The 132,290-nt window shown below is 46.5% G+C and overlaps 1 protein-coding gene across 13 annotated transcripts; it reads left to right on the forward strand.

Moving 5' to 3' along the window:
- The first annotated feature begins 9,631 nt into the window (after nucleotides 1–9,631).
- On the forward strand, nucleotides 9,632–87,774 carry KCNQ2 (potassium voltage-gated channel subfamily Q member 2). 13 transcript variants are annotated; one of them, XM_052785392.1, is made up of 18 exons: nucleotides 9,632–9,928; nucleotides 34,529–34,619; nucleotides 35,891–36,017; nucleotides 37,182–37,357; nucleotides 38,550–38,675; nucleotides 41,003–41,113; nucleotides 41,803–41,898; nucleotides 42,619–42,713; nucleotides 46,090–46,119; nucleotides 50,618–50,686; nucleotides 52,656–52,685; nucleotides 58,335–58,388; nucleotides 65,677–65,900; nucleotides 66,341–66,449; nucleotides 66,984–67,115; nucleotides 70,010–70,117; nucleotides 75,919–76,042; nucleotides 76,764–87,774. In XM_052785392.1, the coding sequence occupies exons 1-18, from the start codon at nucleotides 9,633–9,635 to the stop codon at nucleotides 77,481–77,483; spliced, it is 2,718 nt and encodes a 905-aa protein (XP_052641352.1). In that variant the 5' UTR covers nucleotide 9,632; the 3' UTR covers nucleotides 77,484–87,774. The 13 variants fall into 13 exon arrangements, 12 of the variants coding, with proteins under 12 accessions (XP_052641352.1, XP_052641403.1, XP_052641370.1 ...); XM_052785443.1 differs by lacking the exon at nucleotides 70,010–70,117; XM_052785410.1 differs by lacking the exon at nucleotides 58,335–58,388.
- The last annotated feature ends 44,516 nt before the right edge of the window (nucleotides 87,775–132,290 follow it).

Below are 132,290 nucleotides of genomic sequence, written 5' to 3' on the forward strand. Positions count from 1 at the left end.
CTCATCCCTTTAGACATAAACCGTTGACCAAGTCTGGGACTAGGAGTGGATCCAGCCGCCCCTGGGCTCCTCGCTGAGGAGTCTAGAAAGCGAGGGGGTCTGCCCTGAACCCTGTGATTCAAAAGGAGGGCTCTCCTTATTCTCTTCCCTGAACTGATTCCCAGATAAGCAAGGCCTGTAGTATATGTTTGGTGATGTAGGGTTAGCACATGTCACACAGTTTACTGACATAGTGTCATGCCAATTTTTGTTGTGAGCATACCAGTTTTGGTGGTGAGCATGCCAATTGTTGCGAGCCAATAAAAATTGAGTTTTGTGAGTTAAAGGATCCCTGGTTGTTATTTCACCTTAATCCTGACCTGGGAATCGGCAAAACCTGAGTCATCGTCCTGAGAAATTGGGACATGACGCCTTCTCCTTGGGCAGTTTTGCAACACGTTTCACCTTGCAAAGCTGCACTGTCAATGGGTCATGCTCCATCCAGCATGGACATAAATCACCGCTGCTTTGCTCCCCAGCCCATGTTGCTGGGCTCGGCCTCTTTCCCAGAGCTGATCTGCACGGTGCTGAGCACCCAGGTCTGAGCAGATGGGCTTGGGGCTCCCACACCAGCCTGGGCAGCGCCTGGCCCAGCAGGACGAAAGAGAGCTGCAGGCAGGAGCTTTGTTCTCCCTGGGGTTTTCATCCTTGGGACTGGCTTTCTGTACAGCAAGCTGGTAACACCAAACAGTTAGAGTAAACCTCCTTGGGAAACAGATGATGGGCCAGATCAGAAGGGGGGAAAAAAGGCTGAGCAGGGCAGAGAAGAACCTCCCACGCCTGGGTGGCTCTCGTCTCTCCATCCTGCTTCCACTGTGTCCCCTTCACAAAGTGCATCAGCCACCCTTGGCCAAATCCTGCCCCAGAGAGGTACAAATTCAGGGAGGAGGATAGCAAGCCAAGCCCTGCCCCAGCATTTTGTAACATGTCAAGGACCAAACCTGGGACATTTTTACTCATTGCCTTTAACCACCTCTCTCTGCATCCCCCCATTTGAGATCTGTATTTTCGGTGTGAGCCTGAGGTGCATTCGCAGCTGGGGGAGCATGAAGCAGCTCCTCTGGCCAGGGCGATGCACCATGCCCCATCCTCCTCTTGGCCTGTGCCTTCACCCCCGTGCAAAGATATTGCTGACCTGAAGGAGAAACCTGAGCTGTAACACAGCCCAGGACTAAGATCCTGGCCAGACACCCCCTCCTGCCCGCCTGCCTCCGAGTGATCAGTTATCATTTGGCCACAGCTACGTAGAGATACTGCAGCATCTTCAAATAATTCATTTCAGCTCCGTTCACAAATGCTCCTTCCATGTGTCAGGCTGCCTGTGAATTTGGCATGGCCTGGTTTTGCCTAGTCTAAATGTTTTCTGATCACCCCTTGTCTGGCACTATTTTCATGCCTTATATCCGATAAATGCTTTTTGCAATCCTGGCCAGCTGCAGCGAGTACCTGCCTGCTGAGCACTTAAGAGTGATGAGTCTGGAAGCAGCCAGCCTTTGGGATGGGGCTGCAAGAAGGGGAAAGAAGGGAAGATGATCCCCAAATATCACGTCTGCGGGGAGATGATGGGTGTGACAGCAGTTACTTAGCAAAGGCTGCAGGTTTCTGAGCCTGTGTTGTGGTGTGGAGTGGGAGTACAGGGGGGGTTTGTTGCCTGTGCCAGCCCCTGCCACCGCTCACACAGCAGCGTGATGGGAAGATGCTCTCCCATGTGCTCCAGCTCCAAGGACACAACGTGTCCAAGGACTTCTTCCCCGACACGGACCCGAAGGACCGCTGTGATGAGCGAGGGCAGCCCGTGCCAGGCGGGAGGCGGCTATGGAGCTGCACCGGTGCCTTGGATGCTCTGAGCAATTCCCATTAGAGCAATTGCTGGGAGGGAAGCGTGCCATTGCAGGTCAATATGCTTTTGTGCCTCAGGATATCTCCGGTCATAGATCTCCATGGGGACCATGGGAAATGTTCGGGAGAGGGGGGACAGGGAGGGGTGGCTGAGGCTGACCGCATCCTCAGGTGGAGGTGAAGTGCCTCTTGCAGGGTGGCCTAGGCAGCTGAGCCATTGCCAGCCCACAGCTCGCTGTCAGGCTACAAACACAGTTCATTTTTAAAACCACCCTCCCCTGCTCTGCCCGCTCTCTGCACGCACAGGCAAGTACACAGAGATGCTGAATGAGATATTTTGCGGGCACTGCCAGAGCATCCGGATGCCCAGAGGACAGAAACATCCTTTGGACCAGCGTGAGCAAGATAAAGCTGCAAAAGCAAAACGGGGGCTGCATGAAAATAAGGCTGGAAGTGAGGAAATGTCATCCTGCAGACACAGCATCGGCTTCGCCCGCAGGAATCTGCCCCTCCGGCTTGGTCCTGCCTGCCCTGTCAAATACCCAGGCACTGAGATGTTTAGCAGAGTCTCGCTGCATCTCCAGTGCTCCCCATGTGGGATCCAAAAGGAGCCCACAAAGAAGCAGTTTCATGAACAGGACAACCAGGGGGTCCAGTTTCCCATGGATTTGTGTTTTGAAAAGTTGTGTGCGTGAATCACCATCTCCCTCAGTGGGGAGATTTCAGAATTTCTGTCTTCTCTCTGATCACATATTTACACTTGTAGCAATCATCTGGAATTTCCCCCCTACCTTTAATGAACTAAGGCAAAAATTGCCCATAAACTCTGCAGTTATTAAAGGAGGGAAGAGAGAGGCAGATGCACATACACCAGCTTTCCTTAGGACCTCAGATTAAAGATAAATAAATCATAAACCCTTGTCCCTTCATGTTCTCTTGATTTCCCAGGTGTCCAGGCTGAAAGACTGAAGCACGCCTGCAGCAAAAGCTCATGGTGCAGAAAAACTATGAACTTAGCTACTTCAAGAGTTTTTCTTTGCATATACCACATTGTATGCTGTGACAGAGGCAGGAGCATGGAGACAGCCAGGTCTGCCTGGCAGTTTCCCAGAGGAATACTTGCATTTTTTAACCTGAAACACAGATGAAAATCAACCCTCTTAAAACCAAAACCTAATCTTTCTTCCCTCTTTAACATTTTCAAAAAGAAAAAAGAAAAAATTGGAAAGCAGATTTTTACATTTGGAAGGGGTTTTTTTAATCTCTCTTTCAATAATGAAAAGATAAAATAATCAGCATTAAAAATTTTCATTATTTTAGTGATTGGGTTTAGTTGTGTTCCTTGCCTAACCTAGAGATTTTGATATTTCAGGAAGGAAAAATAAACAAAACTAAAAACCAGGAAAAAAGAGTTTGCAACAAAGAAAATAATTTTTTTCTCCATACAGGTTTGGAGCTGTTACATCTCTAAAGCCAGAGGTAACATCATTCCCCACGCTGCCCCCTATTGCTTGCAGGGACCCTCCCAGCAAGGACATTGCCCCCATTTCCCTGCTCTTCCCCAAGGGCTGACCCACCCCTGGGGCAGGATGGGCTCATCTCCTCCAAAGACCCCCACTGACCCAGCACAGCTCCCCAAGTACTGTAACACCAACAAAGCAGAAATCCCACACCAGTATCTCCCACCCTACTCCCTAAACCCCCTTTTATCCCCACAGCAGCCTACTGAGGTGGGATGGAGCCCAGCTGTGGAAGGTCCCTCCCCTTCTAACCCAGGACACCTGGGACCATTTGGAGCCTATTTATTTTAGTTGGTTCCCCACCCCCTCTAACAGAACAGAGCCCAGAGCAATCTGTTGTGCTCCTGTACTGTTCTTCTCTCAGATAAGATGTGTCAGAGTTGTTAGCTATTTCAGTATGGGCTTTTTTCTTTCTGGTGACAACCTCCAGTTCCTAAATATTCATGCAGGTTTCAATTCAGCTTTGAAGTTGGTGGGAGGCAGGTGCTTGAATGGGAACGAAGCACCTAATAGGCTTTGTGGGACTGGGTCCGAGCCAGGATGCAGTTATGGTCCTGGGAGGGGAGTCAGTTCTGAGCTGGATCCTAAACTCCTGAGACCTGGCAAGGCTGGAAGAGGTTCCACGCATAACCAGGTTAGTTTTATTGCTCTAAAGCTGTATGTTGTAAAGAGCAAAGTACTGGTTTGGAGAAACTGGAAGGGGGCTGCTCATGGGAAGTCTTCTAAGTCAATCCACGTCTCTGAGGGGTCAGCCCCAAGGAGCTTGTGGTGGCCCTAGGGTTGGGGGGAGAGGTCCTGGAGCAGCCTTGTCACAGGGAATGAGGTCTAAGAGCACAGAGGTGACAGCAATTTGAGTCATGTGGCTTTGGTCCTTGCAGGTACAGGAGGAGGCAGAAAACCAAGGAGGTCAGGAGGAAGAAGGTGAGTGCTGGGAGACGTGAGGAATGACTGAGCATGCTAAATTTACAGCCTGGGAAAAGGAAGGCTCAGGGGCAGCATGGTCACAGGCTAAAAATACCTTCAAGGTAACAATATAAATGAAGAAAGGGAATTGCGTGTGGTCTCAAAGGAGGCTAGGGCAAGAGACAGAGCTGGAGGCTAATGAAGGAAACATGTAGAGTAGAGATGGGGAAGAAGACCTGGTCGGTGGGAAATTTGCCAGGGGAAGGCTCTGTGGGGGCCTGAGCTGGGCAGAAGCAGAGTGGTCACAAGGTGCCAGGGGAAATGGGGACGGTGCTGGTCCCTGTGTGATCAAGGGGCTTTATTTTTAGCTTTATGGATGCTCTGAGTGTAACCCAGTTTAACTCAACAGAATTCACCCTAGCTTTACTTTTTTCCCCTTGCTTCTCCTTCCATGTGCCCAGTCAAGTAGCTGTTCCCTCCAGTAACTGGTTTTCTTTACAGTCACGCCTCTACAGCACAAATGAATATTTAGACCTCAGCAATTTTAATCACTCTTAGAAAGGAGAAACATAAACTTTCTAGTTGAGAAGGGAGTGCATGTGTCTCCCTTCCAGGTTAATTCAGTGCAACTTGGGGAGACTTCTGTTCATGCACTCAGACACTTTCAGCTGCAGCTCAAGCTGATCTGATACAGCATGATTTGTCCTGGGTTTTGCTGGAGCAGCCTCCAATGAGGTAGGTGCTGTCTAAGAACAGGACAGAAAGATGGATGGTGGTGCAGAAATTTTGCATCTAGTAAATATGTAATATAAAATAAGTAGCTCTGTCAGCACCAGTGCGTTGGTTGCAAATTCTGACTGAAGGGTTTTAGTGGCTGGGAGGGGTGGTCTTCTCATGGGCACCTACTCTGGTGTTTAATAAAGATGAGACTACACTTCAGGATCCCCTTTGGAGGGGGAAGGAAGGCTCATTAGGGAGCCTCTGCCTCTCACTAGGCTTCTAGTTTTCATGAAAATTGACACAAATTTAATTAGCATTGAGGCTGATGACTGTCAGATTTGATTGAAACTGGACAACCATCTGGTGCATCTTCATTTTAGGCTATTAAAAAAAGAAGTTTAAAAAAATCAGTGGTGATACTGTGGTTGAAACTGAGTGCCAAGAAAGGCCTTTGCTCTTTGCCCTGTGCCCAGTTTGAAACCCTCTTGCTCTCGAGGTGGTCCTTCTGCACCAGTGTCATCTTCTCTGGTCTTGGTTGCTGCGGCCCCAAGGGCTGGAGTGACCGTCCCTTCGGGTGGCAGCAGGAGGCTGCAGACCCCGCGTTGCCCACAGCAGAAGGCTCAGGCCAAGTCATGGGTAGCTCCAGGAAGGAGATTTTCAGATCAGTGAGATAATACTACTGCACCTGCTGTTAATGCAGTGTCCTGAGCAATTCTAGACTTATAATGTGCTTTCAGTCCCTTCCTTGATCCCATAAAGACGGCATGGGTCTTCAATCTAATTTAAGCTTATTCAGCCAATTTCTGTCTCTCACTAAAGCCCCATTTTTTTTACGGCTCAAATGACAGCAGTGGCAAGCAGGGTCCTTTCAGTTTATTTTACCATGCACTTATCTAAACAATTCCTTTTCCACCACACTACAAGTTCTCTGCAGCTGTGCCCAAATCTCCCCATACCCAGTGATGAAGCCTTTGCTGAGCATTGCCTCACGCTCTAGCCAGAAGTACATATCCCCTTGTCACGGTCACCTTTCTCCTTTGGAAACCTGCAGGTTTCTCTGTTTACGCACAAGAATTTCATTCTTACAGCATTTCCCCCTGTGGGCTCAAACCTTAATGCTGGAGAATTATCACCTTCCAAGTTGAGTTCCTTGCATGAACCAACCTCTGTCTCGGGTCAGGGCTCCTGTTTCAAAACCAAAAATGGTTTGGCATGTGTTGGAAAGAGTCCCTGTTAGCCAAGCAGTGAAGACCCATGGCTAATCAATAAACATGGGTTCTTGGGGACTGTTTGCTGCTCAGAGAAGAGGATGGGGTGGTGAGAGGTGAGGGGCAGCTGAAGCAGAGGAGGGAGATGGGTGGACGTTGGGTGCAGAAAGACTGAGCTGTTCACGCCTTTTCTCTTGGCAGGTTAGTTTTGCTGGGATGGTGTAGCCTCCTGTACAAGGGGAGATAAAGCCATCTGCTTTAGGTTTTGAAAATAGCTTTGGAAGAAAGCTGTGAGTGGGAAAGCCCAGGCTATGGGTAGCATGGTTCACGCAAACCACCAGCTGGGTCAGCATGGAGAAAGGGCACTGGTTCAGTGTCTCAAACAGAAATCTATCCCTGGAGCCATCTACATATTTCACACCAGTCATTTCTTACTACATCTCAAAAATTGCCAAGGGACAGACTTTCTGTATCTTAACACAGCTTGATAGATTTCATCTTACCTTCAGGGTCTAAGCTATCTGCCACGGTGTTTGTGTTTTAAAGCCATCAGTAGTGTTGAAAGCAAAGAACTGACTCAGTAATTCTGTTTGTTTGTGGAGACATAATGTCCTTGGATCAGATAAAAGCACCTTCCCAGTACTGCTTTTATACACCTCATTAATTCGCACGCTGTTAGTGGCTGTGTCTTTTTTTCCACCCCTCAGCAGAAGTAGCAACACAACCGACTTCATCTTCAAAATTACCTGCTGCAGACTCGGTGGCAGAACATCGCAACTTGATTAGCATTTATATTCTAGTTGTTCCCAAGAGACCGCTGCTCCTCTCAGGGTTGCAACTGGGCAAACTGGACCGAGGGAGAGCTCCCGGGAGCTGGTGGGCTGGCACGCAGGGGAGGAAAGCGGCAAGCCATGTGCTCGGGGTCTCGGCGTGATTTGGTGGAGGGACCCCAGATCCGCTCTCCTGAGGCGAAGCTACAACTCGCAGCGCCAACCTATGAAATATTATCTGTAGAGAAGGAGTTAGAGATGCCCTAAGAGCCAAAGGTGAAGAGAATAGGAGGCGAGCCTAGAGTGGGTCTTCATCCACAGTTTCAAGCCTTTTCCACCTCCCACAGACTGCTCTGTTCATGTAAGGAGATCATCCTTGGTGCCATTTGCTCACAAGGCCTTGCTTGTCTTTGAGGTTTTACCTCCCTCCCAAGCGAAGCAACGAGCTATGACAGCTGGTACAACCACACCTTCTCATTCCTCAGCCCATCCACAGCTTGGGGAAGGATGAAATGCCATCCCCTCCCTTGGCCCACTCCTGTATTTGATGGTCTCGGAGATACATGCTACCCAAAGCTGTGTTGCAGTGTGACACTGCAAATGACCAACTAATTAGGCAAGGAGGAGTGTGATGAATTTAGATTCTTCTTTAGGGCTCGCAGACCATTAGTAATCTTGAATTTGTTAATTGAAAATTGCTTCCTCTGTTTGTTGTTGGCCTTTTTGTGGAGGGGGATATTTCCTGCTTTTGGACTGCGTCGCTGGATCTGTAATAATGCACTTTGTACATTAGTGACAGGCACATTTGTAATTGGCTACCCTATTAAAGAACACTAATGATCTTACAAGTGTTCACAAATAATGAATAGAATGGCCCCTCATTGAATTGAGTAATTTATTCACTGACATACTTGCAGATCTGTTTTTCCAGTATTTAACGCAGCTTTAGTTTTCTGCCTGCCTTGCAGAGATGACTTGTCTTTTAGCCGTGTGTTGGAGAGAATATGGGTCACAGGAAACATACTGTTCATAAAAATGTAGGGCTGCTCCACACTGGCTCTTCTCTTAATGTACGTGGTGAGATTTGGAGAGTAAGCAGCAGCAGTTTTAATCTCAATTCTCCTCTTGTCCTTTAGTCGTGGCTGGGATTCTCCTGAGGCATAAGGAGAGGACCAAAAACCTGGGACTTGGGAAATGCACTCTGGAAGGTTATGTTGATTTTTTCGTTTAAATATGGACTTCAGGAAAAGCACGTCAACAATATGGAGTGGCAGGATTGGTTTTCCAACAGCTGCCCCTGGCTAGAGAGGAGACTGGAACACAGCCCTGCTGGTTCCTGCAGCCATGAAACTTTGGGCAACCATTTTTCTGCTTCCCTACTAGAGGTACTTTGTGTTGAAAGCAGCAGCTCATCTGAGCTTGCAATTTTATTTACATAAAAAACCCTTGTCCTAAAGCCTTGTTTACTTACAGAGAACATGCAGAAGTGTGCAGTTCGCAGATCATCCATGACTTGTTGGGTTGCAAGGGGTAGAAAATTCACTGCAGTAGGAGTTGATGGTCCTGGGTTTTATTTTGTTTGGTTGCAGGTCTTCCCATTGCAGTACAATGACTGTTTTCTGTGGAGGATAATTGTGTGGGCAGGTACCTCTGCCTTACCTCAGGCTTCTGCAGCCTACCTGTCTTCTCCTGAGTCTTGTGAAGGTGTGTCAGGAGGAATATTCCTTGGGGCAGAAGCCAGCCATGGTGTATGGGGGGGAAATGGTAATCCTGGACCATAACCAACAGGGTGTGTTAAAGAGCTGATTTGGGTCAGCACATCTGGAGATGGATTTCCTAGGAGCTTGGTCTCTGTGCAGCTTGGTGACCACATCGCAGTGGAGTTTCAGTGTGTGAAGTAGGCTTAATTTGGGCTTCCAAGTCTTAAGAAGGCAGGTTGGACCTCGGGGAAGGGTGGACAAAGAGAATGGCTTTGCACAAGGGGATGTGTGGGGAGGTTAGGCAGCTCTGGTGGCTGAGTGGGCATGTGGAGGACTTGGGTCCTTCCTGTGAACATGCGGCAATGTCTGCATCCGCTGCCAGCAGGACCGTGTCGAAGCCACGGGGATGGGCATCCCATCGCCAGCTGGTGCCCAGCCCTTCTATGGGGTTTGGTGATTTTGTGGGGGATGCCAGAGCCTGATTTTTGGGAGGCAACACTGGAACCTCGCTTGGGGGGATAGGGAAAAGATGTCAGACCTTGATTTTAGAGGGGAATGCCGGAGCCTGCTTTGGGGGGACGATGCCAGATCCTGATTTTTTTTTGGGGGGGGGGGGGGGGGGGGGGGGATGGAGAAGCCAGAGCCTGCTTTTTTTTTTCCTTTGGGGTGGAGGAGGAGGGGGGGGGAGTGCGAGAACTTGCTGTCAAGAAGGGGATGCCGAGGAAGGCCAAGGGTTAAGGGGGAGGAGGGCGGCGGGCGGGGCCGCGCTGGCGGAGCAGATTGCAGCCGGTTCCTGCGGCTTCGCCTGCGCCGGGCGCGGAGCAGCGGCGGGGAGCGCGGGCGGAGCCCCCCGCCGGCCCCGGCCCCTCCGCCATCCCCCCCCTTCCCTTTCCCCTTTCCCCTTTACCCCCCCCTCTACCCCCGGTCGCCACCATGGTGCAAAAATCCCGTAACGGAGGCGTTTACCCGGGGCCCGCCGCTGAGAAGAAGCTTAAGGTGGGCTTCGTGGGGTTGGATCCGGGAGCCCCGGACTCTAGCCGGGACGGAGCTCTCCTCATCGCCGGCTCCGAGAGCACCAAACGGGGCAGCATCCTCAGCAAGCCCCGCTCCGGGGTGTCGGGCAGCGGAAAGCCCCCTAAAAGGAATGCTTTTTACCGCAAGCTGCAGAATTTCCTCTACAATGTGCTGGAGAGACCGCGGGGCTGGGCTTTCATTTACCACGCATACGTGTGAGTATAAAGGGTGGGGGGCAAACCCGACGGGAGGGACCCCCCCACACCCTGTTCGGATCTGCCCCCAGCCCCCAAAATGCATGCCGAGGAGGAAGGATGCTCCAGCTGCAGAGCGGGTGCAGGGAGGGGATGCCGGGTACCAGCGCTGCCTGGGGAGCCCCGGGGGGGGACGCTGTGGGGTAGCGGAGGGAGGCTGAGACACCCCCCCCCCCCCCCCACTCCCCCCCTCCAGGAGCAGCCGGGTCGCCGCTGCATCCCTCGCCCTGGCCCAGTGGGTGCCCGGGGATGGGGTGCGTGGAGATGCCGGGTGGGGGGCGGTGGGGAAGGGAATCCGGGGTGGGGGGGGGTGATGGGGGTGGGTGGGTGGGGAGAAGCTGTCCCTGCAGAGCTGGGGGGTGGCTTCCTCCGGAGAGGTGCGATGTACCGGTCCCCTGTGTTTCCCCCCCCCCATCCCCATCCCCACCCGCTCCTGCGGTCGGTGCAGGGGGCTGGAGCAGCGGGAGTGATGGGTAGGGACTGTTCCTCCGTCTTGCTTGAAATCACCATAGCAATGCTGGGAACAGAGGAACAAAAAAGCTCTGCTCAGGCACTGTCTCTCCTTCCATCCTCCCCCCCCCCCCCCCCCCCCCCCCCAAGCGCTGCTTCTCCCCCAGCCCCATCTTTGGCTGCTGTGTGGCTGCAAAGGGTTTGGGGCCGGGGGTTGGTTTTGTGGCTCTGCACTGGATTCTGGAGGTATTTCTTGTCCCCCGGTTGGGAAGCGGCTGTATTGGAGATGTGTCTAGAAAGAAATGCTAATCAGTGTCTGAGGCTTCCAGACTGCACAGCGATGGAGCGGTAAACAAAGGAGCAGTCCCAGGGTACACATTTCCCCTCTGCCACCCCGTTTTTTTAGCCAGAAATGGCCACATCTGACCCACCGTTTGGCAGAAAGATGGCCATATCTGAAGGCATTGCTGCATAGGGAAGAGCAGATGACTTCCCGTTGTTCAGAGGATTGCAAAGGGAGGGTCAAGATAAATTGCCGTGTTACTGCAACTCCCTTCCCTCTGGGACTTTCCACAGTCCCACCAGGCTCTTCTGCAGGCCTGGGCTCAGGCTGGGGTGCTTGTTCCCTTGGTGCCGATGTGTTTGGTTTTTTTTGTTTGCGTGTTTTTCAGCATGGTTTAGGGCCTTTGGCAGCCCCGGCAAGAAGATTTTTTGGGGTCTTTTGTGTGGTTTTTTTTTTCCCCATCCTTTTGCTGTTATGCTATTCTCAGATAAAGGTGTTGGGATACGCTTTCTGGTCCTCAGCCATTTTGTACGTTGAGGCCTTCCAGGGAGATGTTGGTGAGTCCAGTCAGAGGTGAAATGCTGGCTGGGTGGAAGCGGGAGCTTTGTCGTGCGCTGCAGCGAGTTGGGGTCCTTGCGGGGAGCTCGTCCCCCCAGGGAAATGGGAGAGGAGAAGAGGGAGCATCTCTGGAGCTCAGCTGCAGCTACGATGAGGAGTGTGAAGTCCAGCGCTGGGAGTCCTGAGCATCTTCCACGCTCAGGGCCATCCTCTGGAGTTGTGGGTGGTTTGTGTCGCAAAATCCTCCAGAATCGTGTGGAGGGGCTGAGCGTTCACGTTGCGAGCTGGGTGCTTGCCTGCGTGTGTGCTGAGGATGGGGGGATGTTGTGTGCAACATGCGCTGTGTGCTGTTAAATCCAGGTGAGATCCCAGCTTGGGGGCACTGGGGTGACAATGACAGAGATGGGAAGGGCCTGAAAGCCAAATGGCAAGCGGCAGGGCTAGCCTTGACTGTGAGGGCTTTAGAAGCTTCATTGGCTTCTTCAACTGCTCTGTCTTAACTTCTGACCCATTTGGCTCTCTGCGGTGGCATTTGCTTGGGCAGCCAGTAATCCTCACGGAGCAGGAGCGGGGGCATCCCAAACTGACCTCCTGCCAGGGCTTACTTCCCTGCGGATGCCCTGTCCCCAGTGCCAGGCTGGGGTGCCCTTTGGCTCTTGCTGTATATGCGTAGCTGTATATGTATATGCGTATATGTATACGTATAGCTGCATCCCCCCCCGGCGTCTCCTCCCCCAGCCCAAGCAGCTGCATTTCTCCTGGGCTCGTGACTCCGCTTGTACCTGCTGTGACACCACATGGAGCCGTGCCCTCCGATTAGAAACCGCTGGTTTGGGATGTGCTGGGAGCTGGGTGGCCTCCCTTAGATCACCTTGGGGTGGATGCCCAAGCAGCCGGGAGATGTAACCACTGCGAAACCATCCTCTGACCCCCACCCGTGCATCTGTCGGGAAATGGAGGCTGAATTCAGGGCTGAGGTGGTAATTGCACCGGTGTCTGTGAAGCATCAGGGCTATAATTAATTTTTTACGGTGTATCGGGAAGTTATATGGACTCCAGTCTTCCGAACTATACATATGATAGGTTTAGCCTTGGCAGTTTGCTAATATATTATTTAAAGAGCTGAAGGATATGGTAAACATCATAAAAAGTCACCAGAAGAAGTCCATGCACCAGTTATAGCCCTTTGCTGCCTGGGTGAGCCTGGCATAGCCTGTGCTAGATCTGTATGTGTTTGAATGGGGCAGGGAGGGGCTTTCCTGGGTTTCTCTAACTAGAAGGCTGTAATCCAGACAGGCAGGACAGATAAAAAGCTTAGTGGCTGCTTATTCAAAGATACAGGAGGCTGAAGAGACTGGCTCAAGGTCATAAAGTTTGTATGGGATTGCTGGAGCCACCCCTGATGTCCCGATGGCTGGCGCAGTGCCCTACCTGGGCTATTGGGGTCACGCCGTCTCCTCCTGCCCAAACCCCCATTTTGTGCCAAAGCCTTGAGCACAAAAGCACCTTTTTAGCCTTCATGCCGCAGGAGTGGGAGTCCTGAAGAAGGCTGTGGCTGAGGGAGCCCTGTCCTGCTGCTGTCTCAGGCTGTGCACCGCTCAGCCCCTCCACCCCTGACCCCATCTGCCAGCACCCCTATTTCTCTTCTCCCGCTACTCACAGGGACTTTCTTGCATGAAGATTTAGGGCCTATTTCCAGTGTGAATGAGTTTGTGACCCTGCAAGGTTGGGTTTTAGCTTGTAGAGATGCTTATAGACCCAGCTGCATTTCTAGGTGTGGAGCTGCTCTGGGGCTGCTGTGCTGTTCAGGCAGCCTCCCCGCACCCAAATGCCAAGACACAAACTATAGAGACTCTTCCAGCATGGAGATGTTTTAATAAATACAAAAGGCGCATCTGTGTAAGTACCTCTGATAAATGCCTATCTGCAGAGGCCCATCTCCCAGGCTGGTATTGCACCGGGCGATTGATGCACTGCCTTGAGATGCCCGTGCAAGTTGCATTTATTTCCAGTGCTGCATCCTAGATCCAATCCACCTGATTTCTTTTCCCACCTCTTCTTACTCTTGTCGCTCATTCGTCTTTGCACCATTTCATGCAGAAGAAACCAGGGAAAGTCAGAGCAGCCCCCACCCCCCCAGCCCCAAACTCATTAACGTGGTCTCATCTCAGATGTTGCCTCTGTAAAAGCGCTATTATCTTTGTGAAGCAAAAACACCATGTTATATTTCTGTGTTGTGATTCATTTTTATACTTAATAGCTCTTCCTACCCTGACACAACTGGGTGACCTGCTCATGGGAGCTGTGTGTGTATACAGATTATCTAAAATATATATATTTTGCACAGCCCCATGGACAGCTGAGCCTGGTGGGTCCCATTTTTGAGCGTGGCTGGAGGTGAACTCTGGCTCCCGGAGGGCTGAACCTCCCCTGTCTCTCATCTTCTCCCAGTATTTCTCTCAGCATCTTTCTTTTCTTCCCCCACTCCCCTCCTCTTTTTTTTATTTTTTTTTTTTTTTTGACAGAACCTTAGCAGTGCAGCACGTGGCCTCATTCTGTTCAAGGTTGAACTGAAACTTGAAAAGTTGAGCTGTGTCTAAATAGCAGGCCAGGCTTTTTGAGGGATGCAGCAGCACTTAGATCTTGAGGTAGTTCTCTGCATAGGGAGACATTTTGCTTCTGAAATTTTTCCACTTTATTTCTTTCAATAATTTAAATATTTTATTTTCCTCTAGTCCTTTTACCTTGGTTATTGTAACCCGTCCTGTGCTCAGCGGTGCTGGGTTTGAAGGGCTGTGATACTTGAAAGTGATTTTTGTCCCTACCTGCCATCTTACTTCAGGAGGGATTGCTGTGTTCTGTGCCAGCATAAGGTACTTGCACTGAGCATCCCCATAGCCTGATGTGTCTGGAGACACATTTCCCGATCCCCCAGGTGAGCTGCTTATGTTTGGTCCCTGAGCCGAAGAGGTGGGGGCTGGATTTGGGGCAGTAGCAAGAAAACAGCCTGTGTTCAGACACTTTTAAAGCTGCGTGCTCAGGACCAATGCAATTCTTGCATTTCCTACTTTGAATTTACAACCTTAATGCGTCTTTTTAACTGTGTTAAAAACAGTTTGGGTGCATTTTTTATCCGCATACTGTGCACCATACATTCAGTTAATTAAGCAAGTGCATGGACTTCAATTATAATAAGGAAGAACATTTCCTCCCTGTCTAATTCTATTAAAATTTCTTTGTGCCATCCCCATCCCAATTGTTCTTCCCTTTTAACCCAGCCAGGAGCCACCTCTCTCTCCAGAAAGTCTCCTCTCTGCACTGCCCGCATCCTGGCATGGCCACGGCTGGCGTGGTGGGAGGATGGAGAGTTGATGCAGTTGCTTCCCTGAAGGTCCAGGCTTTCTCAGTGCAGAGGCGGCCAATTTTGTGACTCCCTTCGCTCCTCAGGGACTGATGAAAACATGGTTATTTCATATAGATCCATTCCCAGATAATCTTTTTCATCAGATTGAATGACTCTGGGAACACCCAGCCATTTTTCTGCTGCCTGGGTTGGGTTTTTAGGCAGCTCTCATGTTTTGTTTTGTTTTCCACTTACATTTTTTCATACTTGTTTTACGGCATTTGCTAATTAGGGGTAAATTCAGGTTGACAGTCTCATTTATCCACCCCCAAGCACCGAGGGGTGGTGGTTCATGGCAAACCCTCACCCCTAGACAGGTATATTGCTGACAGGTATGATGCCACCGAACTCAGCCCATCCACCAGTGACATGCAGGGATCTCCTGGGTTCTCCTCCCCACCTCCTAGTCAAACATGTGGGATAAAGGGGCCAATACAGATCTCCCATATGTGCCGAGTTTAATGGACCTGCTGGGCTTTGACCTCCGGCTCTGATGCCCTCGGCTGTGCGGTTGTGTCTGTCCTGGGGACCAGGGAGACCTTCACAGTGTGATGCCTCACGAGTTCCTCTCCAGCTGCTTAGTCAGAGCTTGGTGGGAGCAACCTGATTTCAGTCGCTTTAATGTGTCACGTTCCAGTTGTCACATTCACCCCACACTGACATTAAGGAAATGAAAAACAAGCTGATCCTCCGGATGACCTCCTTTTTGTGCTGCAACACACCTCAACCATATGAGTCTTGCTATGGCTCTATTTATTATAAGAGGGAATAACCCAAAAAGCAAGCCCCAAATCCTATACTAAAGGGAGGATGGGCATTGCTTAAAGAGATGCAGTTAGCAAAAATGAGATTTCTTGGTTTTGTTTTTTTTTTTGCGTTACAGCAGAGGGTGGGGATGTTTGAGGTGAGACACATTGCGATTCGTTTGGTGCGACAGGGTGAGCAGGGCAGAGGGTTTGCCTGTCAGGCATCAGTGGGGCTTACAAGGATAAAAAGCACCTAAGTTTGGTATTTGGCTTCTGGGATTTAAGCAGCAAACACTTAGCCCTGCATAATCCCTTCTAAGGTAGCCCAAAGGCTTAGCTGGTTTCTTAGTTCTTGAGGGACAGATTCCTCTTCAAATTGTGGTGGCAGGGAGATGTGCCAGTCCCTTTTTATGCTATGTAATCTGTAAAGCAGATACAGGAGAGCTGAGAAAGATGGAGAGTGGTTCCTATAAAGGATTAAACTTTGTCTATGGCGTGCTTCTCAGGCAAACCTGAGCCTGTCTGTGTTGGCGTGATGTCCCCGATTCCCAATGCATCAAAGCGAGAGGAGGTCTCCAACACTGAGATGTGCATTGCTGCAGAATAATGCAATGGCTTTTAGCCCCCAGTGGTCAAAAAGCAAACACATTGCAAAACCAGGTTACCGTGGTGGTCTAAACTGAGTTTCGTGAATGTATTTAGACGAGAGCTGTGTTGCAAGGTGATTTGACTAGTGAGCACGCAACGGCAAAACCAGGTAGTGCAGAAGGACACTGGGCACTGGGCCGATGCAGCTGAGTCCTTCACTATCAGATGTTTAAATGGTTTCTAATCGAGTTGCAAGCCAAAACCATTTGGGCTACTCTGACACTCACCTATGGCAAAAGATGGCCCCACCAGGACCGGAGGAGTAGGTCTTTAAATGTAGTCCCTTGGTGGATGTGCCCATCCACCCAGATTAAAAGAAAAATGTTGGGTTTTTTCCCCAGTAAGAACACGTTGTGTGATCCTTGATCTTACTTGATCAGCTCACTGAAGCTGCGAGTCACCTCAGCTCCCCATGCAGTTCTCCTGGCCTTATCCTGGATAAACTGCGAATGCAGCCTCCTATGACACTTAGATTGAAGGTGTTTTGGGGGTGTCATGCATTTATTCTAAAGCACTGAATTAATTACATATAGTGTTGTTTGGGGAGTATTTCGCACAAGCCACTGGCTGGGATGGCGAGAGGTGCTTTATTACAGCCCTGGGGCTTCTTGGCTGTCTAACTGCCAATAAATGAGGGAAACTGGAGCGTTCCTCCAGAACTCTCTCTGGCCTGTCTTCGGCATCGCTTCAGACTCTTAACATGCTTTTTAGATGTGTGGAAAGCTTTGGTGTCTGTAAGCATCCATCCAGTGACTTTTTTTTGAGCGGATTGGATGTCAAAGGGCAGCCTTTTCCAAGGTGTGGGGAGCAGAAGACCTGCGAGATTTTCTCGCCTCTCGTGCTTGCTGCTGTAGGGAGGTGATTTAAAGCTCCATCAGAGTCACTTGGATTGCCGGGTGCAGCAGCAGCAGCCTTGGCTTTGCTAGCCTTGTGACTGAGCAGTCACTTGATTCGTTTCAGAATGTGCAATGTCCAGACATTGCAGGTGGAGTGGGCTTTCAGCTTGAATCTGGTGATGCCCAGGTACCTGCTGGGTTCCTCGCAGAAATCCCATAGGAGCCTCAGTGTAGGCTTTAGTGGGCAGGTCTGCCTTCTGGAGATGCCCATGTCTCTCTGTTGATGACAGAAGGGGGGTAAGTTCCCCTGCATACCTTAGGTGAAAGCTGGGTGGGATGAGTCTGGACAACGAGGAGAGAAGACAGAGCCTGGCACAATTTCAAACCGAAAACTGGAGTGAGTTGAGGCATCTCCCACCTCCTGCCACAGCCTGTAGGAACTGGGATGTTCAGAGCCAGAATTTACACTGGGGACACCCTGCCAGGTAACGTCAAGGTGAGAGATGGGGCTGATCCACATTGAAATGGGATGAGCAGGATCTGAGATCCACATTTACTCAGCTGTATTTGAGGACTGGTTTTGAGAAAGGAACCTTTATAGCAAATCCTGATCAAATCTTGTGGACCTGCAACCCAAGACCCAGGGGAAATCAGAAGGTAATCAAGCCTTATTAATACTGATTATAGTTCCTAAGCAGCTACAGTTGTGTTCAGGCTCTTGGAGGGGAGTGCCCAGTGGTCAGTCTTCTTCATTTGGAGATCCTCCTTTTAATGCCTCCCCAGGAGGATGGGACAGGCAAAGAAACGAGAGGACAGGCATGGTCAGAGGGAATGACTGCCCCTGCTTGGGTTAGGAGGTGACCGCTTTCCATCTGAGGATCCTGGGAGTCTATCGTGGCTGGCACTTGGTCTCTTCAGGGCAAGATTGAAAGAGGTAGAGATTTTTGCCTTCCGGAGGGTATTTCCCAGGGATTCGCAAATGCCTTATTTGTAAACAAGCCCTGGTCTGCCTGGAAGTCCTGCTTTCTCGTTTAGAGCTCTGCCAGCCCAGGGAGGTGAGAGTGTCGAAGCAAAACACGGCTGGGGCGATAGCTGAGCTGCTGTCGCACACCGCAATGGATGAGCGCAGCAGGGCAGGCAATCCTAAAGCAGCTTCCACAGATATGCTGTCACTCTCTATAAAGTTATTATGATGCCCAGGAAAAAAAGAAGCTAGCAGAAATCCTGACTCAAAGGTGACTCACGTACACCTCTTCTCCGTCTCTTGTGTGAATGCAATAGCTTGTGTCTGGGTACCCGCTGTGCGTGTTCGCTGCAACTTTGGTTTGATATGGTTGGAAAAACTAATACGTGGTGCGAAAGGAAAACTTCAGTCAAATAATAGTTAAAATGAATACCAAGGGGAAAACAATACTCCATTAATATTATAGCAGTGTGCAAGCACCCCTAATGGAAATAGAAGTCTACAAGCTTCTGTTCTGTACATCAAGCCAAAAAGAGCCAGTCCCTGCTGTAAGGACTTATTGTATTGAACAGACAAGACAGATGAAAGGCATAAAGTAGTAGTTGGGAGACTGCTGGTAAATGTTATCTTTGTTCCACTTTTTAACAGTATTTTCCCGGCTTCTTATTTGCTTTTGAATTGGCGGGTTGGTTTCTGTTCATGCTCCTTGGGTTTGCAAAAGAAAGTGGGGTTGGCTTTGGCTGGAGCAGACTGTCAGAGGCATGGGCCAGCCTATCTTAGTGGGAAATCCCACAGTCTGAGGACCTCAGCAGAGTTAACTTTGGGCTGGGAGGATGAAGGCACATCTTTCCCAGGACATGGATCACCCATACTGGGGCAGTTTGCTGTGGTCTTGCTGTTCATTACAAATGAACAGCACGTAGAGGGCTGTGAATTGGGCTTACCGGCTTTCTCACTGTTCGAGTGTTATATGTGGCAGCAAAATGGCAGCACTGGGAGACTTTCTCCTGCATGTTTATGGGCTTTTGTACTACTCAGAGTCTCGAACTGGCCATTAATTGAGTTTATGCTTGCTCGGAGGTTTGTTACCTGATCTGAAGAACGTAATAAGGGATGTAAGAGCACTCCATCTTTCGCTCAAGAGGAGAGCAAAGGAGTTAAATATAAATATCTGTATATTATAGCTGGACAAACAGGGAGTGAGGCTGTGTTGCCTCCTGCCACTTCAAGCTGTGTGGTGGTTAAGCCTGAATGCTTCCAGGAGGGGCAGTGAAAAACAAAACCTCCCCCCAGTAATAAGGACTACTCATTGCTCTTGAAGCAGGTAGGCTGCACGATGGGCTCAGGCTGGTGTGGCTGTTGATTCAGTGTTGAACATTGGTTTAATAACGTGGTTATTCATTCTTCCTCCTCTTCTGTGTCTGGCAAGGCTGGAAATACCATGTCTTGTCTAGTTAACCTCTTGCTGGGCCTTACTCCAGGTTTCCTGGGATTTATTAGCAATGATTTGTGCTTTAAGGACTAGTGAGATTCCTGAGTCATCTTCTTAGGCAGGGAGCTATTTATTTCAGTGTGTGTGTGTGTTACACTCCCTGGGAGTGGGTGTCTCTCTTCCGCTTTTGGATCCTGCCCTGACTCTATATAAAGACTCCAGGCTTGAATGAGCAGCAAAACCAACCCTTGAACTGGGTCCATCGTTTGGAAGCTTTGTGCTGCTGATCCCATCTCTCCTGGCTGAAGGAGCATGGCCGTTTGGAGCATGGGTAGGAATTTGCATGGGATGTTTGTCCATCTTGGGGTTGCATAGCTGCTAGGACAGCTCGTAGGGACACGGTGTACTGTGTGTCCATGTCCAGGAGCAAGTCTTGCTCTACAGCGGCTCATGATCAAGGGGGAAATGTGATTTGTACCTTCTTTTCTCCCCTGAGGTTGATTTGCTGATGCTGTTGGGTTTTCGGTTGGTGGGATTTTTCTTATTTAGGAGAGATGAGATATTTGAGTGGCTGTAATTCTTCACTGGTATCAGAGCAGGGACTGGAGGTGCCATGGGCAAAGGCAGATGGGCTCCTCTAAGACGTTGCCAGTGCAGGAGCTGCCAGGTTTGGAGGAATTTCACTGTGTCATTTCTCCTGAGATGGCCCTTTTCAGAGACATCCCATGCTTGCTTCGTGGCCTTGCAGAGAGCTGCCTCGCTGCATGTGAGTTTGGGGGTGCAAGGAGAGCCCCTCACGTAACAGTTCTCTGGGGGGCTGCAAAGAAGCCAGCGTGCTAACGGCAATGTTCATCCAAAAGCTGACTTTACACCCAATTAAGCATCACCCTGAGCCAGAGGGACAAGTCCTCATGTCATTATGTCTTGAACTAAATTGCTGGCACTTCATGGGGGCTCTGTCTCCACAGCCTGAGGGACTGATGCATTTAATCCTTATCAGCACTAAAGAGATGTTGTTAATGTGACCTTGTGGTTTGGTCCTTGTGGCTACTGGATGCACATCACTGTGGTTGTCTTTTTCTTAGTTATGGCTATTCCTGTAAGGAAAGAAAAAGACTTAGAGAAAAGGAGAATTTCCTGAGCTCTTTCTCTGTAATTTGTCAAGCATGATATGCGGTCACAGAATTTTGCACTGAACTTTTCTTCTTTTCCATGTTTTCCCTTTAACATGTAGATGTTTTTAATGCTATTCTTATTTAGCGGCTTCTCTCTTATCATACCAGCTAATGAGCAGTAGGAAAAATTTCTGCATTGACCTTTTGCTGCTGCTGCTGTTTTTCTTTTCCGCAACAGAAATCAGATATAATTTGAAACCACCTCTGAGCTGTCCCTCCAGGGCCTGTGCCTTCACTCCCCCTGATGCATGTTTGTGGGTGATGGGAGCATCTCGAGTCGTGCTAAATGGCACAGATCGAGCTGCTGAGGCTTAGTCTGTGAATCAGTAGATCTTACATCTGAGCCCAGGAAAAATAATACCATGTAGGTCTGAAACTTGGTTTTAAGTTGGCGTTGGATTAACCTGCCTTAGTATGGGGAAAGCGAATTGAGGTTGAGTATAGGGAAAGGTGATGAAAGTGCCTGAATAAGACAAGTGAATGGCACTCTAAAGTTGTCTCTGTCCCACTGTTTCTACCAGGAGATAGAGATGTAGACATCTACAAGTAGGCAAGACCTATGCCAACTTCAGGTCTCCACCCTGTGCTTTGGAACAGCCACATCTGGGAGACCTGCTAGTAGGACAGGGCTTGATGTTGCCTGGGCTTCATCCACCCATATGCAAGAACTTGGGCACCTGGGGAGCACCTCCATCGAATTTGCCATTTTCCTCCCCTCTTTGCCTGCTGTGGGTGTGTGCTTGGTGTAGAGCACCTGCCCAAGCCCCAGGTCCCTGCAGAGAAATGGGCTGAACCTCCAAAATGAGTTCCAGTCCTACCTAGCCTTGCTCTTTTGGCCCTTCTCCACATGGGAGCAGATGGCTATTAAAAACCCCAGAGAAATTCATTAAGTTAATGGATTGCCAGCCCCCATCTGTGGCTGGGGAGGCCTTTCTACTCTGCAGCCATATCCCCATGGGATGTGAGTTGGGATGAAGAGCTGGAGCCAAGCCTGACCCTGCAATGGCATTCCCTGCTGCAGTGGGTGGGTGGGATGTACACCCCACCTGTGAAACACAGGGTCTGTTAGAGCAGCCCAGGAAGGTAGCACAGACCTGATGGGGCAGCTTACTTATTTTTCATTTGCTAAAAGCACAGCAGAAATTAAGATTAATTAAACACCCCCCCCCCCCCCAGCTTCCTCTTGCTCTTTGCTGTTTCTAGGGAAGACTGAAAAAATGTGCTAGAGAGGAAGCTAAATTCTGAGCATCCTTTCACGAATGCAGCATACGGCCCCCATGGGACTGCAGGGAAAGGCCCTGTAATTACGGGGAATGTCCTGTGAGCCTGAGTTACACAACCAGGATGGAGAGCTGCTCCTCCTTTGGTTTAGCAGCAGGCTGATGATGCTGTAACTCAAAATACTACCTGGCTATTATCCATTCATTGCTTTTTATCACTGTCGGTGTCCTCAACGTACAGCACAGACCACTCGCGAGGCTCCGAGCCAAGAAGGAGGTAGGAAGGAGCGCTCAGGATCATAAAAGGGCCATTTGATATTTACAGTGCCTGGTGACATAATTCCCAGACAGCCCGAGCATATCTCGGAGCCGGCTGATGAGTCGCCGGGGAGATCTTGTGCTCCGATGCCACCGAGTGAAGGTGACTCCTTCCTAGCTCTGGCAGGAGCAGGATGCCCTGATGGAGAATTCGTGCTGCGGCGTCTACTCGCCGGCTTTGCACCGGCTGCTGCCACCTGGGTTAAGAGCCAGGTTAGCAGCCAAGAAAAGGGATTTAGGACTGTAGCAACTGCCTTGAGGTGTCATACGGGGGAGGACTAACACCTTGGCTGCGGTGTTGGGCATGCCCTGGTGTCATGTGCTGGAGGACATTGCTCCTGTGTGCTCCCGGGTGGCTTCGTGCTGTCATTTAAGATGCTGTTGTTGGCTCTGGTCCATGCGAGCCTTGGTTACTGGTGTGCTTTGCAGTGTTTTTGTGCCAGGCTTTATTCTAGTCTAGAAGGATTTATTCATTGCTGAGGGCCATAGGCATGCCTTGAGCTATGCGTGGGCTTAACCTCAGCTGTCCCCCTGTGTGCTGGGGGGAATCGTTACGCCCGTTTTCCAGTTTGGGAGCCGAGGTACGGAGGAATTCAGTGACATGGAATGCCTGTGGCATAATCCAGCATCCCTGTTCCCCATGCTGGAACCCTAGCCTCTCCCTCCGCCAACAGGAATAATCATTTCCCATACAGACAAGGAGACTTCAGCATGTATCCTTGTCCCGTCAGGCCTCCCTAGGCTTGAATTATTAAATATTGTCTCTGATCTCCATTATAAAGTTTGTTAGAGTGCAGCTACTTATCAGAATAGAAAATACTGCATTTCTGTACTTTAACAGTTGGCTTCATCTGCTTGTGGGATTTACAATAAATGAGAAGAGTTTAAAAAAAAAAAGGCAAAAAAAAAGTCATGAGAGGCTGAGATTGGAAGTAAATATAGAGAAGTAACATCTTTGCAAGACGATGTCCAGTTTTCTGTTCCAGTATGCATGTGGTTGCTGGTCTGTATCTTCTGTCTAAAACAAAATCACATGCAAATTCATTAGCATTAATAGGCTGGAGGGCATTTGCTGCCATGATTTCCACAATGCCGGATTACAGATTGTGCTCTGGGGATGCCCCTTCCCACACCCCCATTGTTGTCTCCTCCATCAGCTGGCAGAGACCCCGGCAAACCAACCCGGCTATGTTTCTGAGCAATAACTATACATTCGGCTTAGAGGGAGTAACAAGAAGGTACAGATGCAGAGAAGGAGACCCGGGGCCAGCTGCAGACTCCAGCCAGCTGCTGAGCTCCGTGATGGGTTTATCGTTATTTCCGTGAGCCTGAAGCCCTGGCTGCAGGTTGCCGTAATTTCCAAGGTCAGGTTCTTGCTTGCTACTTGTAAGAAATTGGGTGGTACCTGCTGCTTTGCAAGAGACTGGATTTGAGCAGTGGTAACCCAGGCCATGGTCCTGCTGTTGATTATTCCCTTGCTGTAAAAGTGCCTTGCCCCACAGCTGGGCACATCTGTGCCTGGCCAGGCACTGTCTATACCATGCACCTGCAGCATCCCTGAGATGAGCTGCTTGATATGACCCAGGCAGGTGATCCCCTGTTTTTCCCAGGGAATAAACCACGGAAACTGGCTTGAGAGTGAGCTGGAAATTGGAAGCAGGGTCTCCCTGCTGTCAGGCTGGGTCTGATTTCCTCTGGATCCCATGGGAGAGGCACCGTTCCCTTCTCCTGCTCCTGAGTTAAGCTGCGACAGCTCTCCCAGGCAGCAGTACGGCACGATGCCGCAGGGCTGGGGGACCTGCCGGGGGACTTGGATCGTGCCTGAGAAAAGGGGGTTAAAAGCAGGTTTTTGCAAGCCTTTGCCTGCCATTTTAAATGGGAAGGATGTTTCCCTGGCAACGAGATGGATGCTTCCCAGCAGAGCATATGGCTTCCATCGACTTTGATTTACCAGCGTGTTGAAATGGCAGCTAGATAATTCTCTCTTCAGCTTTAATGTGTCCATGCCCTGTGTCCCTGTTACTTATGAGCTTTAAAAAGACCGTGGGTCCAGCCCCTGCAGCGCTGGCCTTGCTCCCGTCCCGGGGCTGGAACTGGTGGGGTCCCACGTCGGGACTGGGGACCTTCGCAAAGAGGGACCCACACAGAGGACCCGAGCATCACCCGGAGCAAGGAGCTGCAGGGTGGGCAGGAAAACCTTGCCAGCTTCTGCTGCCTTTCACCAGCTGAACAGCTCCTCCTCTTCAGAGAATATAATCTGCAGCCCTCTTTTCCTATTCTCCTCCCTGCTTTAAATCATTTTTAGATGTTTTCCACCTTTCACCACACAATCATCTGCCTCCTGCAGCTTGCTATTTATTGTTGTGTTTACTGGCACAGGAAAATAAGGGGAGGGAACAAACCTGTCATTTGCTGAGTGGGGGAACTTGGGGGAACTGGTTTCTGCGAGCTCGTGGCTCTCTTGGGCTCGCTGGTGTGTGCTGGCCCCACTAAGCTTGCATGGCAGCCTCCTCCGAGGGGCAAAACCAGGGTGCTCTTCTCCTTGCTGCCCATCGCTGGCTCTCCATTCTTTGGCAAATGTGATGAAAATGGGCCAGCAGGTCTAAATATTAGGTGAAGACAGTGAGGCAGCCAGACAGGGTGACTGCATAAGCCTCATTGCCTTAGGGACCAGAATAGCTGGAGAGGGTCATTCACACACCTGAGTGGTACTGGGACTGGTTCCCAGCTGCCCGTGTCCAGCCAGTTCGTAGCTGCGAGCAGAAGCAGCGAGGACCAGGCACAAGGCTTGGGAACCGGCTGGGTAGCGTGGCCTTAAATGAAATTAAAGGGTCGTGCTGACCTGCAAACTGCTGCACTGCAGGGACTGCGGGGGGGGACGCGCATCGTTCCTCCGCTCTTCCACTGATGGAGGTTTTTGGGGAGCTATGGATGAGGCAATGCCACCTTCTTTGCAAGTCTCCAGGTGAGCCAAAAAGCCCTGGTCTGCTCACACTGGCTCTCAGCCCTGATTGCAACGAGCCCCCCCCCAAAGCTGCCCAGCCTGAAAGGCTTTAAAAATGAGGCTCCCTTTTAACTGAGGTTGCCTTTATTTTTTCCAGCAGTATCATGGCTTTCCCCTCCTCTCTAGGGTGTTTAGCTCTCCAGGCAGCCTCTCCCTTTGCAAAGGGCTCTTGATGATGGGGGGCTGCCCCCCCCCACTCCCTCTGGCACTCAGGGCTGCTTTCCCATCCACACCTGGCTGCCCACTTGCTGCATTCGAATTACACCAGAGAATAAGCAAGAGATAACAGAAGTGATTAATTGCCCGTTGGTGCTGGGGATTAATTAATCAGGTGCAAGGAGAGGCTGTGCCCTGGCAGACCCAGTGCTGTCTGTGCAGGTGGGGCTGCCCTGCTCCCATCGGGGCTCGTGTCATGAGCTGGCCGTTCTCTGCCATGAGCAAAGGAGACACTGACGTGGGTGGTGGCAGGAGGATCTCCCCATTGCTCTTAGGGAGCAGCACGGCTGGGGTGAATCTGGCTACAGCTCGGGGAAACTTTACCGCTGCAGAGGGGAGATTGGTGGAAAAGGACTTTGAATTCAGAGTTGCAGCTCCTAGAAGACCCAAAATAGTTATATGAGTGGCAAAGTTAAACGGAGCTTGACTGGCAGCTGTTGTGATGCTCTCCCCGCCCTGCGGCATAACTGGCTGTTTCAGCAATTTTTTAGGGCTAAAGAGAGCTGCCTTTTTAAGCCTGAGCTCTCTGGAGATCTGGGTTTGTTTTGCATCCCTTCACCCTGAGCAGCTCCTCTGCGCCTGCCTGTCTGCATGGCCAAGGCGTTACTTCCAGCAGAAACGTTCCCATCCCAACAGGAGCAGCTTCACGGACATGAAAAGCATCAGGGCCGTATTCTGCCACCTTTGCCATGGAGGAGCATGCCGTCCTACTGATGTGGAGAAGGGATGCAGAGCTCCAAAACTGGCCACTGGCCTTTTATTTCTTGTCATTGGACCTAATCCTGCATTTTTCTGCGTAACAAACGTGGGTATCCCTCGGGCATCGCAGGGTTTGGACCTGGGTGAGCCGGACCCTCGCTCTTGGCAGTGCAGCCCCCTTGGTTTTTGGGGGGTTATTCCTGATTTGCACTGGTGTGAGGGGGAGAGTTGCAGAGAAGGAACATGGTCCTGCTGATTGCAGCACTCCTGTGATTCTCCTGGGTACATTTTTTTTTACCCAGCTTGGGGGTCATCATCTTCTGGGGACTAAAATCAAAAGGCTGTGAACCAGCTCTGCTGCTTCTTGGCTCTGAGCTCCTTCCTAATCACTAGCTAGGAGAAGAGAAGTAAAATTAAACAGATGGTGAAATTATCAACTCTAAGACTTATTATACGGGCAGTTTGCAAATACTTCTTTCTTTTCCCCAAGACTCAGTTAATTAAACTGATGAGCAAATGAAATTAGCAGCACTTTCGTAGTGCTTGTGTTTTACACTTTTGTGTTATCTGTTAGCCTCTGGCTCTGAGAAGCCACGTTCTTGTCTTCTAATTGTTGAGGCGCAAAGCTGGGGACGGACCCTGGGAAGTGGCTGGGGCACCCGTGTGCCTTTGACACCCGTTAAAAGCTTGGCCCTCCTTTGCTGTTAGCTGGGAGGGAGCCCGAGAGCACAGCTCTGGGGCCCTGCCTTTACAGAAGCATAAACCCTGTGCTGAGGTATGGGGAAAGTGAGATTTTTAAAGTCAACGCAAGGCTTTTGAGCCATTAATTGCCTGCTGTGGGTCCGAGACGGTTCACGCGGCTGCCGAGAGGTGCCGAGCCTCTGCGTCGGCAGCTCCCCGCGGATGCTCTCAGTGAGGTTGCTCGTTTTTGAGGTGCTGTAATTCTTGGTGCTGTAAAACTAGTGCAAAGTCAGAGACAGGAGAACGAAGCTGAAGAAGCTCAGAGAGACAGAGCTTGTCCTTTGCGGGCAGGAGACCTCGGGCTCCAGCTGAACAGCTGATTCTGGGACAGACCTTTGAAAAACTGGCTACTATTCCTGTCTGCAGTGGGAACCAGTCCTGCACATTTTGAGACAATCTTCCTATCTGCAATTAGACTGGAGCCTATTTTTGTATATCCCATTCCCTCAAGGAATGTTTAGATGAGAAGCAGCATTACATTCTACAGGGACATATTGCTTTTAACCTGGTTTTAGAGCTCAGTTAAGTCGAGTGATTTGCCCAGGTCAGTCAAAGGAGCTTGACCTCAGCAAGAGGATTTTTTTTACTCCTGCATGCTCCAAGCATGCAGCATAGCCCTTGCTTTCTCAAATTTATTTAATTTGTTTTTCTTGAGGTGTTGCAGAAAAGCAGGGCTTTGCCCTTAAGAAGCAGAAATAACTTGATCTTCATATACAGATAAAGGTTAGATTAGGAAGGCTTGTATTCCTGTACTTACGAGTAATCTTTTCTCAGAGGTAGGGAGGAAGCAGAGGCTCTTCTGGGGGAATACCCTGTGGGATGGAACAGAGGCAGTGCTCAGATTTCAATCTGAATAATACCGGTATTGCATGAGACAGCAACTTTCCCCCACATTAAAATCAATAAATGTGCTCTGAGTAAATGCCTGCACAGGTGTTTTAAGAATTACTTAAATGTCCAATATTTTATACTCTTAATTTACCTCCCAATGCACCATAATTGCACTGTGGTCTTTAGGATTCTCTCCCGTGAACCGTTTCTGCAGCTGCATGAATATATTTCTCCCCACCAAGTTTTTAAAAGAAAACCTCAGCCCGGCAGTGCTGAATTGCAGCAGAGACAGACTCTTCTGGCAGGTGCATGGGCTTGATTAATACTGTGGGTTTTCCTCCAGACATCTGGCTCCACTGAGGCTGTGTGCGCAGGGCGAGGAGAATACGCAGACAAGCATTTCCCAGTGATTCATGTTAGATGAGGACAAAGAGGAACATCTGAGCTAGAACTTTGTATGCAGTGATTATTATTAATAAGGCTTTTATTCTGAGTAAGTTAAATGATTAGAGCCAGCCTGTAAAAAACCCCACCAATTCCTTAAATTTAACCCCTTTTCCTGCTAAAAGTGTTCAGATCTTGATCTCCATTCCCTGTCATTTCCAGATGGCTTTTGTTCTTTGAGGCTTCAATCCAGAAAAGCTCTTAAGCTCGCTCTTGCTTATAAGTGTGGAGATACATAATCCTTTGCTGGACTAGGGACAAGATATGTCATGCAAAACCCATTTCTGTTCAAATTCCTGCAGTTCATGGGTTCAGGTCAGGACTCTGGTTCTGGGCACTCAGGGCAGATGATGCCATTTCTGCTCCCTGACTCTGTTATAAGCAAGAGGGAAAGGCTGGAGGAGCTCTTGGAATGGGAACTGATTGCAAAAGTGTTGGATGTTGAAGGAGAAAAATCTATGTGAACCCATATCCTGCTCTTTTTTCTAACTGAGAAATGCTCTGCCTAAATAGAAGGCAGGCAGGGGAAGAGGAGGATTTTTGTGACTTGGTTGTGCCACTTTACCATGCTTATACAGTAAAGCTGTGACCAGCTATTCTTTTTTCCTTAGTTCGCTGTGATGAATTTGTGAATGCTCCTTATCTGCCCATAATATAGCAGAAAACGACCTTCCCCAAAACCCTGATGTAAAGGGAATGTCACCCCCATACACACGCTTCCCTGGGATGTAAATCCCGTGTTTCAGGTGTGTTTCAATAGCTCAAAGGGGAGCCGAAGCACAGAAGCAGGACGCTGTGCTCAGCCAGCAGCGTTCCCTCGTGTCCGGGGAAGACCCCAGAAAACCCGATCCGCTGGAAAACCACCTCCTGGTTTTTGCTACATTGCTGTCACACAGCAAGGAGAGCAGGTTTGCTGCATCCGTGCATGGGGGCTGGGGGGCATGGCCTGGGGGCTTGCAGGTGGTGGTGGTGCAATAGGGCTGATGAGGAAAGTAAATCTTTTTCTTTTCCTTCCCATCCCAGTGCCACCTCTAGAACATGGATTGGGGTCTCTAAGACCTGCATCTCTGTAGCCCGATTAATTCCCACCTCTCGGAACACCATTTAAGGCAGCCTTGTTGTACATACCACCACCTCCTCTGGGACGCTGCTTTGCTCCTCTGGAGATGCTCCCTTGCTCCATTTACACCACCGTCCTTAGTACACTTTATGGCTTTGTACAAACAGGGTGCTTCTTATCGGGGCTGTTCAGCCATCAACTTGGTGCACCGAGAAGGCATGGGAGCTATTACCGTTGTCCCAGAGAGGCCTTTGCTAAAGATTTATTAAAAAGTTTATATAACCATGAGAATCCCTGCCTCGGAGCCAGCCTGTGGGTTGCCCATAAGTAATGTTTTCTACCCGCATGGGTGCCCGGGGAGCCTCCAGGCTCCTCCGAGGAGCAAGATCTCTCCTGGGCTTAGGTGAGAGGATGGGGCTGGGCATGGCCGAACCTGTTGGGAATGAGACACCATCAGGAGCTATTTTTGGAAAGGAGAGTATTTATTAAGGCACAGGACCGAAAAGCAGGACTCCCTGCTTCTATTTTCAGCTCTGCTAGTGACAGAAGTTGCCTTGGGAGATGATTTTGGCTGAGACTGAGGGATGTGGAAACCTGGAGTGAGGCATTCAGGCTCATGTTTAGCTTTGTAAATGAACAGCAGCGTTGCAAATCACAGCAGGATTGCTTACATGAATAAAGATGATAGATGCTTCTGGCTAAGGCTAGGTGCAATACGACGATGTCTTTACCCCTGGAAAAGTCAAGGCATTATCAGAGTTTTGCTTCTGATTCACTGGAGATTTAAATTGAGCTGTAAATTCTCCCATTCTGATTATGAGGCTCTGTGAGTGTTAAAAGGCATTTGACAATCTCTGTTTCTCTTGGTATGGATGTACTTTCACCTTGGTTTATTGTCATTGCTGTGTTTTCATGGTCTTTGATTTACATTGAAGTTTTAGGTACTTGAACACCAGCGTTTTACAGAGACCACAGCAAATGTGTTGCTGGGGTTACAGATGGATTGCCTGTAAGCATTTTGCTTTTATTTTAGCACAATTATCAATGCCTTGTTTACATGCCCAAAGTAATTTTTAAGTGTTTTAAATGTTTTAAGTTGTTTTCCATCATGCAGCTCTCAAATGCTTGTAGTAAAATACTCCTTCCTTTCCAGCTTTGCTCCTTCTAATTAAACAAATCATTAATTCCCTTTCCCAATTCCTGGGAAAGCCAGCGAAGCGTGTAACAAGCATAGTGGCTTGTTACAAGCTTGTGCAACCTCCTTGTGTTCTATCCATCTTCGTCACATCCAGGAATCCAGTTGCTAATTATTGGTGCTCCATTAGAGGAAGCCCAATGTTTTTGCATGTCAGCGAATGCTATTTGAATACAAGTATTTCAGGAATAAATTTAAAGGTCTTTTAAAATTCTTATGTAAATGGGCGTGTAGATTCCGAGGGGGTTTCTTTTGGAAGGCAAATTAGATGATTAACCTGAAAAGCTTTATGATGATTCTGTCATACGCTTTTACTGAGAAAAAGAAGAAAAGGAAAGGATAATCTTTCATGTTTCAAGTCATTTTAAGTTTGGGTTTTTTTGTTGTTTGGTTTTTTTTTTGAGGGGGAGTTCAGTCATTTCTTTTTCTATTGCTAACCTGAAGCACGGTGGATAAGAAATCTGGATATGCAGATTGTGCTGGAATTTATAAATTGTAGTAAGAAGCTTGCACGGGTGTTTTAAGTCAACATAACCTTTGAATGTAAAGCCAGACTTTAGAGGACTTTGGATTTATTAGTATTAGCAGCAGTCAGATTTGCACAGCTGAGTCTTGGCTGAGCTTAAAGGTCCAAGCAACAGGCGTGGGGGATGCTGGAGCAGCAGAAGGTGCTGGGTGCCCGTAGGAATGGGTGGCAGGTGACAAGATGCGGTGACATGAGGTGTCCTTCTCCAGTGGCTCCAGGAGGCTGGAGCCAGCTTTCTCCACGCCATCACTCTCCAGAGGAGGCAGTGGTCCAAAATCACAGGCTGCCCTCTGCATCCTGGCCCGAGTTTGGGGGAGGCTGGGTGCCAGCTCTAGCCGTACATCATGTAGGACCCAGCTCCCGTTTGCTCTGGAGGAGGATATTGTCTTCTCCAGAGCTCTAAGCAGAATTGGCATCGTTAATGTAAAAATCATTAGATGGGACATAATTAATGTTCCTTATTGCACATTAACATTACCCAGAGTCAGGCTGCAGACATAATTTGCTTTGATTAGATACGCAGCTTTAAAAATTAGATTCATCCCAACCTCTACACTATTTATTGGCCTGTTTCTCTTTCCCTAGGTATCCATTATTATCTGGAGCCCTTTCCTGTGCTGTCTGGGTAGATTAGGTGAAATTAAAGCAGAGTCAGCCTTCCTGTTCCCCACTGCCCTCCGCCTGTGGGAGCTCAGAGGATACACACTATCTCAGTGTGGACATACCTCTCAGCTTTCTTCTTCACCCTCCCTGCAGCTGTAGGGGGTCTGCAGATTCTTCAAAGCCTCCCAGGAGCCATACAGACCCCAAACCCCTGAATTCAGTTTCCTTGCAGAAAGGTTTCATTCTCTTCGTCTCTTTGTACGGCCTTCCAAAGGTTTGTGGACCACAGGGTGAAACAGAGCAGCTGGGCATCACCGTGGAGCTATTTTGGGATGCTTGTGCAGCTCACCCTGTGATGAGCCAGTGCCTGCATCCCTTACTGGCAGGACCGTTCCTTACCCGGTGGCTGAACATCCCCATCAGGACTGAGACAAGGGGAGATTTTGGTCCATGTGGGATTTGGCCATGGAGCAACCATGCTTCATTGAAGAAGCTGGCGCCTTCCCCGTTGCCTCCCATGCTCGGCAGTGCTGTAATTAATGCTGGCCCTGCAAGTGTGATCTGCATCAGGTCTCCCCGGCAATGAGAGCCCTGAGGAGCGCAGAGCCGAAATTACAGCAGCACCGAGCTGGCCCTGGGGAGATGAGGGGAATGGAGAGGCTGGGGATGAGGCTGCAGCAATGTGCTGGGGAAGGGAAGAAGCAGCACCCAGATGTGTCGCTGCCCTAGCAGCGCCTGGAGCTGCCCCGGCTCTCCCCACATAACCGCTGCTTGCACAATCCACCCTTGGGATGCGAAGTGATAAAGCGATTTCTTTTCCTTTCATTTTTCTGTCCCCTCAATATATGTTTAGTGACAAACTTAACATACAGGAATTTTCTTTCTCGTGGTGTTTGTCCCTGCCAGGACTCATCGTTTGAGCGTGGCTTCATTCTGGATCTGTCTGAAGTAGTCGCCTTAGCAAACATGGTGTGCAAGCCTGTGTTGATATTGGCGCTTTGCTTTCAGCACCTCCTCAGGCATTTTATTTTACTCTGACGTTTGGTTACAAAAATACAACCCACGTTGTACTTCTTTGATCAGAAAATGTAGGATTTTCTTTCCTCCCCCCGATCGCTTTCCATTATCTTTTTTTGTTTTCTTCTTCTCTTTCTTCTTTCATTGATTATTCATTTGTTTCTCACTCCAGCGCAGAAGTTTGCAGCAAAATCTGGGCCACCCTGGGAGCAGGGCTGCCCGACCCAGTTGCAGCTCCTTCCCTCCAGTGGTGCAGGGCTCTGCTCCCCCCTGCCACAGTGTGGGCACCAGTGGGGTCCCGTCTCCAGCTCCAGGTGGACCAGGCAACTTGGAGGATGTAGGGATGGATGGAGTCCATTTGGCTGCAGGGCAGGTTGTGGTAGGCTTGTTTATGGCAAGGGTTTTAAAAGACCAGCTTGGGGAGAAAAAACATTTTAAGTGACACCCAGAGAAGACATTAAGCGACATCATGAGTGGGTTTGCAAGGGATATTTTCTTACTCTCTTGAGGTTGTTTCAAGTCTCCGTGTACCAGACCTGTTGTGAGAAGGGGAAATTTGCAGTGAGGAATCAGGCAATTGTCCTTATCTGGTCTGCACTGAATTCATCTTGTTGCTGACAAAGCTCAGCCTTCGCTGAGATGGCTCTGAAGGTCCTTTACCTCCAGCAGGCAGGGACGCTTCAGCCCGTGGTTCAAATAAATACTGCAGATCCCCCTATTTTTACTTGTTACTGTGACATTAATGGTCCTTTAAAAACCACAAACATGACCCAGTGTTGTGAAACTCCTCTGCTTTATACAGCAAAAAGGAACAGCACCTACCAGCTGAACCCTACCTTATAAGTATTCAAAATGCACTTTGTAGGAATGTGAGACAAAGCCAGACAGATGAATTATTTAATGCTTTTAAAGAATGCATCTTTTAGTTTCTCCTTGCGCTGGCCTACTTTATCGTATCAGTAAATTGATCTTCAGTAAATTAATTTCCTTCCTTTTGTTTGAGCAAGCAGTGGGCATTGCGGGCTGGTGGAAACCTTCTCCATCCGTGAGCAGATGCCAGGACACCTCTGTAGCTGCAGACTCAGGCGTCGAGTGTCAGAACAGAGTCGAGCTCCTGTCATTCATTTTGTGCCTTTAGATTTGCACTAGTACATCCAGTGTTTACAAAAAGCACAGAGTGGGCAGTTTTGATGGGAACAGCCCATGAATGATGGGGTGGTGTGGCACTTCTGAGGCTGCTTTTGGGACAGCCTATGGAAGTAGATGTCAATGAGACCTGGACGTGCACTGTAAGGGGGTTTTGAGAATCTCCCCTATTTCATGGTAAATAGAAGAGACTGAGAGAGCTGATATCAAAGCTGGGTGTCCCCCCCAGCTCCCAGCAGGATGGGGCTCGGTGTCCCTGCAGGGCTGGGACAGAGAGGCCAGCCTAGCTCCCTCCCCAGTGGCAGGGGCTCTGGCTTTATACTAAGGTACTAACAGTACCAAGATCACATCCCTTGGGCTGGATCAAACCCCTGCTGCATCCCATGCCTGGACACAGAAAAGCAGAGTAACAACCATCCGCTTCCCAGTGATGCTACAACAAATCTAAAAAGTCACCAGCCTTTCCAGGCAGTAAGGAGTTAATCTAGAGTCCCTGCCTAAGAAAGGAACATTAAATCCACCCAAAAACGTCCTACCCTGGCAAGGATGGGAAATGCAGGGCCACTCCTGTGTAAGCTTCTGTGGGTGCAAATGCAGAAGCAGAGCATCAGTGGAGTTTTCTCTGGGTTTGTGTTCAGCCTGTGCTCCTGCTCATCAGCCAGCCTGGTCACCTGTTATCACATTAATACGTTTTCCTGCTTATTTGCATGCTTGTTGAAAGCATGTTGCAGTAAGAGCTGACAGTTCCTTGGGGAAATAATGTCAGAGGCGAGCTGAGCCGCCAGCTCTGGGAGGGGAATTGGATTGGCACTGGGCAAACTGGGAACAGTCCAGTGGGTCCATCCACACATAACCCTTCCAGTTAATAAAACCAGGGACTTTACTTTCCCTTTTTAAGTGGTGTTGTAGCAGCAGCACAGTAAATACTCCTAGAGAAATACGTCCAAAAATGCTCTCTGGACTAGTTTGATGAAGTGTAAAAAATTCCTGCTCTGAAGACTGATGTTCTCTCTCTCTTTTTTATTTTTTATTTTTGTGTTATATAGTTTTCTATTAGTTTTCTCCTGCCTGGTGCTGTCTGTCTTTTCGACCATTGATGAGTACCAGAACAGCTCAGAAGGGGCCCTTTACATCCTGGTAAGTGGGGGGGATTGCAAATGAAGTCATCAGTGAGGCATCAAAACAAAGTCAAAAACACACAAAAAACCTGAGGTTGGGGGTTTTTAACTGGGGCAAGAATTTAAACCGTGGCTTGTGAGAAGGGGACCACTGGGACCTGCAGGTAAGAAGTAGGAAAAATGTGAAAAGGAGAAATCTGTATCAGGAATAAACAAAATATCTTTAAGGACCTTGTAAAAACCTTCTTTCTAAACTTTTTCTTTTTTTCTGCATTTATCTTCAATTGCAAAACGCAGTAGCAAGACTGATCCCAACCGAAAAGCAGTTTGATGTCCAACAGCTCCCAAGATTTAAAGCTGCGGATGCACTGCGTAGGGAGCAGCCCGCGTAGCTGCCTCCTCTCCCACACTATAATATCCCTGCAACTATTTGATCTGTCATCGAGCTGCAGAGTTTTGTTCCCTAAATAGCCTGGCATCCCTCGCACTGACAGTGTGGCTTCTGCCATCAAGAGCCAGCAGAGATCCTGCACGCACCGCCACGTCGCGGGGCTGCCGGATTCGCCCGTCTCCTTTCCTTTCCTCTTTCTTCCTCTTCCCCGGTCCCTGCCTTACATCGACATCAAAAGGCGCTGCAGACTAATTAGGGCTTTGTCAGGTTTGATAGATGAGAAAGCTGAGGCAAGTGCCGCTGCTAAAGAAATCAGAGGGAAGGGAGTGCACGCAGGGTGTTTGGGTGGCGATGCGAAGAGCTGCGATGCACAGCATCGGCGTGCTCCCTTGGCATCGAGGGGTAGAGGATCTCCACTGCCTCTGCACAAGATAGCCCAGCACACAGAGACAACCCAGTCCCATTTCCTGGGGAAAAAGCTCGTATCCCCTGAGAAGAGTCCTAGGATGGAGTAGCCAGTGATTCCCATCTCTGGTCTTCCCCCGAGCTGCTCAGCGTTAACCTAGCCAAGTCCTGGAGACTGATGGTGGGGAGATAAGCAGGTACTCGTCAGTCCTGTGACGGGGGACACAAACACAATACGAGAAGGGGTAAAACTCTAGTTCACAGGCTACGATGTGCAGTACATCTCGCCACCCCAGGGGAGGGTGAGGGAAAACACAACAGCAGAGATCTGACAGTCTCTCAAGCCTGGGCTCTCCATTAACAGTCCTGGTGCAGGCAGCTCTGTGATGTATTTTCTGAGGTGTACGGAGTCTCAGTTATGGGTTTGTATTTGATTCTGGAGCGTGCTCTCCATTACGCTTCTTTCTTGACTAATGGCATTGTCTCCCTTGCAGGAAATCGTCACCATCGTGGTGTTCGGGGTCGAATACTTTGTGAGGATCTGGGCGGCCGGCTGCTGCTGCCGGTACCGGGGCTGGAGGGGAAGGTTAAAATTTGCCCGCAAACCTTTCTGTGTCATCGGTAAGACCTGCCTCCCTGCTTGGGATTTCCCAAACCAAAGTGGCTATTGCAAGCGCTTGCTTGCACGATGCTCCGGCTTCTTGCGTGCATTTTGAGGGTTGATCCTCAGCTGCTTCACAGTCACTTTGAGAAGGGAAAGAGAGCAAAGGCAAAAGTCCTAAATCCATGGCTGTCGTTTTCCTCATTCTGCACGTGGCCGACCGTGTTTTCTGCGGACCTGGGAGCCGTCCCGTTGTCCTGGGTACCCCTGGCATCGCTGACAGCTGCCCACAGCCACAGAATGGGGATTTAGCCAGGAGAAGCTAAGCGTAGGAGCTGGGATCCTGCGATCCTGTGTCCAACCTTGACACCGAATTGCTCACAAGTCATTGAAACTCTCTGTGTCTCACTTTGCCTTTCCTGGTGCTGATGAGCTGCCTCACAAGGGAGTTATGAGACTTAATTAATTCTTGTTTGTAAAGTACTCGGCAGTCCTCTCGTGAAAGGGGCCATCTGTACGCTACAGTTATTTTTAACGGGGTAAGGAGTGGGCAGAGAGGCCGTGCCATTCGCTATAGAGCCTGCTTTCAAATGTCCAGGAGCTGGCAACGGTCATATGCAGGATTTTAGCTTATTCCACAGAAAAGCACTCCTATAAAATTTGCATGGAAAACCAGGGAAGAGGTTTTCAGGATCCTCAGATTTGGGATATATAGAGCAAGGCTGTTTTTTCTTGGCCTTTCTTTGTCCGTGAGCACCATAGGATTGCTATGGTGGAGCTCTGGGTTTTCATTCCTAATTTAGACAGGGGAATTCACGCCTCTGGACAGCACTGTGTAACAGGCAGCTGCAGCTGATCAAAAAAAGGCATGCATTTTGCAAGGATTTAATCCAGTTTAGCAGTGTTAACACTGAACCATATCAGAACTCAGGCTTTGCAGTATTTGACACGTTTCCTATAGGAAGGATGAGTCTGGAGAAGGATACTAGGATGTTTCCATAAGGTGTGTAGTGACTCCCTTCATCCAGGTTAAGATTTATGCTACATCCTTCCACACAAGATACGACTGATACAAGTTCCCTTTTGCACACAGCCTTCTGCTGCCAGCGGCGGTAGGAGTGCCATCCCATTTGGGAACGGTTCAGCAGCATTTCTCCAGCTTTCAATGCCCTCTGTTCGTGCAGACATCATGGTGCTGATTGCATCCATCGCTGTGCTGGCGGCGGGGTCCCAAGGGAACGTCTTTGCCACCTCAGCACTCAGGAGTTTGAGGTTCCTGCAGATCCTGCGCATGATCCGCATGGACCGGCGGGGCGGCACCTGGAAGCTCCTGGGCTCCGTGGTCTATGCACACAGTAAGGTGAGCAAGTCCCAAGCAAGGACATTGAGTTGCTCTTCACTTTCCCCCTACCAGAAACACTGCTTTGATTCAGTTCTCCACCCCAACCACCTCCCAGGCTTGGGGAGATTGGAAAGTCACCATAGAGTAACATGGGGAGCAATGCAAAATCAGAGACAAGGTCCGATGGAGCCCTCCAGCCAGTAGAGGAGAGAAACGAGGGATGTTCGGATGCTTGCAGGGAATATCTTGAACATCGTGACCACCTGCATGCTGACACAGCTCATTTCCAAGAGTTAGCAATTAGCCAGCAGCCTCGTTAAGCACAGGTGTTGTTGCGAGCTCTTTGTCTGGGATGCATGCTTCAAAGCGGACGCGTTTCTGAAAGCGCATCCTGCGAGCAGCAGCCTCTCGCAGACATGATTCTTGTGCCAGGTTCCTCCTCCCAACATGAGATCATGTACCAGTTGCAGAACTGCTCCCTGGTGTAAGGCACCTTGGCCTTTCTCTGGTTTGGGAAGAGTTTGTTGATCACTTTTTTTGTTTCTTGCTGCTGAATTATGAATTTAAATTTTCTGCCGTTTCCTGCACTTTTTCCATTGAAAAGCTTAGCCACCTTGTCCAGAACTATGTAAAAATCATAGGGAATTCGTGGGTGTCTTGTCCACCGTTGTATTAACTTCATCCAAAACCAATCACTCGCGTGAATTCTGAATTAAAACTTCCCTGAAATCAGGGGATGTTGTATCCAGATCCCAGCTTTGTAGCTCCTCCCCAGTTAGTGGAAGGGACCTGCCCTAAGCTGAGTCCCCAGGGATTTGGGGGTTCCCATTTCAGTTTTAACCCCACTTCCCTGTGTGAACTGGGGAAATACTTTTTTTTTATTATTATTATTTTTTAGTCTCAGTTCCACATCTTGAAATAATGGAGCTATTAACACTCCCTTTCCTTCTCCATTTGCCATATGTGTTTATTTGCCGTATGTGTTTAGATGATGGGGTCCTCAGGACAGGGATCACCCCATGTGCATTGCAGGGCCACCACCAGTACGTGGTCCCATCTCAAAAAGTGGCACTACTGATCTCCAACCGAAGCTGCAAAGACTAAACAAATACAGGGAAAGTTCAGATCCAACCTCAAGCAAGTAACTCGGCTTTTGGAGATGCACACCAGGATTGCAATTATTCTCTTCTGTCCCTTAATGATCTTGCAGGAGCTGATTACTGCCTGGTATATTGGCTTCCTGTGCCTCATTCTGGCCTCTTTCCTGGTATACTTGGCCGAGAAAGGAGAAAATGAGCACTTTGATACATATGCAGATGCACTCTGGTGGGGTCTGGTAAGTAATTTTCATAGAACAGCTGCTGGTTATTAAACTAAAATGTCCATTAACCCTCCATCTTCTATCATTTATGTGAGGAATCGACTTACGGAGTGCTTAGTTAACATTTTTATTAAATGGTTTCAGGCTACTCCACTTAGCTCTTTTTCTTAAAAAAAACCTCGTAGAAAATTTTGGTGAATCACATTTCTTGAATTAGCTGGAGCTGCAAGGAAACTGGGAACTCGTGCGCTCTCAATTGTGGGATTTAGCTCTGTCGCAACAGTAGAGGCAGGTCAAATAAAGACCCCACGCTACGGGGTGCTTTGATCATCATTTTGACAAGTATTGCCGTCCTTTAATTATTTATAATCGCACTTGGGCAACGTGCTGTTAAACACGCTGGAATAAATTTTATAAAATTAATAGGGTCTAAGTACCAGAGAGACTTCAGTGCTGAAAGCACTCCCCTTTCACATCTTTGCTGACAGAGGAGGAAAGGGCAATACTTTTAGTTTGCTCTGGGTGTGCATGTGCATGTGAATTATTGGATTACCCGCCCGACTAACAAAGAGAGAATTAATGATGTTCTAATCTTCTTGCGTTATTGTTCTTCTGCTCCGACACTGTGGTGCTGGTTTGGCCTTGATTACAAAGCATGTAATGAAAATCCCAGATCTGATCAAATCCCAATAACAGGCTTGGGGAGGAATCGGCTGATCAAGCAGCTCCTCTGTTCCAACAAAGGGAAAGAAGCAGTTAATTGCTTTTCAAGCCCCTTGGTTGTGACAGAAAAATAAAAACAAAGCCCAATTTGACATAACTAGAAAATAAACAATGAGGAAAAAGTGACAGCTCAGATTAGAGCTCAGTCTAGGGAGACCCTTGTGCGGATTTATCCCTCCTGCTTCCCAGGCTGCGTGAGCCTTTGGCAGAGGATCACCCCTGCCCCATTTCGGGACATGGAGGTGCACCAGGCTGTTTTGCCACTAAGAAGCTCCGAGTAAAATCTGAGCTTTATTAAAATAAACAGGTTTTGTCATTGTCCAGCTCATGGGTCCAGTACAGATGGTTGTTAAGAGATGGGCAAAATAAATCAAATTTCAGGTTCAGAAACTCATCCCTTGGTCCGATCTTAGTGGATCCAATCCTTGTAGTTGTCTATATAAATTACAAAAAATTTGTAAACCAACTTTACAGTCATTATGGAGAGAGCATTGCTTCAACTTTGTGTTTCAGTGAGGAATAGCCACGTAGATGCATTTCCTAACCGCTTTGTCAAAATGGCATCTAATTGATAGGGCTTTTAGTGGGTCCAATTAAACAGTGCTTTGGGATCGTACTTCCATTTGTGTAAAAGTGATTTTATTCCAAGTTGAATGCATGAGGTTTCCAAAGCCACATCAGCATGGTGTCGGTCAGCTCTGTCTGCGGAGGCTGTGGGATGGGGACAACTTTCCACTTGTCACAGGGACCGTTGGGGTCCATTGAGCAGAAGTCTCAGAGATGTTCCTAATCAGACCATCTCTCCCTGCCTTGCCCTGGCAATCCCAGGCTCTCCAAATCCTCTCGGAAGCCTTAGGGGATACCCAGTATTTCCCACTAGCGATGTCCGTGGACTGAAGTAGGAAAATGTGTCTTTTCCTGCAGTTTGGAGTTCAGGGGATTCTTTGGCTCCAACAAATCTCTCAGCTTCTTCCCCAAAAATGCATACAGCAGCTTGCCAGCACTCTTTTGGTGTACTGCAATAATACCGAGGAGGGAAAAAAACATCCCTAAATTAGATTGTACACAGCAGCCATAATTCATCCTGTTGGGCTAATACGCTGTTTTTAAATAGGAAGGGAGACTGCCTAATAGGCAGTGCTGGGAAGATTAGGAATAAACAGCATCAGGTCTGTATGCATGCAAATAGCCCTGCCTTCTTTCGTGAGATGTTGAAAGGGAGTTTGGGGGAACTGTGCCGGTTTGCTTCCCCTGCCGAAGGCACAACCCCATCTCCCGGGGGAGGCTCCGAGCTGCTGCAAGCTTCTGCACCAGATGGCAGCTCTCTCTGTGTCAGCCAAAGGCACGAAAACGCTCTCGACTGGCGTGAAAACTCAGCGTGCCAAGCAGGGAGGGCGGCAGCGGTGTCCTGGGCATCAGGGCATTGCTGCTTCCCACGGAGATGCTCATCCCGAGCAGCTGGGGTTCATCCCGGGTACCCGAGCTTCACCTTGACTTGGCCAGCTCAGGGCAAATGGTGACCCTCCATGTCCCACTCCGGTGTTGCGGGAGTTTCGGCCGGGTTGTTTTAATTTTTAGGCTGGCTGACCCAGGGCTGTGCGGTGTTCTCCTCCCTGCAGATTACTCTCACCACCATCGGCTACGGGGATAAGTACCCACAGACCTGGAACGGGCGGCTGCTGGCAGCTACGTTCACGCTCATCGGCGTCTCCTTCTTCGCTCTTCCTGCCGTAAGTGGGGGCTGCAGCGTTTTGCTGGGAGGAGAGACGAGCTCTTCTGTCCTTTGTCCCCGGCCCCCGGAGCTGGTGGCAACGCAACAGCTACGTCCAGCGGCGTGATGCACCCAGAGACCCCCCCGCTGCCGCTGCTCTGTGACTGTTGAGTCAAAAAGAAAAAAAAAGGGGGGAAAAGGGCACCCCTATCTGAATATCCACAGCTCAGACACAATGCTTATGAGCGAACAGGATGGAAACTCTAGATTTGGCACTGCACAAATGTTTATTGAAGTGAAAATGTTTTTTTCCTGCAAAAGGCTGTTCTGAGGGGTGATTATGCTATTTCAGCAAATTAGCCCTGTCCTTTTCGCAGTACATTTCAGTGTATTGCACGGATCTGATTTTCCCCTATGGGGATAATTTGCTGAATGCCAGCACAGTGTGGTTATTTTGTATTTTATCAGCCGGCTGGAGGTAGTTTGGGAAAAGCAGCAATTCCAGTGAGCGCCAGCAAAGTCTGCTGCCCCTTCACGGGGAGTGTGTCTGCCAGGGCTGCCTTGGATGGAGGCTTCTCGTTCCTTCCTCTGTATGTTTGAAGCAAAAAATGAGCCAGAACAAACCTTTGGAGGGAAAGTTGGCTGCAATTTTTAAGTGAAAGCTTAGCTAACGCCCTGCTAACTGCAAAATTTTGTTCTCTTGCCCAGGGCATCTTGGGTTCGGGGTTTGCTCTGAAGGTTCAAGAGCAGCATCGACAAAAACACTTCGAGAAGAGGCGGAACCCAGCAGCGGGCCTGATTCAGGTGAGGATCACATCCAAGGAACCTTGGGGTTACATCGTCCTGATTTTGGGGGGCTTAATAGACTTCTAGAAGTTGGGGAGGAGATGGGCAGGTGAAAAATGGGGCCGTGTGTGTAAGGTGCGAGACAGCAGCTGGTGACTGGTCGTGTCTGGGAATAAATGCCAGGAAATCAGCCATGGGAAAATAGCATATGTGGTAGGCAATCTGGGGGAGAAAAGGAACAAAATCCAGCCCAGCACACCAAGACAAATGCATTAGGACAGTCTGTTTTCACCAAACGTTTTTTTTTTTCCCCAAAGAGAATATTTATACTGATATAAAGTTACAATTGGGAGCATTTTCTTCACGATAACAGATGTCTGTGCAGAAGGTTGGCCTTGGTGTTTGTCTCAGAGATTTGAAATTAGTGTCACTTTACATTCCCCTGCTCCTCTCTCTCCTAATTTTTTAACTCCCTAATGGGCAACAACAACCATTTGATACCTGGCCTCAACCTGACAGCGAGTGCCTGGTACCCACAGCATCTTTAGCTGGGCTCACGTGGTCAGGAATATCATGGTCCCACCCCAAATACGTCATCTATCAAATCAAGCAAAAGGCAGAATGTCAGAACTGTCCCACAGAAAACAGAGGGAGGACTCGGTGTTGGCTGAGGTTTATAAAACCGAGGGTAGTGCTGGCCATGCCTGGGTCCACAATCCCACCGTGTCTCCTCCGCAGGCGGCTTGGAGATTTTATGCCACCAACCTGTCCCGGACGGACCTGCACTCCACCTGGCAGTACTACGAACGCACCGTCACCGTCCCCATGTACAGGTACCTCCTCCTCCACCGCCTTCCTCGTGATGCCACTGTCTCCATATTTCTTTTTGTTTTCTGGATATATAGTTTTGTTTATTTATTTACTACTTTTACATTGAAAAAGTTGATTTCCACAGCTCTTAAGGGCTGGTATATGCTTTTTTCTTTTGGAGTTTTTTTGCTTTGGTTTTTTTGTGTATTTCTTTTTGACTTGATTTTAATTTCCCTGTTTGTTTTTTTTTTTTTCTTTTTGTGTCTGTGTGTGTACACGCTCTTCTTTTCACCTTTATTTCTTCACGTTCGCTGCTAGTTGCATTGTGTTGTGACAGTTGCCGTGCCCAGGTGTGAAGACCTCCCTCCCGAGCTGTCCTGGATCGTAGGTAAATGCCGCCCTCGTCCTGTGTGCAGCTCCTCGTGCCCACTCAGGCTCTCCTTGCCACTCTAGCCGGTCTTTAATGATCCTTCTGCCTTTCAGCAAACTTCTCTCCCTCCCTTGACTGGCCCTGCACTCTCCCCAGGTGCATTTGCCCTGGGTCCCTCTTTCTTTTCCTTTTTTTTTTTTTTTTTTTTTCTCTCTAAGAGGAGGAAAACCAAATCAGGATTCAGTGAGCATTTTCCCATTTCTTGCATTTCATTTATCCATCACAATCTGTTGACGCAGATCACAGCGGAGCTGTGACAGATGATGCTGATAAAGAACCGCTGTGTTTTAGCAGCATCCGTCTGGCTTGCGTTAAGGAGAGGTAACTCGTCATCATACCCAGGCAGTTTTTTCACCTGAAACAGCACAGGTTAGAGCAGTCCTGTGGGAATTCACAGCCTCTTGGGATATGGAGCTTCATGGAGATGGGGACAGAGTCCCCTGCCATGCCTCGCTGCCCTCCGGGATGTGGGGAAGCACCGCATCCCCCGTGTTGTTCTCGGGGTTGGCGGCATCGAGGAGGAGACTTCCCCAGAAGCTAAAATGCAAAACATTGTCATTCATTTTCCACTCCACACTGCGCTGCATCCCGGGCAGGGCCGCGCATCCCTTTCTGGTGTGTTTTTTAGGGGCTAGTCAGATCTCTCTGAGTTTGTAGAGGAGTTGGACGTGTTCATTAGATATTCCCGTAGCTTTGCGGGGTTTTGTTGGGAGTGATGGGGCTCCCTGTGCTCCAACTCCCTGCTCTCAAGCAGGGCTGTGGTCCAGCACCAGGTATTGTGCCCCTGCAGGTGTGAATCCCTTTCTGTTTTCCCATGTTACTGGTGCCTTCTAGCCCTCAGGCAGACTATCTGGATATATTTCCTAGGGTAAGCATTAGCCTGTATTTGAAATGCAGCAGCCAGCCTGTTAATCCATCTTAAAAACCTGTTGGGTGTCATGTTGTGGTCAGTAAGTTTTCATTGGATTCATTCCCAGTGTGTGTCTGATCGGTTGCTTTTTCCCTAGACATTTATGAACCGACTTCAAGATTTTGCCTAAAAAACCCCCCAAACGCAACAACCCAACAAAACAGAACAAAACTGTTTTCCAATAGCACTAAACCCACCCATTGAAACTCTCCCTCCCAGTATTTGACCTTCTCGCTGTCCATTTGCAGCACTGGCTGAGATCAGCTACTGGGGAGGATGAGGACCGGAGCCTGGTCCGAAGTCCACTGCAAAACGCAGAAAGCCAGGGGCTGATTTCAGTGGACTTTGCCAGGTTTTCCTTTGAAAGACTGAACTTGCCACCCAGCCAGACATACAGTGACACCCTTTTGCATGAGGATGTACTGGGGTAATAACCTGCTACTTAATCTGCTTGTTAAAACCTGTATTTCCCCATGGGGCTAGTACGCAGGAAGAAAACTAAGGTAAAGAGCTCCAGAAGAGGCTAAATAAAAACTTTGGGGAAGAGAAAGAGCAAAAAATGTAGTATGGGAAAGAACCCAGCTATCTTGAGTAAAAAGCCAGGACGATGTTGCAGCGGGGTTGTAGCAGTTTTGCTGGCTGATGCTGCGGGTGCTGCTCCCAACGCCGGCCCCAGGCAGCAGCGTCACCCTGGGCTTCCCCAGGCACAGGTTTCTCTGCTCTCCCAGCTTCACCCTTAAATCCCAACTCCTGTCTGTGTGCAGGCAAAGCGAACATCACCTGGGAGAGCGAGCCGTGGGCGCACCGATGGATTCAGCTGTTAGTCAAATTGGATTTTTTTAACCAAGAAAGCAGTGAACTACTTTTGAATGTATTTTGCATGCAGTCAGCTAAATTAATTGGGAAAAAAAAAAAATTGAAAAAAAGAAAAAGGGGGTAACTGTATGTTCTGGCTGCAGCTTCCATCACTCGCACTGTCCATCTATCCTTGACTACCCACTTCACTAAGCCAGCTGGCAGGCGCTGGCAGCCCTGTGCTGGTGCAGCCTTAGCAGCACGTCGAGCCCAGCGCCGCATTAAGTCAATGGCTGCTGACATGCGGCTGCAGCGCACAGTGTGGTTAGGAAGTGGGTTGGAGGAACACAATATCCCCGTCTACCCTCCTGGGTGCCTGGGGGTGATCTGCAGTCACCGCTACCTTGGCATCTTTTCTGCTCAGCATTGGGCTGCTTATTCCTCATAGCGGGAGCCCTGGGACTTGAGCTTACCTGTCTTCCCAAGGCATCTCTGAAAAGACTGGCTGCTTGATATGAGAAAAATTGTTACACATGCCTTGGAGGAGCTCACGTGTCTCCAGAACATCACTCACATCACTGCAGTAGACCTAGTCTCACTCGTTTGGGGAAAATATGGTGGCCTCTGAGAGAATCTGAGATTTCATCTTTAAATTCAAAATGTGGTAGAACCAAATCTAAAATACGCACAAGGCTCCTGTACGTGCAGGTATGGTTTGGGCTTGTAATGCACGTGTAGCTTGGTGCGCCCAGAGATCGTAACCTGGATTTGCTGAAAAAAAATAATTAATCTGCTCTTTATTGTCACTCGTGAGAACAGGGCCTTGATCTCAACTACATTCATGTATTGGCCTTCACTAAAAAAACCCCACCAGCACATCACGCCCAAGTCAGCAGCCCAGCCCGAGGAGTCCCTGGCTGATGGGACCGAAGGCTGTGGATGTCTTGCGAAAGGTTTCTTGGAGGCCCCCATATTTTCCCTGCTCTTTGGTGCCCATTTGCTTTCGGAGCAAGGTGCCAGCTGCCTGTCCCCGAGGGTGATGCGGGTGTGCGGTGGTTTCTGAGCCGGCTGCAGCGGGAGTCAGCTCAGCCCACGCTCCCGTGCTCACCTGTAAGCCTGGTCATGGTGCACTGGGTACACTTCGTTCATGTGCTAATTTTCTTTATTCTGTTTCTTTTTCCCTTTCCTCCACCCCACCTTCCCCCCTGCCCTGTTTTTCTTTCTCTTATCCCTTTGGTTTTCTTTGGTGAAAACACTTGAAAAGCACGCAAACGCAAACGTACGGTGCGTCCAGGTATGAAGTGCATGTGACTCTGAAACTGTGTGTCATGTCACTCTTTGTTCTTCGTTTGGGACTGTAACATGCAAAGCCTTTAATTAAAAAAAAAAAAAAAAAAAAAGAAACCTCCGAAGATCAGTTTTTTCAAAGGAATGAGTGAAAGCCCAAACCAGACTCCCCATCCTGCTGCCTACAGACTAACTCCATGCACCTCCATGTACATTTTAGCTATTGGTACACACAAGTGTTGGGAAACTGTCTGCCAAAATGACAATTTAAGGAAGGAGAATGGGAGAGCACTTGATAAGCTTGCTTTTTTAAGGATGATTTCTCGATGGTCTTACCAACCTCCTCCAATTCATACAATGCTTAACAAGAAAACTTCCCCGTTCATACTTCCATTTTCCCTCTGCCATCACTCCTGCGTGTTCCCCTTTCTCCAGCCCTCTTTTTCCCATCCTTCATGGTGTCATTTATCCCACTTCATGCTGTAGGAGCTGTGCCCACCAGGTAATGCTACATTTGCTGAATTTTCTGGTGTGGTGGCACAGAATGAAATCACAGTAGCAGCAGTGTCTGCTTTTGAGGGCAATGTCTGGAGGAGAGATCGATCTGGGATGCTAAACTGAAATAATCATTCATTTCTCCTAGTAATCCAGTCTGATTTTTGGGAAAGGGATGTCCCATCTCAGCAGGACTTTTCCATTTCACTTTTTGCTTCCAAGACTGACCTAGAGCCAAGCAGTTATTAGCCCCAGTTATTCAATCTGGGACTTAACCTTTCGGCATCAATCCAAATGCGAAGACCTGTATATGGCTGTGTAAGATTTATGATAAATAACATTATCTCAGGTTCTGCAGAAAAGAGTAGATTTTCAAATCGCAGGCATATTTTATATGAGGTGGGTATCTGAAGGTGTAGTCAAGTCAATATTTTAAGATGGAGAATAAATGGCTTGCATTTCAAGACTGTGGGCCAAGCTCTGTTCTCAGAGCAGTTTCAATCCTCGCTAGATGCATTAATGCTGTTAGAGCTGATGTGATTTAGTGCCTGATTTCCAAACCTGGTTCCAGTTTTCACAGATGCAAGTTTTACAGCCTTAGTAAATCACACTTACTGCTTTGTGTGGTTAATTTACAGCAAATTGCATCAATGAATTGCAAGTATAATATTATGAATGCATTTTCCTGTTGTGCTGAACAACAGCCTGTTTTGAGAATCAGACTTTTTTCTACTGCTGGGAGTAAAATAAGAACGTGCCACTTCCATTTCTTATGTTAAAATAATTTATAAGTTTCATAAATATTCTCAGTTATGAAAAATAGCTTAGGCTGGAGACATAAAGTCATGGTTAGGGTAAAAATTGGCTCCTCATAGGAACCCCAGCACAGCATGGAGACTCATTTAAGTCCCCATCCCATTCCAGCATCCATCTCCTTGTCACCCTCTTCCTAATTGTTCATACTAGGGCTGTTCAAAAAAATCATCACCGTCTCTGTGTGTGTGCGTGTCGTGGTGTGTGCGCGGTTTCGTGTACGCTCCCACCCACTGTTGTGTGCTGCTGCCCTCCTCGTGTTGTGGGGTTTTGATGACGTCCTGGCTGGAGGCATGATATCCCAACCGTCCCCAGATGCTTGAATGTTATCTGTGCTAGCAGGAATAGCAAATTTACCTTCCCTTTGGATGGGGGGAGCCGGCACCTGGAGTTAGTGTGGTGTTTCTCTGTGCTGTACTGGGAGGGGTGATGGGAAGCAGCTGTAGGTACGGCTGGGTCCCCTGCAGCAGCCGGCGGCTTGGAATTGTTGCTGTGGTGGGTAGCATGAGCTGTGTGTGTTCCCATGGCGTGCGGATCTTCTCACCTAGCTCCCCTTTAACCAAAACATGCTTCCCTTGCTAACAAGTGACACACGGACCAGGAGGAGAGAGAGAAAACATGAGACGCCCCAGCCGGAGGTCCTTTTTCCATGTCTCCGGAGGACACAGTGGCACCTGTGTCCCCTGTCCCCGGGGCACACACAGCAGTGCAGGGTGCCCTCCATCCAGCATTTTATAGGAAAGCTCAGTTAAAGCGCTATGCAGAGCCCTGCCTTTCTTTCAGCTTCTGGTGAAATGGGGAACAGCTACTGCAATGCACTAAGCTGCTCTTGTAATGGCAGGTTAGGTTGGGCATTCAATTCAGATTAAAGTTCAGGTCAAGTACATGGATGAGTTTGCACCCATTTTTTATAATCATTGTTTCAGTAAAACGTCATTTTTTTTCCACCACACGTGTACCAGGCCCATCACCCTACCACAGAAACGGTGCCTTTCTGTGTTTGCCTGTGTGGCTTTACCTTTGCCTAGAAGCCTCTGTGGTGGCCCAAGAGATTGCCACCTTCAGCACAGTGTAAACCTTGTGTTATGGGCTAATATGAAGGAAAGAGCTCCTTTGTGGATCCTGAATCCTTCAATCTAGCGAGCTAATAAGCTCTTCAGCTCCGAGACTTGCATCGGTGGGAGCCCTGGATTTGTGATCCCAGCTGGAGAAAATGAGGCTGTTGTCCTATGTTCTGCTGGGTATGGACCTCCCTGTGAAACTAACTCCCCAAAGAACGGTTGTGCATCCTGCATTAACTGCTAAGTACGCTTTGTGCTTGATTTTATGCACCACCTTCTCCCATCTTGGAAAAAAACTGCAAACCCTACGGTGGGTTTGAAGGGAGGTGATAGCCCAGCACTCATGCACTGCTCCACTGCACCAAGGTCAGCTTCTTCCTGACGTCTCGAGTGAAGAGGATCATTAATTCATCAGATCAGGATGTGCTCTTCTCTGGATGGAAGTGAACAGAGCTGGGCTGGGGAGCCGAGCCAAAATTTTCAGGCCTATTTTTATTCTTTTCTCCGTACTTAAGATTGGAAAATTTTCTGATTGCCTTAATCTTGCGAACACCAAATCTGCTCTGCTGAACAACTGTGGTTTTGAGGATGAGTCTTGTGCGTGCAGAGAAGAGGCTTTTCCAGTTAGATTTTTTTTTTCAGTCAGAGGAAAACTGAAACTATTAGTCTCATAATAGCTGAAAAAATACGGGCATAAATATCTCTGCCTTAATTTTACAGTAAGCAACAGCCCTATTTCTTACAGCACCTCAGCTGAGATCAGTCTGTTAGGGGAGTGCAAGCACTTGCACCCCGTTTCTTCTAGTCCTTGCAGTTTTGGGACAGTTTGAGTAGGTCCTTCTTGCTTTCGCTGAAACCTACGTGGCTCATTTTCCAGCAAAGCCATAAGTATATGCGCTCTTGGGGATGTGGCTGGGCTGTGGCCCCAACCGCAGCGATGCGGGCAGCTGCAGGCAGCCGGTTCCCAACCCACCAGCAGCCCCTTGTCCTCCTCTTCATCCCTGCGATGATGCATCCTCTTGCTCGCTTGTCGCAAACGCCACCGGAGGCGGCTGCTGTGCTGACTTCGCATCCTCTGGGCATAGCGATGGCATGTGGCACTTCAACAGTTTGACAAGGGCACGCTGGTGGCCCGGAAAGGATTTTGCAGCAAGCTATGTGATGAGCCCCGTTGGCCTTGACCCCGAACTTGAGTCCCCAAGTACACGCTTAAGTAGATGCTGCTCTTCCCAACCGTGTGCAGCGTTCTCCGTCCTCCCCCCAACACCTCCAGCTCGCATCTCTCTTGGTTGAGAACCTGACTGTGAATATCAATGTTAAATATTTATGGAGCAAGTCCCAGGGTCTGAGGGAAGAAACCAAAAGTGGATGTGGGAGTTAATTCAATGGCTTTCAGCACAAAAGCAGGATAAGGCAACAGAGTGTTTGTTCGTTGGTGTTTTTTAATTATCAGCTAGGATTCCTATTGTCAGGTTCTTTTCCTGAGAAAGGAAGGAAACCCATGGTTCCTAGAAGGCAATGATACGTGGTTTTGCCTCATTTTGGGGCAAAACCTGACACGGACAGCAGGGAATTGGTTAAACTTGACTCTGGCGCACACTGCTGTTCCTCCTGGGATGCTCCCAACCTCAGGTCCCCGTTTTCTCTGCCCTATAAGCTGTTCCCTGCCGTGCCTCCCCACATTCCCAAGAGCAAACAGGGCTGAGTTTTCCAATTTGCCTCGGAAACTGGAGCTTCTCTCCACTTAATACACAGCCGAAGTGCTGATCTCCAAACAAAGCAATGCCAACAGCTAGACTACAGGTAGTGAAACAGCTCGCCTGCCAAAACACTGCCGTACTGCTCAGAATCCCTGGCAGCCACTTGTTTTTTGGGAGGTTCAAAATCCGGTGGTGCAGACAAGTTTCTCTCTCTCTCTTGCTGTCACTCTCTCTTCCCCCACCGCTCTGCCTTCGGACGCTGTTGGAAGTAGCACCCAAAGCCCTCTCCATCCTTCCTGAGCTGTCCCCCAGTTGCAGTGAGTGGCACAAATCTGGTTCTAGTTGAAAGGATGGGGCAGCAGGGGAAGTTTCCATGACAGGAGGCTCTGAAATCAGCTCTGCCTGAATATTAATGGTCTTTATTTTCTCCCTCTAGACTCATCCCTCCTCTGAACCAGCTGGAGCTCCTGAGGAACCTGAAGAGCAAATCAGGACTGACATTCAGGTTAGCAGCAGAGTTAAGAGAGTCTGGAAAATTTGCAACCTTTTTATTTTTTTTCTTTGTTTTTTTTTTTTCTCTTTTCTTTTTTTCCTTCCTGCCTTTTGCATATGGACAGCCTTGAAGATGTGCGAGGTTTTTGCAGCTGGTCCCCCATGGGTCATTCAGTGACCTCCTCCCTATGCCTCTCCCATGCTGTACGTGAATTTCTTCAGCCTAACTTGGCTCTGGAGTAATGTTACAATGCTTGGCTGAAAATACAAAGTCGTATTTTCAAAGGGTCTGATCAAGGTAGTGTTCCCAGTTTTCCTCTGACCTTTCTGCTCTTCACCACCCTCAGAGGAGACTCAGGCTCACGATGTGTTAGTTAATTCCCCATTCCCTCCAGCCTTCCTTCACCTCCCCTGAGAGCAGGCAAGGTTGTAGCGGTGAGAAATTTTTGCAAAATTTGCTGTGGCAAGGTATACATGATTGCCTCAGAACGCCAGCAGTCCTGCAGCTTAAACCTATGCTCAGGACGGGTTATTCCTGTTTTTTTTCACCCTGTTTGGTGAATAGGGAATGTGCAGAGCCCAGGAGGGATGGAGAGGTGCTGGCCGTGCCGGTGGGCATCGGGGCCAGCCGGGGGTGTGTGGGAATTGACCTGCCCTGGGCTGTGTGTCTCTGCAGAGACTAGAGATCTGTAGACTCATGGGTCGGACTGCAAACTTTAAAACATGAGTATTTGAGCTAGTGACTGAGGCTGGGCTTCCAAGCTTGTCTGAGCAAGGAGCAGAGAGTGGAGGGATATTTTTTTTAGTCTCTCCAGGCTGCTGCCTTCAGCCTAAGGGGAGAAGGGTCGGGGTCTGTGCAGATCTCAGTGGTCACTGCTGGGCAGAGGCAGGGCCAGGGCTGGTACAGCATCACGCTCGGAGGGAATCGAGCTCCTCCTGCCCAGGTCTTCTCGCAGTCCAGTTTGTCCCTTAGGCTGTCTGGTGTTAGGGAAGGCAGACCCTCAGCTGCTGAGAAATACAGTCTGCTCCCTCTCTTGTGGGGCCACAGGGGCAAGGCTGCTTCGGGACCCCACATTAAATGCGATTTCCCAGTGTGAAGAAGCTGTGAATCAGAGCAGTTGAAGGCAGAGCAGGTTTTCCTTATTGCTGGAGGGAAATACCACCAAGATGCCCGGTCAGTGAAGGTGAGATTTTTTTTTTTCAGCGTGGCCTTAGCTTGGCTTGCAGTGTTATGCCTACACTTCTACAGGTGTTCAGCTCGCTTTGTCCTCAACGTCAATGATTTTTCAGGGCAATCGAGTGCTTTGGGATCTGAGTAGGAAACCACATACAAAAACTGTGGCGTCCCACTCCCTCCACGTAGCCTTTGCTAACTACTTTGGCAAAGTAGCTGCCATAGGCTTTGAAGGCAGAAACCCCAACTGGGGTGTCAAGATGTCAGGGCAGGGGTCCGTGCTCCTTCCCACCAATGTCCCCCTTCCAACACCACCCGTTAGCACTGCGGCGTGAAGCCATCCATCAAGAGATCTGACATTAGCTCTGTCCCGATGGCCAGGAAGGAAAAGCAAATGCACCAGGGTCACGGGAGCCTTGCAAATCCTTCCCTATGTGCAGAAACAGCTCAGGGCGGTGCATTTCCAAACGAAGGGGGCCGCTCTCTGAGCCCACAGAAGTCCTCCTGTGCTCACACAAATCACACGACCGTCAGGTGTCTCAGTCATGCGTAGGCACAAGGATGGGTTGGGATAAACTCTTCAACCCTGTGCGTTGTATGTGTCTTCTCTGAGGTTGTGTGAGTCTCCAGTGATCTTCTGTCCGGGCCAGAAGCTCCAGGAATTAAGTGCTCCTTTCCCTCTCTTCTGTCCACAACTTCAACTTAGTTGTATTGTTTGGTATTGTCCTTTTGTTATGTTTTAACAGTGAAGCAGCAACATCTTTTGCCACCTGACACCATGCTAATGTACTATTGCTTCTGTTTAAAGGAAAGAGCAGCAGCCCGAACCATCGCCAAGGTCTGTATCACTGCCAACACGCCATTCCCATGCATTACCTGTAGATTTCTATGTACGTGTGTGTGTGTGTGTACCATGTCGTGGCGCCATTGAGGGAAGCATTCTAGGTATTAACGTGCTTTTTCTGTGCTGTGGCAGTCCAATGTATCTACGTGTATGCTGGACCTTAAATCATATCTTCCTTCCAGTCTGCCTCGGGCTGTAGCTGCGAGGATAGCGAGGCTGTGGGGGCTAGAGAGAGTGGTGGGCAGCACGGGCAGAGCTGGCAGACACTTATCTGGGGTGATGGCAGGGCTTTGATTTATGCTGCTTTTTTTTCCTTTTGTTGCTGGAGTCGTAGCTGAAACAGTATAACGCAGGCTCAGTGGGTGCCGACGGGTAGGTGATGCTTTGCCTATGTCTCCATCACCCAATGCCATGCCAGGCGGACATGACTTGGGAACACGAAGCCATCACCGTGTCACCGAATTAGCAACTTCTCCTGAGCTCCTCTCGCTGCAGGGCACTGCACGGGGCTGCGTGGACCTGCTGCTCCATGGGACGCAGGAGGGCTCTCTGACACGGCACGACGTTGCATGGCAGAGACACCCTTTCTCCACCCCATTCCCTTTGGCCTCACAACCTCTGGATGAAGCAAGTCCCTGCTCCGTCTTCCCTCCACGCCTCGAGTCCACCGTGCAGAGCGTGCTCAGCTGGGCGCCCTCTGAGACGTGGCGAGCACCTTCCAAGGCCAGCTCTAAGTCTCACCTACGGGAGAGCTGTTCTCTATTCACATGTCCCAGGGAGAGCAACAGGGCTGGTATTTGGGATACTTTTCATCCCCTTAGAAGTATTTAGTTCTGGGATGTTTTGTCCTATATTTTCCCAGTTCTTTTAAGAAGTAATTCTGGGACTGAATCTCTCTTTTTTTTTTTTTTTTTTTTCTTGTCTTGGGAGGCAAGAGACAGAACTGATGATCTGTGGAGATCATCTGCTTGGCTTTCAGATCTTCCATCCCATATCTTAGAACGTAGCTTACAGCCTAAATATTGTAAACACTGAAAATGTTTTTCAGAAGTATAACTAGAGCCTGGCATTTTGCAGATGTAACTTTCTGCTGTGCCTTTTATCTTATAAGAGGCCAGAAACTAATTTTTCCATGGCATAAAATCCAACCAAAGATATCTGGGTAGATATGGTGCTGACTAGATGGAGGAAAATTTCATCCTTCCCTCCTTTCCTCCCCCCCTTTTTTCTTTCATTTGAACTTTTCTTTGCAAGCAGAACCTCCGTAGCACTCCATCCACTTGCCTGCCAAATAATCCAAATCACCAAGATCATGTTTCAACTATCCAGATTTTTTTTTTTTTCCCCTACTTGGGGTCTCAGCCTGTGTAGCTAGAGCAAAGGCAGCCTCCATCCAGCTTTATGAAAGCAGGGAGCATTACGTGGGAGGTGCTCTCTGGGACCAGACCAAAGCTGAGATCTTGGCCACCCGCCCGTGGCATCAGGAGGGTCAGGATTTCATTCCAGGGGCCTGGCTGCTCCCCTGCCCTGTCTCAGCCAGCGACATACTTTGGATGCGTCAAAGGGTAAATTCATATTTCTCACAGGCATATGACTGTGCAATGAGATGAAATCTTTTTTCAACCCAATCAGCTCCATAGCCGAGGCAATCTGAGGACCGACGGTCCCTTGTAGGGTCACACCAGCCAGCATCCCTGCAATTGCAGGCACTAGTCTTATTTCTTATTTTTGAATCTCAGTCCTGTCCTGCAGGGTTCATTTTCGCCAGTTAAAACACTAGGTTGGATATATTTCTTCATAGAGGTTGCAGGTTTTTCCCTGTTCATTTTCTACATCGCTTTCTTAATCTTATGTCACAGAAAGAAGTATTTTTCAGAGTATTTTTTACTATACATAGCTCCTTCATCAGGGTCATTTCCAAATTCTGCTTTCCTGCTCCTGCAGCGTATCTGCCTCTTGTGACACTGATGGGTTTTGTTGCCTTCTGTTGTGAGATGCCAAACCTGAACCCAGGAGCGCTTAAGCTGAGGTTCTGCAGCTGTCGTGTACATGGCATTAGAGTACTTGCCATATTGTTCAGTTCAGCTGCCACAGCAGAACCAAAGCTCTTTCCTTCTGTGTTTTGTTAGGGCAATATCAATTCTACCTGCTCCCTCTGCCCTTTTCGGTCTGATAATGTCTCAGACCTCAGGAAGGAATTTCACACAGTGGTCCCTGTATTTAGGGGGCCCCACATCACCTGTTTTTCCAAATAAAGGTTTCTGGATCTTTTACATTCACATCCCAAATCTTCCACCCACTTTCATTTCCAACAACCTCCCAGTGATGCTCAGTGTGTCATCCTGCCCTTAGAAAAGAAAACTCATCCTGTTTCTCAGCCCACCCGACAGTTAATCATCCAGCCATGGTCTGTCGCTGATGACTGTTTTACTTAGGAAACTCCTCGGGACGAATCTTCTCTCATAGCAGATCCCAGCACCACACTTTTTTTGCTTCAGCTGGTAAAGGATTTGCCACTTTCCATTTCCATCGATGTAAGGAAACATACGGCCTCTCATCCGGAGATAGCTGGATCTTCCTCCCATACATCTGTAGTTATGCGTAGGGAGTGGCTGATTTCCTATATCCCTCTTTCCATAACTGATACACCACAAAGTCCTTACAGCAAAGAGAACAGAGACAGCTTTTTCGCTATTTTGCACCTTAATATATTTTAAGTTAGAGAAGGGATGCTGGCACGGCTCATGGGACCGTGCCGTGCAAGGCAAGCATTGCCTCACAAGGTCGGGGAGCATCCCAAATGCCCTGCCAGCGCACGGGGCAGCTCTCGGGGTCTTTGCCCATGCACCGGCGGCAATGCTGCCCTCCGACTCTGGTGCTGCTGTAACCGTCCTGATTTCTGCCCAGACAGCACTCAGAGAGCTGCTGCCCAGGGTGGGGGGGATGCGGGGAGGCGATGGGGTTAGCGTGGCGGAGGCTCGGGGTCACCTGGACTTATTCGGGTGGCTTTAGATTTGGTCTTGGCGTAAAAAGGGGACAGCCGATCTGAGAGACAGGTTACGTCCTTTCTCTATCGTTTCCGTTTTGTTTTCCACCGCGAGCTTGTCTGCTTCTGTCTATGACCGAGTGCCGGGAAAGCTATGTGCTGACCTGCTCGGGGTGACAGGAGCTCACCCCTCCCCAGTGACATGGAGCCCAGGCTGTGATGAGCAGAAAAGATGCTGGCCTTTTTCTACATGCTGCCTCTTCCCCCTTTTTTATTTTCCTCCCTTTTTAAAAAAACTGCTTACCGAGCCACCTCTGTCGCCCATCGCTTTGGGTGCTGTGTCCACCCTCCCATCTGCCTTGGCCGGGAGAAGTGGTCCCTTGCCCTTCCCCGGGCTGGCTGCTGCTGCAGGAGCCGTTAGTGCCGATCACGTCTCCGAGACCGCGCTGTTTTCGTGCAGGGTCCAAATATGAGTCCTCTCTGCCTCATAACCCCAGGGAAGGAGGGCTGCTCTGTGGCGGGGCTTTTCTCACCCCTCCTGCTGCAGAAAGCCAGCAAATCAGAGTGATAACGGGGTTTGATTACTCCCATGTTAATCAGGCTGGAAATTCACTGTGGCATCTTGTCTCTGTTTATTTTGTCTTCTGATTGTAATGTCAAAAAGACAAACATATGGTTAGCCAGGACTACGAGGCTCCGATATGAAATGTGTGCTTCGGATGCTTTTTAACAGATGGTTTGATAAACATCTGAAGGCATCCGTGACCACATTTCTTCCTCTTGTTTTTTTCAAAATATGATTGGGTGAAAAACTAAAAATTAATGAACCATATGATCATAATGATACATTAATATCAGAGAAAAAGAAACAGAAGGATTCCAGGGAACTGGGAAACTAAAACTCAGATTACTTTGTCCAGCATGAGTTCAGTCCTGTAGGTGATGAGAGGAACCCCTTTGGAAGGTTGTCCTTAGCTGTGGTTTGTTCTTGACCCTAATGAACTCAGCAAGACCTTGGCCATTATATTGAGTGAATGCTGGACTGGGCCACCTTGTAATGTGTATGTATATCTGTGCGTGTATCTATATATCCATGTATGTATATGTCTGTCTGAGATACACACAACGTTAATATCTCTGTTCAGGGGTGTGATTAAGGCTGTTGTACGCACTGGAGGATGCCTTTGGTTGACTCAGTGGGCCACTGCTCATCCAGCCTAGGGTGTCTGAGGTGTCACTAACCACTACTGCCCGTGGAAACTGGTGTCAATCACAGGAGCCCGATGGGCCATGTTAGCCTTGGTTGGCGTTTGACCTTCTAACCGATTAAACTGGTGTCAGAGACTCATGCTGGGACTGACAGTAATCTGGAAATAATCAGTTGCCTTTAGGGGAGCGGATTATTTGCACAGAAGGGACTGCATCTTTCGGTAGGGACTGCAAAGGAGACTAAGAGGAGAGTAACCCACGTGTCTCCCTGAGGCTCTGCATGCTGAATATCCCACTCCCACGTCGCGATGCTCAGACCCCAGCTCCAGAACAGCCCCACCGGTAGCACCACCGGTCCCCGGGGCTCCCTGGGGATGCGGGGTCCCATTGCGGGTACCTAAGGAGTCCCCAGGACGCAGAGAGTGGTGTGGGCTGAGCTTGCACGGGATGCCACGAAGCAGAACGAATTCCTGCAAATTCCTTCTGTGTGTGCCCGTGAGTTCTTCCAATTGCTGAGTTCAAGTGTAAAACGAGATTGGGGTTTTATGCCCTTCGGCCTTTTCAGTCTGTCCGTGAACTCAGCAAGTGATGCCCGCTGGTGGCCAGGTGGGATGATGGGGACCACGTCGTTACCCTTCCGCAGGTAGAGGGCTGCTCCATGGCGTGGAGAACCCTGGTCGTGGTGGCGATCTCCTGGCAGGGCAATGCCTGAGCAGTGATTTGGGATGGGCTCCCGGGAGCTGTGGTGGTGCCTCAGCAAAGCCAGTAACTCCCCAGAAGTGGTAGGGCCCGTCTAAAAAGCGTTACGAAAAACACATGCGTGAACACAGATGTTCAAATCCCTTCCCATAACGGAGTGCACCACACCCTGTTTTTATCTATTTGTATTTTTTTAAATGCCAGGCTTAATATAATGCTATTTCCTGTATGACAAGTGCAAATAATTCACAGATCAACTAGCTCTCTTTGTGAGGGTGTTTTTTTGGAAAGAAAAAGGAGAAATTTGAACCTTTTGGATGTTGTTGGACAAAACGAGTTAAAGTTTTGGCTCTCCATGGCTTAGAGAATTAAAAAAATTGTCTTTTTTGTCTGTTTGGAGGAAGGAGAGAGTACTTTGTGTTTCCAATGCAGATGAAAAAAGTCTTCCTGCAGGACTCAGTCAATTGTAGATGAACTGATGCCACCAATTCAATGCAGAATTTGTCATTATAATGTCTAATAATGACATTATTAATATGTCTAATAATGACATTTATTGACCACAGTGAGACAAATTTCAGAAACCCTCTTGATTTTTTATTTTTTTTTCACTTAACACTCAAACAGAAAAATCCTGTCATGAACCCGGCCCTCAAAACACCTGTCTTTTAAACCTAGAGTCAGTAATCAAAAGTTTCCTGTCTGGCATTTGCTTCCAGGTCTAATTTTTACTCTCCCCTCATTTCCAGTAAAAGCAAACCGTGCAGAGAGTCACTATGCGGATGCTGCTCAGGAAACTCTAGGTACCACGGGAAATGCGTCGCACGAAACTAATCAAAAGCTGCACGGCTCATTCTCCCTCTACCCTGCTACCACCCGTTCTGATCACTTCTCTGCTTAATAGAGGTACTAGATGAGTAAAAGAAGGTGAAAGAGCCTCCCCATTGCCCGCTCAGAAATTAGAGGTTTCCTTGTCTGCTAATCGTGCGGAACACGTGAATCAAGGAGACGAGGATGGGGAATTTGGTCTGGGCTAGCAAGCCAGTGTCTGCTCAGCAATGAAGGAGGCCAGGAACTGAAGTTTAACAAATGATGGAAAATTAAAAAAAACCACCAAATTTTTTTTAAAAAATGACGCCTTCCTCCCTATCGCTCCATCCCTCCTCAAGGTCCAGGGAACACTTGCAAATTGAATTGCACTGTAACAGCAATATCGAGTTAGTAGCACGAGAAATACCAGCCTCCTACCTCTGCTCAATCACCGTTTCTTTGGCTCTCTCAACACTACAAATTGACCTTTCCTAGTCTTGTGGCCTTTGGAAGCCACAGCTTGCCTATCTAGCACCTCTACTACGCAGCTAGAGAAGGACTAATCTCAGCCTGTCCCACCAGACGTAGGGGATACGGGTTCCCCTTAGCGTTGACATTGGCATTGTGAATGGTTCTGTTTCTAGATCCCATGGGGAACAGATAGCTAGAGCAGAGGGATTCGTACGAGCAGTGTTTTCATCTTTTTCATCAAGCTGACAATTGTTAGGCAGCTTCAGAGAATTCCCAGTGAGCATCCCTTAGCGCACCCATCTGATGGCCATAAGGGTACACAGAAACATATATCTTATTTTACTACTGCATAAATATGTCTACTCCCATGCCTGCACTGGAAGAGTCTCTTCCCCCGCCCCAGACACTGCTTCTCAGCAGCAAACGTGCACCTTCTTGAATTACCAATGCCCAGAGTTTGCATGCTGTGAATGCTGGCAGGTGAACCCCATCAGCTCTTCCCCCCGCAGCCAGGCAGGTGGAAAGCCCAGGAGTGGCAGGGCACTGAGTGATGCCGCATGTTTGTGAAATCGGATTTTTGCATGCTCTTTTTTGGAGTCCGTTTTAATTCTCAAAATCACCAGTCGCTGTCTCCCTCAGAAAGCCAACAAACTACAGTTTTAAAAGTATAAAAGTATATGTATCTCTGATTTTCTCCATTAATTGTTCCAACTTGTATCTTTTCTTTTCTTGCTATTTTTTTCCCTGCTGGCTATTTTTATTATCTGTCAGTCTAGAGGCTAGGACTCACGCCTGAGACTTGCGTGTACCAGAAGCGCAGCAGTAGCATGGTAAATCCCATCTCTGAATGGGTAACAAAGAGGAAGGGGGCATGATCTACGTTTCATAATAAGCAGTTCTCCACGGTGGGAAATCCCTCGTACCTGGAGAAATAGCCTGAATCTTTGAGTTAGCCTCCTGCTATGTGTTTTGACGGTACTGTGGCCTTCCTTGAAGTTTATCCTTGAAAGGACTGCTTTAAATATTGGGTGATCATCAGTTGCGCAGGCAGCATTTCAATACATTTCCAAATGGCAAAGATTTGGTCAATAGCCTAGCTGAAGAAAGTTGTCATGACTTCTGTAGTGTTTCCATTTGCCAGGTGAGGTGGTTTTGTCCGTGGAGGCAGAGGGGAGTGCAAGCAGGGACTTCTCCCCAGAGAAAAGCTCCTTTCAATTGCTTAACGTTGAGGTTGGTTTTGGCAGAGATTAGAACAAGCAGTGATATTCGTAGTGCTGTCCTCTCACCTGTCCATGTCCAGTTCTGTTTTCTGGAAAATCAGCCACTCTGATCTTAACGTCTTCCTTGCATGTCTTCCTAGGCATGAATTTTTAATTGGTAAAGCCAGTATAATTTTTTCTATTTTCTACTGAACTCCTTCCCACTGTGGTCCTCATTTCATCTCCCCCATCTTGAGTTCTGCAAGGGAAAGGGAGGATGAAACAAATTATTGTCTCAAGATCTTCTTAATCCATTGGAAACCCTGAGAAAGAGGATTACAGACTGTGGTTCTTCCAGTCAAAAAGGAGTCTTGAACTTTGGAGTAGCTACAAGAGCTGTGTTACCTGCATCCATCCTGAATGTAGTGTTTTACACTGTGCTTTAATAAAACTATAGGTTAACCGTGAAGGGACATAAAAATAAGTCCAATGTCTTGTTTTCCTGGACCCTTGGGCTACCTGCCTGCAATCCCCCACTGCACAAACTCTTAGGGGCAGATGCCAGCACTTTGATGCATCTAAGGCTGAGCTCATATAGGATGCATATAACGAAGTAACAGTAAACGATGAGGCAATCATGGGAAACTCAATGTAGGTAAATTAATAGAAAACTCCTTAGAAGCTGTGGTTTCTTAATGTACTAAACCAAAGATCTCTAGTCAATAAATGCAATAATGCATGCGTTTTTAGACAGTAATGTAACTATACCAAGCCAGATTATCAGGTCTATCATATTCTGCTTTGTAAGAAACTTCCTGGCATCTACTCAGAGAGAGGAAGGCACCACAGAGACCTGACGGGGGAAGAAATGGCACACAGACCAGTGAAGGAAAGGTGTTTGCAGAGCCCTTGACTGGCCTGTGGGTCTGGGTGTAGCGTGTTTCTTAAAGTCTTTTTAGGAATAGTCAGCCAGCTCCAAAGATGCGATCTAGCTGTTTTGCTTTGCTCCTGAAATGCAAAACAGCTGAGCTAGCAGGTAGCAAAAGGTTGTGAGAAGGTGCAGGATATGTCTGATGGGGTGTTTGACAGCGCTCAGCATCAATTTGGGAAAAAAAAAGGCTGTGGGCTAGGAGGAGAGGGGTGATTGTAACAGCAATGCTGCAAAATACCAAAGGCCAAGGTTAAGGACACGTGTCTGGTTCCAGTGTCCCTTCACTCGCCCGAGGCCCCGTGCACGGCCAGGCTTACGTGGTGGCTGCGGGGATGGTGCAACTCTGGTCTTCCCTGTTATGATTTCAGTGACTCCCTTCAACCCCAGTCTAACACCGTGGTTGTGGACGGGGAAGAGAAGAGGGATTACTCACCATGACATTGATCATTGGCTGACCTTTTGTTTTCCTTATGGCCAGGGGTTGCTCTGCTTCTAGAAACTCCATTCTCTGGGCTGAATTCACCTTTTCAATGGCTTTTCTGAAATCACTGGAGGCAAACCAGGTTCGAACCTGGTCCTCTCTTGATTTCTGCTCTAGTTATGGCAAGTTGTGCACACACAGATGTATTTTCCTTTCCTTCGTGTGTCCACTAATTGGTTTCTGCCTCTTATTCACACCTGTGACCAGACTGGAGCCCACTGATAGCCCCAAAGGCTGTCATTCACTCCTGGCACTCCTGCTTGGTTTTAACAAGCTGTTCTCATATGCCATGAGCTCAGCACAAACTCTGGATTAGGAAACAGCCTTATTTCCCAACAGGAGATAACCTCTTTCTCCTGGCCATAGGTTCTTGGAAGAATGAACGCTGTTACTGGTTGAGTTCATATGCAGAGATGGATCTGAGTCCATCCTAGTCCAGCTCAGTGTGGCTAACATTTGCTGCCTACAAAATGAAAGGAGAAAATGAAACAATTGCTCAAGCGTGGTTTAAAATCAATGACGAAACGTTACGAGTAGTACTTTTTATTGATCCAAAATCACTGCTAACGTAATGAGTCCACATTTTTTAAAAGTGCTGGTTTAATACTATAGAGGACTGTGGAATGAACCCCAGACCAGAGGATTTCAAACAAGAGCTCAAACCCCCAGCATCCTAAGGAGGCTGATGGCAGCTCATTTGAAAGTTAGTTCTCATGCATTTTGCTGCTGAGCGCTGGGCTGTTCGACCTAAATGAATCTAAATACAAAGCCCACTAAAGCAGTGAGCAACTTTCTATCAGCTGTGGGACCACGCACTGGTCCTTATGTGTTCTTCCAGCATGGGCTCTCATTTTTTGACTGGCAGCAGAGAAAAATCAACTCAGTTTTTATCCTTTGTTAAATCCAAGTAAAAAGCTGAAAGTCTTGTAAAGCTTCCCCAAAGTCAGCCTGGAAACATAATGGTTTAGTTATCGAATATGTCTTTAATAGTTGCCAACTGAAAGTGGTTATGAAGACCTAGGAACTAATGCATGCCCTATTACACTGTTACAGCTTCCCATAATCTATGTCTCCAGTTGCAAAGCCACAGTTTTCTTTTCTTTCCCTTCCCTTCCCCTGGCACGAGCAGGACGCCTGCCCCGTGCTCACACCGCTTTTAGCTCTCACGATTGCAAGCTTCAGTTCATGTTGTCGTGTGTGGCTGGATTACTGCTTTCCTCATTTTCATGTCACTGACACAGACACTTTCTGCTGAACTGAGGCTCATTTACCATCTACTTGGGTGACATCTAAATACCATTTCTCCGAGACACTCTGCATCACTCTGCATGACTTTCTGGTTGAATGAGAACATGATCTTGGATTAGCTGACAACATAGATCTCTATATATGTCTATATTTCTTTTGGACTCTTTCCTACCAGCTCCTGCAGACCCCAACAGCATTCTCCTCTGCAGGGATTGTACTTGCGTGTGATTCCAGGTGTCATTTCCAATGAGAGAATTGCATGGCAGAAGGACAAATTCAATTAATTGTTCATGTTGTCTCATGTCGTCTATGTTAAAACAAAGAAATTACATCAGGTGTTGGGTTTTTTTCTGAGCAGTGACTACTCGGGAACAAAACCCACCCCGATCTTAGTTGTTCATCAGATTTCTATGAGATTTTTTAAGGTGTAAAAGCGTTGCACCTCATGCTATCAGGCTTGAAACTCTTCGCTCATATTCCTTACTGAGTTCAACGCTTTCTTTTTTGCCTTTTGCGATTCTTGCAAACATTTGCAGCACATTTATTGTGGGAATGGAAAAGGGGCCCCAAAGAAAAGGCCCTGCCTACTCAGTGATAGGCAACTGATTTTATGCTGAGATCGGAGATGGGAGCAACTCAGCAGAGGATGAGGCACAAAGAGATGGCTTTGAATTCTGAATATTGGTGTGTTGCTGATTCATTTTTATAAAATTTACTTTTAAAAAAGACTGGATAGTTCAAAGTATTAGTACTACTGAAATGCAGTAGATTCCAGGAATATTCTTCTGTAAAATCAACTGAAAAAAAAAATCCAATTGGCCTATTTAGGATCAAATGACAAAAAAAGTTTCAATCTGGTTTCTAATCCAAGAAACACAGAATGAGAATTGCTTTTAAACCTTTGGCTCATTATGTACGATGATTTTGATAGCATTAGTGACTAAGGCTTACATCCAGAAAGGTATTTAGGCACATGCTTGTTCCTAGATTGCTGTGTGGATTTGTACCTCCGGTCTGATTTTCAGCTATGCTGAACATCTGTTGGTCCCCCGGCTTTCAGACAGGCCCTGCAGGTGGGCAGCACACTGGAAATGAGATCTCCAGTACTTATCTTAATTAAAAATGCATCATTAATTGGAATAATTCTGCCTTTTCTAACTTAGTCGTGAACAAATTTTATTTTCTTTCAAATGTATCTTCCAATGGCCACAGATAACCCTGCCCTGCAGCCCGGGAGATGCTCGCCCCGTTCCCTGGGCATTGCATCAGGGCAGCAGTGCCTCCCCGGGATCACGCTGTGCAACTCTGGAAAATGCTGCCTAAGCACCTTTCTTTCCCTGTAAATGTTCGATGTCTCGCAATGTAAAGTGACTTCTTAAAAATAGCACCTTCTTACTCAACAAATCTGCTCCCTGTGTGTCTTTGGGTCACGTCTTCTTCCTTTACTGACAAAAACGAATGTCTGTTCCCGTCAGCACTGTACAGCTGATACGGCTGGGGAAAAGGGAGCTGCATTTTGCTTTGCTTCAAATAGCAGCAGTTAAGTTCTGATTAAAGAAACCCTGTGCCAGTTTTGAAGGCAAAGGAGGACTGTTTGGCTCTGAGTTTTAAGGTGGTGTTGCTGAAAGACAGAAAAAAACCAGGTCTTTGGTTGGTGACCTGGAAATCTGATGTGGATATCAAAATTCCTGCAATGTTCCTCCTGCAAATTGAGTCAGAGCATTTGCAGCAAAATGATAAATGGCTACTGCAATGGTACAGAGTATTGGGATTTCAATCTGCATTTTTACTGAGTTTTGATTTACCTATATATAAAATATTGGCTGTACGTGCAAGTGCCTTGCACTGGTTGTCTTACTTCTATTAGTGTATTTTAATAATCAATTGCTGTTCAGAAAATTATCCAAAACTATTTGCAGTTTGGTTTCCCCAGTGCTGTCTCTATAAAGTTTGCTCTTTCATAAAGATTCACAAAATCTTTTTATTTTGCAATTTTCATGTGGAAATTCATCATCTTCATTTGGGTGAAAGTTTACATTTACAAATTTCAGATTTTGGAAAACAGAGCTGGGTGGTCAGCAGACTATTTCTCAGTGAGATCATCTCTGTGTCTGGAGAGATCTTCTTTTCAAACTATAATTACAAGGTTTTAAAGAAATGGGATTCTAATAGGAAAACAGCAATAAAATGCCATATCCTGAAGTTGTAAAATTTTGCTTTGCGTATTTATTGAGACCTGTAGCAGACCTGCAGATAGATGTTAGCTAGTTTTTAGATTGAATCTTTATAGGTTACAAAGGAATTGCACATTTAAATGTTCATATTTAAGTCTTTAAATATAAGACTGGAAAAAGAGGAACTCTTTGGAATATATAAAAGGGGCAGATCAGGTTTTAAGAGGGAGGAAATACAGGAGCTGAAGAAAGGGAAAGGACAGGTCTGAACACCAGAAATGAAGTGTTTCCAAGCAAGTTAAAAGTTTAAGATAAAGGTGCTTTTTTATTGGTCTTTTTTTTATTAGATGTAGGGTTTTGGAAGGCAGTTGTGAAAGAAAAGCTTCCTCGCTCGTGATTGGAGCTGATCAGTGATTTAAGGAATCATAACCTCATTGTTTAATGTCATTCTGTCCCGCCAGCCCTGGCATCCCATGAGGGGCTTCTGTTTAAGTCCTCATTACTTTCTCTCTCTTAATAATCATTCCCATTTCATTCATTATGGCGGAAACATTTCTACAATGCTTTCTTTAACCAAAAAAAAAAAAAAAAAAAAAAAAGAAAATAAATACATCTATTTAAAAAAACCAAAACAACCCAACAGCAAAACTACATCTCACTGCTGCTTGGAAGTGCTCTTGGTTTCTAATGGCTGGTGGGGAAGGACTGCGTGGTTTCCAGAATGACTCCTCCTGCTGTCTCCTTTTTGTCTTTGTTTCAACGTGTTTCTCTGAACAGTCAGAAGGTCAGTTTGAAAGATCGTGTCTTCTCCAGTCCCCGCGGTGCTGGCACCAAAGGGAAAGGCTCTCCACAGGCTCAGGGCATCAGGAGGTCCCCCAGCGCTGACCAGAGCATTGAGGACAGCCCGAGCAAAGTGCCCAAGAGCTGGAGCTTCGGAGACCGCAGCCGAGCCCGGCAAGCTTTCCGCATCAAGGGAGCAGCCTCGCGGCAAAACTCAGAAGGTGAGGGGGGGCTTGGGGCTCCGTGCCGGACCCCAAATCCCCAGCTGGCCCCGACGTCCTCTCCCTCCCCACCTAAGAAGGGCAGAGCTGCCAGCCAGGGTGCTTCCATAGGTCTCCTTCCCCTGCCAGTCCTTTAGCTTGGGGTATAATAAGAGATAAGAAAACCCCTGCTGACACCCATGATAACATATATATTTATGTATATGGGGTGGGGAAAGGAGGGAGAGTCAGGCCTCTAGAGATGGATGAGAGCAGCAGTTGTCATTGCTGGATGTCACCTTAACACGTCTTGGGAAATGTTCTCATTTGGATGCTCAGCAAAACTATCTCCGGTGCTTCCCCCAGGGTTGCTGTTTGCGATCTGGCTCGTCTTTCCTTGTGCGGCACCAGCATGGGAAACAGTAACACGCTGTCTTTATTCCTCCCTCTCCCAAACCCAGAAGCAAGCCTCCCCGGAGAAGACATTCCCGATGAGAACAAAAGCTGCAACTGCGAGTTTGTGACGGAAGATTTGACACCAGGACTGAAAGTCAGCATCAGGGCAGTGTGGTAAGAGAGGGAGAGGGGGGAAGCGGTTCAGAAAAATAAGTAATAGGGGAAAGAAAAGAAATTTAAAGTCCAAGCAGAGGTGGCAAATGCTGAAATGTCTGTGCTGCAGACAGTTTTTCCCCTGGGTGGCCTGCCCTCCTTTACAGAAAATTCTGCCAGAAAGTGCAATTTTTGCTGAGGGAAGGAATAAACAGAGAAACAGGAAAATCCCCTGCAGGGATGCATCCAAATGATTGTTTTCACCAGCTTTGAGATTTAATGCTGACAGTTATAAAAGTGGTGCAGAGAGGACACTCGCGCAGTTGATAGTCCAAGGGGCATCGGGGACCCCCCGTCACAGGCACAGCTTCAGCCACGAGCCCCCCCAATCTCCTTCCCCTCTCCTATTGCCGCATCCTCTCCCAAACCCACAGGGTTGGGATTTATTCCATTTTCCTTCCAAAGCAGCTCCCTGTGGTGTTTTTTATCTGCCACTAAGCAGGTCAGGCTGCAGCCCAGGAACTATATTTTGCCTTTCCTCTCCATCTCCTGCAGCATTATGAGATTTCTCGTCTCCAAGCGCAAGTTTAAGGAGAGTCTTCGACCTTACGACGTGATGGATGTCATCGAGCAGTATTCAGCCGGTCACCTGGATATGCTCTCCCGGATTAAAAACCTTCAGGCCAGGCAAGAGACCCCTCTCTTTGCTTTATTTTTTCACTGTTTTTTGTTCATTGCGGAGGTATTACCAGGAGAGAGTCGCTTTCCTTTGCAGCTACAGCTTATTCTTTTTCTTCCTAACAGAAAGCCTCAAGGAAAACATCAATGCTTGTGGCTGGAACCCACAGGATGAGCAGGACAGGGACTGCAAACGGTGGTGTTGTGCCACTAAAACTGCCTTAGCGCCCACCCCAGGACATACACACAAAAATCACGGCTTATCCTCCTACTTTACTTTGGGAGTTTCTGTCATTATAGTATATCCCATAGGTAAGGCAGGTGTGTATCTCTGTGGTCCTCCTGGCAGGATCGCAAAGGTTTGGTGCCCCAGTCTTAAGGCTAATGTGGCTAATTTGGTACCTTTCTGGGAGTGATACGAAATAAAATCTGGTGTGCTGGTTGTGACCCTGCTGCTGCGGGCAGAGGGGGCAGCAAGGAAGCAGTTAGGGTGCTAAGCTGTTTTAGGAGGAATCCCTCCTGGAATGGCACAGTCTGCTGAAAATATGTGCAGATGGGGATTCTAATCCAAGCCCACCGTCACAGGTGTGGTTTAGCCGAGCTGCATTTCAGCTTCTGTGCTCAAATTTAGGGGGAGATGAGTTATTTTTAATAGGGGAAGAAATGTGAAAAAGGGACAAATGGAACCAAGAAGGGCATTTAAAATTTAATTTTCTCCTGCAAAAAAAACCCGGATGAATTTGGTCCCCTGAACAGAGGATCTCAGCTAAACCTTTTTGTCTGACCACTCCTCCCTCAGCCCTGATGTCCCGCGTTGAAAATGAGACCCCAAACCCCCAACACCCCCCGGCTGTGTCAGCTCAGCAGAAGTAGCCCCAGTTCTGCTGAGCTTGAAGGACACCCAGAACAGAGGCAGGGATTGGCCATAGGCTATTTCCAGTCAAAATAATATACCATTTACATTTACACTTGGAGAATGAAAGTATTTCTCTTGATGGCTGTGGCAGCCCAGCTTCCTCTGGAAGCCATTGGGGAATTTTTCCTTTCATTTCAAACCCATCTAGGTCCCTGGTAGAGTCAGCAAATGTGCAAAAAAATGTGTTTGCGTATGCAAACAGCTAATATGAACCCCAGGAATGGAATAGGAAAATTGTCTTAGGAAAAAGAGGAATGTCTCTTCTGCCATTAATCTCTCCGAGACCATTTTAACTCTGCTATTTTTGATGTTCAAGCAGCAGAGGTAACTTTCTCAGCGTTGCTGCACACTGTGCATTTCCAGATATGCAGCCAGAAGGTAAATTCTCCCTTGCGATGGAGACTAAAATATCCTGGAGAATTTCCTCTCTTTGAGCCTCTCACCCCCGTTCAGTATGAATTCAATGAGTATAGATCCAAGACGTGTAGCTGAATCTGGAGAGGGAAGAGGAGGAGGAGGGGTTTGATATTTCCTAACTTTAAGAACCTGAAACGAGAGGCCTCCGGGCTGCCTCTGCAGTGGGTCATGAGCCATTGGGGTTGTCGTCTCCACTGGCTCCAGGTGAGATGCCTGAGTTTTCAACACCCCGAGCTGGTGTGGCAGGTTGCCTCACCGTCCACCCAGGTCTCCCATTGCCAATCCTTCAAGGTGATGTGCTGCAAAGACAAAGTAGTTTGGTTAGCTGGGTTTTTTGGGGTGGTTGGGGTAAGGAGTTGCAGCTTTCAAAGACCAAACTGAATTCTCCTGTTAGCTGTGTCTATGGGACTGCGAGGCTGAGGTTGCTGAGGCTGGACTACGCTAGGGCTGCCATCCACCCCATTGCAGGGAAGTCAGGAAGACCAGGAGCTGCTTCAAAAGCGTGAAGTACCTGGATTTGAGATCCAGGGCTACCAGGCAGTTTCACTGCTTTCAACTATCCCCACTGAGCAGGAGATCAGTGATGGTGATGGGCGCAGACCCCCTTGGGGTCATCCTTCAAAGCACTCATCATCATAGCCAGATGGGCACCAAGAGGTCCCATGGCTGGTCACCTGCCCAGTACAACTGGAAGGGGCACCAGCTGTAGACGAGGTGCGGGCCTGGGGTGGCCGTGGCCGACGTTGGGGCATGACCAACTGGCGCTAGAAGTATGGTGCACCCATATGGTGGAGCCCAGGGAGGTTGTCATGGGGCACCTTGGAGAACAGATATTTTTATTTCCCTTTCCTTCAGCAATCAAAGCACTGTGTTCTCCCTGCCAGCTCAGCTCAGCAGGGTTGGCTGTGACCTCCCGTAGCCAGGGCTTTGGTGGATTAAAGCTGCATTCGAGGAAATTTCTGGGGTGTTTACATGCACTTTCCTCTTTAATCATTAATGCCTCTGTCACTGTGTCTGTAATGTGCTCTTTTCAGTGTTGTGTTCACACTGTCTCGTGTCTCATCCTGACACCTTGCCAACCATGGATGTCTCCCATTCATTGAGTTATACAATCCCGCAGCGTATCTCGCCGACTCCCAACAGCTCATGCTTTTCTGAACTAGCTGAGGATGTGTTATCTAGCACTGGAACTGAAAGGAGAATGAATATATGTTGTTTCATATCCAACCGCCTCAATGGGATATTGCTACACATATGCAAATATATTCCAGAGGGTAAAGCATGTTGCCTATTATATCTGGGGCGGGGGGATCTCCTAACGATGTTTCAGTGGTGCCTAAATCTCCAAATCTTACCCCGGGGTGGGTGAGACTCTGCCTTTCACCGACAACCAGGTAGTAGGAGGGAGCCTTCTGTTTCCAGCGGAATATATTTTCAAATTCTCTCTCTTTCTCTCTCTGTCATTCTGTTTTTCAGTTGTTTCTTTCTGCAACTTTTCTGACCAACTTTTCTCTACGTGTTGCTTCATTATGCATTTTGCTGGTGTCTTTTTTCTTATTTACTTTGCCAGGATAGATATGATTGTGGGTCCCCCACCCCCTTCAACTCCCCGGCATAAGAAGTATCCAACCAAAGGACCCATGTATTCTTCCAAAGAATCTCCCCAATACTCGCCTAGGTTAGGATTCACCAAAATGCCGCTTTCTCTGGATTTTTCATTTGCTTAGTGTCAAACCCCTTTCATGCCAGTTATATGACGGCATTTATCACTTAGCAGTGCAGCTTGCTAAATCATGACTCAGAAGGGCTTGCTACTCTGGGTATGCTCTGATTTACTTTCAGTAATGAGCTTTCATACTAGGCAAGCCAAAGGGGGGGAAAAAAAGGACATTCATACAGTCATGAATAACCATCAGTTTCTTCAGCTAGCGTATTTTCTATTTTCAGTCTTCTAGGCGTTAGAAAGCAAAATTATATCTTTTAAAAATCTCATATTTTGTCAGGCTATCTTCAGGTGTAAAAGGTGGAATATTTACCCACAAAGCCAAGATAAACTGAACGATCTACTTTCTAAAAGATGAAACACTCCACACACAAGCAAAGGAGCCTCTGCAGCTCTTTGTACTATGAAATGAATTTACTTCAGTGGGCAAAGTAAGAATGAAGTGTTTCATATCCAATGAACACAGTGGTCTCTTTTTCTTGCTGATGCAACTCTACTGACCACAGAGGAAAAAATTGTGTTAAAATATTACAACCACGGGACTCATATTAAAAAAAGAGAAAAGATCCTGATTTTGCAAGCAAAAAGAAGAGCAGGAGTCAAACCCAGCCCTCAGTCACACAGCGAGATTTTTCTCATTGCCCGTATTGAGTTCTCTCCTTAGGCAAAACTGTACCTGAAGCTGATGCCATGAGGAACATATTCTCACTGAAGTTCCCATTTTAGGGCATTCTGAGGTCTGGTCAGCAGGGCCATGAGCTGAGCTGTATTTTCACCCTGTATTGAGACCACTGGAACCCAAGGCTGGTATAAATATTTGCCAGAAAGTAATTTTCCATGCACAAATAGTAGGTGATTTTTAAATGCAGCAAGCTTAGCCTCAAGGTTTTTTTCTAAATATACTTGCCCTCCCTAAGAGCTAATACGTGACAAATCTCTTGATTTTTATTTAAGCTGCTCTGAGTAATCTTCACTAGAGGAATGTGAGTAAAAGGAATATTGAAAGCTTACCTTTTCCTACTCAGCTAGCTCAAAGACTAAAAAAAATAAGATAATTTCCCAGAAGCCCCAAGCTTTATGCTTGGAAAAAAGATGCTCTCAGAAAAGCATTTTGCCCATATCTGCTCCCTGCCAAATGATGAGGCCCAAAACTAGTCTTTAAAAATGAAATAACTTTCTTATCTGCAGAAACATTTTGATTTTAAGATAAAAATACATATTCAAGTGGATTTTGTTGTATTTAACCTATAAGATTAGGTGTGCCACAAGCCTTCACTAGAGGCAAGATTTTCACGTGAAAGCTTGTGCCTTGCACACAGAAAAGGTGATCGATGGATACTAGGGGAGGAGGCCTCAAACTGGGATATTTATTTTATTCAGTCCAAGTCTGTTGCCATATCAGCTTAATGTTAATGACTTCCCCCACCCTGTTTTTACAGTTTCCAATACTGATGGCCAGATTAAAAATCTGTTCACACATGCCCACTAGGGTCCTGGGACATTAAGCCTTTTTTTAGGAATTGCTCCCTTTTTTAATGAATTTTCTCATTTCTTCTTTATTGAGCTGTGGCTGAGAGGCTCCAGAAAGCAGCAGAGTACAGAAGGCTGCTGAAACCTCTGTTCCCATCCATTAAAAGGCTTATGCTGTGCTTAATTTTTGGCAGCTACATCCTCCCACAGACACCGGTGGGACTTGTGAGGTGCTCAAGGTGCCCAATGGGTGGGAATCAGAGCTCTGAGCAGCCCCAAGCCCAAATCCAAAAACTCTGGGTCAGGCTCTGCTGCTGCCATGGCTTTCATCATCTCAGCACCGCATGGGTCCATGCCATGGGGACATGTGCCATGGGGTCCCCATGGGCTGCACCAGCCTCTCCTTTTGAGCCTACACATCCCTGTTTTAGCCAAATGCTATCCAGAAGAACAAAACTGAGTGATGTCCCATGAGCTATCTCGACCCCGTGGATTGCATTGTGGTGCTCTAGTGACAAGGGCTCAGTTCAGCCAAAAGGTTTCTGCAAGCAGCTCCCAGCGAAGGTGGCTGGATACGAGGGGATGTCCACAGCTGTGATTTGGCTGAAGGTGTTTGCTCCATGCTGTACACACAGACAATTTGGATTAAATTCCCTTGATCAGCTGACTTAACATAGAATAGGTGCAACCTCAGCTGTAAATTTTAGACAACAGATACTGGTCAAAATATGTCTAGAGCAAACTTTATTGCCAAATGAGGAGGTAAGTAGCCAGTCCTGTGACATGGATGAAGGGGGTTTGGCTTCAATGCCTGGATTGTGTACAAAAAATTATAAGAGATAAAGAAAAAAAGAAAAGAATTGAATATATATTCCCAAACACTTCATTTTTATCTCATTTGAGCCGTTTGACCTTTTGATGTCTGCTTCTGGCCCGAGGGTGACATATTACACCTCTTTGCATGCACTGTTAGCATGAAGCATAATGAAGCATGAGAAAACCTGCACTGTGGCTGATGCAAGACTTTACATTTTTTTTGTATCATTAGAAAGAAGGAAAGATATCAAAGTTCACTTTAAAGAGCACCCCCCCTTTCTCTCTCCCTCCCAAACTAAGATCCAGCAGAGCCTATCAAGGACAGCAGATGGCACAGTTTGTCATGTAGCATTAGAAATCTCTGAATCCTCTTCTGCCACGGAAGGAAAAACACGGGGCTGACTCTTCCAAAGCCTCAGCTGAATTCTTCCCTCTGCACATGTGTATTTGACACAGCCAAAATAAGCGTTGGGAAGACACAAGGCTCCCCACGGGATGTGGTGCAGAAGTGGGGTTTGGCATCTCAGAAGATTCGTGGTCCTTTGTCACGCAGTAGGAACATACACTATCCCCCTCTGCTTGCAAAGGTGGAATATGTTCTTCTTCATCTTTTGAGCTTTGCTGCCCAATTTGGACAAAACCTCAAACTCTTTTGTAATGGCTAAAAGGACCTCCCGTTCTTTGCGTTGCTCAGCTAGGTACAGGTGGTTGGGAGCTCACAAGGAAATTCCTCTCTTCTCTTGTATCAGATAAGGCACAAGTGAAATCTCTGTGCTTTGCTGAGAGCAGGAGTACTCTCCTCTGGTTGTAACTTCTGCCATGGGAAGCAAAGGGGTGGGAGACCTCGAGCCTGGTTTCTCCCATCAAGAGAGAAGGACGTGGTTCATCTTCTTCTCCTCTCTCTGCACTGAAGTCAGTGGCCCACAGCTGCCCACCGCACCGTCCTCGGTGCAGACCCTGCCTCCAAGGCGAGATCTGTCTCTCTGGTTTCTCAGAACTGTGGAAGATGACCACCTCAGGAGTCAGGACTACGTTAAAGTATAGACATGAAAGAAATGAATCAAGCAGGAGTTCTCCTGGGCTCTGGTATCAATGGTATATGGGCAAGGGCTTCTGAATGCTTTGTGGGTGAGCTCTGTGAAGGGCTTCAGTCCTGCTTTTAAATCATAGCAGGTCTACAGGCAAGTTGTGTCCAGCCTGAAGGTGATGGAAGAAGTCAGCGGTCTTCTATATGATACTAGTGATCACTCCATCTGTGAAGTGCCAGCTGGCGTCCTGTGCTTCACATGTGTCATGTGAGGTTCACTTACTGCATAGCTCTTCTTTTAAAGACATGGAAGAGAGCAGAAGTCCTTCCTCAATTTCTGCAATATTAGAAATAGGGTTGCACGAGACTATCTCTGCTATTACAATACACCATAGCATGGCGACGTTCAGTTTTCCTCTGTGTTACAGTCTGTTCTGCCTCCCTGCTCTGCTCAGCAGCTGTTGAAGGACATCTCATTTCCATTAGTGGACACATTTCAGTGTTAGTGCTGTGCTAGATGGTACACGAGGACAGAGCGCCCTGATGGTTCTTGGCCTTCCACAATATTCAGTAGCGTTTAGACTTTGGGCCTCTTTAAACGCATGTTCATTGTTTTACTAGTCTACTTGCTTGTGCATACAGGAGAGGAGTTCGTTCAGTGGCTGTACTACGCCTTGACTTGTGATTCCAAACCGAGGTAGCCCGAGGTATCCAATTTAATACCTCTTTGCTTACATGGTAACGACATTGTCGTAGGATTTCTTGTGCTGTATGTCATGTCAGTAATTGCATCCCTTGTGGGGAGTTCCTGTACATGTCAATGATTTCCTTTTCCCATTACAAGAGAGAAATAAGGCATGCATATTCCTCACACTTGTAATTATAGCACTTGGTGCTCCTTGTATTCCTATGCTTATATTGCTAAGCAAAGGATCAGATACGACTTTTTAAACAGAACGGTATTCTGTCGCATCCCTGCCCAAATGAAGTATCTTCTGGGATCAAAGATAAACTCTAATATAATTGTTGGCTTATATTTTCTGTCTTTAGTGTGGTGTGCTCATCCACTTAATCTCTCTGAGCCAGATCTTCTGGTGCCGTAAACTGCTGTTGGTCTAATATAAGCCAAGGGAGCCACGCTGGTCTGTACCAACTGATATCTGTCCCTTAATGTCAACAGCCAACATAAGTATTAAGTCCCTGTCAAATGTAAAGAAAACAGATGGCTCTTGTGTTGGAAACAGCCTCACGTCTCATTCCTTTCCTTGGTTTTTGTTTGTTCATTTTCCCCTGTCTGTCTGCGTTCAGCTCCTTCCTTTTCCTCCTCCTGGTGCATGGACCCATGGCCCACACGGCAGAACTGCGTAAGAAGCATTTTGAGTTTTCCGCTCAAGATACCTCAACTTGGTTTCAGTCAGATTAATTAACCCTTCTTTTCCCCCGCCACCCTTATGTTTGGTGCATTATGCAAGAGTAAAGTTTGCCTGGCGTAGAATTAGGTTGTAAACTGGGCTGCCATTAAAAAGCTATTCCAAAACTGAGTTGCTCCCCTGACTTTCGAGGGATCAAGAAGCTCCGGTGTTTACTCTCTAGTAAATTTATATTTGATGCCTCAAATAAAATTGCCTTCCAGCTTTCAGACTGGCTCTGCCCTCCTTCTTCCTCTGCATACGGAGCTGTATATTAACCCAGGTGTTTCTATACTGGGAACAAGGAGCTGCAAATGTAACGTGTGTAAAGAAGTTAGTGCCGAACAACATGCCCGGTAGCTTTAGCTGCTGATTTGGCAGGAGTGTCCTCTGCTGTTACCGGCTTGGAGCCCTGCTAATAGAAAACGTCTAATGATACAGGTGTGAATTGCAGTAGCATTGAGATGAAGACAATTTGGTAACGTTTGATGAGTTATGACCAAATTTAGCCTTGATGCAATTCCACTAAAACACTTAGCACTACACCTGTTTGTCTGGATCCTAGGGCAAGAGGCTCATTTTCATGGACATGAGAATTACACACTTACATTTGCATTGAGGAGAGAAAATGGCTGCAAAGACTGAAAAAAATCCCTTTGACATATGCTAGACAGAAAACTTGATCTTCCCCAAAATAATAATTTCTCAGTACAAATAAGAAGTTAATTGACTTGGAAGAAAGCCAGTTAAAGAAATTCTTTGCAGTGGGTAAATTTACTGTGCATAATGTGCCAGGTTTTATCTGTATAAACAGAAATGGATAATTTCAAATTCTGCTAATACTGCTCTGAATTCTGCATCTGAATTAACACTTCAGTGCTACTGCGTGTATGTGAGTAATTTGGAGTGTTAGTTGGGAGAGAGGCTGTTGCTTTGTCCCACGGAGGCGCGACAAGCGGAGCCCTCCTCGCCTGCTGCCTCCAACTGACTCCAGGTCCTTTTCCGGGGGCGGGGGGATTTTCTGATCCCGGTAGAGTTGACCAGATCGTTGGGAGAGGATCCTCCATGACCGACAAGGATCGGACCAAAGGGCCAGCAGAGGGGGAGCTGCCTGAAGACCCCAGCATGATGGGCAGGCTTGGAAAAGTTGAAAAACAGGTATATTGAGTCAGGAAGGGGTTATTATCAGAAGGTGTTGCATGCATTGGGTTGTTTCTTTCTTGCCTTCTTTTTCCCCAGAGGGACGTTACCATTTAGAAAAAAAAGTACAAGCTAAGAATATTTTGAAAAAGAAACAAGGGGAATGTTATGAAAGGGCACTAAATGTCTTAGAAGCCTAAGTACTACTTTCAAAACAGGCACTTTGAAGTCTGTGACATATAGTTTTTCTTTTTTAGTGAGTTTACCAAAAGTCTGCATTATGTTTGAAAATGGCACGTTGGTTTCTTTGCCACCATAATAGACATGTTCCAAATGAGTCCACGAGCCTGGCCGCTGTAGCTGCTGGCCTTGCAGAAGATGAAAATCTTCCTAGAGAATAAGGCTCAGAAATCCCCATGGCTGGCTGAGCCCAGGCAAATGCCAAATGCAGTAAGGAGCTGAAAGGGTGCGAGCGTGCTCCAGCTTTCCTGGAATTTGGTGCCCGTCAAAAAGATTATGGGAGCTTAAGGAAAACTCTGTAATAGGGTGGAGAATTAAATACTTCAGAACAGGACAATTAAATATTTAGTAAAAGTTTCAGGTTGATGTAGGCAGAGGTCATCTATGAAGCCCAGCCCCACAGTTGTGCCTAGATGGGTTGGAAGTTGCCTGTACTCAGGACGTTAATGTGCTTCAACCTGCGTCCAGCATGTAGCACTGGAATTGTGGTGTTTTGCAGGTTCAGTCAATGGAGAAGAAGCTGGACTTCCTGGTGAACATTTACATGCAGCGGATGGGCATCCCACCAACGGAGACGGAGGCTTATTTTGGGTCCAAAGAACCAGACCCAGCACCTCCCTACCACAGCCCTGAAGACAGCAGGGAGCACATTGACAAGAACGGCTGCATCATCAAGATCATCAGGTCCACCAGCTCCATGGGTCAGAAGAACTTCTCCGCCCCGCCAGCCCCGACCAACACGTGCCCGCCCTCGACATCGTGCCAGCAGCAGGTCTACCAGCGGCAAAGCCACGGCTCCTCGCCCGTCGGAGACCCCGGCTCGCTGGTCCGCATCCCACCTCCACCCTCCCACGAGCGCTCCTTGTCAGCGTACAGCGGTGGGCACAGGGCGAGCGCAGAGTACCTGAGGAATGAAGACATTACAACCAAACACCACGAGAGTGCCATGAGAGACAGCGACACGTCCATCTCCATCCCTTCGGTAGACCACGAGGAACTGGAGCGCTCTTTCAGCGGCTTTAGCATCTCCCAGTCCAAAGAGAATTTGGACATCCTTAACAACGGTTGCTATGCAGCTGTGGCCAAAATCAGACCCTACATTGCAGAAGGGGAATCAGACACCGATTCTGACCTCTGCACGCCCTGCGGTCCTCCTCCCAGGTCGGCCACAGGCGAGGGACCCTTCAGTGACATGGGCTGGTCAGCCCCCAGGCAGTGAAGCCTTCTTGCAGCCGCCGAGCCACGTCTGAGTGCTGGCAGCTGCCCGCTCCAGCTGTCCACGCGTTGAACTTCTCAAGGAGATCCACAGCTAAGGTTTTCCTCCTTCTAGGACATCCTTAGCTGGCAGATACTTTCTTGCAGCTTACACTGCGGGGGGGAAAGAGCAGGTTGGAGCCTGCATTTGTGGAAGAGGTCACGGTGGTGAGCGAACTGGAGCCGTGAAGTCCAGATTTCTTTCATAGTCTCTTTCTAAGATCATTAGGTGAAATTATTTCATGGTGCAGGGTAGGCAATTTGCGTTTCTTGGGAACCTTCAGAAGTGCAGGGCAGGAATAAATCACCCGGCTGGGGCTTTTGGAGGTCACAGGAATGGGCACCTGACAAGGGTTGGGTGGGAATTGCCACGTCATGGCACTGGTGATTACACCTTTAGGTATTTTGGAGTCATGGAATGAACACGTGTCTCTCTCTGGCTTAGATGTCAGGTCACGTGTAATTACTGGGGGGTTGTTACTCTGTGGTTCCTCACTAACCGTCAGGAAGGTGGCATAATTCCAATATAATACATGGAGATGTTGCGTAGGCCCCTGGAGGAGAGGGATGGTGGCTGGAATATTTGCATGAACAGAAGACATGGCCTCAAAGTGGGACAGGTTAGGATACTGCTCTGAACCAGAACGGTTTGGAAATTATCCCATCTTAGGTAGTTGAAAAACTCAGAAATATGAGCTTGAGTGCAAGAAGAGTGACCACCCAGAGGGCAGAGAAATTAGACAGAGGAGGAGGACAAGAGACTATGGGGCTGGAATTTTATGTTTTAAACCATGTATTATATTTAATTATCTCTCCTCCCATTGACAACGGACCTGGAGGTGCTTTGGAAGCAAAGGCAAACCAAAGGCAACCCCTCTGGAGGGCTGCCACCATGTGAAGCCATTCTCGTGGCCAACAGTGCTGTTGTGGAGGCACAGCCACCGGGCCAAAGGGAGAGGGTGGATATGCAAGATGCCGTGGTCCCCGCGTTGCTGCGAGTTAAGTGCTGAGCTCCATCCTTTTGAAGCCCTGTTGGTCAGAGTGGGCACTTTTCTTACAGTTTGCATTGTGCCTGAACACTTTTGCACACACTATGCCCTGTGAAAATCTTCCCTTTCTTCTTCTGCCCTGCCAAGAATCTCACACCCATGTTCTCGGGATATCCTTTGGTTTTGTTTGGATCCCTCAAGCTGAGTTAAGAGGTGTTTCTTCATTTCTTCATGGTCTTTCAGAAGCCTCTTACCTGTGCTTGCCCGCAAGTTGTGCCAATCCAAGTCTGCCCCGTTTTGTTGTTGTTAAAGTACTTTCTCTTGGAAAGATCATTGTGTCGTTACCGGGAACCTCAGCAGCACATTCAGCTGGGGGAAGGCGAGGGGAAAAGCGATGCCCGGAGTTTCTTTTGGGACCAAACCGAAGTCACAAAGTGATCCTTTACATGGATGGGTTGGTGGGGTTTTTTTGCAAGGGGGTGGATCAGGAGAAATTGTGTTTGGGATCCATCTCCAGGGCTTGGACACCAAGGCCGGCATTGTGCCTCTGAACCCTCCCATGCATCTACAGCCCAAATCCCGCGTGTGTTTTCTGCTGGGGCTGTGTCTGTGATTGCAAACCCCGTCTCTCCACAATTTCCCTGTGTCATATCAACAGCCTGTTAAGGATATTTAGGTGACAACTTCATTTCTGTGTGGCCTTTAGAGAGGTTGAACTTTGACTTGCTTGGGATGAAGGGAGAATCACAGCCTTTTTCTCTCCTCCTGTTTGCTTGACCAGAGGCAGTAACCAGGGGAGACCCAGGGCTATTTTGGCCTTAGGGAGGATGTGGGTGCAGTCTGACAGGTGGCAGACAGAAAATAAAACCATCCTTTTGCTAGGGCTCAGGACCAACACGCATGTCTTCACATGGGATTGAGGAGTGGGGAAAGGCTCTGTAAAATTTTTCCTGCCATTTTTCACCATTCAGGAGGGAAAAATATTTTTCTTAAAGGGAACCCAGCCTTCCAGTCATGCTAGTTCCTTTCTTTCCCATTTGATCCATTTTTTTGTTACCTCCTGCAATTTTTCCCTCTCCACTTGTGCTCCCAAACTCCTTTTGGCTCCAGATTTCTTTGTGCAGCATGAGCCCAGTGATGCCCTTGGCTTCCGTACAGAGAAATCTTTGAATGCAAAATGGCTGCAAATTGTGCAGATTTGCCCTTGACGTGTTGCAAAATGAGATGCCTTCTGGTAGAGCAAGAAATGTCAGCAGGTTCCAAATCAGACTTGGTGGCATGTGTTTTCTAGTGACCACAGGAATGGAAATTGCATTGGGCAAAGCAAAATTCAACATTGCTCCAGCCAGCTGCTCACTGCAAATTTTGTCCAAGTCAGAGATAACGAAGATTTATTATCTTATTTGTTTGCAATTACTTTTCGAGGCCTGCTAGAAATTTGGCACAGAAGGGTATGTTATAAAGGTAGGAACTCCAGATGAGGATGAGGATGATGTCATGGCGTCCTACTGCAGCGCAGGTACATGACTGGTCTTTTAATAGAGGAGGCAAAGTCAACAGGACTTCAAGGCACGATTTTTGTGGGATGTAATTTTCATCATGTCTTAATTTTGAAGCCCTATTGGCTCTATTTTGAATGTCCATTTCCTAGTTCCTTTTGCAAAATCCCTTTCTCCTGCCCAGATGATGTTTAACCCTTGAAAACAGATACTTTCTGCTTTCCTGAGGAGTATCCCAAGGAGATGCAGTTCCACTTTGTTCTCTGAGTTTTCCACAGGCTGAAATCTGGCAGTCTTTACCTCCTTTAGAGACTGCATAGGAAGAATTGTGTTTTCCCTCTTCAAGTTACTACACCAGAGTTTATAAAGATCTTCTGACTCATAGATTTACAAGGTGTTGAAATTGTCCCACAATCACTGGATACAGAAAACTGGTTTTATATACATGCAGCACAGATTGTATCTTGCTGCTACGAATTTCATACAGAATTTTTTTTGGAATGTGTAAGAAATATTCCACCTTTATCTCTGGCATCATTTCAAAGAAATTCTGACACATGCCTCCATCCACAACCATGCCATAAATCATCACTTCTCATTCATCCAGGCAAAAAGACATGGATTTTGGGGTTAACGTACCCCATAATTAACTCCAAATAATGCTTATTTCCATGAAATGATTTATGCCTGCGTAAACGATAACAGAGCCTGCTCGTTGCTTATTGACAAAAATAATTTCATTCCTGTCCTAAATCATAGTCCAATACTCCCTGCAAAGTCTTCACTTCCAATCCCTCAATTCCCCCATGCCTGTATCACACACTCCCGGTGGTAATCTCCCGCAAGTAGTCTTAACCACTAGATACAAGAAAATAAATCAGTTTTGTTTGGCTAGTAAGGCAGTCCCAATGATAAAGTCCTTTAAAAGGATGGACAGGCAAACTTTGTCCCTCTGCTGAGCCTCTCTTGGGCTGGTCTTTGCTCCCCTGTTCCTCCCAAGTCTGGTTCTGTAGTTTTTGGAGGACAGAAACAAGTTTTAGACAATGCCAGATGTGGACAGAGGAGACCAAGGAGAGCTAAAGAAGATGTGAAAGCCAAATTTCTGGCAGGCCATCTTGAACTGCTCTGGGGGTGCCTGTGCCCACGCGTGGTTGTGTGCACAGAGCCTGGTTTCGAGGTGCATCTGTGCTGAATGTGAAGCCATGGCCTTGGACCAGAGCCTGAGATCTGGTCTCCGGGAAACTTTTGGACGTTTTTTTTCTTTTTTTTTTTCAGAATCTGGGTCTAGGTTTGAAGAGAAATACTGCAAATGGCCCCACCTGCAGGATGGAGCAATCCCCGAGACTGGGACCTGAAGCCACAGTCAGTTTTTGGGTGCTTTGGGTCCAAGCGCGAGATCAAATTGTCTGAGGAGTTCATGTCTTCGAACAGGAGACATGGCTGGAGACGTTGCAACCTCTGTGCAGGTGGCCTTTCATAATGTGACCCCAAAATATAGGAACAGAGCACTAGCCATAAGTCGAATTTCCCAATATTTGGGAAGGGACTTTAATGTTACTCAAGTGCAGATTTTGTATGTGAATTTCCTTGTTGACTCATTTTCTTATTAATAATTTTTAAAACAAAAATGTCAAGGAACTCACTGAAAACAAACCTCTTGTCCAGCTCAGAAAGCCATTATATTTCTTTAGACAGATTATGTGATAGATCAGATTTTCTAAAAATGTATTTTGTTTCAAATGCTGCTTAATAGATCCAAAAAAATTCTACAGGGTCATTGCTATTTACAGGTAAATAGGTATATTTTTACATTTTTAATTGATTTTTAAGACTTTAAATTACGTGACTTTTTAGAACAAGTTTGTATAATCTACCTGAGAAGCCAGAGCATCACCTCAGATACAAATGCTCCCCTTTCTAACAGTTACCCAAGAGAAAAGAAAAACACACTCTTCTTTTTCTTGACAGGGAGCTACTGCAAACCTCATTTCCCTTATATCCTCAGACCACTGTGGTCACAGCAACATTATTGCTAAAAACAAAATGTAAGTATTGAAAGAGAAACTGAAATTCCTAAGGAATTTGCCCAAGAGTTATCCCATATAAAGACCCTTAGCAGTGAGTATTTTATTAGGAATGTTAAAAAGCCCAGGAGCAGGCTAAGGAATTCTGTTTCTCCATCCACGCTCGTGTGAACCCTCAGGTTGAGCGAGCCCTGAGTCTCCATCCCTTTCTTCCCAACACGCCTGTGGTCCTCTGACCCACGCCTACATGCCCGCATCCTTTCTCGCCCACTCTCCATCATGGGTCAGCATCTTCTGTTTTCATCAGCTTCCTTTTCGTGAACCAAAAACAAGGAAATCAGATACAAAAGCTCCTTCACCTGCAAGTAACATTGAGGCTGCGATGCGGAGGGCCATGGCACAGGGGTGAGGGCAGCAGCCCCCTCCGAGCCCCACGTGGGTCACTGCTGCTCGGCGGTGTAAAAGCAGACTCTTGCTTTTAGCACACCAACACCCCGACTTTTCTGCATCACAGAGCAAAATCTGCTTAGAGCACGGGTGTGGGTTCGTTGGTTTTTTTAACAATAACAATAGGGGTTTTTTTAATGATAAGGATAATAATAATAATGCATAGGAATCTTCTTTAGTACGTCTTAGTGTTTGATGCCCCAGTGACACAATACTGCTTGCCTTATATTAGTGTCTAGAGGGAGGGGGATTACACACATTTTGATACAGTATTAATCACGCTTATAATTTAGGTAGCAGCAAGGAGTGGCTGCTGCAGGAGGAGCAGCCAGGTCCTTTTTAACGTATGAATGTGCTTTCCGGACTATCTCACTGACTGTACTCTCAATTTTGCCTACTACTGCATGCAGCCTGAGATGAGTAGACAGCAATATGCTCCAGCTGTATCTGCACTCCCAGATTGCTGTAGTACCTGACAAGGTAACGTTGCCAAAAGCATCATTTTGGGGAGAGGCCATCCTCCCAGTGACCCATCACGTAGGGTGCTGCGGTGCTTCTGTAGGTAACACTGATATACTAAGTGTCTTTCATGCTGCGACTGATCATTGCTCCATCCCTCTGATACAGCATGCACAAACTCCACTTTAACTAAGGGGTAAAAAAATGATGTTTGTACCTGTGGTTCCTTGAAATGTGTACATGGGGAGGAAAAAATACAAATTGTGTTGGCTCTGTGTAACAACCTCCTTTCCATCCAGATGCCTCTAAAGAAGAGCATCCCAGATACCCCTTTCTGAGGGTCTGGAGGAGCAGGCAGAACAAGGCAGGCAGTGCCAAGGATGGAGGCTGGGTCTTCATTTAGGAGATGCCATTTGAATCCACGTGTGGGAATTGCCATATATCTGTTTTAATTCCCATAGGGTTCTCTCGCCTGCATCCAGCTCTGGTGTGCGTGTGCGTTTGTGCCTGCAGCCCAGCCCGAGGGGCAGGGGGGAATGTGACTCCCAAACTTTGGAAAGCCCTCTTTGGAAATTTCATCCACCCTGCTACACCCCTTGAGGGGTCCCGGGGACCCTGCAGCTGTGCCATATCCATTCCTTGTGGAAGCATCTCTTAATCTCTTTACGGAGAGGTGCTGAGCTACCTTCATATGTCCATAAATGTTTTGCCACAGTTGTCCCTGCTGTAATACCAGCCTGTCATGAGGACTTCATGGTTTGCCCACCTTGCTGGTGTTTGCAGTCTCTTGTATCTCTTCACACTGCTGCCATACTCTAGTTTGACCTGGTCCCACATCCTCACTTTCCTTGTCCAGACTATATACAAGTGAAGATGTAATGCAAGAACTCTGCTCTGAGACTTCCTTTTGGCCTGGCATCACTAGATGCACCAGGGAGCCTTCATGTTTTGTTAGCATGACAGTTTTGCTTTTTATTGGCAATTTATTGCTTCCTCATTGAGCCACTGTGGCCTCAACACATTCCTGGTTTGTTCTGCCGGAGCCTTTCAGCGCAGGGATGGAGTCTATTTTGCCCCTCTGTATAGCACCCTGTAAGGGTTTGTCCCCTTGGCTTTAGCTGATTGCGGTGAAACAGGGATGAGGGTTCAGTTCAGATTTTCTTGTCAAGCTGAACATCTCAGAAAAGAGCTTACAGACTCTAACAGCGTTGATGCTTTTGCTCCCTGAAGCAAGAGCTACTTTCAAGAACCCAGTCCCCTTCAGCGGTCGACGCATGTGGGTTTGCATGCCAGGCTCCAGCTCGGTAATGGGGAGAAACGGGAAGCAGCTGGTCCAAGCTGTGCTATTTCCAAAGCTGCCAGGAAACCTGGAAGCATCTTGCTCTCTCCTAATTCCTGTAAATACAGCCACAGAGGAACTGTTCAAGCAGCATCTCTTTGTCTAGTCCTGAGAAACTTGAGCTAACTGCAAAGCTTTCCAAAACTCAGTGCCCAAGCTCTGGCTAGATTTCACCTGCAGCTACGCCTATAATTTTAGGGCAGGGTTAATGGTTTCAGGTAGAAGCCATGCCAAAATCTCCAGTTTGGATGGTTCTGGCCCAAAACCAAGGCTGAATGTCATGCTGCTGGTGAAGCCTCCCCTGGAATTTCAGCTCCATTTGACGCTGATGACTGTGGACCTGGGCAGATGCTCTCTCCTTCCCACTCCACACAAGAAAAGGTCGGCACTAGCCTTGCAAGCCAAGATGAGAAAATACCTCCCTATTTTAGCATGCCATAGGCACCTCCCATTAGAAGTAGAAGCAGCGTTTCACGGTAATCTCTTAAACCTGACCAACACAGTGGCCATGACCCAGTGTTTCACGTATGCAGAGATGCTCATGAAAGGGATTTATTACAGATGTTGATATAGAAGGCTCAGTCCTTTAGCATCTCTGTAGACACCATGTTCAGCCTTGGTGATGACCTGAGGAGAAGTCATCAAAGCTGGTGACAGGTCTTTTCTGTCCTGCCTGGTTATTCACACTGGTCCAGCATCTTCCCCGGAGCTGAAGATACACCGTGCTCCTGTCAGCAGGCAGGCTGCGGACCCTTCTGTGTTGGTTACTCTTCCCCATCACCCAAACCCAAACCCTAAAATTTGAAGTTTCTTCACTTTTTCTCAAAAAATTCACACATGGGATAGAGAATATGAGTCTTTCAGGAACACCGAGGCAAAACAAGATATAGCTGATAAATGACAGAGATTTTGTTATTTTAAATCAAGAACAGATTTTAACCATAGTTGCGGTTGCTGCGTGGTATATCAAATGCTTTAGGAGATTCAATAAATTATTCTTATAAATGTTTTATTCTTTTATCAGTAATTCGTATAGGCGGGTGCCACTGTTCTTATACAGGAATGCTCCATACGCTAAAACTATATTCCTGTTTCTCCAGTATAGACGTATTTATGAAATTTATCTTGCTTAGTGTCACTTTGGCACACTATCCACATATACTGCACACAGATTGCACATTACATGCCAAATGCTGAGAGGTATCACTACATGTAATAAGCGTATGTGCATTGAACAGACACCAAACGAAGTGTTACCTGCCTAGACTGGGATGTGACTCAACTGGGAAAAGAGAAAAATGAAGATCCTGTTTTGTTAAGAAATACACTGCATTTGAATGCTTCTTTAAACAGATTTTACCAGGAAGCTAAAATAAGAGATTGCCTCTGCAATGTTACTTAAAAATTACCTGAACAAACCAAACACACACAGCCCGAAAATACTTAACTACTCTATTTCTATGTATTCTTCATTGCTGTTCATCGGAACTGTAAATTCTGTACAGATTGAATGAAGTTCATAGTTTATCTTTGTCATAACCTGCAAGATAAAAGGACAACACAACTTTGGCTGCAAAATCATATGCATGATTTTTGCGTACATGCATATACTTATTGCTGTATGTGCATGTGTATACAAACACAGGCACAAACATTAAAATAGATAAAGCTGCACCTGAGATGCACAGGGGAAAAAACTGTTCTTTTTTTGGAGGTGGGAGAGTGGGTAAAACCAAAACAAAAGACTATTTAAATAATGTATTTCTATCAAAAAGCAAGATTCACAAAGGGGATTGATGTGTAACTGCCATCCCAAGGAGAAATCCCACTTCTGAAGGCAGCGCAGGCCATGCAGCAGAGTGATGCAGTTGCTTTAAATGAGAATTTCTTTGGCTTCCTTTCAAACAAACAAAAAAATATATTCCAAGTCCAAACCAAAAAGCCCATTCCTGGGACATGTGGCCAAACAGTTGTCCTACGCCATCGGAGAGCCAAGGGCAAAGGCATTAGGTGCTGTGACAGGGTGACCGTGACAGCAGCGGTGCTGGCTGATGGGCAGTGCCATAGTCTCCCACAAACCTGGCATCACCCCAGTACGGGCTACTGCCTGCGCAGAGGAGCCTGCTGCCCTGTGGGTCCTGCTCTTACGTTTGCCTACGTACTTAAAAAAGCCCTTAGTTAAGAGACATTTAAGAAGAGAGTCATCAAAGGCCCATTTTTGATCTTAGAGTTACAAAAGAAATGACAAAGTTATAATCAATAAATCTGATTCTCCAAGCAGTTCAGCCCACAGACTGCAGTTGCCCCTATACAGGGATTTCACCAACCTCATCAAATGAATCATCCTCTAGGATTTAATTTTGCCCATATTTTCACAGATATAGGATCTATATTGGGTAGAACTTACCCTTTAGTGTTTAATCTAAATAAAGGCATGAAGAGCTAACTTTTCCAGTTAAATACTGCTGGGTGCCATTGAAAAAATAGCAATCAGATTTTTGCATTGGCCTGAAATTCATCTCTAGGTCTAAAGTTATCAGCTGTAAGAGCAGCTTCAGTCCCAAGTATGTTTCTAAGCAAAGGGTACATCCGTTGCTGGAGTATATTGCCATTTCCCTGAGATACCTTGAAGCTTTCGCGGTTTATAACAGCATCTGGCTCATTAGGCCTTAACTAGGCTAAAAATGGTTCACGCATTTGTCCTGACGGTGAGCTAAGAGGTGAATTTCACACTGGGACAGGCCGTTCTTTCTTGGCGCGAGTGCAGGTGCTGCACGCCCTCGCCTCCCGCTCGTAAAAATCTGGGGCTCAGTTGAGCATGAAAGTTTGGTTGTCCTTTGGAAAGGAAAGACAGCTGCTGCTTTGCTTCCTTTAATTTGCTCTGTTGCCTTGGCTTTTTTGCACTTTGGTTTCATCTCCAAAGAATCTCTCATAATGCCTTTGGTACTTATGTACAATTTTAAAACATTTTGTATGTATTGAAAGGTACACACTTTCTCTTGTAAAATAGCAATTGGACTTTTTTTTTTTTTTTTTGTGAATGTGTGATTTCCTCTGTACATTTCAATCATGACTTTGTGCAATGTACATTTTATAGGGACAGATGCCAAGGGAATGACCTGTAGTTTTCTAAGGGAATAGCTAGAAGCTGAACGACACAGTCACAGATGGTTTTACATTAGCACTGCGGAAGAGCAACGTAGCCCAGACTTTTACACCGAAGCGTTGAGCGTGATACAGTGTGTACCTTTACATGAATGACTGTGGCAGCTGCAAAACTGTATATGTGTGCTATTAAAAACAACAGCGACGGTTGCAATCGGAAGGGAAGTGGAGGAAAATTAAATAATCACAATCATTAATTTAAGCCTCAAAGCATCAGAATGGAAAATTTGCATTCAGTAAATTTCAGTAAAATTCAGTAAAATTCAGTAAAAATACCAGAGATTTAACCTTCATGAGATGAAATACACATTTATTTTTCTTTGCACTTCTTCTATTCACTGCGTTTGTTTATTTCTGGTGATTTCTTGGTATTTTGGCGACATATTTAATGGCTGATGAAAAGGAGTGAGATGGTGACTGAGGGCCTGACCCTTCCTGGCATTAAACCTTCACACCTCCCTTTTTCTTATTTCTAACATTAGACAACATTTTTCTTTCTGATGTATAAAATCAAGCTCAAAAATTTCAAGTGCCCTCAGTTATGAGGACACTGTCCCTTCAGATTCCTTTAACAATATTGATTTTCTTAAGGTTAGACATCCGCCACATCCTGACAGATAAAGGCTGGTTACCGAAGCTCTTCGTGCCCCGTGCCAGCTCCTTATCACCGTGCTAAAAATTGAGGCTGATGTCATCGAAGTGGGCTCAGAGCCAAAAGGTACCTTTATCTGTCCCATGAGTTATCTGGCTTACCAGGCATCAGTCCTAAATTAAGAAAGCGCATGCTGGATTTTGGAGAGCTCTCTAGGAGCGAAGTGGATGGACTGACAGTATTTTCCATAGCGAGGTTGGCTGATGAAACAGCAGTTCCATTTTGCAAGAGAAAAAGAAAAAGTAAAATCCCTCCCTCCACACTGCTATTTTTTCCAGAAAGATGAAGTAGAAGAATCTAGATGAACCAGTGCGTGGATTTTAAAAAGCCTGCCAGTCATTTGGACAAGGTAGTGAAAGAGGCTTGGCAGAATAAACAGTTTGCTTCAGGCACAGCAGCCCCCCGGTTGTACCAGATGATTTGGCTCGAAGCCTTCAGCAGCTCCCGTCCTCCCCAAAGCTATTAAAGAAGGCCAGGTGCGAGCATTTCCCAATGGATACAGCACATTAAGGTGTACTTAAATAACATCGTTATATTTTATCTCATTATGGTTCACACCAGTGGGATAAGCAGGAAAATTCTCAGCTTGCTAAATCACGTTCCCCCGTCATCTGAACAGGCTCGTGCGTTGGCGTGTGCTGCATCCAAACGCTGTCCTGCAGCTGCCCCCACCCCACCCCAGACAGGGATGCTGGTGGAGCCAGACATGGTACCTGCTGTGCCAGAGCAGAGCCGAGCTGCCCAGCGGACCTGGAGTCCTTGCTCACACGTTCATCAAGCCAATGGGGGAGAGCATGCAGGAGGAGGCATTGCTTTTCCTTGGCAGTTGGCCTCCAGTGCCCTGACAGTCTGGTCCAGAGGAAAAATCAGGAGGACCCTTTTCCTTGCAGTGGTAAATGCCCCTTTTTGTGGAGCTAAAGTAAACGCTGGAGCCTTAGGAGAAGTTCATAGGAATACAAAGCATCCAAATTCCTTAGGATTGCAGTTGCCCTGGCTATCATAGGAACGTATCTACCAGGTCTTCTCACAGCTAAAGCTCCTCAAGGGAAAATGATTTTTATTCAAATTTGCTGGGCAGGGATATTTTACCCTCCGTGCTTTTTACCGCATGGTCTATGAGGATGCCAGGAACTGGGTCCTGAGGAGGTGCGATAACACAAGGACAGTGCGGTAACTCAGGGACACCCCCATGCAAGTTTACAGCCCGCTGACTCTAACTAGGCAAAAGCAGCTGGTTTAAGAAGTTAAGTAAAAGTTGTTTTCCCAAATAAGCACGGTTATTTGGGATTGTATATGCAGCGACAGGGTATGAACTTCTGCAGGGTGAACTCATTGCCAAAAACTCTGCCATGCTCTGTTCCTAAGCAGAATCCCAGTCTGGGTATTTCTGTGCCTTGTTTGCTGGCTAATTAAACCATATACTATCCTTGAAAATTAAAGAAACATTTCTTCCTTATTCACTGGAGGGGTAAGCAGGAGTTGTTACAAGAGGAAGACTCAGGTTGTAAAATCTCAGTCCAACTTTTGGGCACCCCATTTAAGACACCTGGAGCTTCTCAGTCCAAGGTAAAAAGCCAGCTCCAGCTTTTGATCCCATTAACACCTGACTCCAGCATTTGGGTTTCCAGCCCTGGGTGGGCAGAAACCTTTTTCCTTTCCGAAACTGTGCAATAACTCAGTGGCAGAACTGTGAATGAAATCTCTCCAATCCATTTAATGCTACTCCAGCACTGCTCTGGGTATCATTTACCCTTATGTTCTTGGCAGCTCTCTCCTGTTTCCATCAATAATAGCCTAATGGTGGTTTTGGGCATAAAGTATCTTTCAGGAAAGAGAAACTTTTTTCAGCAAGGTGGTCGCTCTCTTTTTATGCAAGGAAGTTGATAATACATAGCTAAACAGAAAGACATAAAATGAAGTGGAAGGAAGAGGAAGAGGGCATGGGACACACCTTAAAAGATTATGTAATTTGGCACGGATAAGGAATTTGGTAAATAAGGGAACATGAGATTTTTCACACAAAACTCATGAGCAAAGTTTTTATCTCCTTGCCCTTGAAGGACTGTTAACAGGAGGCAAGTCAGTGATGGAGAGAGGAGATTTTTGGATACAACTGAAAAGCCAGTAAGATTACTCTTTAAACCATTGAACTTAGATGCTAAATAAAACAAACAAATGCCCCCGAGCTCCTCTTTCCACTTCGGCTTTCAGTTGAGTCAGTCCCAGGTACTCCCCCACAACCAGACCTATCAATTACACATTTCCCGATGATTTATTGAACAAATGTTTTAGATGCACTGACACAATTTATCACTCCAACTTTCTAGTACCAAAAATGAGTAGAAATCCTTGCTGTTACTTTTTTTCCTTCTGCTACTGGTTGGCACTGATGTGGGGGTTTTGTTGATCTGGCATTTCTTTAATTTTTGTAGCTTTCTGCTCAATTCCTTTTTAATCACAAAAGCAGTGTGTAGGTTTGGGGCTGGTTCTCCTCACTAAGATACAAACACAGCCTCCGTGCCTTTTCAGGTCCCAATTTCTTCTTTAAAAGGCAAATGCTAAAATGTGGTTTTATTCTTTGCCTTCTCCTGACTCAGCTGAAGCTTTTACTGAAATCGGAGCATGAAGGAACCAGTGAATATATATCAATTAAGACAGTTTTAATTAAGCGGTTAAACCAAACGGCAGTACACACCAAGGCATGACAGGTTAACTGGGAGAGCTGGTGCACGCTGTAATCCCAGCTCCCTGCTATGTACAAACGGGGCTTCGCTGGAGCAAACTCGTGAAGGTGCATTTTCCTTGGGTGGAAAGGGTTCGAAATAGTAAATAAAAAAGTAATCTCAGACAAAACAGCTCCTGCTCAGTAGTGACATGACCGAAGGAGGTGGCGATACCTCCAGATCTCCCTCTCCCAAAGATCCAGGCAGTGGCACCGCTTCAAAACCACCTGCATTAACTCATCCCCCAGCAGCACATCGGTGCACGTATGCATTGCATGCGTTGCACGAACTCCCTCCAGAAGGGCTCAGAGCTGAAATTTCCACTCCAGTCCATCCTGCAGAAAAGTCAGAGCTCCTCTTGCCGAGGAAGGCAGGCTTACTGGAGGCGTGCAGCCCACCATGGAGCCTGGACCCTAGATGGCAGAGCGAACACGTCGGAAACCCGCCTGCTGCTGCAGAGCATCCCCTACATGGGACCAGACCAGCTTGTTCCCTTTTCCAGCTGAACTTCTGGGTCCTTCAGAGTCCAGAAAATCACCTACCTGCTCGGTAATTTTAGTTAAGCACCAATTGGACAAACACAGTGAAGTTTCCGGGGAGCCCCAGGGAAGCAACCCTTATAACCGTCTGCCTCCGAGCTGTTTGCTCTGGGGAGAAGCAGGAGATCGCTCCCAGAATAAGGCACACGCCTGGGCTGTGCCCACAAACCCCGTCCAGCAGTGCAAAGCATCTGGATTTCATTTCTCCTAAATAAGGGAAGAGCACAGGCAAAGTTTGGGGTCTTCCCCAGTTTTAGGTCTCCCTTAGGATGTCTCACCCTTGCTGTTTGTAGAGTGGAAACAGCATTGGTGGCAAAAATAAACTGATTCAGTGAGACTGGTTTCCTAAATGGGGCAAAACACGTATGCTTGTAAAGAATGGGGTATTCTGTGAAGTGTGCAAAGCTGCCAGGTGGGCAACTACCAAAGACTCAGTTATTAATATCTCCTGGCCTCTTGCCCTTCAAGCTGAGGGTGGTAGGAGAAGAAAAACATTTTGGTTTTACTCCATGATTTATTGATAGCATTGAATATATTATTCAAAGCTTCCTTCTCATCTGGGGTCTGCAGGCTTTCTCATTCAGCATGGCAGGAAAGGTTGGGGTGGGGGAAGATGCTGTCTCATCTCTCCCAGTTGAGTTTCACACCTGGTTTTGCTGTGGGTACCTCGATGCCCCTGATCACGCTGCAGCTCCTGTAGGTACAGCGGCACATCCAGCAGTGAATTGGGGGGTGCACCCCTCCAGGAAGGGGGTATCAAAGCAAGGACTCAGGTCTGGGGTATGCAGACTCTGCGAGGGAAGCTCAGTCACATCCCTGCTGGTATTTCCCTGGTAAAATAAGCATTTGGAGATTAATCTCCTGGGAAAGGGCAGTGTCCGACCAGGACAGCATCGCCGTGCCAGACTGTGCAGCCACGACCCTCTCCCCAGCAGAGGGTGCAGGAGCTTTATTTCCAGAGTGGATAGTGCATCCCTTGGTTAATTTGGGATATTTATTAATGCAGTGGTGGTAATCTGGTCCTGCCTTCTCTCGCTTGCATTGTGTCCTGCAGGTTACGGGGGCTGTGCTCATCTCCTCTGTATCGAAAGACTTGTGACACTGTCCTGTGAAAAAGGAATGAAGGTCCCACATAGATTCAGTTGTATTTCAGGTGGAGGAAAATGCGTACTATTTTCCCCTGTCTTGCATTGGTGCTTGCTTTCCTGTGTTGAGCAGTGCTATTTAGCTAATGGACATACAGCTCTTTGAAGATGTATGGCACTTCGTAAAGTCTTAGTATGATTACTCTGCATTAGTCATAAAAGGCAATGGTGCAATTCATCTTCCACTACAGTGTGGAAGCCTTCAGGACCAGCCAGAGAGCTGATTTACTTCATCTCTTCCTAATGGAGAGAGGGTTGGGAGGCTGAAGCTGGTCTTTGAAGGAGATGTTATGTGATGGATATTGATAGGATGTTTGATATGAAATGGGATGACTGAGAGAGGAATAGAGGTAGTTTTTTTGCAAATCAAATTTCTGCAGGTTTCTAGGGTACGAAGTGGGCGAGGTGGTTTTATCTGAAATGCAAGAGGAGCTGTTTTAACGGGTTGGAGTTTTGGAAGGTGGGACTAAATACCACTGGTTCTGCAGAAATATGAGCTCTTCAGCAATCCCATTTCCCCACAGCACCTCAGACTGCCTCCTCTGATGGCAGAGCACCCTGTGCACTCACACCGAAGCACAGGGACATGGGGAAGGCTCCTACTGCTGCCCAGCACCTGAGGCTTTTCTTGGAGAATGGAGGAAAAATAGCCAAGCACTGGATCACTAACACAAAGTTCAGCGGCATTTGGGAATTTTATCTGCTACGTTATGGGGGGGGGGGTTAAGACTAAATCTTAAATAGGCTCTTCACCACATTGCCTGCAAAATGGGAATTGTGATCAAACTGGCTGAATCTCAAAATGGCACTTCAATCATACCAGGTAAGTGAGGCGGCGGGGGGGAGAAAAAAAAGAAAGCAAGAACCTTTCCCATTCCTTTCATTTCCAAGATTTCCAGTAACCAGAAATTGCCTGTTCAAGCTGGTGGGATGAAAGCACAGCCTTGTGCCATGCAAGGAGAAAATTCCTTTGAAATGTAGGGGAATGGATGTGCCAGGTGCTGAGCTTTATTCACCACTCACCCTCTTGCTGTACTGGGAAGAAATGAGAGACACTGAAAGGAAGGAGCTGTCTGAAGAATGAAAGAGAAGCCAACCTTGGCCTGCGATGATAAATCCTGCTTGTTAATAAAACACTGCTGGGGAGCGACATGTTCTTGCCCTGCTTCCAAGCAGATAAGTTTTGCTTCCCAAGTCTGTTTTCTCCTTCAATCTTCGCAGATATCGATTTATATAAAAATGGATTTTCGAAAAAGGAGGGGAGAAAACAGCCCCATGACCTTCACATTTATTTAACGGTCGGAGTCACTTGAAAAATATGTTGATTATGGCCTGGCAATTTTCTCCGGGTGCTCCGGAGAAGAAATACAGGGCAGGTGATATAGGCAGGAGGGCAACACAAGCAGCAGAACTTGCCTCCGTAATCTGAAGAGTTATTCCAGAGGGCATGCAGTGATTTCTTTGTCCTGTTCAGCCCTTTGGACAAAGAGTTCAGGTCACTGGTTTTGTCTGAACATGGTTCTCAGTTGTCTGCTGGGGTCCACCACCACGGGAGCTGCTCGCATTTATAAGAGCTGATGAGGTTCCCCATTGCCCCTGCCCAGATCCGTTCCTCTAATCCACATTGTGTGGGATGCCCAGCATCCTTCTCAGGAGCCACACAGCTGGGTTTTGCCCAGGGACACGCTCTCCGATGCTGGATGTGGCCTGTGGGACAGCAACAAAGATGCTCCCAAGCACTGCTCACATCCCACCAAGTAAACCAGGTACATCCTTCATAGATAGCAGTATATGGAGGGCATCACAAAACACGTGCATGGACTGGTGATCTAGTGACCACGACTGAGCGTAAACACAGTTTGTGGGCTCCTACAATGAAGGCATCTGATACAGCCGGAGTCTACTGAAGGCAATGCACAGACTTTTGTTCACACGGTTTTGGAAAAAGTCTTAAAACCTTTCTGGTTATGGATATTGTATTAATGTGTAGTCAGAGAAATTTCCAGGCATGTCATAGATGTGGTGGCTGATGAGACTGGTATCCAATTTCTGGAAATTCTTGTTATCATGAGTCTTTGCACTATAGTTTTCATTTTTGTGCAAGGCTTTAATTGTGCTAAGCAAAAAAAAAAAAAAGTCTATAGAGGAAAAAAGAGGTTCTGTTCTCTTGCCTGTGGCTAAACTATCTTTAGTAATGATGGCAAAATAGAAGAAAAAAAAACAAGCTTTTTTTTTCACGGACAGGTGGGCAGACAGCCAGAGGGCTTGCGAAGAAAGCTCCAAACTGACTCCTGACCTCTCCCTCCTAGACACAGAGATTTTCCCCTTGGCTGGGGGTTGTTACAAGAAGCTGCTTTCTTTGCAAGGATTTTTAAAAGCATTTAATGAGTTCCCTGTTCAGAAATCAAAAGCCAACAAAACAGCATCACTGTTCACAGCCTGCTCTTCACCTCTGAAGGATACCATCTCCAGTGTATTTCCCTCTCTGGAGCTGTAAAGGGAGGCATAGAAAATAAATGAATATCCTAAATATCTGTTAGTCCTAGTACCCTCAGCCACCAGCTGCATGCACAGTCAAGCAAGCTTTCCTTGGGGTCTACACAGGGACAACCGCTGAAAGAAATACTTTGCTGGAGCCACTCTCATTAATTCCCCATGTAGGCGAGACACAGAGAAACTCTGATAGCTTCTTCAGATGTTGAGAGCTCCAGTTTCATGTCCTCTGTAGAGCTGCCGATGCAGAGCCCTGGCTGATCTCTGTCATGCTACTATTTGCTGAGTGAATTAAAAGTCTGCGCTTATCGTGGGCACACAAAACAAGTGTTATCTCTGTAATTAGACTGTTAAACCACAGCACAAGCTACAATTTCTCATGACAATAAAATAGTGCATTAGCATAAGTCCATCAAGAGCAGATTTAAAAAATAATTGGTTTAGATTTTGAGCTGACATCTGCTTTGGTTATTAGCTCTTGGGCACTTTGTTTTTAATTGGACAATTTAAAGAAAATGTTATCCAGTGTCTCCAGTCTTTCCTCAATAGAAAATGTCTTTTTAAAGAAGAGTTCTGTGAAAGTTTGCCTTTCTGTAAAGAAATGTGTGGGGGTAAAAATGTATGCAATAACCACAGTTACAGCTATTATTAACTGTAATGGTAGCCAAGGTACAAAACTAAAAGAAACAGAAATCAGGTAGCATTTCTGAAAAGTTTAAATCCCATCCTCCAGATCTGAGCACGGTGTCTTGGAGGAACCAAGCATCTTACATCTCATAGTTTCTCTGTGTGCTGGAGATGCTGTTCCACTTGGGGTTGTATTTTTTAAAGCGGCACCTGGGGACCTCCTGGGGGGGTCCCAGTCCATTTGCTCAGTGCAGTCACTATGCAGCAGCCTATGGTGATGGCCCGTGCTGGCAGAAGAAAACCCATTATCTCCTGCACAGCCAAGAAACAGAGGGACAGAGAGACAGAGGGAGCTGCTAGAAATGGCTCATGAAGTTTTCTGTTACAGAAAATGGATCACATGGATAGAACTTCAATTTAGAAGCTGGAAATACACACCAGATGGAAGAGACCCGTTTGTGCCAGAGCAGAACTTGGCAAGTGATGGCTGAAACTGTTGAGATAACATCAGCTTCTGTTTCATTTGAAAGCTGTATTTATTTTTCTTTTTAACCTGAAATCCCATTGCAAAAAAATTGCGAGCAGAAGAGATTTTACAGCACATGAGGAAGAAGTATCAGGTCACAAGCTGAGACAAGACCCTTGAACCTTCTTCTTCCAAAGCAGTGTGAATCCTGGCCCATCCCTGGTGTTTGTCCTCCTGTTTTTCAAACCACAGCCTTCCGGCATTGCCAGACATCTCTTCTGCTACTGCTTTTCAGCAAGCCTGTAAACCAGTTCTCAAATCATCCTTTTACTGTCTCCATAAGCTTGAACCCTCCTTCATCCACTTCTGCTGTTGCAATCCTCCTTTGGGACCCCCTGTCCTCCCAGCTCCCCGCAAAGGTCTCTCACGGGAGGTCAGAGCTCCCCCCAGGTCACTGCTCCCGCGGAAATGATTACAGCCCCTTTCCAGACAACTTTTCCCTTCCCAGCCCAGATTTCTGGAAATAGCAGCCTGCCCACATTTGGCCACCTTGCCTGAAATGAGGCAGATGAAGCCTGTAAAACTCTTTCCCTGACATTCAGAGCTGCTAATTTTTAATGCAAACTGTTGCCTTGGTATTTGCATTTGAAATGAGTTTGCATTTCCTTAACTCTGTTGCCACCCCCTCTGCAGCTATATAGTCTGTAATTTTACAGGTGCATTTGAGACACCAGGTGGTCCCTGGGAGCTTTGCCCATATCCCCAGGATGTGCAGTTCTCGAAACACCTCAGTGGAAGGATGATGCCGCCCTCTTCGGTGCTGCCAAGTTTCATCCCAACAAGAAAAAGCCAGTCTTCGTAAACCAGTGGCTGGGGAAAAGGACCATTTCTGGCACGCTCCGTATTCCTAATCTCTTTTTTTTTTTCTTCCTGGTTTTGTGGCTTGGGAGCTGTAATCAAACCATTTTGTTTTCTCAAAGGCATGTAAGAACAGCTAGTCATTCAGCGTGAATTAGCTTTTTCCAAGCATTCAGCCCAGCAGTAAGAATGAGATGTAGTGTAGATGATCAAAGAGACATAGCCTCCTTTGCCTGAAAACAGAACAACATGAGAATAAAGCAGAAATGGAAGATGACATACTGGGTCTTCTTCGTATCAGGTTCTTCCAACATTTTGTTAAAAATTGGAATTCTATAGTGACATGTTAGGGAGGGTGGGTGCTACTACCAGGTAATAGAAATGCATTTATGCAGAAAACTCTCATCAGTTTTGGAGGTTTAGGTTAAAGCCAGAAAAATGAGTCGGCACACACAGCTCAGTGTGGAAATATCCTGGAATGTGAAGTTTTCATAGGGACAGCCTATCTCCAGATTTATATACATCAGCATTTTCTTGAAAGCAGAATGCAGTTTATAAGTGAAAATAAGGATTTGATTGCACATAGCCTACCATGTCGGCTCATAGTATGATGACAGATTTGCAAGCTGGAAGTTAAAGGGTATTTCATCACGCTCTTTTGTAAGGGCGTTTACTGCAATAACTCATTGTAGCTACCAGGTCCCTCTGTTACTACAAATCTGCACATTGATTTGAGAAACTCACATCAAAAAAAAAGCTGGAAAAAACCCCAGATTTTGCCATGTGGGTGTTCAGTGCGGAGTGAAAAAGAAGTGAAACGATTTAGTGCCAAGCATGAGTACATTTCTCATGAAAATGAATCAATTCCAATCTACTCAGGGTGAAGAAGGAATTTCATGCTTTGGTAACTTTTCCTGACATAGTAATTCATATGGGCCCTGTCTGTGTAACCACTGAAGTGCTGAAATGAGTGTTTTTCCCGAGGAAAACACAGCTTATTTCCCCATGTGACACCACGCGGAGTCGCTGAAGCTGGAGGAAACCTCTGGGTGCCTCCTGCTCCAGCCCCGCTCCGCAAGCAGGGAGGACTACGACGTTTGACCTAGCTTTGAAGACAGACCAGGTTCCTCAGACCCATTTGCAATCAATTTTTGAACGTCTCCAAGGATGGAGACTTCACAGCCTCCCTGGGCAGCCTGAGGGGTCGGCAGGGGAAACCTGCAGCCGAGCAGCAGAAGGGTAGACACAAAGTTGACTGTCTGCTAATGACCCGGTGGTGCCTGTTCTTATCAAAATAGAGACAGCACTCAGTTATTTTATCTAAACTGCATAGACACATATGCTCTCCCTTTTCAGTTTTTCTGTCAAATCACATAAGCACATAATCAAATGAAATCAAGTTATGGCATGACAAGTTTACGCTCACCAGATGAGCAGAGTAGAAAACCTTATACATGCTTTTATCCCTTCGGACGGTGAAATGTATTTGCTTAAGCTTCTCTCATTAAGTCAATCTAACATGATCATATTGGCTGGCACCCTGGACCAGTCCATGCTGATGTGGAGGCTAGGATTATGGAAACAAATCAGCGGTCTCCCCTCTGTCCTTCCCTTTTCCTCTCTACACAACATAAGATAAGGCAAATAATGCAAAAATGAATGCAGTTTTGTCAGGTGTCAGGATTGTGGGAAAAGATGCTATTCCCTTTTACAGGGTGATAAGCATTGAATATGGCAGTAGGAGACAGTCTGCGGGCAGTCAGCAGTGGTTTGGGAGGTTTAATTTAGCGCTTTTTGCAACAGCACGATTCAATCCAGTATGATAGCATCTGGACATAAATAATGTAATTCAGCCAGACAGCTAAGGGAAGGAGATACTTTTACTATCCTGAGAACCATAATATGGTGTGATTTCAGACTACGATAATGAGCATACTGCTATTTTGTCACACCAAGAGTGATTGCATTCAAGTCCTTTTGCAACCTTACAGCTGACAGATCTGGTCTCAGTGGGAATCCCAAGGAAGTGAGTCAAAAGCCAAAATTCATCCCCTGTGGGTAGAAGAGAAAAACTTTTGATGAACAAAAAAAATTACCTTGATAATATCTAGCCCTAAAATGTCCAAATGTCACCAATGCACTGACTTTTCAGCTATGCAGGCACCGGCTACTGGGATTGACGCAGTATCCACAGCAGTACAGCTTACCAAAAGAGTCTGAAAATGTCTCAGGTGTCTTAGATCCTGGTTTCTCAGCCTAAAATGCAATATTGCAACCCCTTCTGTTAACTCAGAATCTTAGACTTAATTTTTAAATTAAAAGAGGAGGCTGTCTAACCCCCATCCATGAGCTTGTCCCTTGTGAGCTTTCTGGTGCATCCTTACATCCATCCATGCATCCATCTATCCAGTCTTTTCAGACCGTTTAAACAGTACCTTCAGGTGTCAGGCTGCAGAGCTGCCTTACAACAGATTAAACACCAAGGATATTTCTTCCAATGCAATTCAGACATGAATCTCAGGAGACATAGTTTTATTCACCTAAATGCTCTGTTTTAAAACTAGTGAAATTCAGAGTGTGCTTATTTTATTAGTAATCACCAAATTATAGCAGTCTTGGCTGAAAGGGCTTCTGGAAGTCTCTAATCCAACGTCCAGCTTGAAGCAGGACTATTGCCAACACTTGATCATGCCAGCCATGGCCTTAAATCCCTGACCTCGTGGGTTTTATCCCTGCCCTTCACATCGTCCTATTGTCCCATATTTTTCTCACTCGGTTAGTATTTGTATTATTCTGCATCCAAGAACCCCTAACTGACATCATCCACCACGGTGCAAAAAGATGCATGGATACATAATAGATGTGATTTGCCTGAAAACTGTCTAAGTAAGCAAGAACTAGCACTATCTTTATTTTGCAGTTGGAGACACATGGAGGTACAGATCCATACATTTTATGCTTTAGGGCAGATGAAGGGCAGAAGGGATACAAGAAGAAAGACGGTGACAAAAGAGGGACTGTGTTTGTGTCTCAGGACACAGACACGCTGGTGGTTATGATGGATGGGGAGTGCGCACAGTAAAGTGTCAAGACCTCAGTACCCTGATGCCTGGAACAAATCGGCTCATCAGAGTTCAAAATGATTTGTGCTGCCCAGGACTCATCTCTTGCTGTCTTTTGTCTTCTGGACTCCAGACCAACTTTAATCCAAAGCAGGAAAATCCCACTGGTCTCCTACTCATTTCCCACCACAAGAGCATCTGAACAGGGGCAGTTCTTGCTGGTCTTCAGAGTTCTGTCACCTTGCAGCACTTCGTGATTTTCTGCAATAATTTACTCCCCAAGAACACCTCAGAATCAGTGGTTGCAGGACCTGGGCTTGTAATCTATTCTGGGAAGGGAATCCATCTTCATTAACTCCGTAAGCAGCCATGTGCATCCAAAGTCCTACGTTAATAATAACCAGTCCCACACTTGATTAAAACAGAGGCACAAGTCCAACACTCATTAAATGCAAGGGCCCAAATCCCGTAAACATTCCTTGTGCCTTAATTACAATAGAACAGAGAATAGATAGCAGATAGTCACGTATTTTTTTGACAGACAGTTGCTCTGTATTACAAGGGTGTAGGGAATACAGACCTTATTTGAATGCATCAAGAAACAGCAGCCCTCAGAAGAGCCTGAAGAAAATGTCTACCATATTTTAATTATTTTTTCCAGCTAATTTTCCACTTAAACAAGGGAGCAGTATCATTGTACAATCAGCTGAGACTCTGACACTAGCTTCCAGTGCTTCCTTATCACATTTACAATAGCTCTTCTGTACAGCTTAGTTGGAATTAGCATTCAGGACCAGCAGCAATGCAGGCTCCCGAGCCAAGCACCTGTATGCGATAGGAAATTAAAATCAGGAGCCAGAACTGAAAGCCAGATCTTGCATACAAGCAACCCAAATCTCCAGAGATGTAGTATAGACTGGAGGATTTCATGCTGCATTGAGCATGAATATAGCCTGATTTCTAGGACCAAATCTGTTCTTGTTAAAGGCATACAGAGCAGGAAAAACCCACAAGGTAGGATTCGGGGTTGGGAACTCTGCCACAGATTAATCTTGATCAATCACTTTGTTTCTCTGTCCCTCAGTTCCCTGTAAAATGAAAACAGCAGCTTTTCTCCATCCACCTTTCGGGCTGTGAGATGCTGAGATCTTCTGGGTGGGAGAAGACAAAGGAAGTAGGCGGCAGAGTTGCTTGGATAAGCTGTCCAAATACCAAATAGTTATTTGAGTGGAAAATACAGACATCTCACCAAAAAAAAAAAAAAAAAAAAAGAGAAAAAAAAGCACAAATTCCCTCCTTCACCCATTAAAATGCAAGTTTACAGAAAGGAAAACCTGCCTGCATTGAGACCTGAGATCACGGCTTTCTCTGTTTCTGAATGTGCATTAAGTTACCTGAATAAAAAGCCTCTATTCTTATCCTTTAAGCCTTGTCTGGTCACGCGGAGCAACCTAGCAGAACAGTTATCTGTCGCAGGCAGGCAGCTCACGACGGCTCCCAGGTCTATTGGGCTCCTCCTCTATTTGGAGGAACGATGCTGATCTCCCTGATCAAGCATCTGGTCACCGGCAGCTCCCATCAACAGCAGCTCCCCAAACTGGGCTCCACTATCCCCAGGCTCCAGCTGCAGTTGGTGCTTCTCCACCTCTCCCATCTGCAGTACCCCACTTCAGATACCTGCCTGCTGCCAACACCTCGGACATCTTTCCTTAAACACATGCTGAAAAAAACAAAAAAGCAGATTTTTTTAAAAATTCACAGCCATTTTTACAATGTCATAGACCATGAAAAAGTAAAGATCATCTCCACCTTGTAAACAGGTCCAAGGGCAAGACACCTGCCTTGTTGCACTCTGCCCTGACCCAGAGCAGCTTTCTCTCCTCTTAGAGGTAGGGACCACCTGGTTGCAGTGTTTTAGCTGGGCACATCCCTCTGGGAGAGGGGAGGCTGCAGCTTTTCTCCAAGAGGACCAAACCACTGAGCTGTGGTTTGCTCTGTGCCCTGAGAAAGGAGCTCACAGGACTTTGTCCAGACAATGCCTTTTTTTTGGCATGCTATCTTTATAACCTGGGGTTACATGCTGTAATAGTAGAGGTTTTCTGTCGAACCCCAGGTCATAGACAGCAGAGCCTCGCTGAGAAGTTACTTTCTGGATTTGGGCTGTACATCTGAGATGCCTGCTTCCACTGCAGTCACTGCAAGCAACGGGGTGTGCTAATTGCATTCAAGGCATGGTGCTTGGGTCCTCACCATTCCAGTTGGCCCAAAGGAAGCCTGTGATGAGCTGGTGGAGGTCAGACTTTCAGATGCTCACGGGTTAGAGTCATTCACTGAGTCGAGAAGTGTTTTGTAGCACAAAGACCCCAAACCTGTCTTGGAAAAGTGAGGCAGGACCCATCTTAGGGCTGAAAGGAAGACAGACGTACTAATCTTCTTCTCACACCTTCCCAAGCAGGGCTGAACTGTTTGCCAATCCTTAGTTTATACGAGGTAGATAAGAGTCTGGAAAAACAAGATTATATTCACTGAATGCTTCAAAGAGAAGCGGCAAGAGTTTCATGCAGCAAAACCCGCTCTGCCTTCCCTGTGCGTGCAGCCGGAGCCCATCGGGAGGGGAAGCGGGATCTGCCTCGACCGAAAACAGCAAAGGGACTGTCCCCGTCCTTGTCCCCATCCCTATCGCTGGGACAGCCCTGCCATCGCACGCTTAGCCACCTCCACAAGGCACACTGTGAGCACTGCAGCAGCTTTATCCTTCAGAAATATTAAATCTGGATTTCACTTCTCCCTGGCATTTTCCTTTCATTCCAGATGGCACGTGATTAGAGTCCTAATTGGCTATTAGCTTATCAACACCATCCCTAAGTACTGACCAACCCATAAGAAGAAAAAGCAAAAGGGAAGAAAAAAAACATTCAGCAGATTGCCTCATTTAGCTTATAAGGGTTTGCATGAAACAATTAACTGGAATCCTTTTGATTGGTATTTTGTAGTGAAGGATGCCTCTGTCGACACCTTGGAGGAAAAATCATTATGGGAAGGGGAGTTATAATGTGAGGGGAAAAAATATTGAAAAGGATTTGGGTTCATTCTTTCATCTTAAGAAAAAAAAACAAAGAAAAAGTAAAATGTTATTTGTGCCCAACCGCTATTCCCACCTCCACAGGCTCTGAGTCACTCTAACACGCACAGTCTAAGGTGTATGAAAACCTCATTTGGCTCTTGCAAGATCTTTCAGGCACATCCACAGCTCGTGAAAAAGCACCTGAATTTCATCAGTTTCACTGGAATGATGCTGATTCGTATCCCTTTGATGATCTGGCCCTACCTATGCCAGCTGTGACAGAGAGGGGTTGGAGCAGTTGAGGTGATCAAAATGATATGTCAAGAAAACTGGAAACCAGCTAAGACAGCAAAATAGAATGAGAAGCTAATGAGGCATTTAGGGAGGCAGAGGAGAGGGAAAGCATCCTATCCTGAAGGGATAGGAAGGAAGGAGCTGAATTACAGAGTCAGATACAAACTTGGCTTGGATGTGCCTCATTCAGTAGGGGGAAAAAACATCTCATTAAAATAAAAGGTAGAAACTTGCTCAATTCTTGGAGCAAGGAGTACCACTGGATGCACAGTGTCTGTCACTGTTAGGATGAGCAGAGCTCCTTCCCCCAAATGTTGCATTGAAGTTAAATTCAGGAGTGAACTCTAGAGCCCTTCCAGAAATGGGAGCAACTTGCCTTGAGCTATACGTATGTTAGGAAGTGAAATAGAGAAAATATTCCTCTTTCTTCATCATGGGTGTGTCTCTTCTCCTCCACGCCACCATAAATTTGGAGCAGTTCATGTTCCTGAATGTGCTGCGGACTTTTCCCAGGCGCTGCTGCTCCACTGGTGGGCTCCAGCGTGACAGTGTTGTGTGTGGGAACATGCAGGTTCTCCTTTCTGGAGGCAACCCTGTAAGGATAAACACTTCCCCTTAACAATTATTTCCTCCTCATTACAACTGGGAAATCTATTTATTGCCAAATTGTCCATCTTAAGCTGGCCTACATTTGGAATCACTCACTGCTGCCCTTTTCTAAATATAAAACCACTCCTGCTATAGTTAGAAATGTATTTAATTTTTCTGTATTACAGGAACTAATCTAAAATTCAGCACAATCTGAGGATTCTCCTTCTCTCTCCTCTTGTTGGGGCTTGTTAAAAAAAAAAAAGTCAGTCAAATCTCAGGCTACTTTTGAAAGAGATAATGGATTCATGTAACCTAGGTCCTTTGAAGCACCAATGGAAGCTCTTTATTATACATAGCTGACTGGTTTCTCGGGATGTCAGACAAATCAGATCAAGCTCTACAGGTAGAATGAATGTATTCATGTGATATTTTATTCATACACACGGTCGCAACATTGATAATACGGCATCGCTCAGCAGGCGCTGAAGGGGTGGGAGGTGACACTGCTCAGCTTAGGTCTCTCTGACAATGTCCTGGGGGGCTCCAACTTTGGAATAGCCCCTTCTGGGCACTCTCTGCCCTCAGCCCCCACCAGGCAGGGTTCACATTTCATTTGCTACCAGAACAGTCCTATAAATAGGAACCCCAGCTAACCCTTCAGATGGCTGATGCTGGCCTCTTTCCCAGCCTCTGTAACTGCCCGAGCAACTCTAGATCAGAAATTGGTACTAACCTGTCCCTGAAGGATGTTGTTGGGCTGTTTTTGCCAGGATAGAAAATTTAGGGTTGGAGTTATGAGATCTTCCACATTTTGGACAGCCTGGGAAGCTGGTTTCCTCAATCTAATCTGCTTGTTGCATGTGATCATAATTATAATGCTGAATTACTTGTAATTAAGAAGGGCAGCAAGGTGGCAAAGTGGTTTCCCTTCCCCTGCCCCATTTCCCATGGCCCTTTCAAAGGACAATCTGAGAAGTCTGCAGACAGAGATCATTGCCACTATGGCTTGGGTTATTTACCAAAAACCAGCTCTGACATTTGAAGGGAGGAGATGTTTGTGAATCTCCTGTGAAAGGAGGAAGACAGCTGAGGGACTGGGGAAGTTTAGCCAACTGTAAAACTTTTTTCTTTCCTGGAGACAGGTTGAAGACTTTCACACATGCTTAGAGTTGCCCCAGGTCTTCCTCTATAGAAATCAAGAGGACTTGTTTGCACTGAATGAGAGCTTTTGCTGGGAGGGCTTGCCTGCTTTTGAAAATCCCATACACTTTTTTTTTTTTTTTTAATTATTATTTTAAATCAAGGTAGTGGGAGATCCCAGTGAGAAACTATCTATCTGGGCTGCTCAACAAGAAGAACATGACAAGAGTGTATTCTGGGGGGGGTGGTGGTTGTTTGTTTGTTTTAATTATTAAACCTCAGATGAAGGTCCATGTTTCACATATTAGCAAAACCTGCATTTTCCACCTTGCAGTAAATAGGTATTTAGTTTTGACTAAGTGAACCGAAACTTCACCAAACCTCCCCCTTCTCCAACAGTAACTTCATGGTGAAATTCCACGCTGAGGCAATTCCCAGCTCAGCGTGTGCTTTGTATTGACAACTCCTGTTAGCAAAAAAGGAGAAAGAAAGAAGTAATCTGAACTGAAAAACTTTGTATGAGTCTATGAATGTTTGATAGCTGGTGCCCAGAAAGAGGATGTTAATAATGTATTATTGCTGAAGGCTCTAAACAGCCTGGAGAGGAGGGCATCGGTATGACAACTAAAGTAGTGAGGCATGAGTGTGAGCACCAAAACCAGAGACATCCGCCAGTATGTTTCCATCATACCATTTACTCTTAAAACCAAAATAATGACAGGCTGTGAAGATATGTAGTACAACTTAACTCAATGTAGATGTGATGACCTCTTCTATTATGTGCATTTCCTTTATAGAAGGTGACATCTCCAGGGGTACCAAGCAATGCACTGCTATCTCCCTAGACTACATTTACGTGTCTAATGCAAACATCACCCTCCAGGAAAGATGGCAAAAAAAAACCTCTCCAAAAAAATCCTCACAAGCTAGTAGTGTTTGTGATGCTTGTTAAACAAATATTAATGAGCAGGATGAGACAGTCTAGCTCAGACCACCTTGTAAATAAATCCACTCAATATGTCAATGCTGCACCAGAAGGAAGGAAGGTTAGATGTAGAGTCCCTACTTCTTTTTGAGGATAAAGTGCCTGAGGTTTCTTAAAAATATTCAGCATATTTAAGTGTGTTTAATAACTGCCTGTGAAACCTAAAGTAAGAGACCATGCATCTTTCTCTTTCACTGGCTAAAAAGCTAACCAAAATATAAGATGAGATGCATTATAGACTCTTAAATGAGAACCACCCAAGGAAAAGCATATGACCATAAATTTAAAAATATGTCTAATCAGAGGTAGCTGCTAAGAAGGGCATTGTTACACTCTATGAGAAACTGCCAATATTGGTGCATTTTTCTCTTCTCCAGCAAGACTGACAGTGCCTCTGCTCAATGCCATTAGACTAAGGCTCCTGGATGTCTTTGAAATGTTTTTCTTCTAGAGTGAAAGGGAATGAGTCAGATCAAAGTTGAATAATGCAGGCTAAAGAGCCCCTCTTTTCCTCTTCCACTTCCTAATTAAGATTAGTGTGTAATCTCCATGAAGGTTCAGCAAAACCAAGAAAAGGAAGTGCTGCAAATAGAGGACCAAAACCTTTCTTCGCTAATTGAAGCTTTTCAAGTAGCCTCCACAAGCTATGAAGAGACAAATTACCCTCTGGGACTGGGTGAGTAGGAAGAGGATTGCTAAAGCCAAAAGCAGGAGGAGGAGAAAGGGAAAAGAAAAATATTCTGAATCATATTTTTGATGGGATTTCCAATTCCCTTTATCAGCCTGTACATACTTTCCAGCTCTATGTGGCCTGAGATTGGTGACGTTCACCCTAATCACCATCTTGAACACCAAACCCAGCCACTTCCAGTGCATGGCTTTAGAGCAGCCTTTGAAGGAAATAACACTGACTGTCATTTTGGGTCCGCTTAGGGCTTTTGAATATGAATATGATCATTCCTTCCAGAACAAACTCAGTGCTGTTAAAATTGAGCAGCTGAAGAGGCGGAAGGTCTTAGCTGCTGCCTTTTTTTGCAGGCAAAATTTAGGGAGTGGAGGCAATGTTGGGTGCTGTGGACCTACCTGGCTCTGGTTGAAGGCTTCGCCCATTTGCTTGCTCTCTGCTTGCTTGGCAGAACAACTTGTCAGAGCAAACCAGAGCACCCCAGGGACTGCTCAGAACTGTGCCAGGGTCAGCTTGGCCTCTGCCTGGCTCAGGGTACAGACAAGCAAGAAAACAGTGGTTTGCAATAGTTTACTTAAGTAGGGATTTAGTCCTTTTGTCCTGCTGTCTCAAATCGTTGTTGTTGTGCCATATTGCATCCCTTGCACAAAACCTGACCCCGACTTCTCTGCTCCTAGCATCTGGCCAGTATTAAACGGTGGCCTCGTGAAAGCGAGGTGAGCCAAGAGGATAAATAATTATCCTTTGGTGTGGCGAGACGGGCTGGGGGGAGGAAGAGATTAAAATAATCTTTTTGGAAAATGGATCAAAAAGCTCCAAGAGAAGATTATCCACAACCCAAGCCAGGCCCAACGCTATACCTTAAATAAATAAAAAAACACACTACTAAAATGAAAAGTTGGAAGATTGACATAAACCCCATGGAAATTCGTGGCCAGCTCACTCCCTGGCTGTTTAGACCTAACAGCAGCAGCAGAATGGCAACAGACAGATTAGACTCAGCAGGGTGCCTTTTGAATCTGTTCCACTAATCGCCTCCTCCCACGGGCTTATTATTATCTTGTGTGGGTAAAATCAGCTTGTTCCCAGTATATCCCCATACAGGGCTACTAAGAACTCTAGTAGGGCTTTTCCTCTTCTCCCACTGGTGACAGATTAGGGCAATCTGTCTTTAAAGGATGCCAAGAGCACAGAAGCATCACAAAAGATAATGAGTAGATGGTTTTGTGATTTTCAAATTCACAACAACAGGGGGTTCTGCTACTTCTTTTAGCATAAGAGAAGAAATCCATGGAGAAAGTGTGCCATTACCTGTCTCCAGAATTGATGCTGGGGAACCCCAGCAGAGCCAGCAAGGCATGTGGGGACACAGAGATGTGCAGTGTGACTTCGTAGGGACAGGCAGAAGGTGAGAGGGCTTTTGTGTCACCAGAAGCATCATCAGGAGAGACTCCCACGCCCCTGTCCCACAAAGAAATCCCAATATCTGTGAAGTGAGGCTGCACCTACCACTGCTGGTCACTCCTGAGCTGCTCTCTCATCTCAATGAGAGTGAAGGGGCCAGTTCAGAGCCTTGGGGGTGGAAAAGAAATGCAAAAATGTTACATTTTGCCTTCAATTTCTATTTTCAAAAAAAAAGGATAAATATTACATGACTCCTTTTGCTTAAAATAAAATGCTGTGAGCCAGAGAGAAACTGGCAGCCAGTTCAAGTGGGCAATGTTGAAAGATGCAGCTTGGTTGTCTTCAAGGTAAAATGCCATGGCATAAAGTGATTGATAAAGGATGCTGAAGTCAAAGTGACAAGTGACCATTCAGGAACACTTGGCTGAAATCTCAAAATGCCCCAATTTCTTTTTATAATGAGATTATGCTTCCAGTTACACAAAGGGAATGGGCCAACCCCTAGGAACTTCTCTGCATGCATGTGGTAGGCAAGAGCAATAGAGGGGCTGCTTGTTGTCTGGCCTCTGGTCCATCCAGGCAGAGGGAAACGAAGCTAAAATTTCATTTTATGTTGTGGTTCATTTCTCCTCTTTCTCATCTCCCTGCCTCGCTGCTGTTTTTGTTTGCTAGCATCAGATCGTCTTCTAGGCATGGACTCAGTCCAAAGCCTGGGTGGCTCATCTGCATCCCTCTTTCACTTGAGGAGTAAATACGGCCCTTCTCCCCAGGCAGTGCTGAGTCATTACTTTGGCATAAAGGACAGTCTGTTCTGCAAAAGGAAAACGGGTCTCAGAGGGGCATTTTTCTACGCTTTGTCAGACAGAGAATTTGTATAGACATGCGTGTAAACAGAAATGGCAGGGTAGGTCCCAGCAGGGGTGAGGAGGGAGCAGAACAAAAGCTCAGACATCAGAAAGGATTCAGAGTGATCAGGAAATGAAAGGAAGGACAATTTGAGATGGGGAAAGGAAAGGGGAGATGAGAGAAGGGGGCAAATGTCAGGAAAGATGGAAAAAAAAAAAGAAAGGGAAGGGAAGAGGGGGGAGGGCAGACAGGCGAGAGAAAATGAGCTTGCAAAGTGATTAAGACCAAACAGGCAAAAGGCTGTGTTCTGGGGGGTAAGAGGACCCAGCCTTCCAGCAGAGAGAGCCCAGCGAGTACATCTGGATGGGGCCAACCTCCCTTTGATGCTCAGCCCAGCCTGGTCCATAGGTAGAACAAGGGCGACAGCTATTTTTAATCACCTGCTGTTTCAGGGCTCTGCATTGGGATGCAGAGGCCAGTTTTATTCCTACCTGCTTCCCTTTTCCCTAGGGAAATGCACAGCCCTCTTGTCTTCCAAAACACCATCTCTGCCCAAAGCAGGGGTGCAGCAAGATGCCCTCCCTCCCTGGGGCTCACGGCAGGGCTGGAAGAAAACCCTTTGGGCTGGCTGAGCCCCCTCTGCCCCCAGAAGTGACAGGAGGTTTATTTTACACAGGAGGCTTTTTCCCTATGAGTTTTCACAGTGCCTAGGACAGGTAAGCCCTGTCTTTTAGCTCTTGAGACATAAATAAATGGAGGCGTTTCTCCCTCACCTGCATGTTCCCAAGTACCCTGCAATAGACTTACCACCTGCCTCAGCCCCTGTTACATTATGCAATAGCATAAAACTGTAATTTTCTACTGAATTAAAATGAGATTCCTGGATTATGTATGAAAAGATATCTTAAAGGTAAGAGCCTGGATGAAGAGTGGGGGAACAGGGAAGTCTGCACGCCGCTCACAAGGCGAGGGGTTAGACTCAAGGTTAGTAAATCAATCACCATCCAGGAGACAGAAAAGAAATTGGACAACACAGAGTGTCTCTGACATGCAGATCCTAAACACAGTCTTTTGGCATGCCTCCAGTGACACAAATAAAGGGTTTCATTCCCTGCGGCACCCTGGGTGTTTCTTCTTTCAGCACCTGGGCAATTCTTCTTCCCACAGTCGAGACAGCTTTCGGGATCCATCACTGCACTTACTTGAACTTCTTGCCCATCCATCACACTTGTCAGCACTCACAGCAATGTGGACCTCACACTTCACATCCCTTAGACACATCCTTGCCCTTGCAGGGCTTACTTGCCCTCAGGTTTCAGTCCACGGCATGTCAGCACCATAAATTATTACTGCTGAGCGAAATCTTGGGGCTGCTGAGATAGCCTAGCAGCTCTCTCTTCCACCCTTTAGCTTCAGCATGTACAACTCTAACTTTCATCTGACAACTAAAAAAAATAATAATCTGCTGCTGCCTTTTATGTTTTTTCCAAGACTTGAGTTGAAATATTTGATTGACATGAATTCTGTCTAATGTGTATTTATTTAAAATCCTAGCCTGCCTGCCCTCTGCCAAGAATAGCTCCAGTTGACATCAGCCCTGCTAATTGTATGCTCAAATGAATCCAAATATCCCCTCAAAATATACAAAAATCAGCAGGTACAGTGTTTGCAGGGATCTGTAGAGCTAGCCAGGTAAAGTACGTGGTGGATTTTTTGTCCAAATGCATGTTGTTATATAAAACTGGTGCACCTCCTTCATATCCCGTGGGAACATGATTCATAAGACCATATCACTGCACCAAGGCTCAAACGTGTCATACAATTAAATGTGATTAACCATCTTCCCCGAATCAATTCAGTCATTTCAACTAATTTTAGCCATTTTTCAGCATGACGGTTGAAAAAAAATTTATTTTAAGGAATGGCTAACCATGGTGAAGAGCAGAAAACATCTTCATTTGTTGTCATAACAAATTAGCTGCCCAATAGATGATGGCAAAGACTCAATCGGACATCAATGCCGTCTGACACCTGCGGTCAGGACACAGCCAACTTTCCGACTGCTGTGACCAAGTGGATTTTTGCTGGTCATGCAGCAGCATTAGAGAAGGCGATGCTGACCTGTGGGGAGCATTGCTTGAAACAAAGCCAAGGAGGTCGTGCTCGTGCTGCTTCAGGGTTTCGTTGGGTTTTACACTTTCCACTTCTCCCATTAAGCTGGTTTCTTTCTGTCCAAAGGAAGAGCAAACCTTGTTATCCTACTGACAAGATGACAAGTACAAGGCTTGTGCTGGTCCAGATGACATGGAAAGACAGTTGTTCCAGCAAACCCCACGCTGGTATGCTGCTTCAGGGTGACAGCCAGAGATCGGACCCAAAAAAATTAAAACTGCAAATGTTCCAGCTAGAACAGTAGCTTGCTCTGCTTCCCTATTTTATTTGGCCTTGATCAAAGTCAAGCTCTTGTTAAGAGAAAAACCTTGCCAGCCACTAAGACCTGAGTATCTGAGAACTACCACAACCTTTATTTTCCAAGGTGAATAATGATAAGTGATGAATAGGTGACCAGGGGACAACTTACTTCAGAATATAAATTTTTTTAAGCTGTCAGTCAAGAAGTATATTTACAATGAGCTAACAGTGCTCTCCTCTGCAATTCCAGGAGGGAAACCCTGGACAAATTTGTACTGTTAGGTCTAAAAAAGTAACACAAGAGTGACATGAAAATAGGGATCCAGCAGTCCTCTGGGTGTGCGAGAAATTGTTAAGTGTTGCTGTGCAGAAAAAGAGCTCACTGCCCACCGAGAGCAGTTGCCTGTTCATTGACATGTGCAGATGCTCAGAGGAACATGGGGCAGATCAGGGACCTGCACATCGTAATGAAGAGCAGATTTGGGATTGCTTCCTCACTCCTCATGCACATGCTTCTCTTCTCCATGCCTCCCCAAGTGAATCCTTAAGCCTGCAGTAACTTGCCACAGCCCAAACACTGTTAGAAAGATTTGGAAATAGATAACGCACTGCACTCCCTCCTCCACTCCTGCACGTCTTGAAAGACAACATGGCATAAATTGCAAGCAAAAGTAGTTTGGAGAGCATGCAAGCCACATCTAATGACACCACTCAGCCCCTAAATGGTTGTCACTCCCATTACAGAATTAGTCCTGACAAGGAGTCATTATCCATGCAGTAAACACACTCAGAGTGTGCAGCAGGCTGTCTGGGCTGAATGATGCTTCCAACTTTATTCCTTTGATGGTGCTGCTGAAAAGCAGGCTGATGTTTGCCACCTTGATGAGATGCAGCCATTGAGGAATTAGCAGCCTGGATATTTCATGGATGTTATCTGAAACTGTATGGGTGCTGGGGAAACCTCTCCCTGCTATAAGCGAGGCTTTCTGCTTAGCCTGTAGGCTGTGTGTTATTGCAATTTGTCTGTCTGGGCTCTTCCTTGTGCCCTGTGCTCAGCAAGGCTGAATGGAGTGATAGTAAAAACCCCACTGCAACGCCTTGGCAGCTTCTGGGGCAGGGCTGGAGGAGCACCCTCAGGATCTCAGCATAGCTACTCCTGATTTCTCTGTGTCTGTGACAAGATGTAATCACAGCAATGTAGTGTACATACAGAAGGCTTACATCAAGCAAACCAAAATTCCAGTTAAATTTCAGTGTCCTGTCAAACACGTACATGAGAAGACCTGTCCAGACTTCAGTGCTTACTTAGAAAGCCATGCCTTAATATTGAGAGTCATCCTAAAACATTTCACCTAGCAGCATTGTCATGTGGATGGTCAGTAGTAGGTGCTCCAGTCTAACAGTCAATTTAAAGGATACATGGTCCCCTCCTGAGGTGATTGTTCCCAATACTTTCTGGGAAGATGCTTCTTCTCACAGCCTGAGCTGAAACTTCTTTTATGAGGTTAGAAGTGAGGCAGTCCCTGGAATAAAAATACAGTATTTTAAAGGAGAGGAAAGGGTGGAAGCACCTCATTGCTACACTGTTGTTGCATGTGAGGGAATGGCTGATGAACTATGTAAAAATGGCCTATTCCTGCAGGGCAAGGTTATCTCCCTGCTGTGCTGACCCTCCAGCCTCAGCAAGTTCATCTGCTGAAGACTGAACCAACGCACCACTTAACTGGGACACGACAGGAGGAGGAATTAGGAATCCTCTTCTGCTCAGACTGAGCAAACAGCTCAAATCTGAGTGTGGTCCTCCCTCTGAAATGCTCCAGGCTTTCTGAACAAATACTCACAATGTACAGAATCACAGTTCTCTGCTGCACAATAATCCCAACCAACCAGGTATTATGCTTAATAACCCTAAAAAACTCATTCTCTCCATGCACATCTCTATAAGAGTATGAAGCTTTGTTAACACTATTAACACAGACCTCACAGTTTGCATAGGTTCAATGAATTCCTTCTTGCTAAAACCTTTCCAGTCTCCTGTTTCCTCTTTAAAGAGGTAGAGAGTTACCCTCAAACTCTGCTCTGCAGCAGATCCTGTGCAGAGATGATCCTCTTATGAGGAAGGTCCCACATTTCTCACGACTTTAAATCCACTCCAGACTAAGTGTGGATATGGGTTTATTCAGGCAGAGGCTGTCAAGTATTTCTGCTAATTATTTTCATTATTATTTGTTTAAAAGTGTTAGATTTGAAATTTGCATTATGCTGCAAAAGTCGAGTAGGTTGGTCATACAGCTGTCAGGTGAGAAACCACACATTGCTGGTCTCCATGTGCACATCCCACCATCCCTGTCCTGTCTGAGTACTTCTATCTCAGAGCACATTGTATTTAAAAGTATCTGGATAAAAGATTTTTCTCTTCTATGTGGAGAGAGCAGACAACCTTTGCTGAAAGCCGAAAAATGTTCTTTTTGGAGTCTGTTCTTGGTCACAATTTTAAATTTCATGGGGAAGGGAGCAGATGAATCAGTTTCCATCCATCACCTGCTGTTTTTAGTGCTGAGCTTGTGGAACAGATCAACCAATCCATCAGAGCCAGTCTTAATCTATTGCTGGTAACTGATTGAAATTTAAGGCCTGGACTCTGACAAACTGTGGGTTAAACTGTTCGATGTTTTGCAGATTCCCAAGTACCATTTGTGCTGGAATGTCAAAGCAGATTAGCCACAAGTGTGGTTGGCTTGTTTTAGGACCTAGTTTTAGCTATTGCTGCCCCAGTCCTCCTGAGCATTTGGACTGTTCTTTGAAGTTTTTTCCTTGCTAAATCACAGCAAACAGATAATGGAAGCATGATTTAAAGCCAAGACTCCAGCAAAAATAAAACCTAATGCCTCATAGCAAGTGTGAGGCTGATGAATGACGCCTTATACTTCTATCGGTTTGTTCAATAACCTTTCCTAAGTGAGGGCTGGCATGGGTTACCTCATCCAACTTTATCTAAATAAATTGTTGATACTTCTGTTAGGGAAGAAAAAAACAAAGCAATGAGTTTGTCTCTATTTTGCACCCATACCAAATAAACTGGGTGGGTAAAATGGCTTCCAGTGCCAAAAAAGCAACCCTGACAGATCTCAGACAGATTTAACAATTTTCAAGAAAAGAAGTCTCCTTAAAGCTATCAGAGCATTCCAGGCTTCTGGAAAGAATTGAAATCTTAGCATAACACAGCACAGGTCACTTTTTTCCTTGTCTTTCTTCCCCCCAAATATGTGTTACACTGGGGTGCTTTCCAAAGTATGTCTCAATAAGGCTAGAAGTCAAGAATTCCTGCACTCTTAGCCTGACTTTGCCCTTTTGGTCTGCACAGTTTTGGGGCAAAGGTTTCGCTTGGATCAATGGCTCATAGCTGACATTCATCAAGGTGAGTAAGCAATTGCTCCATCAAGATGCCATGATTTCCTAGCAAGCTTTTATGCTTTCTTGTTGAGTGTTAAGCCTGTTTTTTTATCTCTGAGGTTCAATTAGTGTGCAATGATGTGTATTCACCACAGAGAAAGGCTAGGCATGATAACAGGGCTTATTCTCTGTAACTGACAGGTTTTGTTCGAAACCCTTTTCCCTGTAATCGGGCTGAAATGGTGCCACCTTGTATCCAATGGGACATATGGTGACTGAAAGGGATGGAGGAGCCTCCCCGCTCCGGAGAGGAGGTTGTAGAGACTGAGTGGTTGGGTGGGAAGATGCTCAGGGAGGAGGGGGCTTATGTTGTCTACATTTGAAAGAAAATCCTGGAAAGCACTTGCTGTGTGGGCTGCAGTCCTCAAACAGAGAGGAAGACATGAACTTCCAGACCTTGGAAGATTGCTTAGTCCATTCACCTACCCTAAGGCAAGATCAGCTCTGCTGAAATCATCTGCTTATAGTCCTGCTCATGCAGAGCTAGTAGGAGTCAAAGCTCCTGAACAGGCACATAAAAATGCCCCAGAGTTCTGCTCAAAACCAACTTGCTTCATTTTTCTTTTCATGCAATAGTGAAGCCTGCAAGGATCTTCATGGACAGAACCCAAAAAAGCCCATATTTTCAGAACAGGCAAAATAAGTAAAATGCATCTTCAAGCTCTTGGAGAAGGGAGCAGGAGGGAAACGACAAACCCCAGTGTTCCCCATGGCATCCAGTAAATAATGCAACAAACACCTGAAAGGACAAAGGGGAAAAAAAAAAGTGCTAGAGTTCATGCAGCAAGGAGCATCTATTGCTGGCACTGTTAGAGAGGGAACTTTGTCCTGGATACTAACGGCTGTGGAAAAGACACAGCAGCCAGGTGATGAACCTAAGTGGGGTGGTGGATGTGATAAGATTCTTGATACAACTTGAGGCAGGTAGTAGCAGTGGTTTGGTTAGTTTTATACGTATGGTACTTCCTACTTTTTAAAAGGCTCTGCTTTCAGCTGCACCAGGAGGAATCAGCCAGGGAATCCCCTGTTCCTGCCTGGCCAGATGGATGGTGCAGAACTGCAAGCAGCATTTGGTTCTGGAGGTTCCACTTCCACTCACTGCACACAGGCTGCAAGAAGAGAGATACTCCTGTTGTGGGAAGAGTCACCAGATGGTGCTCTTACACATGGTCGTAGCAGGTCGTTGCCTGCAAATGCTGTAGAGGAGGGCTGGCTTGCCAGTTTGAGCAGTCCTTGGAGAAAACCGTTGGGTGCAGCAGAAGACTCATCCTTAAAATACGTAGGTCATCTGTAAGATGACCGCAAACGGTAGCACTGGATTAAACTGAGAAGTTGTCTTATCTGACTAGATGCAGGCATTGAGTCCACAGACGAGCTAATTATACAGGATAACATATTTCACTGTGGGATGGAAGCACACACAGCTATTTGCTGGGTTTCACTTGACTCAAACTGTAACAAAGGATCACTTGTAATTGCCGGTTCATATTTTTTATCTCCTAAGACAGTTTCTGGACATCAGATGTTCTCTTGGTACTGGGCAGCTCAGCTTTACCATGGCTATTGTAGGAACGTATAACCAGCACTAAATAGGAATCATTCATCTAGTGTACAAGAAACAAATTTTACACAGCTCTTGAAGACCTCATGTCATTCACTTCTCTTCTAACAGGAAACCAGTCTGGGATGATCCAAATGTGTTCCAGTCAGATTGGGCTTTGCAAGTATCTGCAAGCTGATTCGCACAAACAAAAGCAGGAGTTGTGTTGTCTTCTTGAACTCCTGAGAGACCTCCTTGGAAAAGGTGGACTGGGCTTTGAAGCTTGGTTCCACTTTGTTTGTCCCCTATCCCATTTGGTACCTTTTGAAGTTTCCTCTCACTGTTCCTCACTGCTCAAGCTCTGGTGTTCCTCTCAGTGAGTGAAAATAAAAAAAAGAAATATATAAATATAAAAGTATATATGTGGGGTTTATATTTATTAGTCTATATATTTATATGTAAAATATATTTTGTGTGTATATATATACATATATATAAATGGGGGGGTTGTGTGTGTATATATAAATATACAGGGTTTTAAAGTGAGGCTTTAAAGAGTTTCTACTGCCTGCTTAAAAATAAAAAATCTTTAGGGAAAATGCAAACCTGTAATTTCTTATGACAGTAAAGTTATGTTTATTTAACCTATTTCCTGTGCTGCCTTTCAAGTCTTATCCTGCAGAAAATGTTATGCCAATGCATTATCATTTTTTCACAACTTGGACTTTAAAGAAAATGATCATCCGTGAGCTATTTTTTTCAGATATTCAGAAACTTTAAATAGCATTTTTCTGCCTTCATCACAAAACGAGTTAAGCACTAGCTGACTAAATGCATGAGCAGAAATATCTCACTTTGTTCAAGCTTTTAAACTCTCCTTGTCAACAAATGATTTGAGCATCTCTGCAAAGTGTACTGTCACTTCTCTGCCATCTGTCATATGTCACTCTTTCTCTCTTATTCCCCAAGAAGAAATGTCAATTGCTGATTTATATTTCATGTTTTCCTTTACAAAGGAAAATTCTGTTAGGATACAAATGAATTTTGTGGCTCTTACTCAACTTCACAGAGGATATTAATTGTTCTCTTCCAGGCACTACATAATTCCTTCCTACCAGCATATTCTGTTTGTCTCTCTTTTTTTTTTTTTTAATTTTTTTTTTTTAAGAAGCCATACCTTCTGTTCATTTTAAAGTAAAGCAAGCATAAACAAGGTTCAGCAAAAATACTAATTGTCTGTTGATACTGGTGGAAAGATACTACTGTGAAATCAAAGGGCTGTGGATAAGATTAAATTAGAGGGGAGAAACATTATTATAATTACTTGAGTCTAGGACAGCCTCAGACTCACAAGATTTGCTTTTGGAAAAAATATTTTTAAATCATCTGTGGCAAACCATTTCCAATTAGCTCTCACTTACTGTGGGGTAAGAGCTTGCATATGGGCAGACCAGAACAGCTGATGTGTTCAGAGATAGACAGAATTTAGATACCCTTTTGATTTTAAATCTAAGGAAGAAGGAAGGGAGGGAAGACATCTTTTTACTGCTGTGTATTTAAATTGATCCATTTATGTAGCCACTGTCTGTCCGTCTAAGGAGTCTGTTCATTCATGGAAGAATAACTAGTAAAATGCTGTTTTTCTACCCATGGAAAATTATTGTTAACCTTGAACCAGAGGACCTCCTGTTTAGCAGTTTTCGGCTCAAGAAGTGTGATGATGGTCTCTGACCCTCCCTTCTCCTTGGATGCTCCTGCTGAGCTTCCCATCATCTGGCTCAGAGCCTTGTGGGACGAGGACTGACAGAGAAAGAGGCACCGTGGTGCTAGAAGGGAAGCATCGCAGTGGGTTGTATCAGAGAGGCAGAAAGAGGCCAAATTTGGAGAAATGGTTAGAAACCTGTTTGAAACTCTCCATGCTCTTATTTCCTTGTAAATGTGTGGGCAGCAGAGGAGTCGCAGATGGAGGGAATGCTTTTGCAGCAAGGGTACCTGACTGCAAGAACCATGGAGGAGGAAAGCAGGGCTCGTGGGGGCCAGCAGTGGACTTTTCCCTCTTTAAGGCAGTGGGGGGGAGTTTGGAAGCTTCCAGAAATTTTGGTCACAGTCTATGCTTCACTTTCAGAGGACGATTTATGCTTTTGAGAGAAGAAAGCTCTGAGACAGCAAGAACCCAATTTGCAAATTTTAATAGTCGCCATGTGTTTATTTCTTTTCCATGTGCATTTGATCACTTCTGCTCTCAAGCTCTGGAGAGTCTTCAACTAATGTCTAGTATTTTCACTTTAGCTTAGAAAAGATGATGGTTTCAAGATTTAATTAAAAGTAACACTCATATTGATTTATGAAGTTTCCCTATTCCACATGGCAGTACCTGCACCAGGCTGCTGATGTAGAGCAAATGGTGCTGCTCCAGCTTTGGGAAGAGCCTTGGCTTGGATCAGCAGCTCCGACTGTGGTTATGAGGTGAAATGTGCAGTCAGGAGCAATTACTTACAGCCCTTTTCCCCTGCCTCAGATTTCTACCTTTCTTGGAAAACTCCAATCTGTCTTCAGTTTAAAATGCCATTAAGAGAAGCTCAGGCTGTGGGGAAGCAAACCAGGAGCTCGGGTAACCTTCAGTTGGATCCCCTATGATGGGATTCGCTAGAAAAGAGTCACCCAATGTCCCGTACCCCTCTGCTGCCCCTCTGTAAGCATTTTTCTACTAAACCAGGGCTGAAATTTGAAGTGAATTGAGCAATAGGATTTTTGAGCTGAGCCTCTTCAGTAAAAGCAGGTGCAATGTTAAGCTAAATAACAGATGAATAATTTTTAAAGAAAAATATAACACATTGCCTAGAGAAGCCCTGATGATGTCATTACCTTATTTTTGCTGTGCTTGTGATGATGTGCTGTTTCCAACAGAAGGTGAAAGACTACTCACCCCTCTGGATTCCTGTACATTACAAATTAGACCCAGATGAAGCTGACTTTGATTTAAACACCCTTGCAGTAGGAACATTGGCGAGCTGTGCTTCAGCTAATTAAACTTTCAGCAGTTCACCTTTGTGAGAGCTTAATTAGCTGAGATACTGCCTTCTCTATATTTATCTTGTTTGTCTTCCAGAGATGCATGTCGAAAGGAGGTTTGATTTGCAGGTTGTGTAACCACGAGCATGCATAAGGTTTTCTCCTCATCTCCCAGGAAGGATAGGTGCTGTGTAAGGGTCAACAGCGAAGTTGGTTTTTTTACACGGAGCCGGAATATTAAAGGTACCTGTATGTTTTCAGAGACACGAGTCCCATCATTTTAATAAGAGTTGCACGGTGAGATGTCTCAAAATCTTTCAGTGCTGAAATTGCAGAAGCAAACCTGTTGCGTGTGCAGAGCCTCATATATCGCCTCTGCCGGTATTTGGATCAGGAGCATGAAAACCAACTTCGGTAAATGGTCTTTACTTCCAAATCATATCCACTGTGTTTAAAATAAAGTAAAAAAGCCACCGAAATCCCAGCTCATCCCTCTGCATAGCACATGCCCTGCAGCAACTTTCATTCTTGCCTGGATTTCTCAAGATGTTAAACTTCTCCTTCCCTCCCTCTCCTCCCTGCCTGTGCTGGTTGTTCAGTCTTTCTCCTGTGGAAATGTGGGTGCCAGTTTCCAGTGCAGATGAGGCACGTACTGCCTTTACTGGGGGCAACGTGCAACTCTGGGTGGTTGGGAGAGGGATGAATGACTTGTGCATAATGCCTTTTCTCCAAACCCATGTGTCAGTTCCTCCCAAATCCTGAGAAAAGCTTAAAATCATGAGGCTTTGAAGGTGATGCTGAGATTTGTCTTCATGTTTGATTTGCTTGCGATTTCTTAATGTCTTCTTTAACTTTAGCAGCAAATATCAGATTTACAAATTTGCATTAAAAATAATATAAAATATAGGATGGTTTATGGCTCCACAATCTGTAATTCTAAAGGAAAAGCATTTCACAAGCAAGCCTCATGAGAGTTGGGCTCAGAAAGTTCTATTCCTGTGTAGCCTTTTCTCAGGCAGTTATCACTAAAGTCCTTCAAAATCCCACCTTGGTAACCCAGACTAAAAACCAGCAACTCAGCCTTGCCTTCTGTCTTCTAATGGTTTCAGGGCCCATATCCCAAATACACAGGCATCATTAAATCTGCAGCTGCTGTGACTGTGTGATGTGTATCACCGCTTGACTTGCACGCTCTGGCTCCAGAAACTTTCCCCTCCTCCTGAGAGACTGTTACGATCAGTGGCTTCCTTGAGCCTGCACAGAATGCCACACACAGCCCAGGGCACAAATAACACCTTGATTCCTCAATGTATCTCCAAACTATTGTAGAAATAGCAGGTGAACCACTGTTTCTGTTAAGGTCAGGTCACCTCTCATATGTACCTTGAGAAAAGTCATTGTCCTTCCCTGTAAAATTAAAAAATATTATAAAAATCATATAAGTGCCACAGCGCACTGCAGTTCTGGAAAATAATTGCTTTAGAAGTACATATATCACTTCCTTCCCCTAAAACTACCAGTCCTCTTGGAGAATACCTGCTAACAGTCCCTAACAGGGCAATAAATATTCAGCAGGGCTTTGGTGGATGGCTTTAGAGGACTTCTAATTACCTCTAATTAGGCTTACAAAGCCTCCCTTGTGCACACTTAACTAATTCAGACTTTTCTGGTTGTCATTTTTTTCCTCCCCTAAAGGCCAGCTCTCAGCTCTGCTCACACATGGCACCGTTCACATGCAGCATGCTCTGCCAGGAGAGCAGATCTGGGGAAGGGAGCTGGTAAATTAAAATGGGGGCCCGAGGGAAAGGGACTGTCCTGCCAGAGGTGGGGGGTGAGTGCCAAATCTGGGAAATGCAGGGAAATCAAGCTGCTTCCCAGCCGTGAGAGCTGGGAGGAAAGTGTGGCTGGCACCATCTGGGTGCAGACCACAGCCTAAAAACATGGATCCTCTTGGAAATCAATGCCCTGCTTGGCATAGGGTCTTATTTTGCCAGGAATTAAGTGTCCCAGGATTGATGCTGGCAACTTTCTGATGTTTGGATGGTGATTTGGTAGCAGCAGCAGCCCAGCTTGCCCAGGAGATGCTGTCAGCCCCGGCTTTCCCAAGCGTAGGCTCTCAGTAAGCCCCCGTGCCTTGGAGGACGTGTCTCAGGGACGGTCTGTGCTCAGCCCATGATACTTTTTCCTTATTTATACAGCACTTGGAGGGCTTTGCACTGGAAAATGTTGCTCTGTAAGGCAACTTGGCCTTCTTAGATGTAAGCAGTTCCCCTGTACCTGGCTCCTTCTGATCCAAGGAAGGGCTAAAGTCAGAGTCAAGCATTGAGTTGAGACTTATTAAGAAAGTCCACGGGTGGCTGTGTCACTCTGAGCACAGACCGCATGGGTAGGGGGTCATTCCATTGCTCCCAACTCCAAGCCACCTCCAGGCAGCACCTGATCCAGAAATACCCCTTGCCTTTGCAGGGTGACATTGGAAATGGTCCCCACGGAGCACTGTTCCCCAAATGCTATGGCCTAACTAGCATCCCAGCTTTTCTGGACACCAGTCCTTGGCAATGCTTTCATACCACATCCACCACCACCACCAAACATGGGGCATTTCCCTGTTCCTTCATTTGGCTTTCACACAGGGCAATTAGCCTCTCCGTAGCTTCAGTGTGCTGCAATTAGTCAAGCCCCAGCACAGCAATGGCAATGTTACCTGTCACTATGTGATTAATGAGTATCTGAGAGCCTTGGGGGAAAAAAAAAACCAACTAAAAAAAGGTCGAATGGTCTGACAATGGAACCAGTGCCTGGAGCTAGGTGGGAGGCGCCCAGCAAAGCTCCCACTATCCCAAGGCCAGGTCATGCATCTTGCTCCAAAGGGCCAGCGTTGCTGCTGCGCACAGCAGGGATGGGATCTCTGAGTGTCTCTGAGCCTTCACAACCTTTCTGAGTCAAAGCTGATTTCTACAGTAGTCATCTTTCTCCCTGAATTCCCCTACCTTTTACATCACTGAATTTTACTTTAAAAGCTGTTTTAAAAGGACTCAGGCTGGGAGCTTACAAAGGAGGTAGAGTCCTGTAGATAACACACCAGCTGCATGGAGCCGTCCTTTGCAAGTAAACCTTTTAAAAATGAAATAAACCTAGGCAAGCAGCTCTGGGCAAGTGTTTGTAACCCCTGTTCCTATTCCCTCAGTCTCTGTTCCCAACTGTTTACTGCTGCGGCTCCAGCCCTGAAGCCTTTGGATGAAGGTCTTTGGAAGTGTACAGTTCACTTGTGTTGGCTCGAAACACCATGTGCCTGATTTCCTCCGAGGTTCACCTTCAGTCAGGGCTGACTGTTCAGATACGGAGGCAAGTAAATGTCCTGGCACATATTGTCCTGTTCCAGCCTGGTACAAAGATCTCTAAGCCACCCTGATGGAAGTCAGCATCTTGCCAAGTCAGTCTGAGCACAACATGTGGCTGTATCCCGGACCATGAGATGGGGGGCAGCAAATCTCAGGATTGCCACAAATCCTGACGTTCACCCTTGCGGCGGGCTGATGCCCAAAGCAGAAGGTTGCATCGGCATGGTTAGCCCTGGGCATAAGGATCATCCTTGTTGAGTGCAAACACCTTTTCAGTGGCAGCTGAAGCCCCTTGACAAACAGGTATTGTCCCACGGTGGACACGCTGCCCTGTGCTCCATTATCAGGTACTGCTCAGTGCTGGTCTGATGGGAACTTTAGCTGCAGCAAACAAAGAAAGGAGGCAGCAAAGAGCAACATTTGAAAAGGCAGGTCAAAATGGCACTGGAAGGCTTGTCTGACTCTCTCAAGGTGGTAAAAGGGGAGGTTTTCTATGAAAAAGTCTTTTTCTCCAGTTGATTTCTTCTGGCTCTGCCTCTGATGTGCTTTCACTGCACTAGGGCCTTGGTATTTATGAACGACTGAACCTGCCATGGGAATCTTTACTGTGTCCAGCACTGCCATGCAGGAGGATGTGGTGGGACAGGTCCTACCCTCATCTACCTTGCGAGGGATATCACTAGCCAGCCAAGGGCCATCTCTAGCCTTGGCTGCATTACATACCCAACAGCTTCACTGGAGATGAGGCATAAATTTAAATTTTTGGTGCAGTGTTTCCCTAAATGTGGCTTAAGTCTCCACCAAAGACAGCGATGGCATCTGAGGGGCAAGGAGAGCCTTGCCAGAGCTGCGCAACTTGATGAGAGTAAAGGGAAATGACACACGTGGCTCTGAGCTCCTGCATTGGGACCAACATTGCTGACCCCCTTGGATCTCACCTAAACAGAGATCTCTGCAGGGACCATTTTTGCAGGCATCTGCTTTCCCATTTAATTGATTTTCATGGCTGCCAGCTAGATTATTTGAGCAAAAATGTTTATATCTTGGATAAACACCAAGAAGTAGAGGTGCTGATCCAGGGTGAACCATCTCCTCAAATGTTTGGGGAATTGCTCGTAATAAGTTGTTGCTATGGCTCTGGACAGATTTTCTTGTATCCTAGCAATGATAGTGTTTGACTGAAGCTTTGGTTGCTACAGTCGGGATCCTGATGGAAATATTCAGGCTGTCAGTCCCTTGCCTGCTCTTGTGCCGTCTCTTCCACAAATGATCTCCTGCCCCCCTCCACAAAACTGATAGCTTGCCTCAGGCAACGTCATTCCTTGCAACCTAGCAATTTATACCTTGCCAAAATGATTGCGGTATTAGAATAACATCACTTCTGCATGGGACCTGACTCGATTTTTAATAAACTGCAGGGCTGGGGTGATCGGTACTTATGAGTCACTGGCTGTAGCAGAGATGAGCCACTCTCTGCCTTCAAAACCCGTTTCAGTGAATCCCCCCTCAGAAGCCTCATTGATTTTTTGCCTGCATAATTTATACATTTGTGTTTGCCTTCTGTGAGTAAAGGAGCAAACAATGGCTCGGTCTGCTCACAGAGGCAGTTCTTTGAAGCAAATATCCCTCAACGAAACACTTTCATGCATTCCAAAGCTCCTTGACTCGTGGGAGAATATAAAAAATAGCAAACCCCAGCAACAAAAAAATGTTACTGTTCCGTGGGTTTTCAAATCTAGAAAGTTTTCCACAGTTCCAGAAAACAACATGTTACAGAGTAGAACAAGCTATGCTGAAATATGGCCAGAGATTTGGCTTTCCAGGCTTGCTTCTCCCCTGAAACGAGGCAGCAGCGGCACTGGCAGAGGGCTGCACGCTGATGCTGAGTAAAGGGCTGAAAGCTGGGACTGCCGGATCTCTTGCAGGATGGGGCAAATAAGAATTGAAAAGGACCTGTTTTAATCCTATGATTTTTTTTAAGGAAAACTCCTGCTTTTTTAGAGTATGACTCATATTTGCGGGCTCTTTTGTTTCTATGTTAAGTGGTCAGCACTTTTTTCCTTGCACAAAGCAAAGCTCAGCTCAATGATTTGAGTCTTCATTAAGGCCAGAGATGAGAAATCTCTCTCCAGCAGAAAGGACACGCCACAGGAACCTCTTCTGCTGGAGATGTTTGAATACAGAGAGCAAAAAGGCTCTTAGGTCCTGGCAGCACAGCCTGTTATATTTGCTATTATAGTTGATTGATTTTTTCACTCTGTGCTGTGTGGAGCTGTCTGTCTGATTTCCATTTAAAAACTCCATTGCTCAAGATGTTTTTGTGTGTGTTATATGGACCTAAGCCATAGGATCAAACTCAACTGCTCCCACATAGGAACAGCTCTGCATCCACCAAAATTTTCATCCTACAAAATGGATACAATCTGTGATTTTCAATGTTCTCCTCTTCCAAGAGCCTGATTTGGTTCCCCTGCCAGTAACAAGATCATGACTGAGAATATTTGAGGATTGCAAATATTCTGTTATGAGCCCTTTCTGGATAGGCAGCAGGGATAATTTGCCCATGCCCATCTTTTCTTCCTTTACACAAATTTTACTTCTTGCTGCAGCCTACAAATTAGTCAGCTCCTCTCTGACTGCACTACAAGGCTTTCATCAGGATTACAAGAAAAATAATGTTAGCACAAGCCTTGCTATTAACAAGAAGGGGTTTTGTTATTTGCTGCTCATTTATCCATACCTATTTTTGTGTGAAATAGTCTAGGGAGTCCTTTTTCATTTCTCTCGTAGCCCATAATGCCAAAATTTGAAAGAATGGGTGAACTTTTTTCCTGATGGTCTGGATAGTCTTGGGGACTTCTTCAAAGAAAGTAAGTGGAGACATCGTTGCAGTTTTGGAGATGGTATACATAAAGAAATCTGCCAGTGTCCATTCCTCCAAATTTCTACCCCCAGCTCATTCTGAAGAGTTCGATTGAACTTCCACCACGGCAGATGAGAGGAGGTGGTAGATCTTGCGTACTTGGGTGTGGGTATTCCACGCGAGGGTTTCAAACCCATGGAGCAGGAGATTATTCAGACCAAGAGTTTTGTTCTGTAAAGGAAGGAGCCATTAGATTTTTAAACCTGGAGGCCAGAGCTGGGAATGGATTTCTATTTCCCCAAGTTCCATTCAGAGCTGAATGTCTGACCTGAAACCCGTTTCCACTTGGAAATATGCTACAGGAGATCAAAAGAGGAATATTTTATCCCCTTAGAGAATAAACTTTTATGTATATTGCTCAGTGTAAAAAATGTCTTCTTCCTGTTGAACAGTGAAATAAAAATGACATGACTATTTCCATTTGCCAAGAGCATTTTCAGCCTGAGCCAGCCCAAAGGCACAACTTGGTATTTTCAAGTGTCAATCAAAGATGCTTTCCCTTCAGCTGGTGCAGGGTCCAACAATAGGCCATATGGGACATCAGTCTATGCCAAATGAAGAAGAATTGAATGAGGAATAAAAGATGTCAAAGTATCTTCATGCTAATTCCAAGCTCTACAGTCATCACGATGGGAGGGGACTTGTAATCATGCCAGCCCAATCATCTTCATTGGCAAAATAAGAAGCAGCACAGGTATAAATATCCCTGCAGTTTTGGATATTTAGAGTGGCAGGATGAGGCCTAAAGACATCATGATAAAACATTTTTGCAGAAAAGTGCAAAAAATAACTGAGTTCTTAAATAGCATGAGACTGCTGTGTTTTTTCTGACAATACAGTGATGGGCATGGTCCAGATCTCCAGAGATATTCAGGCACTTGAAATCAAGTGTTTGTGTTCCTCAGACTGAGCAGTACCTAGTCCTGTAAATAACTGCTGTGCAAATACACGTGCTGTACATGAATCTGGACCTAAGTAAAGGCTGGTGTGTTATTAATATGCAGGACTTCTGCTTTGAAAGCAGGCAAAGAAGCTGTAATTTTAGAGGAAGATGGTATAGTTTTTTTAAATCAGTGGGAAATGGGTGCCTTTTTGAAAAACTTCTTCCTTAATCAACAAAACTCTTGTGATCCAGAAAACTGTGGGAGTAACAGATGGCTGATGTTTCTTTTCATATAGGCCAGTCAGCAGGAAAATAATAGAAGCATGTGTCTTAATGAGCAGAAAGAAGATGTAAGCCTGAAGGTACCAGTAACGTGGGAGATGGACGCAGACAAACCAGGTGCTACCCTCCTGATTATTGAAAGACTTTCTTATCTGTTGCTCAAAAAGAGATGTGAAGGGAAAAAGGATCTTTGGCCCTAATTCAGACTATTATAGCATCTTTTTGGGGAGCTCTTGGACTGCCCCCTCTCCACCTCCCTAGGTGCACACTGGAGAGATGCGGCACCCAGATCAGACACCAATATAGCAAGTGTGGCCACAGCTTGTTTGGCAGCCATAAAAAGATGATGCTCTGAACCCCCCTTTTTTTATTTTTTTAACTTTCAATGCAGACTTTATAGTAGGTACCAAAGGTCATCTCATCTGGTTTGATTATAGCCAGTCTACCAGACAGGATGGTAGCATCTCAACAACTCCCAATTCCATTGATTTCCTAAAAAAATCTTTCCTCCCCTGTTTGGACAGTACTTCTGAAGATTCACATCCTAAGACTGTCTGTCAGCTATATATGAATGAATCCAGCCAGTAATGAGGAGGCTGATGGAAAAATAAGAAGCTGGAACAGAACTGTCATTACAATATCTACTGCAGGAAGCTTTTGGACAGACCTTAAAGAAGTATATATGTGTTGGGTTTTTGTTTTTTTTTTTTTCATCCTAGCTCTTCCAAACTCAAGGACAAAATGGTGTTGAATTCTGGAAATCACCAGAAATCAGCATTTCAGGGCTGCTTCAGAAGCTGTGGGAAAGCTGCCCTTATTCCCCGCACAAGCAAGGCAGGACCCCAGTGCCAATGAGTGTGAGCCAGTTACTACTCAATTATAATTGAGATTTAAGAGCTATCATTTCCTATTGGTTAACCAAGGAAATATTTATGGCCAAAGCTTGGTGCCAAGCACAATATTTATGACCAAGTTTTTAGCACTGACTGCATTTTTTAATGCTGATTTTTGCACAGAGGACGCAGATCGCATTCACACTGATGTGGGCATGAAACCGAAGCCTGAAGTCATCAAGACAGAGCTTGGAGCAGGGTCTTTCTCTAGCAAATCTCATCCTTGCCTTCACAGCAGCCTTGGTGAGAGCACTTGAAGTAGACATCAGAACACTTGGATTGCTCTGCTCTGCGCTCCGTGTCTGGCTAAAATGCCCTCTGCTCAGGGTGCTAATGCCTGCCACAGGTGTTGCTCTAGATCTATGCATTGAGATCAAGGGCTTCAAATCAGGGTGGCACCTCCTGAGCTCCACCAGTTCAAGCAGGGGGTGGCTGGAGAAGCTCCCAGCTCCTGCTCTCCAGCTGGATGGGTGAGGCATGCCCCACTGAGCCCCTGATGTTTGTAGCCCTGGGTGTTCAGCAGATTTATTACACTTCAAATTAATACATCAGGCCAGGAGCTTGAGGGAGGTTGTAACTTATTGAGCGGCCTCATCTGGCTAATTACATTGTGGCTGTCATCAAGCCCTGCTTTGCTTGTAGCACGTAGCACCCTTGGACAGGTTTGTGCTGGTTGGGAAGATGTGATCTGTAGCTGGTGCTGATTATGGAGAGAAAAAGGAAAAGATTTGTCAATCAATCAGTCAACTCTAGATTTGTTTAGTGAATAAATTGGGCAGCATTTGCCCTCTGGTGAGGAAGGACAAAAGCCTAATTTAGATCTACAAAGCTGAGCAGTGAAACCAAAGCTATCCTTGGAGAACAAACTTGTCTGAAGAGACATACTTTTGTTCTCTAATTTAAAAATCCATCTTCTTGGATCTCAAGAGAAGCGAAAGCTGCCTCCTTGCTCTTTACAGGCTCTTTACAATGAAGTCTGGCATTTACAAATAACATGTAGGGGTTCATCTGATTTGTGACATGAGGTCATAGTTGTACAGCTGGAAGCCTTAATGAGACCATGACTTGCTGCTTTGCTTCCTTTCTGTTTTCAATGGTTGGCTCACTTTGTTGCTTTGTTTTAGCATAGCCAGAATCACAAATCCTCTTGTTGTTTTATTAATAACAAACCTTATTTAGAAATTCCCAGGATATGTCTGAGTGAGGAACAGGAAAAGGAGAAATCCAGAGAAGAAGAAATGTCTGGATTAGTGCATTTTGTTGACACTATGAGTCAATGGTCGGAGAAAAAGATGATCACCTTGTGACATGGCTGTGGAGGAGAGAGAGGTGGGAACCAGCCGGGAGACAAAGGTGGTGAGAGGATTCCCCCTGCTCTCCATCAGCACAGCCTGTCCAGAGGTAAATACAACTGGATGCTTCCCAGAGCTTCGTTACGGAGCTAATCCTGCAAAGTGCTGAGCTCCCTTAACTCCCAGCTCAGCAATGCATGAGAATTTCAAGGCAACACAATAGGTTAATGCATTAGGGCTCTTGCGCTTGGATTCAAATCTTAATCAGCTCACAGAGAGGAGGGAGAGATGTTGCATTAGCCATACTTCCCTGCTGTGAAGTGTATATATTTTCTGCTCCATGCCCCATTGAGCATCTCCACGTGGCTGGAACTGTGGGGCCTGCCCTGGGTCAGGACTGTGGTGCTCTGGCCGGAGGACACGTGCCTCCGGTAGCCCCGAGTACCCGGGGCCAGGCTGCCAGGCAAGGGGCTGCCAGTTTTGTCCGCTCACTGTGTGCACTTTGTGACCGAAGCAAGTCTAGAAAGGAATCACGTGGATGATGCAGCTTTGAAGCATCTCACGTCAGATGCGTTTCTCATCGCTGATGGAAAGCTGGTTTCTCGCTGTGGATGCTGTACTTGTTATAAAGCCATGACACTGCCTTTGTTCCCAGAGTCTGATCATCATCATGAGGATGCTCCAGGAAATAATAAGAGGCTACAGTAGTATTGTATGGTTGGAAACCCAGCCACTCCACAGCCAATTTCCAAGAAGGAAAGAAGCCTGGAGAAGCCTGGGCTTCATAACCGTATCTACTGCTTTAGAAATAATCATTACTACACTTGCATTTTCTCTGTTGTTTTTACTCCCATGCGGGTGCCTCAGCTTCCCTGCATGGCCAAAAGTGTCTTACACAGTAAAAATGTTTGATTTAGTTAAAAATGTCTTTCAAAGTCTTCTGGCACTTCACAGACAATCTGAAATAAATATGAATAAATCAGAGTCACTCTTGTGAGGCCATCAGTACCTTGCAGATTTCCCCAGAGGCAGATCGAGCCTGCACTTCTGAGAAACAGCCTTGCATGTCCCTCTGCTCTGCTCATTTCAGCGCACATGTCACTGAAAGGAGATCTCTCCCCCTTCAGTGTTGGTTTTCTTCATACTGCTTTTGCTCCACCTGAAGTCTCTGTTGATGACAAAGCAGTTAAGAACAGGAGAGAGAATCTTTATCACAGGAATGGAGACAAGGAAAAAAAACATCAGATCACCTTTGAATGCAAAGATGGTGTTTCTCAAGCATTCCATTAACTGGCTTTGTCCCCTGTGTCAAGCCCAAACAGGGAATGAGTAAGGAGATATTATCATTATTATGTCCCACTTCTGTAGATTCAAACATGCAGATGACATTTTACAAAATAAAGAGAGGCCAAGGGCTTGCCCTGGAGAGCTGGCAGTGACACCCAAGACAAGATCATGGAGAGAGAGGGCAAACTCAAAGAAAACTTGCAGTCCTAGTATTCCCTGTTAGTGCAGCATGCCTCTGCCTCCTTGAGCAGTTGAATTTTTTCCATACTGAACTAGTGATGGCAGGAGAGGGGGGTCAGGCACAGTTTACATGCAGGCACTCAACTCTCAGGGACCTTCAAAGCCCTTCTGTCAGTGCCTTTTATAGGATGAAAATTATTTGAGAAAGGGCTAAAATGGGGAAGACGTTTGCAGGAGCGCAGAATGCAAGACAGTGGATTCAAGACTTACCAGATCCTTGCAAAATCATGGAATTCTACTAAATGACCCAAAACACTATAACCCGAGCTTGTTACTGGCTTGCCCTTATTCCAAGGGCAAGTCTGAGATTTCATTGAAAACCTTGCAGGAAACACTGCCTTAGTTCTATTTAGTTCAGTCTACAATCTTCAATAGCTGGGATGTTTGCATTCGGTTTTTGTGAACATCTGGATTACTCAAATTATCCACGTCTTTTTCAGACAAAGGAAGATAATAATAATGAGGAGGCTCAGAGCCGGGTGCCTGAGAATCAGGCCAGAGTCACAGCTTTCTCCCACAATAAAAAATCATTAAAATCTTTAAATGGCATCTTTTGTCCCAGTCAGACCGAGTCCCTTGCACATGTACCAGTGGAAGACATTGCTTTCCAAATACACACAGGAGCTGATGGAAATTTTGCTATGGCCCAATGATGCAGAAAGAAACTGGCAGTGAGATTTAACAAGGTCACTTCAAGGCACAGAAACCTCTGTGAAATATGCTCATTCCCCACATCATATAAAAACAGGGCCAGGGAGGTGAGGGATAAACCTTTCACTTATAGGAAATGATGATTTATGATTAATTTCCAAAAGAAGGAAATCCTTTTTTAATCAAAATTATTTATAGGGTTAATCCAAAGGCAGTATTTGCTCGCCAGCTCCCTCGCTCACCAGCACAGAAACCGAGGCAAGGTGAAGATGGATGGGGCTTGTCCATGGGATTTGAATCAGCTCTGCACAGGAGGGTCTGTAGTCAAGGATACCTGTATTATTTATGGCCAAGGTTTTCAAAAGGGAATAGCTGATCTTGGATCCCTTGGGTTTGGTTGCCCAATGTGTGACCTGTGCAAAGTACTAGCCTCCTTGAATAATGGCCTTTAGAAATCTTATTTCCCACCACGAGCCTTTTGGAATTTGTAAGATTATTTGTATATCTGGTGTTTGTTGCTGGAACTAGACGTGCTGAAACCCAGGATTCCCCCATTTAACGCTGCTGGGTATGAACCGAGCAGCGTTGGACCCAGAGGGGAGCGGAGGAGCGTGCAAACTGCGGTGACATCCCCCTCCCTCCAGATTTCATAGAGCAAAGGGGTTTAAAGAAATGAGTTTTTCTGGTTGCTGCATGGATGTTTTAAAATGTGTGGTTGCAGTGTGTGACTGACTGATGCTGGTTTTACCCTGATGAGGAATGATTGCCCTTCTGCTACCCTCTTGCCAGCTGTAGGAAGGAGAGGTGCTCAGTGCTTCACAGGACCTGGCTCTCAGGATGTAACCCGTGCTTCAGCTTTAAGTTAATTTGATCTCACATCTGCTGTTTATTAAATTAATGCTGGATGGTTCCCTGGAACGAGCACTACAGATTTTTATAGCATGTCACAGGTGCTCAGGTGCTGCAGTGAGGGTCAGGACACCAAAAGCAAGACAGGCAAACCATACAGGAGTCCATACACCCCGTGAAAATTATGGTGGGGTTTGTCGTTTGAAAGGCTGACAACT

The sequence above is a fragment of the Harpia harpyja genome, chromosome 1, assembly GCF_026419915.1.
Source record: "Harpia harpyja isolate bHarHar1 chromosome 1, bHarHar1 primary haplotype, whole genome shotgun sequence".
Taxonomy (NCBI): Eukaryota; Metazoa; Chordata; class Aves; order Accipitriformes; family Accipitridae; genus Harpia; species Harpia harpyja.

Excerpts from the sequence above, each read along its gene's own strand:
- KCNQ2 (XM_052785392.1), top strand. The coding sequence starts at position 9,633 with ATGGTGCAAAAATCCCGTAACGGAGGCGTTTACCCGGGGCCCGCCGCT. Across the intron at positions 52,686-58,334 it reads CAGCCCGAACCATCGCCAAG|TAAAAGCAAACCGTGCAGAG; the intron begins GTCTGTATCACT and ends CCTCATTTCCAG. Across the intron at positions 66,450-66,983 it reads GTCAGCATCAGGGCAGTGTG|CATTATGAGATTTCTCGTCT; the intron begins GTAAGAGAGGGA and ends CATCTCCTGCAG.